This window comes from Amborella trichopoda, chromosome 8 (assembly GCF_054954075.1).
Source record: "Amborella trichopoda isolate Santa Cruz 75 chromosome 8, AtrichopodaSantaCruz75HAP2 v2.0, whole genome shotgun sequence".
NCBI classification, from domain to species: domain Eukaryota; kingdom Viridiplantae; phylum Streptophyta; class Magnoliopsida; order Amborellales; family Amborellaceae; genus Amborella; species Amborella trichopoda.
The window spans coordinates 17,707,368-17,851,546 of NC_142343.1; the positions used below are offsets into that span (position 1 = coordinate 17,707,368).

Here is a 144,179-nt window from a genome sequence, read left to right on the forward strand (position 1 = left end):
TGACATCTTCTTTGATTTTCTTAGGATTTCCTAAGGCTTTCTATAAGAAAAGGCTTCTACAAGAAGAGACTTGTCTGGCCGATTCCGAAGAGAGAGACGAGGCTGCAACACGATAATCATCATGTACGGGTGTCCAAGCTCCTTTTCTTTAAAAGTCTTTTTAGAAATTTTGAAAAGAGGGAGAGATTTGAAATAGAACCCAGAGCAAGGACAGGTTACAATTTTAATAAAGAAATTAAAGTTTTTGAAAACACAAGACATATAGTGAAAATTTTGAAAAAGAGAATGATATTTCGAAAAACCAAGGTTGGTTAACAGTTTTAACTCCTGCAACCATAGAGCCCTCTAATAAGTTTAGTGTTATGCAACAATGGACTATACACCCGACCCTTTTACGTCATACGGGGATAGAAGGCATAAACCTGACCTTTTACGTCATACGGGGATAGACAGAATAAACCTGACCCTTTTATGTCATACGGGGCAAGATGAAATACACCTGAAAGGTAAAAATGTTTGAAAATAGTTATAAAAACACATGATAAACCAAATTTGATCACTGGAAGACCCCCAAAATTGAGTGGAGAAAATTTTGAAAAACGTTTTTTGGCCGACACTAGTAGTGTCGCCCTGGCGGCACTGGTGGTGTTGCCCATGTCTGGGCGACATGGCTGGTGTTGCCCACCCAAAAGTTTTTTTTATTTTTTTTATTTTTTTAAGTCTTTTGTTTTGGGATTGAAAAAGAAAAGTATTACAAAAAAGGATTTGGGCTACACTGGTAATGTCGCCCAAGCGACACGCGTGGTGTTGTCCTCACAAGCTAGGCGATTCTAGGTGGGTCGCCCATACAAAAAAAAAAATTTTATTAGAAAAATGTTTGCAAAAAATAAATGGGCGATAAGCGTGGTGTCACCCCCACAGGCTGGGCGACACTAGGCTTGTCGCCCATATACGTTTTTTATTTTTATGTGTTTTGTTGAGAGTTTAAAAAAAAGAAGAGTTTTTGCCAAAAGAATTTGGGTGACACTACTCAGGCGACATGGTGGTGTCACCCTCACACGCTGGGCGACACACCTAGTGTCGCCCATACAATTTTATTTTATTTTTTATTATTCAAAATGTGCTACAGAGGGGTTCTAAAAATTTTATGGCCGACACTAATGGTGTCGCTCAGCCTGAGTACGGAATTGGGCGACACCAGACGTGTTGCCCAGACCTTCGACCTTCAAAATTGAAGTTTATCGTTTTGGAAGGTTCTAGAGTTATCTAAACCCTCTGTTGGCCGAAGTGGATAGCTACAGGATGAGTTTTAGGTCGAATTTCCTATTTTCTATAAAAATCACCTCCTTCCCATCCTTCTCTCATCTTTCAATCTCATCTTTCTTGTTTCCATCTCCACCTTCTTCCTTCTTCATCATCTTCCCTTTGATCTTACGGGTTTTTCTTGCACTCATCCTTAGGCTTTCATGGCTCCTAGGAAGGACAACGCGATCTCCACAGGCAGAGGAGGAGGCTTCCCCTCTTTTTCCTAGGGTCAGGCACTTCCCTGAAAGTCTTCTCTCCCATATATCGCAGGGCCTTCGATCATGTGAAGTCCCTTGGCATGTCAATGGCTTCCTTGTCATTGGGCCCTGGTTCAGGGATTGTTTTCTTTCTGCTCAGAATTGGCCCGAGCTCATGGCCTTTTTTGATTCAATTTCGTTTATAGGCATCTTGAATATGGCCTCTTGCCATGTGAACTTTCCACTCCTTGAGGCTGTTGCTGAGAGGTTCAATTATCAAACGAACACATTCTTCCTTCCTATGGGCGAGACAACGCCAACTTTGAAGGAAATTGCCAAGGTTTCTGGTTTGAGCTTGGTCGGGATTACGTATCAACCCTCTACTGCCACAGACGTTCATTCCATCATTGGTGCACGAATGTTAGGTTTGCCTACTCTTCACATGGTCAGTGGGTCGATATGGAGTTGCTGGTCTAGAATCGAGAGCGGCCTCGAGCTGCCGAACATATCCGTATTTTTCGTTTTGTGTTGTTAGGATCCATCCTTTTTCCAAGCGGTAGTAAGACGGTACGAAGTTCTCTTATTCCTTTAGCACATGCCTTTTGGGTGCGAGCGGTTTACACCATTGTTCTGGCCGTGTTAGGGGGCATTTACCGGGGTCTTCAACACCGGGTCACCCGAGGCGAATGATTCATTGAGGGTAATATCCTGATTTTGCAGGTATATTTTCAAACTCAATTTTATTTTATTTTGCCCCTGCGACTCAGTTTTTTTGGCCCCTGGATCTCATATTTTTGCTATAGGAAGTCACTAGAAAAGCCCGGACTAAACCGGGAGGGTCTGAGTTTGGCGAACTGGTGGTGTCGCCCACCACCAATGTCGCCCTAGTCAATTGCCCTGGATGGCTCCGAGATCCAAGGCTTCTGTTCGGTGACCTGTTGGGGTGATTTTGGCTCATGTTTTCTACAAATTTGGGCCTATGAACACATCACCATTGTCCGTCCTCCTCGATCCACAACAGTTGTGTCTGCCGCTCTGGGTTTGGCATATGTCATTGATACCACCCTACTTCGGGACCTCAATTATTATTGCGCAGTTTTGGAGGAGTTGTCGCTTTTGATTGATGATAAGGGTTCTTGACAGTGTGCCCCTATTTCTGCTTGCTATGGGGCATTCATGTCTTATTCTGGCGGGGCAGTACTTCACAGAGGGGTATTTCCCTCAAAGGGTACTTCGTCAGTTTCATCATATTCAACATTATACTTCTCCTGGGGAAGCGATCGATCGTCGTGCTATCTTTCCGCTTCGATGGCACTCTTCAGCCCTTCTAGTCAATGCCAGTTTGTCGTGGAAGGGAAAGAATTCTTCTTCTCATGAGGGGTTGTTCAAGCAAGATAGGCCCACGACCACCTCCAATTGCAATTCTTGGTGGGAACGTGCCTGCCCTCTTCCACTATGCCCTAAATCTTCAAGACTACGTGGCGAACCAACTGCTCTTGCTTAGGATTCCATGCTTTCTCGAGAAGACAATGGCTCCTCCTCAAATAAACGAATCAAATCCAATGAGGACATATCTGACATCAGCTTGGAAGAGGCTGAAATCGAATTGGCTCGATGGATGGCCTTCGTTGCGGAACTCAACGAGAAGGATGTTAAGCCGCAGCCGAAGACTGAATAGCCAAATATTTTCTTTTTCTTATTTTTTCTAGGCATGAATAAGCTGATCTCATGATCAGGATTATTTTTCAGTAGCTTTATTTTTGTTGAAGTCTGTTAAGATAGTAGAAATTTCGGTCTCAAAATCAGAGTTGATTGCGTAAGTGCTTGTAATAAGCCCATTTTCAATGGATGAATAGAATCATAATTTTATTTCCCATTTTGATTGGTCCTCTAGGATTGTGGAATCCCTTCTACTTTTTTATTTTCTCCTTGTTGCTGCCCTTGTTGGGGGGTCTTTGTTCATCTCTACGTGTGCATTTGATTCATCAAAGCATAATAGAACACTTTCTTTGCACACACTTTTCAAACTGAATTTTTACAAACTCAGCCCCCTAGTTGTAAAGTTTTTGTTTCGAATTTCTGACTATTGGGTCATTGTACACACACACATGGATGAGCTTGCCTCATTTTGTCTCAAGAGATCTAGTCGAGAGAAAAACGCTCTCAGACTAGCTAATATTGTCATTGGCGAGGTTCACCCATCTCCGATATGTGGTAGTTGGTAGTTATACTCATACAACCATGGAGTGCCCGACTAGTTTTGAGCCTTCATAACAGGCGTAGGAAGTTGGCTTCGAGACCTAGGCCAGATCGATTAATAGTTTAGCCTCTTGTAGTGATGGAGGAAGTCCTTTCTAAAAGGTTTTTGTTTTTTAAAATGGATGATTTAAAAGTCAATTTAAAAAGCATTTTCAAAAGGGATGGACCTTACAGTTTTGCCACCTATGACCCCTTTGGTGGTCATTTTCTTTATTATGTTTTACCCAAAGATGATGAAATGATTTCCTAGTAGGATCGTGAGAACTCAAAGGTCTCGAAGTTGTCTTTTTACCTTTGAAGCTTCCATTATGTGCCTCGTGGTCCAGGAAGAGTTCTCTAGATTCATGCTGGGCTTCCATCTTGGAGAAGTCTTGACGTTCTTCTAGGGTTCGTCGAAGTCGCTTCGGTTTTCCATTCATGTCAGCCTCCCACATCTTTCTGAGTTGGTTCTGTTGGAAACTTGCAGGGTTTAAAAGGAATCTTTGTCCTCAAGGTCTACCTGTGCAGTATTGTTGGAACTTGCAAGTACTTGTTTGTACTTGAGGTTTTGAATCAGAAGCTCCTTCTTGGAGATTTTTTTTATTCTTTTTTTTTTTTACACGTGATTCATTTTCAGGTTTTCACCACATCCATTTTTTGTTTTTATTTTTTTCATTTTTTCTTTATGATGCCTTTTCAGGTTTTTGCCATGCTTTTAAGCACGTTACGGGTAATATTTTTTGAGATATATCGCATTAATGGATTCATTGAGCTCGTACCCGTCCTGATTTTTTATATTGTAAGAATTGCCTGCATGCACTTGGGTAACCACGAATGGCCCCTCCCAATTAGGTTTGAACTTGCCTAAAGGGTGTGGATTTGTAGGAGCGTGGAATATTTTTTTGAGTACCATGTTCCCTTCTATGAATTGTCGGGGAAAAACTTTTCTTTGGTATGCCCTCTCGATTCTACACTGGTAAGTAACGATAATTTGTGTTGCTCATAGTCGTCTTTCATCCAAAGTAATGAAGGCAACGATTCGTGCTTCGATCTTTTGTTCCTTACCTAAATTTTTGTGAATAACCACTCGAAGAGACGATATCTCAACTTCAATGGGTAGCACTGCTTCCATACCATACAACAATGAGTACGGGGTCATGCCAGTAGAAGTCTTCTCAGTTGTCCGGTAGGCCCATAGTGCGTCATTTAGCTTTTCGTGCCAATCTTTGCAACCTTCTATTATTTTGAGAAGTCCTCTGTTTGTGGCCTCTGCATGTCTGTTTCCTTAAGGATAGTAAGGTGTGGAGAATTTTTACGTTATCCCAAACGTTTTGCACACCTTAGCAACCTTTTTATTTTTGAGATTGGATCCATTGTTAGTAATGATTGACTCAGGAACACCAAATCTGAATACAATGTTGATATTTTTGAAACAGACAACATGTTGTCCCTCAATTGTGACAAATTTTGCGGCCTCTACCCATTTGGTGAAGTACTTTGTAACCATTAATATAAAACAGTGGCCGTTTGAGGCTTTTGATGAGATCATTCTAATGATATCAAGACCCCACATGGAAAATGGCCATACGGGCGGTGTTTAATTGAGTGGTACGGACGATGCATAGATGAGGTCTCCATAAAGTTGACATTTGGGACACCTCATGATGAACTTCCAATAATCTTCGGTCATGATGGTCTAGTAATAGCCTTAGCGCCTAATCTTCTGAGCTAAGGCGGCTGCCCCAAAATGACCTCTTTCATTGTGTAACACTGTCAGTACTTGGTCGATTTCTGGCTGATCGAGACACCATAGAATAATTCCATCAAATGATTTTTTGAACATGAGATCACCTCTTACTAAAATCCCATAAAAAACATTCAAAGGGCTTCTTTATCCTTTTTGGTGGCTCCTTCAGGGTATAACCCACATTTCAGCAGGGACACAACATCGTAGAACCATGGCTTTGCCTTAACTAGCGCATTTGAAGCCACGAGAGATACTTCCCCATCATTCTCATTTTCTTGCTCTATTTCTTCTTCGATCCTTGGTGGGGAAGGATCATGTTTGTTCCTGATGTAGAATGGTAGTATCGTGATTTCTGAAGGAATATCAACCATTGAAGCAAGGTCACAAGCGTATCGACGAATCAATTATTTTCCCTAGTTACGTGCTGAAAGGTGATTTTCTTAAAATATGGAATCATATTTTCTAGCTTTTCTTGATAGGGTTTGAGTTTTTCTTCTTTCACCTTCCAAATCCCTTGAACTTGGTTTATGACGAGTAAGGAATTACGAATCACTCGTATTTGCTGGATTTTCATTCCCATGGCATTCTCGAGTCTGGCTATCACGGCTTCATATTCAACAATGTTATTAGTACATGGGAAATTCAATCTGATGGCTGTTGGTATTAAAATCTTCTCGAGTGAGCATAATATGACTCTTATACCTGACACGTATTCGTTTCTTGCACCGTAAAAGTATAGCTCCCAAATTGAGTTCTCAATTGTGAAGAGGTTCTCATCAAGGAGATCCATGTTGACAGGAGTGTTATCTGGCAGTGCGTGTTCGACTAAGTGGTCAGCAATAGCTTGTCCTTTGATCAATTTTTGAGTGACATATTCGATTTCGAACTCGCTCAATAGCATTCTCCACTTCACCTAATGTCCGTTAAGGACTGGTCTCTCCAATAGGTACTTGAGTGGGTCAATTTTTTAGATCAGATTGACTGTATGAGATAAGACATAGGGTCTTAGCTTCTGCATAGACCACACAAGTGTCAAGCAGTGCTTCTCCACATTTGTGTATCTTGTCTCATCTCGACCATGGTTTTGCTGATGTAGTAAATTGTTTGTTCTTTTCCATCGTCTTCGTATTGTCCTAACATTGCCCCATGGTCTTGTCTTTCACAGATATGTATAGGAGCAGGGGTTTATCAAGACTAGGAGGACTAAGGATGGGAGGATTGGTGATGTACTCCTTGATTTGATCGAACGCTTCTTGGCATTCATTATCCCATATGAATGGGGTATCTTTCTTAAGGAGTCTATTGAATGGTGCGTAATTGGCCGTCAGTTGTGAAATAAAATGCCTTATGGCTTGTATGCGACCTTGAAGCTCACGTATTTCTCTGATGTTTCGGGGAGGAGGCATTTCAGTGATGGCTTTGTATTTTGGACGGGTCCACCTCAATGCCTCTTTGGCTCACCCTAAATCCTAGTAATTTACCAGATTCAACTCCAAAAGCACATTTTTACGGATTGAGTTTGAGTTGAAGTTTCCGGAGTCTTTTGAAAATGGGTCTCAGGTTGGTGAGATTATTAGACTTTCAGAATGTCGTCAACATAGTCTTCCATGATGGTGTGCATCAAGTCATGAAAGATACTGGTCATTAGCCTTTGATAAGTTGCCCCTGCATTTTTGGGGCCAAAAGGCATGATACAGTAGCAGTAAGTTCCCCATTGCGTTATGAACGATATTTTGGTCTGGTCTTCTTCTGCCATGAGGATCTGGTTGTAGCCTAAGAAGTCGTCCATGAATGACAACATTTTCGTGCCCTGCAATGTTGTCGACCAAGGCATCTATGTTTGGTAATGGAAAATTTTCCTTTGGACATGCCTTGTTGAGGTCTCTGTAGTCAACATACACTCGGATCCTCTCATCTTTCTTGGGTACGACCAATATGTTGGCCAATCATTCTGAGTAATTAACGGGGGTAATGAACTTCGCCTTGAGCAGTTTGTCAATTTCTTCCTTAACTTTGAGCTCAAGGTGGGTCTTTTGACGTTGGAGTTTCTGCCTTATAGGCTTTGCCCCTTCGTCGAATATGAGGTGATGTTGCACCAATGTGGGATCTAGCCCTAGTATATCATCGTATGACCAGGCATAGATATCGCGATATTCCTTGAGAAAGGAAATCATATTTTCCCGCTGCTGAGGAGATAGGGACGTTCCAATCTTGGTTAACCTTTGAGTTCATCTCAGTTCCTAGGTTTACGTCAATTGTCTCTTCGATGATAGCCGTTGGGTCACCATCGAACCTCTTCTTGAATTGCTTAACTTAGGAAGTGAGTTCCTTGGGTTGAGGGATTTCTTTAGACTCTTGGCTCTCTTGATCTTCGTCTTGGTCGTCCAATTCATCGTCTTGGGTATTATGCACCGTTATTGGGATATCTTGAGTGTTCGCCATTTTTGAAAATTCTTTTTCATTATTATCATGTTTTGAATTTTCAACAGATTTTGAAATAACACAAGAGGTGTCCCTTATGAGACTCGTGAGAGAGTTGTTGGGGACTGGACATGCAGAGTGGTGAGATGGCCACCCTACGCCTATCCGTTTTTTGGCACCAGAACTTGAAGGAGCCGCTGGTACGCTTCCAGTGATTCTCGAGATAAAGGAGTGATTGACCAGTTTCATTCCTGGGTTTGTATCGGTGGATGAGCATGCTTGGCTGTGTTAGAGCCGATTGTGCATACCTTCAAATCTAGGTAAGCAAAAAGGTCTTTAATTCCTAGTTCTTGTGTGTGTTGAGGTGTGGAAGAGGAATTCCCGACCGTTGGGGAGTCAAGGATCACCTTTGGCCGTTTTGAAGGATGAGCATCAAGAGGAACGAGGCTTTGAATGCCTCTAAAGACAAAGCCCAGATAGCTTGAAGGCTTCATCCGGCTTTGAAATAAGGTGAGAGAACGCCCGAGACCTCTTCGATCCTCGTTTTCAGTTTAGGCTTGGAGTGATTCAGAAATTGCTTCCGTTATGCCTTGCCCTTGACTCTCAAAGCCTTGGCCTGGTTGGAAGCCTTGGGAGAATAGCATGTGCCAAGCCTCGAGGGACCTAAAATCGTATCGATGTTGACATTGGATAATGTCATCCATTGACGTAGAAGTTTGCAAGATTTAAGGAACATGGTCGCCGGCCTTTAGATGTAAGGTGGCACAATTGGCTTGCTCGAAGGAAGCGAGTGGGATTTCTCCTAGCTCGACCCCTATGGCTAGCTTCCTGTTATGTATACTAGGATTGAGAAAAGCAAGGGGTTCAGGACATACCTTCGCGACACCTTATTTGTCAGAAATTTGAGGCATTGATGGAGCGTAGAGGCGACCACAGGTTTTCATGCAGCCACGGTCTTCCTAACAGCATGTTGAATGAAGGTTTTATGTCTAAGACATAAAACTTTATTATTTGGACGATAGGGCCGATCTTGAGTGTGAGAGGCAATATGCCTTCAGCTTATCTCTTGGTCCCGTCGTATGCAGCGATAGTTAGCTGACATAGCTTGAAGTCATCCGGGCTTTTCCCTATCTGCTTCACTGTTTTCATAGAGCATATGTTTAAGGATGCCCTGTTATCGACAAGCACTCTCCGTTTCTCATATCCTTGCATGAAAACATTGATGTGCAGAGTTTGGACATGAAAGCTGTTGACGCTGGTTGGGATGTCATCATCCGTGAACACGATTGGCATTGGTGCCATTAGCTGGTTGATCATTGCTCACAACTCATGTGGTTGTGTGCTGCTCAAAATGTGTGTCTTGACGAGGACCTTTTCAATTTGAGCTCTTTGTGTTTGTGAATTGGCAAGAAGCTCCAAGATGAAGATTTGAGCCTGGATCTTCCTGAGATGAGTGGGTAGATCGTAGGTGGTTGCGGATCCTTGAATTTCTTTATTCAGCTCGTGATCTGCAACCCCTGCTGGTTGTTTGGCTTTTAAGGTGTTTCATATTGTTTCATTGAGAGTATCGACCATCAATTGAATGAGTTTGAATACTCGACCTCTTCGAGTTAAGGAATCAACCTCGTCAGCCTGAAGCTCGATAGGGTCAGCCCTAGCAAGTGTAATGGGAGACTTTGTGGTGTTGACCCCTTGTTTGGAAGATGATCTCTTTTCGTTAATCCTGACCATATCGATCTTTAGTGTGCCATCTTCGTCATATCGGTCTCACTTGGGAAGGTTATCGAGGTTTGGAGGTGAAGGGCTTCCTCTTAGAAGGCTCAAACAATCTTCTTCGGGCTCTTGAAAGTGATGATCACAAGAAAATATGAATTGAATAGGATCATTTTCTTCGTTTCCACTCTCAACCATGTGAATGATGATGTTCTCTTTTGAGTTGTCTTGAGCTTTCAGCTTTTCGGTCGTTGTGACCAAATTCTTAGAGAGAGGATTTGTAAAGATATCCATCTTCTGATTAGGCTCCTCAACAGGTTGATTTCTAGGTGCGACAATGATGTCCCCTCTATTGATTAACCTTTGAATCACTTGTTTCAAATACAAGCAATTTTGAGTATCATGAGCATTGTTTTTATGCCATTTGCACCACTTGCTCTTATCCGTGACGTGAAATGGTGGTTCAGATGGTGGCGGGAGATAAACCATGTTTCTAGCTAGGAGTAATTTCAGCACCTTTTCTAATGGGTCCTTGAGAGGGGTGAAATTATCCTCTCGGGTTTGGTTATTATTTTGAGCGTTGACTCTAGGCTGACCCCTTCGGTTTTGGTTCTAATTATTGTGCTGAACGGCTGAACCTTGAGCTGGTCCGTTAACGACAATCTCATTAACTTGACATGAAGCATTCCCCTTGTTATTGTTTTTTTTCTTATTTTGGAGAGTTGTTATTGATTTATTGTCGGGCTTGGTGTTGAGGGGTGTCCCTCTGGCCCTTTTATGTCAAGCCACCCGCTCGATCATGGAGTCCAAGGAGTGGGGGATAAGACCTTGGCTGAAGAAGGTGTTGTATTCAGGAGCGGCGTTCTTTAAGACTATGGAGATCTTAGCTGGGTCCGTAAGTGGACATTCTATGACCTGCATCACTGCCTCATAGGCTGAAGAAGGTCCTGTATTCAGGAGTAGCATTCTCTAAGACTATGGAGATCTTAGCTGGGTCCGTAAGTAGACATTCTATGACCCGCATCGCCGCCTCACGGGATCAACTAATGAAATCCTCAAAGGATTCTCCTAAGTTTGTTTTCGTTGCATTGAGCTCGCCCAGGGAGAGAGGCCTTGGTGTCGACCCGCGGTAGTGAGAGAATAATAGGTTGAACATTTTCGTCTGGAGTGATGTGTGGTCGAGCGGACATTGTTCTCCGATGCCAGTTCAAGGCCTCGCCGATCAATATTTGTGAAAATATTGCCTTCAGTTTGTTAGGCCTATCTCGCAAAGCTAGGACGGAGAGGAGGTACGTGTTGACGTGAGTATTTGGATCGCTCTTCTCATTGAATTTGTTTCTAAATTTTGGGACGACGAATCCCAAGGGAAGGTCTTCCATTCATCAAAGAGTTTCATGAACATAGGCCTTCGAGGGTAGGATTTCATGCATGCCCATTCTTACAAGCATATCATGCATTGCTTTTATATTGCCTTCTTATTGAGTATTTGGCATGATAGTAGGCCCACCGGTCGGTGAGTTCCCAAGAGTAGATTGATGAGCCGAAACTTGGGGTACATGTTGACTTGCATGGGCCTGAGATTGATGAGCCACAGTCACCAGGGCGGTTTGATACATTTGTGCCTGAGGGGCATACTGATCCGTGGGTGTCGCCACCGGTTGCGAAAATTGCATGGTTTGTTGGACCGGATGAACTAGAGGGATCGATTGAAGAATCAGCTGACTCGGTTGTGCTAAGGGTTGACCTATATCACTAAGTAGGTTTGGGATCGACCATTAAGCAGGGGCATGAATAGTGTAACCTAGGTCAACTAGACTTTTAAGGGCAGCTTGGACGCTTATCTCGCTTAAGGGTCGGTCTAGATTGACACATCTGCTTCGTACAATGTTCAGGGCATCATGAGCTATACTATGGTGGCTTAAGATTGGGTTGGATCCCCTAGACTTAGGTGGCTCTTGGTTTTGAGATTGTTGTACCTCGAGGTTATCTTGGTTAGAGTTATGGGAATTGGCGTTTGATACTACATGAATATCTTCCCTCACTCGACTCCTACTTTGGTTGCCTAGGAGCCCTTGCAGGAGGACCCCAGGTCGGACCCCTTGACTATTCAGAGTCTTTCGGGCGGAGTCGACTTTTCAGACCACACAGATCTCAGAGTTAAGAGTGGACCCTTGGGACTCTGCCTTTAATTGAAGACCTGGGCATTGGATAATGGATTGACCTGAGGTCTATCGATAATCTCAAGGGATCGCGGCATACTGGTCCCTATGTTTGAGCAGGTTAGGCTTAGAGTCGGCCGTGGAGCGATCATCATAGTCGCCTTGAGTGACTGACATGTTGATTGCTTTTGGCGGGGTTCTAAAATCTAGACATAGGTAAGAGCTAGACTCAATGACTTAGGGCAGACCTAGCCTGACTCTAGGGGCAAGACCTTAATTGAGACATAGGCTAAGACTAGACTGAAACCTAGACTTGCTATACTTAATGGGTTTTGGTTCAGATCCTGAACTAGGGTAAGCCTAGTCTAGCTTTAGAGGCAACTCTATGCTTAGACCTATGCTAGAACCTAGACTAAGACCTAGACTAGATAAGTACGAGTCTCGACTCGGATCATGAGTGGGTCTAGGTTCGGATCAGGGTGTGAGCCTGGTTCGGACCTGGATTAAGCTGAGTGCAAGCCTAGGCTTGGACCTAGAGGGTTGTGATAATTAGACCGAGTATGGACCCGGACTGGGTCAAAATTGAGCTAAGCACGAGTGCTTGGCACGGACCAAAAGGGGGCCTAGGTTCGGACCAAGGCGAAATCTGGTTCGGCTCTGCGCTAAGCTGAGTACAAGCTTGGACTTGGACCTAGAGAGTTTTGATGATCATACTAGGTATGGACCCGAGCTGGATCAAAGATGAACTAGGAGCGAGCCTTTGGCTCGGACCAAGAGGGGGCCTAAGTTCGAATCAAGGCGAAACTTGGTTCAGGCCTAGGCTAAGCTGAGTATAAGCCTGGACTTGGACTCTAGAGGCAACTTTATGCTTAGACCTATGCTAGAACCTAGACTAAGACCTAGACTAGATAAGTACGAGTCTCGACTCGGATCAAGAGTGGGTTTAGGTTCGGATCGGGATGTGAGCCTGGATCGAACCTAGACTAAGCTGAGTGCAAGCCTAGGCTTGGACCTAGAGGGTTGTGATAATTAGAACGAGTATGGACTTAGACTCGGTCAAAATTGAGCTAAGCATGAGTGCTTGGCTCGGACCAAAAGGAGGCCTAGGTTCGGACCAAGGTGAAATCTGGTTCGGCCCTGCGCTAAGCTGAGTACAAGCTTGGGCTTGGTCCTAGAGAGTTTTGATGATCAGACTAGGTATGGACCCCGGCTGGATCAAAGATGAACTAGGAACGAGCCTTTGGCTCGGACCAAGAGGGGGCCTAAGTTCGGATCAAGGCGAAACCTGGTTCAAACCTAGGCTAAGCTGAGTATAAGCCTGGAGTTGGACCCAGAGGATTTTGATGATTTGACCAGGTATAGACCCGGACTGGATCAAAGATAAACTAGGAACGAGCCTTCAGCTTGGACAAAGAGGGTGCCTAAGTTTCGACCAAGGTGAAACCTGGTTCGGACCTAGGCCAAGCTGAGCACAAGCTTGGACTTGGACCGAAAGGATTTTGATGATCAGACTAGGTATAAACCCTGATTGGATCAAAGATGAACTAGGAATGAGCCTTTGGCTTTGACCAAGAGGGGGCCTAAGTTTGGACCAAGGCAAAACCTGGTTCGGACCTTAGCTAAGCTGGGTACAAGCCTGGACTTGGACCCAGAGGATTTTGATGATCATACCAGGTATAGACCCGGACTGGATCAAAGATAAAGTAGGAACGAGCCTTCGGCTCGGACCAAGAGGGGGGCTAAGTTCAAACCAAGGCGAAACCTGGTTCGGACCTAGGCTAAGCTGGATACAAGCCTAGACTCTGACCTAGAGGGTTCAGCTTGGAACTAAAGGGGGTCCAGACTAATATCTAAGATTAACCAACATAAATAAGCAAGCACAACACAACAAAAACTTTTGACCTAGATTATAGGTAGGCTTGGCTTGAGAGTGAGTTCCTAACTATTGAAATGCGGCTAAGTTGATATAGGTGCCCACATAGGTCCTGGCCTCATGTTATAGGATGTTCACCAGGTCCTATTGTATGCGGAGTTGCTTTGAGGCAAAGGATTACGGAGGGGCTGTCGCAGTTAAAGTTATGTGAATCCCAACCGCCTTGACTCTCAAAGCTAGGTTCCTCTCACGCCGTTAATGCAAATTCTGAGGTTTTTTGAAATATTTGTTTGCTGGTTTCCTAGGCATTCCCGGTCCAGTGTGTGTTAGAGTGTGTAAAGAAGCGCGCAAGCAAAAATAAAGTGGCAAACAGGCAAGCACACAATGCAATGAAGAAATAAAGAGAGCGGTTGGCAACAGTCGTGCCTAGCGATGTGCGCTTTGACGCGAAGCTCTCTCAAAATAGTGAGACCATGAACAGTCCGTGCTAAGTCGAGCACATCCCGAGTTGAGAGTGATTCGAACGTGACACGGTTCAGGGAGTGTGCAAGCAACCCTCAATGTATTTTTATTTTGTTTTTTAATTTTTTTATATTTTTAACTTTGATGAAAGACAGTTAAACTAAGCATGGTGAAAGCAAGGAAAACAAGATTTCAATCAAAATTAAAAAACTCAAATAAAATCAGAAAACTAGGAACATAACAAACCTATCTGAAGCAAAATATTTTTTTAATACTTTTAAAATTTTTATTTTAAACCAAAAATTGGTTAACAAGGAGCCAAAAGTATCTGAAAGAGACCTGTGGGGTCCCAAATTTCTTCTGGGACACTTACAGTTGGGCGACCGGGTGGTGTTGCCTGGGCAGCGGTATTAGTGTCTCTCGGGCAGCACTACTAGTGTCGCCCTTGCAAGCTGGGCGACACTGCTAGTGTCACCCAAAAAATATCATTTTTATTTTTTTTATTTTTATCTTATTTATATTGATGAAATAAGGCTACAGTAATCTTGTAGAAGCAGAGAAAATAATATTTATGATGAAATAAATTAAAACAGAGTAAAGTAGAACAGTGTAGACAATATAGATCTGTATCAAGTAAAATATTTTTTTGGTATTTTTTAAAATTTTATTTTTATCTGAAAGTTTTTGAGCAGTCACAAGAGATACGTTAGAGAAGATCTACAAAGTTTTAGAAGATTCTGAAACTTTTAAATTTGGGCGACAAGGGGAGTGTCGCCCTGGACCTGGGCGGCACTGGTGGTGTCACCCGGGTGGCACTGGTGGTGTCACCCCGGTGGCACTGCTGGTGTCGCCCAGAAAAAATAGAGTTTTGCAACACTGAAACCCTAAGTGCTGGTCACAGCCAACTTTTGGAACCTTTTGTGATTGAAATCAGTGAAAAACATTGAATAAAAATCGTATTTTGGCGCCTGGATCAAGCTCGAAACGCCCCCATAGTGGGTGCCAAACTGTTTACGATGAAAATCAGACAGATCTTTCAAATCTTGACACCTTAAACTTATGAAAATACAGTGGTAGAGAAAGTGGGACAAATGGAATGCAGATCTGAGACCAGATCTGCCCGAAAATGAGCAGATCTACTCTCAAATATGTGGCAGAGCTAGCATGGTCCAAGACACGAAAATACAATTTTAAAGCGAATGAACATATCAAAATAAAATAAACTGAATCAAACAGTAAGAAGGAAATGCAAGAGGGGTTAAAGAACGATACCAAACCGGGTCAGATGGCTAGGGGCTCGCGAGCCTTCTAGGGCTCGCCCGTATCAGAATCGGCGTCCTCTTTGCCTCTCTGATTAGAATGCTGACCAGCAAGTCTCTAGTGTAAAAAAGGTTGTTGTGCTCTGGAGATGGTTTTATAACTAGGGTTGTTTGGCCCTAGGTCTATTTTTTTAGCTTAAGGTTAGGGTTTCAGGAGGCTAGGGTTTAAATCTTCTAAAGTCGTCCCCTCAAATGGCCATGAAAAGACATCTTATAGGGATCAAGGATCTGTTGGAAAGGATAAATTTCCATAACCAACAGATCCCTACCCAAAAAATTTGGTTTTGGCGGTACGGATCTGGGCACACTTGTGGTACAAAAGGGAAAAATCCAATTTAGACCGAAAGGGGTTGGGCGACACTGGTAGTATCCAAGTAAACTTTGGTCCAAACTGAGATTTTTCACTTATGGTGTGTTCCTCAGCCTCTTTTGAAGATCTCATAGAAAATTTGGGTCAAAATTTTGTTTTTACTATTTTCAATGATTTTTTTGATAACTAGGGCGTCTGCAGGATTCTTGGTCAAAACAAGGTTTCTGCAGGGTTCTGGGTAGGCAAATTGGTTCTGGATCACACGGTAGGCTGTGTGAACTATGGATTTTGGGTTTACTAGGATATTGTGGTTTTAAGGGTTCAGGAAACCATAGAATTTGCCAGATTTAAAAATAAGGTGTCTACAAAGTACCTAAAATTTTTTAGAAAAAGAAACTATTGCAAAAATTTTATAGAGAAATTATCTCAAATTTTAGCTTTTAGAAAGAGAAAGTATCTTAAAATTTGAGAGAATGATTATATCATATTTTTTAGAGAGAAACTACTTAAAAATGTTTAGAGAGAGAAACTATCTCAAAATTATTGAAGAGGGAAACTATCTCAAATTTTACGTTTTAGAGAGAGATTATGATAAAATTTTAGAAAGAGAAACTATATTAAATTTTAGAGAGAGTAAAGAACCTAAAAATTTTAGAGAGAGAAATTATCTCAAAATTTTTAGATAGACAATTTCAAATTTTAAATTTTGGGTAGATAATATATTAAATTTTATATACATCTCAAAATTTTTATAAATACACTATCCCAAATTTTGAGTTTTAGAGAGAGAAAGTATATAAAAATTTTAGAGAGAGAAATTGTATCAAGTTTTGTTACCAAACAATGCACATAGAAGTGATTGCAAGGAATCCAAGAATTTTGTATAGTTTATCCAAACAAGAGATTTGAGGAATCGATTACAAAAATCCTTGGTGTTGAAGATCCATATATTTCTTTGGATTTCAAATATCTAAGATTCCTTATTTCCTCCTATCCAAACAGTCCTTTAAAGTGCTCTCTCAACAAGGATTTTTCATAAGGCGTAGCGTTAAAGAAACTGTATCTAAGAAATTAAGTTAGAAGTTAAGAAATTCATTCCTGTTATGTGCTCGAAATGTAAAGCATTCAAGCATTAAAGCGAGCTCTATAGAAGATCCATCTTCAATACCACTGTAACCAGCAATACATCCAAGGAAAGAAACCCACCATCTTCTAGGGGTGAGGAGATTTGGCGTGTCAAGAAGGGCAGCAAGGAGATATTCTTTAGGAAAAAACCAATTACAACAAATGGAGGCTGCTTTGAGGCCCTTTTAAATCTACAGGACAATGACGAGATCATGGTTTCCACGGCTTCCGCATGATTGCAGGGAGATGAATGAGCAACTCCAGTGTGATCCCCCTCAATACCAAAATGCAGTGACACCTAATAGTCCCCTACGTAGGTTGGATGCAAACATGGATGATGATGAAGCCCAGCCCCGACTGCGGTTACGAGGTGTGGACAGGTCCGATGATCAAGCTTTAGAATCACACGATGATAATAAAGGCCAACCATCAACGAGGGTAAGCAATGTTCAAGAAGAACTTCCGATTAATGATCTTCCATTGGCAGAGGATGAGGAAATGACCTCACAGGGGTCAGATGGGCATGAAGTGAAAATGACGAATGGCTTGTGATTGGTAGAGGGCCAACAAATAGGAAAATGTGGTCAGGGTAAGAAAGATGAGGTTCTCAAACTTGCGGATGATGGTGCACAATTGCAAGTCGATGAAATTCTGGGTGAACCAGCGTGTGTTCCCCATCATTTGAGAAGGGTTGTGACTAAGGACTCGACTGTCAACACCCACAAGACTGCAACTATATTAGAAGCCGATGTCGAGCAACCTAACCCAAATGTTGTTGGTATACCTGTGGAGGCCCATGCTAGACAAGGCGCTGAAGGTGCAAGTTATTCTCTTAAGACCACATCAAAGACAAGAGCTAATATGGTCTAGCAGAAACACAAGACATTGAATGCACAAAGAACCTCAAAGCGAAAATCCACCGTTGTGCAACAGGAGGGGGGTGGTCACTCCCCGGTACGACATCTTCCTCTTAATTATTTCTTCACGTTTTGTCATGTCTATCATTTCATGGAATATTAGAGGAATCAATACAGCTGGTCGAACATCAAATATTCGAACTCTTATAAAAGATTATGATGTTGGAATGTGTTCTCTTTTGGAAACAAAAATGCAAGTTTCATTAGCAGAAAGATTGTCTAAGAGGCTTCACTTTTATAATTCCTATGTGATCAATGAGATAGATGGAAAATCACGAATTATGCTATTATGGAACCCGAATATCCATATTATTAACATCATTAATATCCATGACCAAGCTATTACTGCAGAGGTGTCTTGACCTAGCACTGGACTATCGTTCATTGTAACAGGAGTGTATGGTAGAAATTCTGTGGCAGAGAGAGAGGTTTTGTTAGACCACCTACAAATCATCAAGCTTAGTATCGTTAGGCCGTGGCTCATGCTTGGGGATTTTAATTCTATTTTAGACCGGTCAGAGAAGCTTGGTGGTCAAAATGCAATTAGTCCAGACTCTGAAAGTTTTGCAAAAATGTTAGTGGGCTGTGCCCTTGTTGACTTGGGTTCCTCGAGAGGGTGGTTCTCATGGTCGAATATTAGTTCAGGGTCCCAGTGCATTCGAGAGCGACTTGACAGAGCTCTAGCTAATACAAGATGGATGTTGGCAATGCCGGAGGTCAAGGTTGAACTCTTACCAAAAGGAACCTCAGACCACTCCCCATTACTTGTCTCCCCTGTCCCGACACCATCACCTGCCCCTAAACCCTTCTGATACTTAACCATATGGCAAGATGCCCCGGATTTTATGGACCTCATTAAACAATCTTAGCGGGTAAAGCTTGGGGGCACCCCTATGTATAGATTTGCAGCCAAACTCAAAAGACTGCATGGGTATATCAGTAGATGGAACAAAAGGACATTTGGACTAGTCGACACCAAGATAAGAGAGACTAGAAATAGGCTTTCGGCACTGCATGATATGTTAAGTGAACATCCTAAATACCTTTCCCTTACCGTGGAACAAGCTTAGCTTACATCCCAATTGCAACAATATCTAGCACATGAGGACAGTATGTGGAGACAGAAATCAAGGGAAATTTGGCTTAAAAAGGGGGACTCTAATACCAAAAATTTCCATATGTCCACCATAGTCAGAAGGCGGCATGATAAAATCCTCCTCTCTCAAAGACTCCACTAGTAACCAAATTTCAGACCCTAAAGCCATTGAAAGCCACATAATTGCATATTTTGAGGAGCTCTTAGTACCTGAGACACAAGAAGTCACTCTAGTGGGTCCCACGACTGCAGATTTCTTTCTAGATAGGTGCCCTTACAAAGGACGATTGTGATGCATTAACAAATAAAATTTCACTAGAGGAAATTCGAAAGTGCGTATGGGATATGAAATCAGAAAGTGCACCGGGACCAAATGGCTTTGGGGTGGAGTTTTATAAGTTCAGCTGGGATGTTATCAAGAGTGATCTCTTAAGTGCTCTTAAAGACTTCTTTGGTAAAGGAAAGTTTCTCAAGACCGTTAATTCTACCTTCATATGCCTGATTCCCAAAGTCTCCTGCCCCACACTATGAGGGATTTTAGATCAATTGGCCTCTGTAATATCTTGTACAAAATTATTAGTAAGATAGTGTCAAACAGGCTTAGGAGGGTACATCCTTGATAGGCTGCATTTCTCAAAGGGATGCTAATTACAAATAATGTCCTCATGGCCAAGGAACTGATCTCCTTGTGCCACAAGAATTCAGCCAGACTGAAGATGTGTCTTTAGTAGACCTCAGCAGTGCCTATGACATGGTCTCATGGGGGTTCATATTCAACAGACTACATGCGATGGGGTTTCTAGACATTGTTATAACTTGGGTTCAACATTGCATCACTACCCCATCCTTCTCTATCTTGCATAATGGAACCCCTGTGGGCTATTTCAAGCGTAAGAGATGCCTTAGACAATGTGACCCTCTATCCCCATACCTCTTCCTCATTGACTATCTCAGTAGAATGATCGATGCCACTACTCCCGACAATTCACTTCCCCCTCCTTTCCCATCGGGTGCAACTATGGGCTTTATGCAGACGATGCCCTCATCTTCAGTGAGGCTTCAATCTCAGCGACAAGGACCATTAGGCACGTCATTGATGATTTTTGCAGGGTGATAGGACAAAAACTTAATCACCACAAGAGCAAAGTCATGTTCTTTGGGGTTAGTAGCAGTCTGAGAGCACAAGTGCTACAAAACCTTCAGTTTGGTTTGGAGGACCTTCCGGTCAGATATTTAGGACTTCCACTCTTTCATGGCCCCTTGAAGTATCCACACTGTATCATAATCTTATTAGGACGACCATTGCTCATATTGGCTCATGGAAAGCATTATCTTTGTCCTTTGCAGGACAATTATAACTCTCAAGATCAGTACTCAATGCTTCTTCCATTTACTGGTTCCTCTCCCTATGTCTCCCCAACTGCACTTGCACTATGATTGAAAGAGTCCAACACAACTTTTTGTGGGCAGGGACTTCAGAGAATAGGGGTTTGCACTTGGTGGACTGGGATACTATGAGTCAGAAAACAGATGAAGGGGGCCTTGGGATTCGTAGACTCCACGACTTTAATATGGCAAGATATCATCTCCAATCCCTCCTCTCTCCTCTCTCGATTCTTCAAACACAGGTCCTTTCACCACTCATTGGTCTTGAATACTCACCCTAAGAGCTGTTCACATGCCTGGAGGGGTATACTAAAGGGTTTGAGTAGATTGCAAGGCAATGTAAGATGGATACTTGGTGATGGCAAGCTGGTGGACTTTTGGGCTGACCCATAGCTTTTAGAGTTCTCCTTATGGGAGCTATATGGTGCCGATGCTTATAAAACCTTTGGGAATCTGGCAAAACCCAAGGTCTCAGATTACATTGAGGGTACACCACAAAAATAGGCTCTTCCGATACCTACCTCTACTAGGAGATTTATTTATATATGCTCTCTATCTACCCCTCTTCGAACAAATTGGTATGGATTCACTCAGCCAATGGCAAGTTCTCTATTAGTGACACATGGGACCATATCACACAAAATGTGCCCATACAACCAGCTTTCAGGGCTCTTTGGAAAACTCCATCCCATGCTAGAGCAAAGTGGTTTACTTGGCTCCCCCTGCACTCCCGATACCCACCACGAGCCTCCTTTAGTCTAGGGGCCTCCCTTTGAATGCCCCTTCTGCCTCCAAGAGGAAGCCATATCATTATACAATCTATAGTTTCGAAGGTGCTTTGGAGATCCGTACTTTAGAGATTTGGCAAACGTATACCACTTGAGCAATCTGTAATCATGATGATGGCGAAGTAACTAAAGTTCCTGTTCATATCCAATGCTATGAAAAGTATTTGGATTTCTACCTTCTTCACCATTGTCTGACACTTGTGGGTCGAGCATAATGCACGTATTCATGAGGGGAGAAGGACCTTTAGGGAGCACCACTTGGGGCGCATTATCCACTTTGTGAGCAAGTTAGTAGAAGGGAAGGGTTGGGCTTTCAACCCCTCTAAGATTCATATTTCCACAAACCTCAAGCTTAAGTGGCTTGCACCCCCCTCCACCCCAATCCGATTGCATGATTTCTCCCACCTACATGGTATTTTAAACTTAACATCGATGGCTCGCCCTTTCGCAACCCAGGCACAGCGGGATGTGGGGGCATCATCAGAAATGACACATGTGGCTTCGTAGTGGCCTTTGTTGTCCCTCTTGGCAAGAGCTCCAATAATGTAGCTGAGTTCCATACCTTGGATAGAGGCATCTCCTTGGCGCATGAGATTGACTGTCGCCCTCTTATCATTGAGAGTGACTCCAAATTGCTAGTTGACTCACTCACCTACCATAGCTCTCCCCCATGGAGGCTTTGCATCCTCTTGTCCAACTGTAGGGCAAAGCTCTACTCCTTTGCAGATCACCAGTGGCGGATATTGCATATATTTTTGGAGGCGAATTTGACTGCTGATTGCCTTGCTAAACAGGCAGCATTCATGGTGCAAGCTGCAGTTTGGCAGGCCTGTCCCCCTGATTTTGTCATACCCTTCATTTTGGGGGATAATGCCAATGTCCCTCTTGAAAGGCATGGTTAATTTCTCGTATATGTTCTCCTCTGTGATGTAACCTTTTTTTTGTATTCATTAATAAAAACAAAACGGGTAGGGACTCGTTATCCCCACTGATTTACCCAAAAAAAAAAAAAGTTAGAGGGTATCTATATTCCAAAATTGCATTTGGTATATAGTCGAGGGTATCTATATTCCAAGATTGCATTTGGTATATAGTCGAGGCTCTAAACAATGACAATAAAGCCTACCTTCAAATAGTATCCAAAAATATAATTTCAATACTGAATTTTTTTATGATAGCTTTAAAATACATTTTCATCTTTAGTTATAAAATTTAAAGCTTAAAAAATAGTGTAGATCGAGCAATTTATGAAAAATTGAAAATCTTGAAAACTGACAGTTTAAAAATACATTACAAGATGCACTATTCCCAAAACTTGAAATCGATTTTTTTTCTCATGTACATACATTTTGATGTAGAGATGATGAATTTGAAGATATTTAGGCATAAAATAACCTCTTCTAGTGAAAATTTTGAAGTGGGCTCCAAATTGATTGTTTAGAGCCTTGGCTCTACATAAACTTTTTTCATATCTGAGAATAGGCAGAGATAAACATGAAACACTCGATTAATTTTTTCCCGGAGCTGGGGCCTCGTCGTTTCTTTTTCCTCTCCCATACGTATGCCTGCCTGCACGCTTCCTTCGATCCAATAAGTTAAACACCGTCTTCTTGTCTCGTGGAGCAACGCCTTTGTCCCTAATTAGGTCACTGAAAACGATTAAATCGAATTCAATTGAATTGAAGAGAAAGATGGATGAAGAGTTGTTGGAGTTGCAGAGACAATTCGAAGCAGCACAACAGGCGAAATCGAGTGTCAGGCTATCGGAGAGAAATGTGGTGGAGTTGGTCCGCAAGCTTCAGGAGCTCAACATCATCGATTATGAGCTCCTCCACACCATCTCTGGGAAAGAATACATCACACTGGTAGCCTTTTTTTGTGGAAACAAGAAAATTTTCGTCCTTCTACAAATTTTCGTCCTTCTATATATATATATATATATACATATATATATATGCATATATATATATATATATATATATATGCATATATATATATATATATATATATATATATATGCATATATATATATGTATATATATATATATATATATGCATATATATATATGTATATATATATATATATATATATGCATATATATATATACATATATATATATATATATATATATATATGTGCATGATGTGTTTTTTTTTTCTGCTACAATATTATGTTAAAATTCAAATCTCTGGCCCGGAAATGAAAATAAATATGGAACAGGGTGAAGCCTTCACAGTAATCACTTCATTATAATTTCTAAGAACAGCAGCAGTTCAGTAGATGTAAAATTTGGCCAAATTCATGTTCATGTAATTTAAAGTTGCAGTGGTAATGCTTGAAGATGAGAAAATAGTGCTAAATAATATTTAAGATTCATATAGAGAAAGCTTATGATCTCTTACATTGGAAAGTTTCAAGCTATATCTTGAGATGGTGTGGATCAATGAAGAGGTTGATTCAGTGGGCCATTACTTTCTTCATTTCCAAGTGCCTTCTCAATTATGCTTATGTCAATGTTTATTTTTGAAGCTTGAGGGGCTTAAACAAGGAGATCCTTTTTGACCTTTTTCTTTTAGTTTAAAGTTTTGAAGCTCATACATACGAGTTTATATAAGGGAGCAAGCACTGATTGGGCCAATGTGCAAATGTCTTTCGGCCAGTGTGCAATCATTGGAACAAGCGCCTGTGATGAAATTTATGTTAGGATTCTTCTGAACAAAATGGTACCCGAGTCATGTGTTGGTATGAAAGGCAACCTTGACATGCATTAGGATCAATCATCATGCGAAGGATATGGATAAGGGTGATGGGAGGTTGAAGAGAATCTTCCTTTGTCCTATTCGGATATGCCGCTTTGTGTTAGTACTTGTAAGAAACATCTAGGAAACTAACAATTGAGCAATTGACAAAATGGTTGTCTAGCTGAGAGAGTAAAGTTCTTGAAATGTTTGATGATACCATAGGGACCAGATGATGGCCACTAAGGTAAAGCTCCATAAAAAGGCATCCCATGTTGCAGAAGGTGGGGAAATCCATGACTTAAAAAAAGCTTCTTAATGGATTCTGTCCATGCCTATGTAGGTCGAATAGATCGAGGAATAAGGACCAGACTGTTCAGGCCCTTACACAGTGGAGAAATAAATGATAGATAGATTCCTCCCTCGAACTGCACTCGCTAGTTTGGCATGGCTATGCCCCTCTGTTGGATGCGGTCTAGGGTTAGAGCTGTGTAGGATATGATAATCAATTTAGGCCCTGAACCTCTGGAGCTGGTCGTGATTCTGCAGGTCCTAGACCTGAAGAGTATAGGGCATGATAGAATGAAGACACAGAGAAGTTACCTTTTGGATCAGGACACAAGATCAACTTGTCCTCACCGTGGTTTGGTACGAAGTAAGACTTTAGTGTTTCAAGAAGGTTGAGGAGATCAGTCATCTCAGCATCAGCAGGATTACATTGGGATTCTGGTGTCCAAACTGTCTAACCTCGATTTTGTTCCATTATTAGGCTATTGAAATACGAGAATCAGGTGCTAGGTTGAAACGATGGAGGAAGGAAGGCTGTAGTGTGTTCTGCTGCAGCAATGAGTCTTTCCAAACCTAAGCAGGTCTCCCTTTTTAGCGATAAGTCTTTCCAAAACCTAATCTAGTAACTGCTTGTTGCTCCCCAAGAAAGTTTATCAACCATTACTAGAGCTCTTCATTGACCTTATTTTGTCTTGATTATATGCAGTCGAATTTTGTTTGAATTTTTGTACAATCACTGTTTTGATCTTATGCATAACACTCATGCTAAGCATATCTGATACTTCTTTATAAAATGTTTTGAGTATAACTCTTGGGTTATCGCGTATTTTTGGAATTTTAAAAAATTCATAAATGGAATGCACTTAGGGTCATTTGGATACCTGGAAATATATTGTTTGTGAAATATATTACTGGCGTAATACATTACCTAAAAATGGATTGTTACTGTTTGAGTAGTATTTAGATGCTACCTGGGAAATACATTGCTACTGTTTGGCTATGTTTGGAAGAAATATGGGAAATACATTACCAACATTTTACTAGCACTTGCTTATAAACTATCATTTCTTTCTTTTCTGTCACAAAATTCCGTTGAAATGCGGAATTAAAGTCATCATCACACCATTCCAAAAAGATTTTTTAATAATAACATCATCACCATTCTAGAGAGAGAGAGAGAGAGAGAGAGAGAGAGAGAGAGAGAGAGAGAGAGAGAGAGAGAGAGAAATCAATATAAGCAGCATATCATACTCTGTTTAATTTCAACAGTATCATGTATCATACTCTGATAATTTCAACATCATGTAGCTCACCTTGATTATAAAAAGAATGCATCGAAATTCATATAAGAGAGTATCAAAATAATTTACTATTGTTCATATCAGATATAACCTAAACTCCACAAAAATTTCCTAAATTGTAGAGAGAGAGAGCCCATATCAGGATTCAAAAAAAGAGCTCGAAAAACTCAAGAGAGAGATTCCCAAGTGATGAATCATACAAAAATATCAAAAGAAATTCCACAGAGAGATGCCCACACACAAAAAGCAATTATCATATAACCAAAACCCAAAGAGAAAAACGATTGACCTTATGAAATAAGTATTGGTAACTACTGTGTGATAACCCCATGATCAAGATTTCTGAAATCTTTCATAGTTACTGATTTTATGTAAACTAAAATAATAAGAACAAGCCAAATCAACCTATAACTTTACTGATTTTATGGAAACTAGAGTAACAAAGAACGAACCAAATCAACCTAATTTTACCTGCTCAAATCAACCCCTTTGACTTGTAAAATGATTACTGTTACAATAATCTTTTACCCACCAAACCCTACTTTTAATGGCATTAGAAAAAATGAAAGCCCCAAATTTTTAGGGTAGATTTATGTAGTATAAAAACCCCTAATTTTTTAACACAGAGAGAGAGAAATTGCTCTTACTTGGACACGGTAAGAGAGATAGATCCTGACTTCGAACAGGGTGAGAGAGGTTGCTCTAAGAGAGAGATAAAAGCAGCAGTTTTGCTCGAGGTTGCTCCAAGTTTGTTGCTCTGAGAGAGAGGGTTAGCAAATTTTCTCGTCGAGGTTACCCGCACGGCTTGCTTGTAGAAAAAGAGCACAAAGAAGGGAGCCTCGAAGAGGGACAGAGAAGAGAGGCTGAGTTAGTAGCGAAGGGATTTGGAGAAATGACGCGTAAACAATTACCCGTCACGCCCCGTAATTGATTTCTTAGCTTTCCCACGTGTAATAAGCCTAATCTATTTTCATTTCCTTACTCTTTAGGTGTACCCAAACACTGAAAATGCTAGATTTCTTTGTAATCTGTTTCCTTGTAATGGATTTTCAGGTATCCAAACGACCCCTTAGTTTTATTTTCGTATTAATCCTATCTTGAAACTTGGCAGGTCCTTGTCAATCCAGTAGAGTTGCTCGTCATGTTCGGTTTTTAGAAAATATGGGTTTGGCTGATTTCCATAATTCCAGGCCAATGCTTATGCCTCTTGTGGTTAATGGCTATTAAATTTCTTTGCAAAGTATTCTTTTTCCTTGGTCTGGTCATTCAAGTCAAATGAGTCCAATGTATGATTTTTAAGTCATTTTATTGATGAATGCTCAATTCTATCGTACAATATTATGCAAAGTCTAACTTAATTTTTTGAATTTTGTTTCAATCTCCTTTCTTTAATTTCAGTCACTACCCACCCCAAAGTTTGTTTTTTCTTATTTATTATTATTTTTTAATCTCTGCATTCTAATGGTTTATATAAAATATTTGCTTCTCGAAATTATTTGAATTGTGTGCTTCACTGCCTACTCGACCATCAAGTCATTGGGCCAATCTTTACTGGTGATTGATCTATTTAGAATTTGGTTTGTGTTGCTGTTATGTGGTTTGATATCTAGGTAACAAGGGCATGGACACGCTTCTCGGCAGCATGCCACACACCTCCAGAATGGCATTGTAGGCACACATTGGTTGCATATAAAATTAGCTAAATAAGAATAGAATTGGCTAAAAATATCACACACATGTTTAAATCTTAGAATGTGTTAGACACAGGTGTCTAAATATGGATGATTGTCTGGACTGGGACATGTGTGCCCAAGAATTAGGACACAAACACACATGGCTTATTGAGACATCAATATGCACATTTCTTACTTGAAAAATTTTAAGTTTGAGAGGCAGCACATAGAAAGAATGGTTTTGAGATTATGTGGATTCATGTCTATTGAAGTTATATCGGGATTAAAGTTATTAGCACTTAGATATACATTGTTATGATCTGGGTGCAAACAATATTTTAGCTAGATAAAGTTCCCATTTTGTTAGGAAAAGGTCAAAAGAGTGTAACCAGAACTCCTTACGGTACAAATGGACACCGTGTGGATGACATGTTCATACAGTCCTTGGACAAGTAATAACTATTAATGTGTTTGGCTAAATGGGTAATTGCAGGCATGTATGTACTATCCTTCTTGGAGTGTTGTAATATAACTTATTTCCAGTATTTATAGCTGCCATGTTTACTCATAAACCTTATCCGCTGTTGCCATGCGGATAAAGGTATTTTAGTCATAAATTTATAATTTCACTGCACTCATAATAATTATAATTTCATCGTACCCTTATAATGTATGATTCTTAGAAATGTCATTTTACCAAATAGTAAGTTTTCATGAACATTGGAATCAATATGAATTTTTTGGGCATAGATGATCTTGCAAATCTTAATAATTCATCAAAGGAAGTTTTTTGATTCTTTTGAGAAAGTGTTCCTTGACACTTGACAAAATATAAATTTCTTCTGGTGAATTGTTTTGAAAAAGTAAAATTCATTAAGTATATTCATTGTAATGTTTCTTCAAATTTAATCAGTTATTAGTTCACTGAATAAGGGATCAAAACTTCTAGCTTTGTTAATGACATTCTTGATGAAAAATTGTAGGCCCACGTTTCCCTAGTGATGTTACTATTTTGAGATTTCCATTCAAAATCGAAATTCACGGTCAGCTAATTAAATGCCAAATGACCTTGATGAGTGTGTAATTCCTTATTCTGTGCTTTTGATAGAACATATGTTTAAAGAAGCATGAAACCCTAGAATTAGCTTCTAAAGTTTACAGATGTAAACTCTGTTTTGGTGGATAGTTTAGAGGTGGGATTCTTAATGTGGATATTGTGCCGTGGTCCTTTGACCCTAACCACTGAAGCCGAGTGAATGAATCCCAGTTTGACAGATGTAGGTTCCTAAATAAAAGATCTGCATCTTCAATAAAGATTTCTGCATCTTTAGCCGTACTTGTGGGCATTTGAAAGGTTTTTCACCATGTTCACCTTTAAACCCAAGGTTCTGCATCTACATTTGAATTTGAAAATGAATTCATATATTTTCTAGAGTTAATGCCAATGGCTTGCATACTTGTTGCATAATCATATTACAAAAATGACTTTTAAGATTTTCATCTTCGTACAGTGCCTCCTGCTCTATGCATATTGCTCGATAGCGTTGCTTGTATACAATGACCAAATAACCCCTCTATGTTTGTAAGAAGTATTGGAAATTATGTATATTCTTGTGTTTAGGAATATGTATTTGTACAAGGGCATTTTTGTAAAGTTGTTGCCTTAATGTAACACCACTTAGTTGAATATGAGTATCCATTGTCCTGAATATGCCTCTATTGCCTAGTTCTTTTCATGCCAAAAGTCTAGCATGCTGCCCTCCTTGTCTTTTCTCAGCATAAGAAAAATTAACATGGTATCAGAGGAGGTTTGCATAGCCTCTTAGCATGATCAACTCTAATCAAGGTAACCTATATTCCCTTCTTCTCAAAGATCCATAATCTCTTCATCTTCTAAACCTTAATCGTTCTTTCTTCAATCTTTACCCTCTTTCATCATTCTTATTCTTCTTTCCTAATCTGTCTCTCATATTTCCTCTGTATTAAGCACGCCTATTGTTCGTGCTACTGTTCACTATACTGTTCATGTCACTGTTCACAACACTGTTCATGCTACGGTTCTTGATCTATTTCTTGTTCTCCAATCCAACCCCTTTCTATACACTCTTTTAGTCTATCTCTAGATCTTTTGTCCTCTATAGACCTCCATTTATTCTCCCTTTTTTCTAGATTTCGTACGATTATTATTCATGCCCATTTTCCTCACCATGGCACGATCATCAAGGTCTAATTCCTTCTCATTCCCAAATCCTCAATGTCTCTATCAAACTCAAATTAGATAATTTTATTGTCTAGAAAGGGGTTTTGTTCCCTTCATCAGAGGCCAAGTCTCTAGGGTTATTTGGATGGATCCACTAGGCTACCACCAGAATATATTATTCAAGAAAGCACAAATTCAGATGAAAAAAGAGATCACTGTAGTGGCCAATCCTGCCTATGAAGAATGGCTTGCTAAAGATTTAAATCTTATTGGCTGGATTAATTCAACCTTGTCTGAAGAAATCTTGTCCCAAGTGGTGAATCTCCCTACATCATATGATCTTTGGACAGCCTTCAGAGTCCTACTCTCAGGAATCGGAGGACAGCCTTCAGAGTCCTACTCTCGGGAATTGGAGGCTCGTGTTATGCAGTTAAAATCTAAACTTCAAGATTGTAAGAAGGGGAAGATGTTGGTGTCTGAACTTTATGACAAGATAAAGGCAATATGCGCTCAGCTTGTAATTATTCAGCAACCAGTTGAAGATAAAGACAAGGTGCAAACATGTACTACAAGGGTTGGGTGAAGACTTTAGAGCTTTTGTTACTTCTTTGATGGCAAGGGATTATCTCCCTTCCTATGTCAGCCTTTGATCCATATTGCTACAACATTAGGCATTGTTCTTTTGGAAAGAGGACCAAAACTCGTGTCCCAGTAATGTGAACCACAATGTCCTTGTTACTAACAAGAGTAGTACTCCACAGAATTTCTTTAATACTCCTGGAAATAACAGAAGTAGCGGGGGTGGAGGTGGCAAAAATGGGTGTGGTATCGGAAAATTCTCAAGTGCTGGTCGAGGTCTCTTGCTTACTCTTAATGGAAATAGAAATAGAGTCATCTGTCAATATGTGGAAGAGGAGAACATTCAACCTGTAATTGTTACGATAGATAAAAGAATGACAATGAAATTACTCAAGGGGGGAAATCAAATTAATGCCTTGGCCAACACTGAGGGTAAAGCTGCAACATTCAATAATTATATGAAACATTTTGCCATTACTTCTCCTATTGTGGGAGCATGGATTGTGGATAGTACGTTGCCAACCATGTATCAAGAGATTCTGGTGTGTTTTCTTTCCTTGATCCTTTTACTGCTAGTGGTTCTATTATGATTGGTGATGGGTTCTCCCTCAACATCACACAGGTAGGTAATATTACAGTTGAGCTTTTTTTGGTCTTATTCACTTAAATCATGTCTTTCTTGTTCCCAATCTTAGACATAATCTGAATTTTGTTTCCCAACTAATGCATGATAATGGGATTTACTATTTATTTACTCCTGACTATGTTTTCTTGAAGGAACAACAATCGAGAATCATGTTTGCTAGGGAAACTTGTTGGGGCCAGTTATCCGTGATAGATTGCCTTGCAAAGAAGCATCAGATACTGGTCTTGAGTCTAAATGTTAATAAAGATGCCGCTTTGCATCATCATCTGGCCTATTGTAGTAAGGAGTCATCTAATAAACTTCGTAATGAGGGTGTTGTGCCCTCAAATGGTAAAGATCTTAGTCGGTTCATTTGCTATGGATGTTAGTTGGGCAAAGGTTCTAAACTTTCCTTGTCTTTTAATGAAAAAAGAGCTTCTTCACCGTTTGAGTTAATTCATTATGATGTGTGGGGTCTGCACATGTTTGTTCTTCTTCTTGTTTTTATTATTATGTTTCATTCATTGATGATTACTCGTGTTATATGTGGGTATTTTTCCTCAAAAACAAATCTGACGTATCAGGGATGTTCATAAAGTTCAAGTCATTTGTTAAAAAACATTATTTAAAACCAATTTTAATTTTTTTATATTGATGGAGGGGGATATCTCATGCTTTTAAAAACTACTTAAAGGATCATGGACCCACACTCTAGCCCAAAACGGAGATGTTGAGTGCAAGAATCGATATATTAATGAGGTACTGTCAATGTTTGAAAAAGCGGACCGCCCAACAACTAGGTGGTCCAGAAGGCTAGGCAGCCCAATTAGGCGAGGCCTAAGCGGCCGCCCAACCCCTAGCCCAGGCCTGCGCCCCACCCAGGGGTGGAAATGCCTTTTGTTGAGGGGTTGTTTTTGGATTTTTTTGAAAAAATGTTGTTTTTAAATGTGAGTTTTAGGTCCATTTGAAACCGAAACCCACTAGAGCCCATTTTAAAGAGAGAGAAACCTAAAAAAAAACTAGATTTTGTGATTTTCATTGGATCAAAGTATTTCTCAAAGTTACGGGAAATGGATCCAAACACCACACATTAATATTAGATTTAGTTTTGGAGCTTTTTTAGGTCTATTAGAGGGTGTTTTTGAAGATTTTAGCACTAGAAAACATCTCAGAGGTTGAAGTTTGGAGATCGAGCAATCAAAGTAAGTGCAAAATTTTATTTTTTAGATTGCTTGTATTATTTTGGGATGTCTCCTTCAGGATTTAGTCGAAGTGACGATCAGGGTGGGAAATATGGATATAAGCCGATTCCTTTAGATAAAAATTACATAAGATGCAATTATTGTGAAAATGGGCATAAACCGGTTTAAGAAACATCTTGTCAGTATTAAGGGGAATGTTGCCCATTGTAAAAATGTTATTGAAACTATCAGAGAGGAGATTAACCAATATATGAGTTCAGTAAAATACAAACAGGAATAAAATCCTTGTCATTTGGATATGTCTATATCTGATTCTGCGAGAAGAGGTGATCCGGGTTGGAAGTGTGGTTATAACCCAAAACCAAACTATAAAAATTGTATAAAGTGTAATTTTTGTGGAAAAGATACCAATGGGGGTATTAACTGATTCAAGAAACACCTTGCCGGTATTAAAGGGACTGTTGCTTCTTGTAAAAAGGTTCCTGAAGCTATTTGGGATGAGAATAAACAATATTTGAATTTAGTAGAGCCATAAAAGGAAGAAAATGAGCTTTGTTATATAGAAATATCTTCTCTTGGTTCTTCTAGAAGTGGTGATTCGGGTTGGAGGTATGGTCATAACCTGAATCCGAATGTCAAAAATAGGTTAATTATTGTGACAAAGATACTAATGGGGGGTATTTACTGATTCAAGAAACACCTGGCCGGTATGAAAGGAGAAGTTGCCCCGTGTAAAAATGTTCCTGAGGCTACCAGGGAGGAGATCATACAATATTTGAGTTCAGAGAAGCACAAAAAAAAAGAAAAGGGTGAAGAGGCACTAGGTAGAGTAGCCAAGACTCCTAGGGCCTCATTTCAACAGGGTAAGGAGGTAGAAGAAGAGGAGGAAGATGCAGATTCAGAAGAAACAGAGGAGGACGAGCGCTATGTTGAAGAGGGAGATGACTTTGATGATGATGATGACCTTGAATCTAATGCATATGATGAGGCCTACACTACTCGTGATGACGACGCTTGACTCTTGGTGTTGACTATTGGGTCTTAGACTGTATATTTTTGTTTTCTTATTTCTTAGTTTCCAGTTTCTACTATGTACTATCTAACTCTTGTGTGTATACTTGTATGGTTCTAGTATTGTATGGAAATATGGATTATGGACTATCTAAATTCTCCTCATACATGGAAATATGGATTATAGATTATGTGTTGTATAGTTATACTGTTTGACTTAGACACTTAGATTGCAAATATTTTTCTTTCTACTGGGCCGCCTAGGCGCTGGGCGGCCCGGATCCCCTCGGCCGCCTAGATGCCGCCTAGCGTTTTTTGAAACACTGGGTAGTATTGTGTCTTATGTTTTCTAGTGGTGTGCCCAAGTACTTATGTACCGAGGCATTCCACATAGCTTTGTACCTCATTAATAGGTTTCCATCGAATGCTTTTAATGGGATCAAGCCCAATATAGTACTTTTTGGTAAACATCTAGATTATTCTATGTTGAAGTCCTTTGGATGCCATGCTTACCAAAGATATAATCTCTCCCTTAAGGCTGAAGTGTGCATATTTGTTGGCTATGCTGATGAGTATAAAGGGTAAAGATGTTACAATCCTAGATTGAAAAGGATATTAATTTGCAGGCATGTTGTTTTTTATGAAAGGCGCTTATGGTATCCTCCAATGGAATGTTTACAAGTGATGCATGTTTTAAAGGAATTAAAATTCAGGATGATGCAATCCATCACCAACCTATGATAGTCAAATAATTCTAAAACTCAGTGGATAAACAACAAAGTAAGAAGAGAAATGCTGCGGAACATATTGGAGATGATGCTTAAATAAAAGGGGTAGATGGAGAAATGATTAAAACAAATCAAGAAGGTGGCATCCAGATTCAAGAAAGTATCCATTACGAGGCGCCATATGACCTAGGAGAAGATTTTCACCCTTCTTTGAAATCAATGGAGAAGTGCAATGAAGAACTGCAAAATAAACAAGTTTGGAAAGATGTAATTGTGGATCAAAGAAGGTCAAATATTGGATAGCAACCTTATCATTTACATCTAACTTTGCAATATTCGCAACAGCCTCAAGATAGAGAACTATACGAGAATGAGTAGTAAGATGAAGTCAATTTGAGAAGATTAGTAAGAGTGAAACTTCCTATTGACAGATGGAGAAATTTCTTTGAAGCTAAAAGAGATGAGAGGTGGATTAGAGCCATGGCAGCAGAAATACAAGCCATGCACGTTAATTGTGCTTGGTGCATTGTACGAAGGCCAAGAGACAAGAATGTGGTGAGTTGTAAATGGCTATACAAAGTGAAATATAAACTTGATGGGAGTGTGGAAACGTTAATCCAAGACTTGTGGCAAGATGATTTAACCAAAAACATAGCTTGGATTATGAGAAAAACTTTTAGTCCAGTTAAAATTGTTACTATAGGAGTTGCTATATCTCTTGCCCTCAAGCATGATTGGCCACTTATCAATTGGATGTTAAAATACTTTCTTGCCTGGAGAATTAAAGGAAGAAGTGTATATGGAGCAACCACCTGGGTTCAATGAAGCAAACCTTGTTGAATGTATTTGTAAGTTAAATAGATCTATATATGGGCTGAAGTAGGTGTCTAATACCCGATTCCACAGTTTTTATGATGCATTAAAAGTGAGGTTGTATTCGATTAGCCAATGATAATTCTCTATTCCTTTTGGAAGGTGAGAAAGGAACTGTTATTTCTTTGTTATTTGCAGATGACATTATTGTTACAGGAAGCAATATCACGATGATAAATGAAGTAAAGGAGTTCCTCAATGAAAGGTTTCAAATGAAGGACCGAGGAGAACTAAGGTATTTCCTGGGAATTGAAGTGGATCGTTCCAGTAGTGAGATTCGCGTTTTACATCACAAACATGCTTTAGATATGCTAGAAAAGGCCCATGTTCTGAATTGTAAATCTTGTCACACTCCAATAGCTTTAAATAGGAGATTATGTGCTGATCAAGGAGACCCACTGTTAGAGTCATAAAATTACAGAAGTATGGCAGGGGTGTTGCAGTATTTGACTCTTACACTGCCAAATATTTCATATGTTGTTAATCATGTATGTAGGTACATGCATGCACCAACCACCACACACTTGGAGTCCTTGAAAAGGATTATGAGGTTATGTAAAAGGTTCCATTAGTAGTGGTTTGTAGGATAAGAAAAATAAACGAGTGATTTTGGATTTGGGGTCTGTAATTGGATACTCTAATGCAGATTGAGCAGCAGATCCTGATTCTAGAAATTCAATTTCAGTTTATTGTGTTTTTCTGGGATTAATTTAATATCTTGGAGGAGTAGAAAACAAAAAATCGTCGCTAGATCGAGCACTGAAGCAAAATACAAAGCTCTTGCTGGAATGGTGGTAGAGATTAAATGGGTTGTAGTCTCATATCTTGGGTGGGTTATAAAGTTGGCAGGTGTCTATCTATTACCATAATAAAAGTACTTTAGCAATTGTGGCAAATCCAATATTTCATGATTGGACGAAACCCATTGAGATTGATTATTGAAGAAAAATTATTTGGTACAGAAAATCGAATCGCGAATATATTCATAAAAGGTTTATTAAGGGAGAGGCATAATTACCTAAGAAGCAAGTTGTACATGTTTAAACATGATTTACAACTTGAGGGGGGGAGTGTTAGAAGTATTGGAAGGTTTGTTTTATGTATATTCTTCTTGTTTCATGTATATTCTTGTATATGGGAATATGTATTTGTAGGCGGCATTTTTGTAAAGTTGTTGCCCTAATGTAACACCACTTATTTGAATATAAGTGTTTATTGTCCTGGGCATGCCTCTTTTGCCCATTCTTTTCGCGCCAAAAGTCTAGTGTGCTTCCCTCCTTGTCTTCTCTCAGCACAAGAAATAATTAACAATGTTAACATACAGATCCATGATATAGAAAATGCTATTTGTTATGCAAGTCTGAGGCGGACAACTTACGGGCTGTGGCATGTGTGACCTTTGTGTTTATCAGATACTGACAGCAAGCCTCAGGGTTCTCATGTTTTTATTTTTCCTTTGCTTTAAATTGCATCTGTTTTATTGCTCAAGTAGAATGCAAGTTTGTACTTCATTTTAACAAAAAATAAAACACAAAAGAATAAAAAGAAAAAATATAGCAACTTATGGAATTCAAACTTCCCTCTTTTAGCTGTAGGATATCACTCTCTTGGACTTATATTTTCTCACACGTTCTAAACTTGTTGACATAACAACTACAAGAAGGGAAAAAGTAAAATATCAATTCTGCTTTTAATGTCACGTGCAATTTTCATTATTTTCGAATACTTGTATTTCTGCCTAAGTTTCTTCTGTTCCTTGTGACTCCACGCTCTTCTCCTAATGAAACTGTGCTGGAATAGACGAGTAACAAAGTGGAATTCTCTTGCTATTTAAAAAATGTCATGGATATGATGCATACATATATAATTTTTTCCTTTCTGGTCATACCTTAAAGAGTGTTTTGAAATCTTATGAGCATCGTGAAAGGGTAACCTTCCACTTACTTGATGATATAGCCAATAATTTTGCTGATATGCTACCTCCATTTTTGTTAGCATCTTAGCAAAATTAGCAAAAAGTTAACTTTCATATGTTTCTCAATTTATGTTCCAGGAACGGTTAAGGGCCGAGATGGAGATGGAAATAAATAAAGTTGGGCGTGTTTCTCTGATTGATCTTACTGACATGATTGATGTGGATTTGTACCATATTGAATTGCAAGCTCAGTACATTGTTGGCAACAACCCAGGACTCATGCTTGTACAAGGTGAGATAATAGCCCAGTCTTATTGGGATACTGTAGCCGAAGAAATAAATGAGAGGCTTCAGGAGTGCAGCCAGATTGCATTAGCAGAGCTTGCTACCCAATTGCAAGTTGGCTCAGAGTTGCTATCCAGCATATTGGAGCCCCGCCTTGGAACCCTTGTAAGTTGCAACTTGCGATGGCTGATAGTTATCAAGTGTTGCAAAGATACAGTAACACAATTCATTAAGCCCTCATTATGTGTGTATCAAGCTCCTGTTGTTTTAATCCATGTAAAATCAGGGAAAACACACACACACACACACACATATATATATATATATATCGAAAAAAGCTGGCGTAGGCCCTCATTATATATCCAATTGTTGCAAAGATACATGAACACAATTCATGAAGCCCTCATTATGTGTGTATGAAGCTCAGTTCCTTTTGTTTTAATCCATGTAAAATCAGGGAAAATACATACATACATATATATATATATATATATATATATATATATATATATATATATATATATAGGAAAAAGTTGGCTTAGGCCCACTAGTCTATAACTAAATATGAGCCCAATGGCCCGAATTCAATCTAGGTCGATCTAATGATCACGATTTCATTTTGTATTTGAATTTTAATGTTTTTTTATATAACTCCAAATCACTTGAAAGCTTGAGTGTGTGTTTTTTTAAAATAGGAGAATCTAATAAAAATATCAAAAAAATAATTTGCAAAAAATATATTGATTAAAATACCTTCAAAACTTTTTAGGGGTATTTAAGCGAATTTATATTTTTCGAATTATTCTTTTAATAGTTTTATTAGATGAGCCTTATTGAGATGAATAGACGCCTAAACTTTCATGTGATTTGGATTTGTAAAAAAAAATTAAAATTAAAATATGAAATGAGGTTTTGACCGTCAGATCGGCTCATATTCAATCTGGGCCGTTGGGCTTATATGTAGCTGTAGGCTAGTGGGCTTAGATTTTCCATATATATACATAGGAAGAGACTACAAAATGCCTATGGGCAAAAATGAACAGTATTTTAACCCATAGGTTAGGCGCCGTCTGATTTTTTCGGATGGCATGGGTTAACGACCGTCTTGGACATAGCATGTCCGTTGCGGTCACGGACATGCTATGTCCGTGACGGGATTATTTTCAGGCAAAAAATGTACAGGACCGTCACGGCTCCTGTAGGTCTGTGGCGGTTTTTAGGGAAAATCGGGTGAAATACTATAGCAATTCGCCTGTAGGCATTTTTTAAGACTTCCCCCCCCCCCAACACACGCACGCAGAGAGAGAGAGAGAGATAACAGTGAACTAGGAAAACGACGACTTAGCCTTCTGATAGTATAATGGTCTAATTTAGTAAATACAAATGGGTGAAATGGGAAAAAGTAGAATAGTAGGAAACTGCATTTGATATTTTCTATTGCATGTAGGTATTGATAACATATATTTGTCAACCATTAATGAAATGAAAAATTTCTCCTGTTGATCCCAAATGTTTTAATATCCTAAGGTGGTTCAATGGATTAGAGATTAGCGCATAAGGAACTGAAGCCTGAGAGCCTAGTATTTCTTGGAATGGAAAGACAACAAACTTTAAAAAATAGTTCTATATAGAAACATACATAAATTTTGGAAAGAGATTAAACCAAGGGTCTTTTGTGCATATCAATATAAATAGACTCGGTGAGTCCAACTCAGACTTGCTTGAGTCACTTAAACCGAAGCCTTAAAGGTTTTGGATGAATCCTACTAGGATTGATTTGTTTCTTGTTTGAGTCTAGTCTGAGTCTATTTGGTTCTTAGAAATAATAGTGAGTCTGGTTTGATGCTAAAAAAAATAGTGGTTCTTAGAAATAATAGTGAGTCTGGTTTGATGCTAAAAAAAAATAGTGAGTTTGGTTTGAGTCTTGATGGGCTGAACTTGGGGGGCCTTCCCTTGCTGGGTTCCATGTCTTTACACATTGGTGTAGATGATTAACTTTTCAAATGATTATGTTTATATTTCACTACCCCATAATTGACTTGTTCAAAAAGTCAATTAGTGTGTATGTGTCTGTGTGTGTTTGTGTGGTGACTTGTTCAAAAAGTTGGAGGTGGCCAGGCCCTGCTGCCTATGGCGGCACCCCCGGGTGGTGATGGGGGGTTATTTGTTGTGTGTGTTGCCTGCTTGCATGCATGTGTGTGTGTGTTTATATATATGTATATTTAGTGTCTGTGTGTGTGAGGCCTTGCATGAAATACTTAAAGATCATTTACCTTTTTTTCTTATCTTATATGTAGAGTAAGAGAGATAGTGTATATGAATCTGTATTTGTGAGAGAGTTCTTGAACATTTGGAGGACATTCTTCATTTTCTTCTTCTAATATGGAGAGTGAGAGAGTCTGTGAAAGAGAGGAATCTTTCATTGAACACTTGGAGGTCATCTTCTTCGTTTTCTTTTTTTTCTATGTAAAGAGACCATATGGGTCCATGTGTGTCTTTGTGTGTGTGTGTGTGAGAGAGAGAGAGAGAGAGAGAGAGAGAGAGAGAGAGAGAGAGAGAGAGGCCTCACATCGAACACTTGAAGGACATCGTGTTCTTTTTATATCTAGAGGGAGCGCACATGCGCCCATGAGAGAGAGAGAGAGAGAGAGAGAGAGAGAGAGAGAGAGAGAGAGAGAGAGAGAGAGGCCTTAAATAGGCCTTGATATTTTTTGAGGTGGCCTTTTCTTTTTTTTTAAGGGGTTGGCACTAGGCAGACGCCTAGACCCCCCTTGAGCCCACCCAGGTGGGCACCTAGGAACATTTCCCGCATAGGGCACTTGCTTATGCCCATGTTAGGCTTTTTTTGTCTTGGCTGCCTATATATATATATTTATATGGATAAAGAGCGAGGGAGGGAGGGATGGAGAGTGTCTATCATATTTCACTGGAGGGATTGAGGGAGGGAGGATTTTGGAATTTTCTTTGCTTTGGCATTTAGGTTTGTAATTGTAGGACTATCCAAAACTGAAAGATTGAGCTGTTCAAGCTTCTCTATGTGATACATGATACATTTTATTCCATGATGGAGTAGGTTATGTTTGTGAAGCAGAAGTACCGATAAATGCAAAAATCTTATGTAATACTAGGTTAAGTGTAGAAAATGATTTGAACATGAGAACATTGCTGAGGCACAGTATTTAAATCAATATGGTGAGACTATTTAGCCCAAAAAAAGTATAACCATTTTATGCCGAAAATGAAATGCTAAGATGTCAACATTATACTTTGACTTAGAGTGGTGTAAATGGAATATCTTGTCCTTAATTTCTATCTATCATCATATTCTGCTAGGGTTCTCCATTGTTCGGTATATTTTCTCATTTGAAGCTAGTTCCTGTCTTTGATCTGTCTGGTCTTGAAAGACGTGGAATGTATTATTTAATATCTTCTTTACTATTTGTGTTCGATCTGTGTGGCATTACTTGCTTTTTCCATGTCTTTGTTTTTGTACTAAAATCTTTTCAAATATGATGTCTTTTTATCTTCACTTTGTTTAGGTAATGGGAAGATTGGAAGGTGGACAAATTTATACTCCATTATACATTGCACGGGTTACTGCCATGGTTCGTGGGGCAGCAAGAGGGGTCACAGTTCCCACAAATCTATCAGCAGTTTGGAGCCGATTGCATCAATTATTGCAAGTAACTGATGGAGCTACTGGTGTCTTTGTTGAAGGTTCTTTTTTCCAGTCTTTATTTAATGGGTTGGTGAAGGATGGAGAAATCCTGGGATCACTTCGTGCGGGAGTAAACTGGACGCCGGCTGTACTTACTACCTATTCTCCATTTTATTTATCATCCTTTTATTTTCTTCCTACTACTGCCAGCATGTTGTAATACATTCTAATCATATGTTTTTCTCCTCATGTAACAGCTATTTGCTCTGGCGCAAAGTGAAAGTGTAGAGTCTTTCTTTTCACAGGTTAGTAGTGTGCATTTCATGCCTTTCTGTTTTGATGACTCAGTGGCTGTCATTGAAATAATGTTGGCATATGATTTTACAAGGATTCTGAAAACTATAATCATATTCCTCGCAGCACTTCTTTACTCATGCTCCAGAAGTAAATTGTGGATCTGCTTCTAACTATGCTGATTGTGTTTTATCATCTGATCGTAAATGTGACTTGCAGAAACTTGGTTACTGTGCACTGTCTTTTTTCTTGTTATTTTTGGTAAGCGGTCATTGTGATGTATTGGTCTTAACTGTTCCATGGGAAACTTGAAACAGGGATAATTACATATTCTTGAGAGAGAAAGCAGTAGAGCAAGAGAGAGTATATGAAGATGACAGTCATGATGAGTCAGAGAGCAGAAAGAGAAAAGTGATGAAGAGGGTAGAGAGAGATGATGACTAGGGCCACAGAGAGAGTGTGTGTGGGGAAAGGGAGAGCGAGAAAGAGGTCTAGAGCCTGAGATAAGAGAGGAGTGAGAATGTGCGCAAGAGCCTGAGAGAGGATATGGTGACAAGAAATGGATGTGATAGAGATCTGCAGGGAAAAACTTGGGTTTTGAGCAAGAGGGATCAAAGATAAAATACAGGGAAACAACGGCCATAATTAGAGTTTAGATATAGAAGAGAGCCAGGATGTGAGTGACAGGGGAAGAAGAAAGCAAGTGTGTGGGTAAGAGAGCTACAAGAGAAGATAGATCGGGCCAGAGAGTGAATATACAGATTTGTTGGCAGAGAGAGAGGAAATGCTATTTGGTGGCTGCTTGTGGATGGAAAATCTAGAGATGTTATGCCCATTGATGCAAAACTTAAAATTGGTGACCCATACTGATGTCTTGTTGTCATTCATGAATGCTTCATTTGTATCTTTTGTATCTTTTCACTAGTCGACAAGAAAGGTGTTTTGCAGTTGAAATTTCTTCTGTACTCTATTGTTCAGATTGTACAAGATAAGAATACTATCGATGGATCTAATCTCACTCACCAATCAATATGATCTTATGCAAGTCAGTGTCTTTTGGAGTTCTTTTTTATAGATCTCACTGCACATATTTGAAGATCTGAAAATAATTTTTGTTGTCTTTTAAATTATTGTCATGTTTCCTAAATCCATTCCTATGTCCTGCAGAACTCTTTTATCAACTATGATGTTCTCCACAAACTTTCAATCCCGCATCCTAGACAATACTTGCAGGTGTGTTAATGTACTTTCCAATATACATCATTTACTATGTGACTGATTAAAGGATTTGAAATTAACTGAAGAACTTCCTTCCATTAATGCAAATGAAATGTGTTAATGCAATCCAATTAGGTCCGATATCCAGAAGGCATACTACTAGAAACTGTGTTCATTCACTCTTCAATGATTGAGATGTTGAATGTTTCGACTGAAGATGCCATTGAACATGATAGCTGGTAAGAATTATCTTGCCTTTACTTGGTTATTCTCTGATATTATTGGCAAGTCTTCTTTCTTTTGTTTTCACATTATACTTCTATGGATCATTCAGCATCCTTTACTCCTGTAAGCCATAGAGTAATGAACTGAAATGAAAATGGCGTACTATATCTTGAATGAAATGAAAGCTGATCAATAATCTCCTAAATCGCAAAAAATATGCATATTTTTCTATGCTCAAATTCAATGACATATGGATGTTGCTGATTCATTGTTGCCACAGGTGTTTTTCAAAGTATTGTGAGAGTTGAAAGATGCCTTGCAGAGTTTTTTTTTTGTTTTTTGAATATTGCTTTCCAAAGTAGTTTTATGTAGCCATGCTTGTAAGGGAATGATAGTGGGTTCGCCCTGTAACCAAACTTGGTAGGAACACCATTTTCCCCTCCCCACCCGCCTCCATATGAAAAAAGAAAAAGAAAAAAAAGAATTACCAGGCAAAAAGAAAAAAGTTCCAAATCATTCTCTCACACTCCAAAAATAGCTTCCTCAAAGAAATCAATTTGGAGCTTCACATTCACCTCTACCTCAAAATCTGATCTGCATTGTCCATTTCAATGGATGGTATATCTGGGGGATTTGGAGGTTTTTGACAAATCCTAACCAAATTGAGGTGATTGATTTTGAATTGATTTTGAGGGGTCTTGCAGAATATTTGAGCCCCCACCATGCCCCACCAAAAAAAAAATAAAAACCTCAAAACTGGTGTTTGAGGTAAGGATACACCAAGTTTCATTCCCCTAATTATAAACTGGATAACAATGAAAGAGAAACAATACAATAACAAAGAATGCTTGTGCTTGAAAAGAAGCTTCTTGGTATGCTTACATCTAGCTAAAGATGGGTGTATGAACTGGGCTGGTGGGAAAGTGGAAAATAGTTCTGGAAAGAAATTCTCCTTCCTGGGTGGTGCTCCCATGCTCAACAACAGTGGTTCTTGGGAATGCTATTGGTATTTTTCATACAGAGGCTTGGCATATAGAGAGCTAAGTGGCATTTACATTTTTCCATGTGTATACACATATTTTGTTGTTTCTCTTCTCAATTACATGCATGTGGTTTATTATGTGAACTATTGATGATAGCTTGTGCTAGTTTGAATGCCGTATATGGTATTGTGCCATACGAATTCACCACGGTGATCATGGTTTTGGTTATCAACTCCCATGACTTTTGCAAATGATTGAGTTGGAGACATATGGTCAAATCTGACCAGGAGTCTCGGATGGACTCTATCATGTGACATGTTGTTCATACAGAATCCCTGTCCTTCGTAATTTTATCGCATGTTTTTTTTCAGGGTTGATTCTGTTTCTGTTCTACCTAGTTCGTTTGGGATACAGGATGCTGCTCAGCTTTTGTTACTCAGTCCTTTTGTTCAGAGTGCAGTAAAGGTGAGCTTCCTAAACACTTTTCTCTTGTCTTCCAGTTACTTTTTTTGAGTACTTTCAAAGTTGTGAACTAATTGTTTCTTGAATTATGCTTCCTGCAGTGTGGCAAGGCAATTGTTGTGGGTGAGACATGCATTTCAAGTACTAAGTTCATTTCAGTAAGCATTTATTAATCCTCCCATTGTACTTCTGTACAATGTCTTGTAACTATATTATGTTGTCCTTGCAAGTTCCCAATTTGTGGTCATTGGGATGTTCCTTTGTGTGAATGTATTCATTGGAAATATACATGGAAAATCTGACTTACAAATTCTGATTCTGCAATAATAGTTTTTAGCTTCTATCACTCTGTTGTCACTCATATTTTGCTCAAATGCTATAAAATTCGGGTTATATTTTGTTTGTGCGTGATTGCATTTCTAGGTGTTGCTTCATATACGTGTATATATGTATGTATGTATCTATGCATGTAGTTTTTGTGGAATTAATGTATACAGAATCAATTTCAGGAAACCCTGACCAGAGGTAGCATGGCTACGCCATTTTCAAGAACAACGAATGAGGCCCACAACACCATGTAGCATAAAGAAGCACTTGAAAACTTTAAAATCCGCTAAAAAAGATCTCCAATTTCTCCAACGAAGATTTGATGTGAAAACTTGGTACTAGTAGGTCACTGTGGCTGTAACATTGGTGAGAAGTTCATGATTGTGGCCCCATGTGCTGAGAAAATATGCCTAAAAATATTACAGAAAGTTATGATTATTTTAAAGTGCAACTAATCTCTAGTTTTTTGGGCTACTTACAGTGATAGCATTTGAACTTGAGATGTTGTATTCGTTAACATCATAACCTCTATAGCTTAAACCTGAATCCTGGACTTAATGAATCTCACTGAGTACAAAATTCACTATCAATCAAAGGAAGTTGGATCTAGGCTGATGTCTATTGTATCTGCGTGCAAGAAGTTCTCACCTTTTTTTCATGTCTCTTACTTGCAGAAATCGTCGATACTTGAATCTGTTTATGCATATATCATTTTTTCCGTAAAGGTTGGTGTAGTTTGTGTTTATTTTTGTAATGTGATTGGGATTTGTTTTGTTAGGGATCAGAAGAGTTAGTTCTCTTAATTTTGTAGAGATTCTAGGGGTAGTTAAGGCATTTGTTTCTGAAGAGATTTTGATGGCAATTATGTCTTTTATTATTTTGGAGATTATTAGGTGTTGTTTTTTTATAAATATATGGTTTATTGTAATGAAAGTGGAGGAGAAGATGGACTGAGGTTTTATGGATTTTGTGAAAAGTTCTCTGGTGATGAGAAGAGGGGGACAGTGATAGAGTGCTGCAGAAAAAAATGAGGTTCGGAGCAAGAAAGATCAAAGATAAAATGCGGGGAAATGAGGGTAAGAATTAGAGACTCGACAAGGGCAAATGCCCTTGTTGACTGGTAAACGTATTTGAAGGAATTGCTATTCTTTTGAGCAGTAGAGATAGAGTTTTGACATATTTGTAGAGAGTTTATGAACTGCAGATACAATCCATAGATTGAGATGAGTGTCATACTCGTTATATATTTGGGTGATGTAAGTTTTGTGAGTACATTGCTTTCTGGTCTTCAATTTTTGTGAAGAATCTATTCATTGTATATGAAAAAATGCAGTTTACAAGAACATTTTTGAATCCATAGAATCAAGCTAATGTTAAAAACAAAGGAAAGACATTAATAAAAAAAGAAGAAGAAGATAAGATCTCTGGGGGTGTATTTCCTTGGAGGTATTAGAGAGTGGACAAAATATCAATTCTCCGTACATCGAAACAGTATTGGAGCTTAGGAGATACAGTATGATGCCACCAAAGCCACATCCAATATAAACGTTGACAAGACAGATTCCTGTATTGGAACATTTCGATCAAATGCAAGAGAGATTTCTGGAGAATTTGAGAAAAGGAATCTAGAAATAATTGACAAATTTAAGTTGGACATGGAAAAAGAATGCCATGATGATGTGGATCTGATCAAATCATGAATTGAACTTCATGAACGCTGATAGACAATCTGATTGTAATGCATGAAACACTAGTAGTTGAGTGTGCAGGAGGTTATGGCATCAAGATTGATGTCCAAGGTTTACATGCTTTTGTGGTTATGCTGCAGTTTTATGGAATCAAGCCCAACCATCACAATTTTTATGTGAAAAAGATAATTTCATCTAATTGCAGCAAAGTGAAGAAGACGATGAAGGAAAAATATTGGATTCCTTAAGCTCCAGGACGTTCTTCTCCCATCCAACAAAGTGAAGAAGACAATGAAGGGAAAACATTGAATTCTTTATGCTCGAGGATGAACATTGAATTCCTTAAGATCAAGGATGATCTTCTCCTATCCCTAGGAGAATGATGTAGTTGGGGTTTTTGCTTCTGATGTAGTTAAGACTTGTTTTGTTAGAAATTAGAAGGTTAGTTTGATCTTTTAATTTTGTAGAGATTTTAGGGGTATTTAACTCATTTGGCTTTGTAAAGATTTAAGGGTCAATTATGCCTCCTATTAATTTAGAGATTTTAAGGTTTGAGGGGTTTTTCTTTATAAATATGTGAATTATTGTATTGTCAAGAAAGAGGCGGATCTGATGAATTGAGTTTTTTTGGATCTTATGAAAAGATCTCTTAGGTGGAGTGCCTTGCAGGTCTAGAGGACCAAGTCTCTCAACCTTTGGGATGGTCTCCCTGTTCATACCAAGAAAGAGCCGTAATTTCTCCATTTTTATTTCTATTTATGTAGTATTAATTTTCATCTTTCCTGATACATAAAAGTTCCACAGTTATTTTTCATGTCTGTTCAAGATCACAACCGATTGGCTTTTGTTATCCTATTGATCACATGCCAAAGGTCTGTGTCATGTCATAGTAGTTTTTTGTTCCTTGCATGCCACTTACTTCGTGCTAGTCACATTTGAATATATGAAGATAATTTCAGATGCGTAAAGTTGAATTGTAAGCCATAATTCTGTACTATTCTTGAGAATCATGCAAGGCTGGTTTTCCATAGTGGTTTTTTTTTTTTTTTTTTGAATCCGTCTTCCTTAGACGGAATGGCTTTGCTACCAAGTTTTCTCTTCTTCTTCTTCGTCTTCTGTTTATTTCTTTTTTTTGGCTTCTTTTATAATTCATACGAAAATAGAGTACATCTTGTTGAAATTTGTAGGCTCGTACTTGTGAAGGGGAATGAACGAACTTTGAAAAGGGTCACAAGGGTTGGATTTTGCCAGTAACCAAGAATAGTGTCTTGAATATGCTTCGGAATAGACTTTTTGCGAAGCACGATGAATGAAATCTCTATCTATTTGCATGGCACTTTTCTCTTCCATTGTATCATCTAGACATCTAGGAAACGAGGATTGCTGTGGCCCCCAATGTATCCCATTTATTGAATTGCCCTCTATAATCAAAGGTCCCGGCCAAAACTGTAGTTAGATGCTGATGCTTTTGAGATTTAGCCCAAGTCTCCGTTGAATTAGTGACACCAATGATTCCTGGAAAGATCGTATGAATATCTCGCAAATGGTTTCTTTGGTCCCAGGCAATGTTACATAGATATGATATCTATAAGTGTCAAAAGTGTCTAGTATAAGGAAAAAGAAATCGGTACTTTGAAACATGTCTATATAGTGTATTATTCTTTCCATATATATAATAAATTTTCAAAACTTTACAAATATGATGAGTACCTACACGGTAGTGCATGTTCCTTTCAAGTTGATAGACAGAGCGAGAGATCCATGGTTCAAAGCCTAAGGCGTGCTTTACTTTTTTGTCTATTCTTTTGTGGAATACAAATATATATATATATATATATATGGTTCAAAGCCTAAGGCAAGGATACCAATTTACAAAGAAATCTGTTCCAGATAACTAAGATCGTACTCAACGGGAATTACAGAAAAGAATGGAATATTGCGAAGTGTATAAGTGGATGCCATGAAAAACGAATAGTCATTTAAGGAAAGAAATCTGCTTGTAGTCGGCCCGTAATGCCTCTTTCATTATCCTTTCCTACTTCCAGCCCAACCCTGAATGCCTACAAACTAGAAGCTAGCTGCCAGAAGCTCACCCCTTTTGTCTCGCTTCCAGCTCAAGAGGTCAAGCCTTCTGCCAGATGCCTTGGCCTTGTAGCTCTATTCGCCATTCGCCTTTAGTACTTCAGTAGCTCTTCAAAGCTACCTGATAGATCTCCTCGTTGTTGATTGGAGATTTGAAACAGATATTAGAAAAAACGATTGCTTAATTATAGTATTGATTTGGAACATGTATATTTTGTGGTAACTGCGTCGAGTATTGCCCCACATGAGCAAACCTCTTCGAGGCCGCCTGGAAGAAATCCGTATCTGCTCTCTATTGCAGGTCAATCCTGCTGTACTAGCACCAATAGGCAGCATAGGGAAGAAGCATTACACCTAGAAATCAACAATATAAAATAAGCATGCCATTGCCTATGTATCAACGTTCCAACAAAAATACCTGTTTGCATAAAAAACCTCAGGTTTATCAGGATAAATATGTTATAAAGGGACAAGTCTTGGCGGATGGCGCGACTACAGTTGGTGGGGAACTTGCTTTGGGAAAAAATGTAGTAGCTCATATGCCATGGGAAGGCTCAATTTTGAAGATGCATTACTAATTAGCAAATGTCTGGTATACGAAGATATTTATACTTCGTTTCACATCCGGAAATATGAGATTTAGACTCATGTGATAAGCCACTGCCCTGAAAAGATCTTTAAGCCACTGCCCTGAAAAGATCTTTCTCCATAACTATGTTATCATACACAGGAATCCCCTCGTTAGCCGGCTTTCGTAGCAAATTCTAATTCTTCTTTGCCGCTTTGGATTGTGGGGCTTACTTCCTAGCCCCGGTGGCAGTAATGACTAGCCTTATAGGTTGTTGGGTGGCGAGAAGGTTGCAATGAGTAAGTAAGTGTGGGGGACTGAAGGCAGTTCTCTGTGCTCTGGACACATAGCTTACCTAATTAGTTGTGACGTGCATGCTACGAATGAACAGGTCTGGTCTTATACATCAAGAACTCTATATCTTTGTACGAGTTCACAATCACTACATGGGATGAACCTGGGTTTGGTGAATCGAAGTTGGCCTTAGCTGTAATAGGATTGCCAGTTACTGCGCGCTATCATATACTGAGGTGCTCCCTGCCGGTTGTTGGAATGATTCAGAAAGATGAAGGGACAAAGGTGACTAATTCCCCATCTCATTGGGGGCGGAAACGAATTGACATCTCGATGTGATACAACCCTTTCTCTTTTAGTTGGGAAAGAACGACGAGTCCATCTTAACCGTCCAATGAATAAGAGGATAGCAAAGCGCCAATGGCGCTCAAAGCACATACGGAACGAGCGCGGAGAAAAAGAAGTGCGGAGGAGAAGCTCATTCCTTTTGCATCCTGGGACCGAAACAGTACATTGTTTCTTGGTCAAATCAAGGATTTGGGGTTTCTTGCATATTTATATAAATATATGTGATCCATAGTAATCTATATGAAGAAAAAGATAAATCCATCCATCTATCCTATTTCTATTTATATACTAGATAGGGCATGGATATGTGTGTATACTGATCCGGTCCACGTCAAGATAACACTCTACTGCTGAGTTTGAGCCTAATTCTAGTTGTTTTGTTTCGAAGCAAAGCAAAGATATCAACGTACGCAGGTTCGTCCCATTCAGATATTCACACTAGGGCGCTTGAGGGAACCATGTCAAAGGATGAAAAAATAGAAAGTTTTATTTTTATATATCGACATATTTATATCTATATAAATATATATAATATATATATTTATGGAAAATGCTAATCTTATTTTTCAGCCCACTAGCCCATATCAACATAGGGGCCCAACAGCCCACATTGAGTCTGGGCCGATTTGACGTCACGACCTCATTTCGTATTTGAATTTTAATTTTTTTTTACTAATCCAAATGACTTGAAATTTTAGGCTTGTGTTATTAAAAAATAGGAGAATCTAATAAAAAAATCAACAAAATAATTTGCAAGAAATAAATTGCCCAAAATACCCCCGAAAAGTTTTGGGGGTATTTTGGTCAATTTATTTTTTACGATTTTTTTTTAAATATTTTTATTAGGTGCGTCTTGATGAGAAGAATGAACTCCTAAAATTTCAAGTTATTTGATTTCATTGAAAAAAAATTAAAATTAAAATACGAAATGAGGTCGCGACGGTTAGATCGGCCCATATTCATTATGGGCCGTTGGGCTCATATGTTGATATGAGCTAGTGGGCTAACCTCAACTTTTTCCATATATATAAAAGATAGGGCATGAATGCACATATATACAGCTGTGGTCCATGTGAAGGTGACACTCTACCGCTGAGTTTGAGCCTAATTCTAATTGTTTTGTTTCGAAGCAAAGCAAAGATATCAATGTGGGCTGGTTCGTCCTATTCAGATATTCACACTGGGGCGCTTGAGAGAACCATATCGAAGGAAGAAAATAATAGAAAGTTTGAAACAATTGGGACTTTATATATATATATATATATATATATATATATATATAAAAGCAAGTGGTGCTTACATGGTAGGGGGAAGTTCACTCTGTTGATCTATGGTACTTTTGAAAAAAAAGAAAAGAAAAAAGAAACCGTTGATTTTGGTTTTGGTGGAGCTCGAACCCACATCTCCTTCACGGTATGTTGTCATGCTACCACTTGGCCATTCTAAAGTAAGTGGTTGAAAAAGGAGACATTTTATATCGAAGGTGTCGACATCGTAGTCAGAGCTTTACGGTCACGTGTCTGGCCATGTGGACATGTGTCAAAGTGTTAGTATGTGTCGACACGTGATACATGGGCCCTTATGAAGTGTCAAGGTAACATTGGTCCTAGGTTCCCCAAGGAGCTCAAAGTCTTAAAGGGGATGGACCATAGTGGTAATGGCTGTGGATGCGTCAAGTCTCGCTTGGTGCCACCATGGACCAAACACGATCTAGATATTTGTTGCTATATCTGGTCTCTAATTCCAATGATCCAGTATCTGTGCCTACTATACCACTGTTGCTCTCGAGCATTATCCTCTGGACCTCTTGTTCCATTCCATCCATATCCCCCGTAGCCTCCACAAGGTGTGTCCCTTGCGAGCGCCCACAGGGAAGATCTGGTCATAGACCAACTTAGCGACCGTGCTTGGCATGCTGTATGAACCTCGAAGGGCTTAAAGAAGGAAATCTATGTCAAAGTGTAAGAACAATGGACAGGCAGGTTTTCCACAGACTCTTCAGGAACAATGGACAGGCAGGTTTTCCACAGACTCTTCAGCTCCTTGACAAAGTGCAAAGAAGTTGGGGAATTGGAAGCCCATGTGATGGATATGTCTCCTGCGAGGACTTTGTTTAGGAATGCCAATTACCCAAATTCTTCGACCATAGGAGGTGCTGCAGGGAATCACTCTCTCCATTGAACAATGTGGCCAAGAAATACTTGTTCCACCTTCGCACGATACCTAACCGAAAAGAGGCCACCACTAACCTAAAATCACTCTATCTCTATTACTTAGACAAATGAATATGAACTCAAGCCACTCCAATCCTCAACCTTTGAATCCCTCAGGCCTCTAATGAAGTTCAGACTGCACATGCCTCTACCACCTAATTTCTGTAATAAATCTCAGATGACCATGTAAGGATCACCAGAATCTATAAGAGCTGTGGGAATCACTCCTGTAGGTGGAAACAACGCACCAGTTTGTGAGTCTTAAAGTGTGGGTGATACAAGGCACTAATTTCAAAACTTTCAGCAATTTAGGCGCAGAAGACTGACAGAGGTCCTTGTATTAAGACATCTATACATCTCCTAAAGTCTGCATGTGCCTGTTCTGAAATTTTACAGGGAGAAAGTGGACCCAAAAACCACAAGAATAGTCATACCTTGTATCAAGGGAAATTGCTACAACGTGAAGAATTAGAGGCTTGAATAGAACTACTTCCTTTAGACAACACTCGTTTGTTGCCTAAGTTCGTCCTTTAGGACTTCTTACACCCATTACTGTTTCACTAGACCGATAAAACACCTAAATTGAAGGTGAATTTCTCCTCCACGAGAGCTTTTGATGGGGGAGTTTCTGAGCTAAGCATAAAAGGCTATTGGAGATAATTTTTTCACCTGTCCCTCTTGAAAGAAAAACACAACTCTCACATGAAACCCTAATTGTTCTCCACTCACCATGGGTTCATAGGAGAAAGTGGTGTCCTTATAGTCTAGGACTTGTTTGGAAATAGAATACTTTGCCTCCTAAAAATGGGAAACCTGAGGGTTGATGGTTGAGATTTCAACCCTTGATGAGCCATCATGATCCAAGTTCTGGAATCACACCCTTGTAGAGGTCTTCTTAACACCTTCTTGGAAGCCTATATATCCTATAAGTTCTAATCCAATTTGATCTTATTGTAACCAATAAAATCCATGAGTGGATATTTCCTAGCCTCCTAGAATCTTTAGAAACTACCTCAATCTAGACAATATTTTTATTTAGATATTGGTTTCCTAATTAAGTAATGGACCGCGCTTTGATCCACATACCTAGCCATCCAAGGCTAGTGCATGATGGCCATGTAGCAGCCCCTTGGAGTGGGCTCCTTATGGTCCAATGTGGCCTATCACCTGGCCACATGCGGCCTGAATGTGGCCACATGTGGTCACATAATTTCCATGTTGCATCCACTAATTTTCAGAAAACCAAAAACTAAATAAAAAAATATTTTATTTCCAGATAAGTGCTTTCTATAACATTTCCATAGAAGTCCTATCCAAATTAGCGATATATTACATAAGATTGATGTGGTTAAAACTATTATTTTTTTAAAAAAGATAATATTAGGAAAGATTTCATTGGAAGATTGAGCATGCCTTTGGGAAAACTTTTTGTTCTGCACTATGCACTCCTTGATCACACTCATAATCACTACCTAGCCTCAAACTAACCCAATGGACTCATGACCCACGAGTAATCTCATGTAAGGGACTCATAATTGGCCCATCAAAGCTAGCCAAGAAATAGATAAGTTATGTGTTTACTTAGGATTGTAGATGTGCCATTCGAGGTGAGAAAAATTCATCCCCTCAGATCTTCATCTGAAGATTCCTGTTGGTGTTCCTCTCCCTCCTATGAAGGGGAAACCTCCTGATTCTCGAGAACTTCTTTCTCGTTTCTGCGATAGTAGTTATGGTGGTGCTGGTCCCCTTGAGGCTATGACCAGATCTGCTCGTATTCCCTTTGTTTCTGATGGTGGTCATCATCTCGGTAATGATGGGGATGGATCTGGTTATGATCCACTCATTTATGGTCACAAAAGTTTTGGCAGAGATGGATCTGGGTCTAAAAGATCTGCTCTTTTACATGTGGATAATATTGATAATCGAAGATCCTCTTTTATTGGTAGTGACCGTTTGAATCTGATCATACTCTTTTGCATGCGGATGATATTGACATCATTATTGGCGGAGATGGATTTGGGTCTAAAAGAGCTGCTCACGCTATTTTACATGTGGATAATATTGATAAGATAAGATCCTCTTTTAATGGTGGTGATCATCTTGATGGGGATGGATATGGTTATGATCCATTAATTTCTGGTCACAATATTCATGGCAGAGATAAACCTAGATCTAACAGATCTGATCATACTCTTTTGCACGTGGATGATAGTGGATCTCGTTTCATGAGATTTGGAGATTGTAGAAACGACGAAGAGGCTATGAGCCTGACCCTGCACCTTGGGATGGAACTGGTATTCTGGTGATCTGGTTTCAAAGGTAGATTTTGGTGCTGCCTATCGTGTGGTATCTGGGTCTGGTTATGCAGAGATGCCTGCGAAGGATAATATATAATATGAAGGAGGATAATGGTGCTGCCTTTCGTGTGGTATCTGTCTATGGTGGTGACTTCAATTCTGGTTATTCTCTGATGCCTGCGAAGGACAATATCTCTTGTTGCATTGATTTACAGAATGCTTCTTCTGTGCATTCTAGTTCTTGCTTCAGTGTATCTGTGCTGATTATTGACCACACTATTGGTTCACACACTAACAACAAAGTGGACCAGAAGGATATCATTTCTAATTGAGAACGTGTCTCTTATTGAGAAGGCAGTTAGCTCTTATGAGCAAAATACAGTCGACACTGTATTCCTATGGGTGATTCTGATGTGCAACAGGAGTATGAGGTTACAGTTATGACTAATGTCGATAATATTAGGGTGTCTGGTGATGTCGAGGATCTGCCGCCAGTGATTGGGAGTGTTTCGTCACCAGTTGAGGGTGGCGAATCCTCGCTCTTACCACAAAATGTAGTTCTGAACCGTGAAGTTTCGTTGTTGACTATGGACAACCAGGCTGATGTTAACAATGCTGCCCATTCTATGACCACACATGTTGATATCATTACAACTATGGTGAATGATAAAGCAACTGTTACACATACAATCATGCATTCCTTAGTCCATGGCCATGATCAGAAGGAATATGAGCTTAGTCTCAAGCAGGTTAGTCACTGCTGACATAGAGAAAGATGAGGAGAAGTATGATGTTGAGGCTAGTTTGGATCCCTTGCTTATGGAGGATCCGAAAACCTGTGGTAATGGCAAGGGTGTGACTGATCCACGGGGTGACACGCTAGAGGATGGCATGAGGAATATTGTTGGTGGTCACAATCCCAAGCAGCAAGTCGAAGTAAGTCATGGAAAATCTCTGGAAAAGCAGGTTGATAAGGTGGAAGGTTCTAGTAAGCGATTGCAGGATCATGCGAATAGTGAGAAGCTTCCTCAAGCTCAAACTAGATCGCAATTAAAAGCCTATTTGCCAGCTATTGGATATAAGAAGGGGCATTTAGCTTTAGGTGATACGAAAGGATTAACTCTAGTAGCTATTGGTGACAAGAAGGGGTTACCTTATAAGGCGCAACATGCTCCAACAACTTCTGAAGGTAAGGTTTCCCTTACCAAACAACCAAACCTTTAATTTTATTTATGTCAATTGCAGCTTGGAATGTCAGGGGTCTTCAGGGCCGGGGCAGAATATCGGACACTGGGCTAAAAGGACAATATAATCTTGGTCTTCTTTTCTTATTGGAAACGTGGAGTTGAGTCGTATTTGGTCTAAAAAGTTGGGATTCTATAATAACTTTATTGCTAATGAGATCGAGGGTAGATCCAGAATTTTAGTCCTATGGAATCCTTTAATTTACTCAATCAAAATGATTGATTTAAATGATCAGATGCTAACTGTGGCGGCTACTCGTATTTGTAATGGAAACATCTTAGTTGTTTTAGGAGTTTATGCATCTAATTATGTGTCCCAAAGGGGCCATGCTTTGGGACCATATGAGGGCTTTAGGAGCAACTATTATTCTTCCCTGGCTGGTATTAGGAGATTTTAATACTCTATTGGATTCCCCGGAAAAAGTGGGGGGTAGCAGTTCTTTACCACCAGATTCAAGCGATTTTGCTCGAGTAATGTCAGATTGTGCTCTTGCTGATCTTGGTGTAGTCAGAGGGTGGTTTTCTTGGTCTAATAACCAGTTGAGCAAAAGATGCATTAGAAGAAGGTTTGATTGGGCATTAGCAACTGCCCATTCAATAATTCTATTCAATGCCCTCCGCCACCAAACTGAATTAATAGGCAGATGGGGCCCCTTGACTTAAATCCCTCGAATCACTAAAATTTCCGTTTGTTGTGCCATTAGCGAAAATGAAGCAAGATCTATCGAGACTCCTTAATCAACCTTTCTCCATTTCAAACCATTCGCGTACGACATATTACATAGTCAAGGGATCTCTTGTTAATGTGTTCATAGATATTCATAATAATCCTGGTCTATGCTCTTTCCATCTTGAATTAATATGTTCTGGAACTATAATAGTAATCTACCTCTTGCCTACAAAAACCCCTTAAGAAGGGAAATGATACTACCCAAAAAATCTTATGAAATCCTTTCACCTGGATCTTTGACAATATTGCCTCATTCCACACAGAAAGCTAATAGATCAGTAGCCTTTAATATCATCCTTCCAATCATCTTTGGAAGGGAATTGATAGGAGCAATGATTTCATGTAGCCGTTGTATAGTAATATGAGGCAACAACCTTAAAAAACCATCTTATAGCCATTTTTTTGATCCAAAATTTGAAATATACACTCTTTTCATTCTAATGAACAATCACAAAAAAAGAAAAAATTGAAAACACAAATCAGAAAGTGTTTTTTAGCCCAATTTACATGGGCCGTCCATTTTGGTGAGATGATTAGATCTAGTTCTTAGAAGGATTTTTTTCATTTCCAATTTTTTTGGATGACTTTATTATCATTAGATGAACAATGTTAAAAAAGAAAAAACTGATTTTGAGTTTATAAAGGCTAAGATCTTGAAATTCACAAAATGATTGGTTCAGATTCGTTTTGGAGGGGACTCATTTTGACCATATCTAGGGGTTGTTTTGGGGATTGATTATTGAGATGAAAAGAGCGTGTGTGCAAAATTTGGGGTCATACAAATAACACAAACATGGTTTTCTAGAATTGTCATTTCATTATACTATGATACAGCCGTTGCATTGGATCATTGCTCAATTGATAGAAGTTGTATCAAGGCACAGATAATACCTGGTCCTCTCCAAACAATTTGAGGATACTTTTATGGCATTTTCTTTAATTATGTCCTAGATGTAGGGTTTTGTGGCCTTAAAAGGCCTAGCGAGCTTATTAAAAAAAAAAAAAAAATATATATATATATATATATATGGAAAAAGCTCCTGTCAGCCTATGGGCTCATAGAACAGTGTAAGCCCAACGTTCAAGATTGAATCTGGACCGATCCAATGATCACAATTGTATTTCATAATTAAATTTTAATTATTTTTCTACAAATCCAAATTACTTGAAATTTGAAGCGTCTATACTTCCAGAATAGTCAAATCTAATAAAAATATCAAAAAAATAATTTGCATAAATTAAATTGACCAAAATACAAGTGAAAATTTTTGGGGGTAATTTAATCAATTTATTTTATGTGAAATATTTTTTTAATATTTTTATTAGGTGCGCCTTGATGAGAAGAGTGTATGCTCCAAATGTCATGCTATTTGAATTTATATAAAAAATATTAAAATTATATTACCGATATACAGTCTTGACCGTCAGATCTGCTCAGATTCAATATGGGCCGTTGGGCTTATACTGTTCCATGAGCTCATGGGTTAACCCTAACATCTTCCTATATATATATATATATGGAAAATGATCCTGTGAGCCAGTGGGCTCACAAGTAAAAATGAGCCCAACGGCCTAGATTGAATCTGAGCCGATCTGACGATCACGGATGCCTGACAGTGTTTGAATTTTAATTTTTTTTCTAGAAATCCAAATCACTTAAAATTTTAGGTAATATGCCTAAAATTTCAAGTGATTTGGATTTGTAGAAAAAAATTAAAATTCAAATATTACCGAACATCCGTTATCGTCAGAATGACCCAGATTCAATCTGGGCTATGGGGCTCATTTTTTCTTGTGAGCCCAGTGGCTCACAGGATCATTTTCCATATATATATATATGAAAGATACTACAAAACGGCTATAGGCAAAAATGAACAATGATTTCGCCTACCCTCGTCACCATCCAAACTTCATCGCACGGTCACAGTTGTTCGTTAGTGTTTCAATTTTCATTTTTTTTTGTTTACTAATTGGAATGATCTGAAATTTGAAGCATGTGTACATCTTAATGAGGCGCACTTAATAAAAAAAAAAAAAAATATATATATATATATATATATATATATATATATATATATATATATATATATATATAGTAGAATATGCATTTCAGTGGGAGTCAACATATATATATATATATATATATAGTAGAATATGCACACTTCAGTGGGAGTTGACATATATATATATATATATATATATATATATATATATATATATATATAGTAGAATATGCATTTCAGTGGGAGTCAACATATATATATATATATATATATATATATGTTGACTCCCACTGAAGTGCATATTCTACTATATATATATATATATATATATATATAGTAGAATATGCACTTCAGTGGGAGTCAACATATATATATCTATATATGTATATATATATATATATATGTATATATATATATATATATATATATATATATATATGTATATATGTATATATATATATGTATATATATATGTATATATATGTATATGTGTATATGTATATATGTATATGTGTATATGTATATACATATATACATATATACATATACATATATATATATATATATATATATATAGTAGAATATGCATTTCAGTGGGAGTGTATATGTTGACTAACTAAGGGTTGGGCGTTTTTATGGCCCTGATCATGTCTAAAAGCCTTGGCCGTGGGCATGTGGCATAATCGAGAAGGGTTTGAAGTGTGGCATCCCTTGTTGAGGAGAACTGTGTGGTTTCCTGTATGTGGTCGTAGATTTGTGAGCGCTAGGGTCAAATCCTCAATAAACTTCTGTACGGTATATACACATGACAATCGCATGAGAAACAACCCTTTAGAGGGACATGCATACATGTGCATTGAGAGAGCCCCTTTGCATTATAGTGATAAGTGCTAGATTTGTTCTTAAAGGGGGAAACTGTAATCCACATTCCAAGATTTTATTATCCAACTTTGACAAGCCAATCATGAGCCCTTGCAAAGAGACTGTGGGTCATGGGATTTTGTTGGGTTGGATAAAAGAACAGTTGTAGATCATGGTTTTTGGAGTGAGTGGAGTGCCCTTTAGTGTCGCTTATTTTGATCCATTGGTACTAGTTCACTCCTGCTATATTTTATTTTGGTATTGTAAATGTTTCTTTGATTTTAATTTTTTTTTTTTCAGAATTTACAAATAATTTTTTTTGCTGTAAATTTTCGGAAAGGGGTATTTTTGAAAATTTCAGAACTTTAAATAACACATGTGGGACCAAGGATCCAGCCCCACATGTGGACCACGTGCACCTTAGGGACCACACCCTATTTTTGTAAAGCATAATAGTACGCCATTATTTGTGGAACAAGGGAGGCACGCCCTTTTTTAATATTTTATATTGTTGAAAATATTTTTTTTGGGTGGCCACGCCACTTTTTAAGGAAAATAAAAGGAGGGCACCCATTTTATTACGAAGTTTTTTTTAGGGGGAGAAAGGGGGGGCACACCACTTTTTTGTGGCAAAATGCCCCACGCCATTTATTTTTTGGAAGAAAGGCATGTCCTCTTATTTTAAACTTTTTCTTTAAATTTAAACTTGATAAATTTAAAGATGGGAAATCTAATGAGATTTGATTTCCCAATATTGTGAGAAATCTAGATGACATTTATCTAAAACAATGTAATTTTGATTTCAAATTTAAAAAGGATAGAGTTTAAATTTGATGGAATTATTTTAAATAGGAGTGGATTGGGTCTAAGTGTAAGGGGATAAGGTTCCTAATCTTTCCACCCCAAATCATGATGGCTGATTTTTGGGATAGAGGGCTCTGAATAATCTCTCTACCCCACCAATTTCCTATTTATCGTTAAAGAGTGTAGCTGGAAATTAGATAAGGCAGATCCTATTCAAACTGGGAGATAAGTTTTCTTCTATATTTCTTTCTATTTTAAAGAGTTCGTACCTATTTAAAATATCAAAAAATCTTCTCTCTTCTCAAAAGATCTTTTTTGTCTCTCCCTCACGCACAAAATTATGGGGGAGACCTCTCTCTTTTTCTCACGCCACCTTCTTCTCTCCCTCATGCACCAAATAAGCTCTCTCTCTCTCATTATTGTTCCACACCATCTCTCTCTCTCTCTCTCTCTTTTAACCAAAAGAGAGGCACGCCGCCTCTCTCTCTCCCCTCTGTATTTTTATCTTGAAAGAAAAATAGAGGTGACTTATTTTAGGTTAAACGCTAGGAAAGTGTTTGCTGTATTTTTTTAAAGAAGAAGAGACATGCCCACTTAGAGAGATATCAACTCCCAAGATCAACCCTGTTTTGTTCCCATGGGGTTTGTATAAACCCTATGTTATGTTTGAGGTCTCCAAAACCCTAGAGGAAGATGGATTGCCTACCAATCTTCCTATCTTTGAATTTCCAGTAACACCTTAAGGAAGAAAAGTGCGCCATTGGTCAGGGAATCGGGTGTGGGGTGTACCAAGTGTTGATTGGGTAACTCCAAGCATCTTCTAGTAAGTCTTCCCATTAGTTTTTGTTTGTTTTCAGTTATATTTTTTATTTTTCTGTAATATTTCAGGAACTTACATTGTGTTAAAATTTGTTATAAAAGCTAGTTTAAAATTCCTGGATAGTTTCTATTTCTTTTGGCAGTAAAATAAATATCCTAGGTTATATTTAGGGTATTGTTTTAATTTTTCAGCAACATATTGTGACCCATGTAAGTAGAATTCAGGTATTTGAAATAAAAGTAAATTGTTTTTTTGAATTTAATACCTTGAGTTCCACATAGCCACACCTTTCACTATAAGCTGTGAAGAAATGCATGCCTTATCCCTTCCAAGAGCCAAATCCAGCGCTTCTTACCTCCTCACCTCAAACTGTCTTTGCAATGTCTCTTCTGTCTCACTCAATGCTGAGTCAAACTTAATATCGTCCATGAACGGCCTCCACTCTATATTATTGGTATATAATCTCCAGAAATAGACCACATTCACATCTGCAATTTCATCATCCTCCATGAACCAAGTCCCATTTACTATTTTTCCATGGATTGTGTTGGTCCTCTCCTTTCATTGGCTACCCTATGAGCGTCACCTGTGTTTCGACCCACTTGCTTTAACCATTTGACTAGGGTTTTGTGCCACCAACTTCCCTCTCCCTTCTCTATCTCTTTGTTATAATCTACCGGTAAATTGCATCTTCTATTCTCGTCTACGTAACTAGAGGAAGATGATTCCTTCATGGAGTGAAGACTAAGAGTTTCAACCTTATTTAGAATGCATCTTCCCAAACAGCCAAATGTGCTTATGTTACATTCCTTTCCATTCCTCTTGACTATTGTAAGTGTTCTCCTCATCCTATACCTGGCCCTGCCCCTCTTCCCTCAATTCTGGACACCATCACTGTGATAACTGCTATCGAAAATTGGGATTCGTCCTTTCAAAGTGAATGGGAATTCGTTCTGGGCTTGTCTTGTTGGTAAATTGCCTCCCAGTCTCCGTCGATGAGAAATCAATCAATGCCCCTCCCTGGGGCAGGTAAATCAGCCCATGTTGACTCTCGCAATGTTGAGAAGTTTGTCATGCTGGTCCCAATCATACCGCCACCTCTCTTCTCAAGTGTGAACATGCATCAAGATCTCCCCTGATAGCCATGCATCTATCTCTACTTACCTCCCACGCTATTCAATTCTCTCCAGAAATCTTCCCTTCTCATTGCTACATTAGGCACATATGCTGCTGATAGAATCCAAGTAATTCTGACTGAGATAGAGAATTTTGCAATCATCACATCGGCTACTTTAATTATTGTTTGTCCACCACACAGAAATCATCCCACCTGCTGATCCTACTGCTTCAAGGGCAAGCCAACCACATTTTATCCAACCCTTCTGAGTGCCCTATAATCCACCCACTCCAACCTAAATATCTTGAATAAGTAAGATATCTACCTTCTTTCCTCTCACAAAATCCTCCACGGGTAGCTTGCCCATAGAATCTTCAAGGCCCCTAAATTTTTCAATTTGGAATTTTTATCACTGACAAGAGAATAGCATGTTTGAAAGATTTTGTGCAAGTTTTATGGGCTTAAACCTATAGTAAATAAGGATGTGTGTATGCAATGATAAAGTACTCTTGATGGTCAAGATATAAGAAATGCGTAACTAAACATAGGAAATATTATCAAAATATACCTCTTTTTCAAGTATTTAACATTTTACCTTTTTCTACTATTCCAACTAAAAACCTTGTGTTTTTTGATGGGTATTTTGAAATCAAGTCAAAAGAGATGGGTAACTGTTAAATAGTTAATACCGTTAGTGCATTTTGAAAAACTTCCCTAAACATATAATAATGGAAGCTCTACAATGAATTGCTAGTAGCAACATGTAGTCTTTTAACTCCATCCTGGTATTTGAGTTCTGTAAATCGTAGTACTTGAATAGTGGCATCCAAAGAGGGTCCAAGTTGCTTGAAGGACATCTTTGGTAGGTCCAAGTTGCTTGAAGCAGATATTGATAGGGTCTGGAGTCTCTTCCGCTCCTTTTTTTGTCTTGGAACTTGGGGGAACTAGTCTTGTACTGAGGCAAATGCTGTTGTGCATGTGACAGTGAATTTTGGTATTAGGAGATATGTATCAGGCATTGGACAAATATGCATGTGAAAGTATCGAGCTTTATGCTCTTCTTTCCACATTATAGTACTTAAAAACATGAAAGGAAGGAAAGATCACTACTTGCAGTTGGAATTGGCAAGAAATAAATCAGGTGGAGCCCCCTGCCTGTGGAGGCTGTCTGACCTGCACATGTTATCGAAACACACTTGTGCGAGGTGAATTCTGTTGCGAATGCACTCACGAAAGAAGGAGCTAGACTCTCCTTAGCCCTTCAAGAACCTGCTACACCTTTTTGAGCCATGAGTTCTTTTGTGAAGCTTGAAAGATGTATAGCATACACAATTTTGATTCATCTCTTGTACTTAACAGTGTATAACCTAGTTTAAGTGGGTTTACTGCCTTGTCTGTGGGGCCTATTTTTTGTACATCTTTATACTTCTCAATGCGAGTAAACAATTTAAAAAAAAAAAATGGCAAGAAATACATATGGCTTTTCCTTTTTCGAACTTGTCTTGTAACTAGCAAATGTATTGGTAGTTGCAATTTTAACGTTGTATACTTTAGGTTATGTTTGCTTAAATTTTTGAACAGCCTCATTCAATAGCGAAATTCACAACAGTAGGGGATTATATGATGCAATGGATTTAAAAGCGGCTTGGAGCCACTTTCGGTGCATATAGGGAATGAGATCTTCTCGTTTTTTTCATTGTTGTTGGATCCACCAAATGGGGATATATGACCTCGTGTTAACTGCAACAATATGGTCTGATATATGTCTAATTAGGCATTAAATCTGATCCAAAAGCATTTTTTTTTATTTTGGCATTTCATATCACGGTGAATTGTTTTCTTTTAGTGAACTTGCTGCTTTTTATGATTGTGGTGATACTTAATTGGCTATTCATGTTAGGTTTATTTTTAATTCCGAATTCAGATGTTTCTAATCTCTTCCTTCCTCTGTAACATCCAGGATGTCTTTGCACTAATGGTAAAGGAGACAGAGAACTTCATTCAAGCAAGACTTGTTTCTCGTATCCAGCCACAAACAGTGAATGAAGCCTCATCTAGACGTGATTCATCCCAGAGGTTGAAGTTTCCGGAGACCAGCTGTGATATGGATCTTAGTAAACAAGCAGAAAAGGAATCCAAAAAAAGAAGAGGAAAGCAATTGGGTCCTGTCAAAACTGCAGCAGTAGAAAATTTCCCTCAAAACCAAGATAACTCATCTACAAAAACTAAAAAGAAGAACAAAGATAATCATTCATTTCAAGTATCTGGTGCAAGGAAAGATGATAAAATAAAAGAATCTGAACTGGACATAATCTCTGAAGATTGGATTGCTGAGAGAATTTTGCAGTGTTCCTCCCAGATCAAAGCACTTGAAGGTTTGTTTTATGAGGTTCAAACCATTTCAGCTTCTATGATCTTTCAGCATATTTCATCTGTCATTTTCTTCTTATCTGTGTAATTTCTTCTATCCAGCTCTGGATGATGCATATGCATTTGTAAGATCTTTAGCAATTTACCTTCTATAATCTTTCAGCATATTTCATCTGTCATTTTCTTCTTATCTCTGTAATTTCTTCTATCCAGGTCTGGATGATGAATATGCATTTATAAGATCTTTAGCAATTTACCTAAGGCCGTTGCTAGTTACTTCTTGGAGGCAAAAAAGACACACTTCCATCATGGTGAATGCTGAGAGCAGGAGACGCCTGCTTGATAGTTTACAAAGAAAGCTTGATGAGGTCATCCATTTCTCATGTTATTGTTTCCTTGTATCAAGCAGATCAACTTATGCACTTCATTGGCTTCTTCCTTCTTATATTGGAATTTGTTATTCAACAGGGTTGTTGATTTATAAGTTCTGTTTGATAGATCATTTGATGTGATCAGGGTTATTTATGCTTAAGGTTCATATGATGGTGTATTTGTTAAAAATTTGGCATCCTATTGTCATATTTGCTATAATAGCCTCTCTAAATTCATTCTTCCAGGCATACTTAGATTTTCAGCTTTATGAGAAAGGATTAGAACTGTTTGAAGATGATCATACAACTTCAGTAAGTTATTCATTTATGTTTTTAATGAGAATTTTTTGGTTGGCATCAATATGGTAATGAGCAGATCATGCTCATTTTGTTTTTTCAGTATTATTTATTTATTTGATAATTAACTTTTTTTCAGGTTGTATTGCACAAGCATCTGCTCCGGACTACAGCTACGCCCATTATGGACATGCTTCTGCATGATCTTGTAAATTACAACTTTTTTTAATACCAATTATCTTTTACGTGATATAATTCTTGGCTGTGGACCATGGAAAATGTTAAATACTTCTATGAAGTGTGTACTCTATTTGGAATTGTTAACAAAGTTTGAATGCTTTGTCCTTTCCTTTATGAGTTTCTACTTTTTGGCAGCGCAAGTTGTAGCCTTAGGCTTTTAGTCAAAGAACTAAATAAGATCTTGCTCTTTTTATTCATGAAATGGAATATCATGTTTGGATTCCTGATGACCTAATTATGACAAATCTGTTATTTGAACTTGTTGATGCAGTTGAGGTCATTTGTACACCTGATTTAATTTACAGTATTGAAATGAACATGGTTGGAAGTAGTGAGAAAAAATATAGCCTAAAAAGATACGGTTGAGAGTAATGAAAAAAGAAATAGTGACTTATGGCCAATTGAGGAGCCCTTGATAGTACAAAATGGTGAACCATGATTTGTGTAACTGATCTCAAATAGTTGGGAAAAGACACTGATGATAATGATGATTTGATTTACAGTATTGATGGATATTTGGCTCCATTTTCTTGGGTTCATGTGATCACGTGAACTGTTGCAATGCTTCATCATTTTAGGACTCTAGCTTGTCATTGATAGATTCTAAGGTTGAACTATGTATGTGTATGTTAGTGAATTGATCAAAACGAAATTGTTTGTCAGCTGTTGTGATTCTTTAATCAATTGAAGCAAAGATATTCTCTATGTTTTCATGTTGAATTAATTGTTGTTGATAAATCAACAGGTACAAAGCTGCTGTGAGTGCTTGTTGTAATATAAATAGGCTCTTTGCCATAGTACCTTCATTTCCTTTGTGTTGTTTACTAATTAGCTCACGAGGTCTCAAAATGCAAGTGCACATAGGTTGCAGAGAATGTAACCGATTCGAACTTTTTGGTTTTCTCGTATTGCACGTGAGAGCCATCCCATTTAGTTCTCCTAGTGGGTTGCCTAAAACTTTTGCTTTTGCTTGACTTGCTCAAGTACATTCATTTTGGTAATTCTGAAAGGACCTTTTTTCTCTTGTTGGAGAAACGGTGAGGGAATTGTGCTGTGATCCTTTGCAACCCATATGTTGTATTTGAGTCATGGTCCTTGTGGATAACCTGGTTTGGGGGGTAGCGAAAATCATTCATTATGCTCTTAGAAGAGAGGAGAGAGCTGGACCGAAGGAATGGAGGGTGAACTCGTTCCTTTATACTTCATGGCAATGGAGATTCCAAGGTGCAAAGTAAATAAGTGCACTTTGCTCTATGGTTAAGAGTGGTGAAACCACAATGTAACATCAGGGGTTCCAGTCAGTCACTTACTGAAACCAACCAACTCCCCCACACCCCCAAACCCCTCCGCAATCCCCCCATTCCAACCTTCCCCAAAAAAAAAAAGAGAAAGAAAGAAAGAAAGAACGACAATCCTATTAAGTCAACTGAGAACTTGGAAATGAGGGTTGATTTTTCGGTGGTCAGAAAAATGATGTCGTTTTGAGATAGATGACTCTATCGAATCCCATGTATGGTCAAACTCAAGAATTGTTCAATCTTGATTCTCACTACTGATTGATTCGAAGGGGATTATGGTGGGTTTGGGAGTGAGATGTCATTTTGGTTGTTTAAAAGGGTAACTACAAACTGATGAATTGGAGAGAGATTGGAGGCGGATCAAGGAAAAAGTTACAAAGAGGAAAGGGTTTAGAAGGTATGGTTACTGAAGGGGAATGTTGTTCTCTTCAAGCCTGTTTTTTGTTTGTTACATGGCGATTGAGAAAAACTTTCTTGCAGAAAGCCAATTGCAGTTGGTTTTCTTGAAGAGGGTTTAATGCTACATTGTTTTACCGACATGTTAGCATTGCTTGATGACAGATTGGCTTCAATGTGCTTAGTTCCTTGTTGCTGAAGTGGAAACTTTCAGGTTGGAGTGAGTGCAGAAGGTGGAATGGATATTGATGACCTTCTATGGCACAATATAAGGCTAATGTATGTTTTGACTGGCTGCATGTATTGACTTGGAGAGGGTTCTCTGTGCTGAAAGATGCTGAATTGTGCCAGGGTTCTTAGTGAAGCGGTCATGACAAGAAATTATGGTCTGATCATTTGACTAGTTTGATAAGACAAGATTGTTACATGATTTCTCATTCAGCCTTTCTAAGAAAGTTGGTTACTTCTTATGAGCCATCACAAGAATGGTAGTCTGTTCATTTAACTAATTTGTGCTGAGATCAAGAGCTGGGTGATTCAAAAATTTAATTTAATTTCTTGGATGTGGGTGTATGTTTTGTGTTTTTTATAAGGGTTTGTTTTTTAGGAATTATAATGTGGGATTATTCTCCGACACTTGGTTTTTATTTTCTTTTTGTTATTTTTTTTCTATCACTAGTTAATTTTATGGTTTCATAGGCTTGTAAAAGGTGGGAAGTCACATTATGGAATGCTGATGTTATTAGAATTAGTTTTATTTTATGAAAGAAGAGAGTTCCTCTCTTTGCTTGATTTATAGCCATATTTTTTCTCCATTATTGTTGATTTTTACTAGTTTGATGTCTCAGAAAGAGGTGGATTTAGATTCCTAGCTTTCCTTTATGCATGAAGTGGTATTAGCATGGTATGAAGATGGTTTGAGATTGCAATGGATGGTTATGGTGGTCGAAGTTGTAGGGATGCCGATCTAATCTGAATGTGCAAGGATATCTATGACTTGACGGAAAGGGTTACACAACTATTGTGTAATCGAGATTTGCAACAAAATACCTTAAAAGGAAGAGGAACCTATAGGCTTGGATCAGTGTTTTAAAAAGCGCTAGGTGGCACCTCGGCGGCCGTGGGGGTCTAGGCCGCCCAACGCCTAGACAGACGCCCAAAACCTAGGCGGCCCAGTATAAAGGAAAAATGTTAGAATTTTGATATTCTAACCATAAATGAGGAGAATTTTGATATTCTAACCACAAATATTAGAATTTTGATAATCTATCCATAATCCATATTTAATATTTCCATGAATGAAGAGAATTTTGATAGTCCATAATCCATATTTTCATAAAATGCTAAAACCAAGCATACATTGATACACACAAAAGTTAGATAGCAGAAACTAGAAACTAAAACTAAGAAAAAGAAAGTATACAGTCTAGGACTGAATCGTCAACACTCAACAGTTAACACTCAACACCAAGAGTTAAGAGTCTTCAACTTTTCTATCTTCAGTCATCATCATCATTAGACTGAGTGGGATAAGCCTCATCATATGCATTAGATTCAAGGCCATCATCATCAAACTCAGAGTCATCTCCCTCTTCAACATAACGCTCGTCCTCCTCTGTTTCTTTTGAATTTGCCCCTTCCTCCTCTTCTTCTACCTCCCTCTTACTCTGTGGAGATGAGGCCCCAGGAGTCTTGGCTGCTCTACCCTTTTCTATCTTTTTGTGCTTCCCTGAACTCAATATAATCTGCTCCCTGGTAGCCTCAGAAACATTTTTACACAGGGCAACTTTCCCTTAATGCCGGCAAGGTTTTTTTTGAACTAGTAAATACCTCCATTAGTATCATTTTCACAATAATCACATTTAATATGATTTTTGTCATTCGGATTTGGGTTATGATCATACTTCTTAGTGTTTCAAAAAGCGGTAGGCGGCACCTAGGCGGTGGGGAGGGTTCAGGCTGCCCAGTGCCTTAGCGAGCATCCAGGCGGGTGTCCAGAACCTGGGTGGCCTAGTGGAAATTTTTTTTTTTGGGTTTTTCTCTTTAAAATAGGCTCAAATGGGTTTTAGGCTTCAAATGAACCTAAAACCCACAATTTTTCACCTTTAGTATGAAAAAAATGACCCCAAAATATGCTCAACGAGGGGCATTTCCGCCCCTAGTTCAAGCGGTCACCTAGGCTGGTTCTCGGGAGCCTAAGGATATCCACTTTTTTTTGGGCACTTAGGCCTGGGCGATGCACCCAGGCCCACAGAACCGCCTTAGTGGCTGCCCAAGCGTTGGGCGGTCCGCTTTTTGAAACACTGATACTTCTAACCCGGATCACCACTTCTAGAAGAACCTGGAGAAGATATTTCCATGGAACAAGGCTCATTTTCATCCTTTTCTGGTTCTACTAAATTCAGATATTGTTTTATCTCATTCGCATAGCATCATGAACCTTTTTACAAGAAGCAACATTCCCTTTAATACCGGCAAGGTGTTTCTTGATTCAGTTAATACCCTATTGGTATTTTCTCACAAAAATTACACCTTATACAATTTTTATCGTTTAGTTTTGGGTTTTGACCATACTTCCAACCCGGATCACTTCTTCTAGCAAAACTAGAAATAGACCTATTTAAATGACAAGGATTTTGTACATGTTTGTGTTGTATTGATCTCATAAATTGGTTAATCTCCTCTCTGATAGCTTTAGAACATTTCTACAAGAAGCAACATTCCCCTTAATCCCGTCAAAATGTTTTTAAACCGGTTTATGCCCCTTTTTGTATCTTTTTCATAATAATTGCATCTTATGCAATTTTTGTCATTCGGTTTGGGGTTATATCCATATTTCCATCATGGATCTACACTTCGACTAGATCTTGAAGAAGACATCTTAAAATAAAACAAGCAATCTAAAAAATATAGTTTTGTACTTACTTTGATTGCTCAAACTTCAAACTTCCACTTCTGAGTTGTTTTCTGGCGCAAAAATATTAAAAACTATCCTCTAATAGGACTAAAAAACTCGAAAACTAAATCTAAACTTGATGGATGATGTTTGGTTCTATTTTCTGTAACTTTGAGAAACACTTCGATCCAATGAAAATCACAAAATCTAATTTTTATGAGGTTTCTCTTTCTCTAAAATGGGTTCTTGTGGGTTTAGGTTTTAAATGAACCTAAAACCCACATTTAATAGCATTGATTTTTCAAAAGAACCCCAAAAGAACCCTAAAAAAAATCCATTTCCGCCCCTGGGCGGGAGACAGGCCCTAGGCGGGGTGCTGGGCGCCTGCTTAGGCGGTCGCCCAGGGACTGCCCACCTAGGCCTGGGTGATGCGCCCAGGCCTTCTTGACTGCTTAGGCGGCTGCTTAGGCGTTGGGCGGTGCGCTTTTTGAATCACTGGCTTGGATTCAAATCATGGGGTTTTTTTTGGAGATTGGTGTGAATCTGAGCCCAAGTTTGAGTGGGGGTAGACTGATGATCTATCAAACTACATTAGATGGGTTTGATACACATGGCATCATGGGAACATAATTTGAACGAAACCAACGAGGATCCAATCTTCAATTGGATTCAATATTCTTTGAATTTGTCCTATTTTGATCGTGCGTCTATCTTTGATTGTGATCGTATTTTTGATGAAGAACCAAGTGAACTTATCTTTAATAGTGATCCTCTTTTTGGTGAACCATTGGATGAAAACGAAGAATTTTTAGTTCCTATCTATGACGAAGAACAAGTTGCAAGCGATGGTGATGATCATTGCATTGATGTTAGTGGTTGTGATGATGGTGGTGATGTAGAGGTAAAGAGGGAACTGGAGGCAGCGACTGTAAAGAGCTATTTTCTCTCACCAATGGTAGGTTGACCTTTCATGTTTCCTATTAGATGATTCCATCCCACGAAGGTAGGCTACTATAGCTTGGTGCACCAAAATCCTTATCAACTTATTTGAGGATATTGTGATTGCCTATAATCCTAGATCCCAAGGTCAAGCTCCAATGTTAATACACAATATTTGGGTTGACAGAGATCTTGTGTTTGGTCGAGGATTTGTATTAACGCATTTCAAAACTCAAGGGCGAGTTTTCTTTAACTATGGGAGAATGATGTAGATCAAGTGCTAAGTGATTCAAAAATTTAATTTAACTTTTTATTTAAAGAATGGGGGTGTATGTTGTTTTTCTATTAGGGTTATTTTTTAGGAATTATAATATGGGGTTAATCTCCTACTCTTAGTTTCTATTTTGTTTTTCTTTTTTATTTTACTATTTATTGGTTACTATTCATGGGTAGTGTTCATGGCTTACTGTTCACATTGGTATTTCTGAAATTTGTAAAATTGTTTAGAGGTATTTTAGAGCCTTAGATTGTTTACTTCAATCATAAGTTAATTTGAGGGTTTCATAGGCTTATAAAAGGTCGGATATCATATTATGAGATGCTGATTTATTTTATGAGAGAAGAAAGTTCTTTTTTTGGTTTGATTTACTAATATGTTTCTCTATTGTTGTCGATTTTTACTTATTTGAGGTTTGGGAAAAGGTGGATTTAATTTCCTACCTTTCCTTCCTGCACTAGTTTGATAAGACAGCTTTGCTACATGATTTTGGGTACATCAGCCTTTTATGAGAAAATTGGTTATTGCTAGTGTTTTGACAGTGTATGTGGGTACGTTTTGTTGATTTGTGGATTTCTACTACACTTGTATGGATCGTCTCTTGAAAGATTTGGTTCTACTAGAGCTGTCTGGTGATGCCTCTTTCATGGTTGCTTCTTTTACATGGTTTGAAGCACAAGGTGTTGCAGTCAGCCTATAGAAATTTGAAGTTACATGTGGATCATTTAATGTACTTTTCTTTTTGGGTTCAGTTTTTTAGGGGGTAGTTTAGGTGTTTAGTAGGGATCAGAACAAAGTAATAGAATAGGATAGGCTTGCTTGTTTGGTTTCTTGGAAACGTTTCGTGCATTAGTTGTTGCTCAATGACTCTCTCCTAGAGTTTCATAGTAAGGCTCACAAGCTTGATCCCTCGACAGTTTGCACAATTTTGTATGTCTTTTTTTTCTTGTAAATAGGTACCACAACACTTTTTTCTATTCTTCTGACATTTTTATTGTTTTTAACACCTTGTTGAATAGCTTCGTCAGCCAGTCAATATCAAATTCCCCCATGCACTTCCTAACCTCTATCGGGATACCATCTGGTCCTAAAGCCTTTCTTATCTTCATTTTTTTCAAAGCTTCTTTCACTTTCGTCATCCTAATCCTACAAATGTATCTATGACCTCCGCTGTCACTTGTACGAACAGTCCCTTCTACACCTATGTTCCCATTGTGTTTGTCATTTAATAATTTTAAAAAATAGACTCTCCAACTTTAGTTGACCTCGTCATCCTTTACTAAAACCTTTTGATCCTCACTCTTAATGCATTTAATGTGGTTTAGACACGTTTTCTCACTTTTTTTTCCTAATTTGAAGATATCTTTGTCACCTTCTCTTGTTCCTAGTTTATTGTATAGATTATCATATACCTTAAAGTTTGATTTACTTACTATTTGTTTAGCATTTTTCTTAGCATTTTTATTTTCTTCTATTTTTGATCGTTTCTATTACACTGCCAAGTTTGTTAACATGATCGTTTTTTGCTAATGGCATTCTGAACCTCATCATTCCACTACCTTAAATTACCTGTCAGTATATTAAAAGTAATTAAAAGTTATTCCATTTGATACTCCTTAAAGTTTGATTGTCTTGCAGGAAATTGTGTATAATAGTGCTATGAAGTTTAAATGCTTACATTTCTTTTTTCTCTTGGTTTTGTGAAATCCAATTGTTTGATGGCTATCATCTTATATTGTTAAATGGTTTCTTGTAGGATCTGCATAACAAAATGTCAATTGGTGGTGAGGTTGAAGAACATCCCAAGCCAGAGAGTACCATGATGAGTTCTGAAGAGAGGATTTCCCTTGTATGGGTCATCCTTTTCTCTTTAACCTAGCCATTACATGTAACTGGAGATATTTTATATATATGTATTGCGAGAATCTAACCAATACAACGGTTAAGGCTAGAATGAGTTGTGAAGGATGAATTTACTAAATATATTGTTTGCTTTTGCTAAAATGCTATTTTTTAAGTGTAACTAGGTCATTAAGAAATTGCACGTGTAGTTGTCTACTAAATGGCAAGGCGTATTTTTGTCATCTAAATAAAGGTCATAGTTAAAATTTTCACTAAATGACAAGGGTATTCGTACTAATAGTGTCTCAGGATAATCTCAAAATGCTATTGCACCTTTATGGAGATTTCTAATATTTTTTAAGCTACCTATAAATTTTTTTTTTCCCTTAAATAAAGACTTTTTGGCAAATGCATTGAGTGGTTGTTAACTATAGACAAACCCATGTGTGTGTGTGCACGCGCGCACGTTTGGGTTTTGATGGTTAATTTTATAGAAATTAGCTTTATTTGGAAGTGTTAGTTATCAAGTTAACCATTGAACTAAAAAAAAAAAAGTTTTGGATCACACTTCTTTGCCTGAACTTCGACTTTTTCTTAGGCAAAAAGTTTGCCTGGCTCTCTCTCAACCAAGGTTCTCCAAGCACTCGAAGCATTGGAAGGGAAGGTAACTGCTTACTCTCTCTCTCTCTCTCTCTCTCACACACACACACACAATGGGAATACTTGTTTTTTGCAAGTAATTGGCCTTGGAGAGCTTCAATTATGTTGCAGGTCCCATGATTCTTCAGTTTGTATCCCATGTTATTCCTTCTGTATTCAAAATAAAATTCTTCAACTCTTTTAATATTGCACACTGATACCTATTTGTTTGATATGTGAATCCTTGCCGATGTTTGACTGTAGAAAGGTGAGAGAAATGATGACATGTGATCATTTTCTGACTCTTTATCATATCAATTCTCAGGTGTGGTTTCACTAGTTCTAAATGAAACATCTTCTCTTTTGAATTATAGAATAGGCTTTCATTTAAGCATTGGAAGACCTCAACCTATGTTACAACAAGAAGCTTGTCCTATGGGTTTAGGATAATCCAATACACCAATTCAACGCGTACTGACATGCAGAACTCATACACTGATTCTGGAAATCCATCTTGGAATGCATGTTTTGAAAATTTCATTATTTGGATTCGCATACATGTGACGGGTATGTGGCACGTGAGTGCACAGCTTGGACAAATGAGTGGGTCCATGTTGTATGACACTTGTCTGCATTGCAAGACGTCCATTTTGTCTGACAGATGTTCACACTATTGAGCGTGTGTTTATGATATGGATATGCATGTCTTTGATTTGGGCCTACATGTTTTATTTTTATTTAGTTCATTTTATTATTAAAATGTGAGAAATCCTATATAAATATAAAATTATAGACACGTGGACATTGTACAAATATGTCTTACTGGACTTGGCAAAAGATAGGTGGGCGAGTTGGATTCTTGAATTCAAGTCGGGCATGCAGCCCCATGGCCGTGTCCTTGTAACTAAGACATCAACAATAGCATAAAAAACATCCGAACACCTCTAAATTACACTCTTGTATCTTCATTCACCTCCATTCCTGTAGCTCAAACTTGCTCCTTGTCCGACTATCTCATGCACCTATCATGGAAGTAGTCCATTTATTTCTTTTGTTTCTTTATTATGCTGGGTATCCTTCTCTAGTTTGCCAAGTTGAAGTTGCGTTTTAAGCTCATTTTCGTTCAATTGTGCTTCCTTCATTACGACTGATACTTCATAAAGGAAAAGAAACCCCACCTCATTGTAAAATATTTGAAATGGCTTTGAGGCTCTTTGTTCTCATACATACTAAATATGTTCATGTGTATACACATATACAGACACATACCTACTCGTCAATTTATCATTATAATTATATAACAAATTTAATATGCCCGCACAAGCACAATCTAATTAAATATATAGAAATATAATATATCATAATATAATAGTGTTGGAGGAATAGCACTTGGAGCTCATATCTATAGGAATTTACATATTTTCCAAACTGGACAGCAAATAACAACTTATCTTTTATGCAATCTCCCATGCAAGATACCATGTGCTTAAGAGAACTTTTTCCCTTCTTCTCCCAATGTTGGAAAACTAGGTAAACGATGCCCTCCTGCTAAAAACTTTTACTAAAATAGGGTGGCAAGGCCTACTTACATGTGTTTTCCTTGTACAAGTACAATACAAATTCCCATGTGTATGCTGCTGATTTTCGAATCAGCAATGGGACAGTTGTTAAGTGAGCTCAACCATACACGAAAACATAAAATTATAAATAATGTGATCCTTATCAAACCAGAGATCAAATGGCAGAGTCACACATCAAAGTGTTCCGGATAATAAATTGAAAACTGTAGAATATGAGTGTTGCAGAAAGAATTTCTCAACGAAAAAAAATCAAGTAATCTGTTGATTGAAAAATTAAAGAGGAAGCCTACAATTCAGGCTTCACTGGCTGGTTAAACGAGAAATAAGATATTAAAACTGAACTCTGCATTCTAAGTTCTCTACATGGGCCTCTATTTATAATAAAATGCCTTACTCAGAGCTCAAGAAATCCTAATTCTAATTGAAATATAAGCCCTAATTATAAGAAAATTCACTGTGACATTTTTACCCCTGATAAAACAAAATATTCTGCCAGCATGTTAGCTATTTCCCTAAACAACTGCTAAAATCCTTAAAATGTATATATAAAAAAACGTAGAATCCATAGAAAACTTAGAAACCCTAGAAATAAACCCTAAAATTGAAATTTAAGTATACATTCTTTGAAATTGAATAAAAATTAAAAATGAGAACAATTTTGTCCTACATCGGACTCCTTTGGTTAGAGAAAACTTAATTTCAAGTTTGAAGTACGTTAAGATGAATTTTGCACTTGTCCCACAACCTTCGTCAACCCGAACATTGTGCTTCAAATCTTGGTATCTAGGGGCTATTGGCCTAATCAAAACGCAATGATTATGCATTGATTGAAATCAACTGATGAGCACATGAGCTCTTTTTGGAACACCTTAAGGAAAGGGTTGTTGTATGTCGATAGAGTCTGTTCAGCCACATGAACTTGCTGAAGTTGCCTAAATTCTGTCCTAGATACCAAGCGTGCATCTTTGAGATGACTATTAGATTCAATGGTCTAGCCAATAACTTCACCTATTGATTCTCTTTGGAGCCCGTCATCCTTTTTTTTTTCCCCCTCCCTTTCAAAGATCTGTTCAACCACGAAATCTTGTTCATCATCATAGGACAGATCTCCTACATGATGTTGTCCTTCATTTGAGCATGTGTCAAATATTCTGTGGCGACTCCCAATCTACAACCTATTGATTTTGAAAACAACTTGATGAAAATAAATATTTCTCCATGGCAGCCTCGTTAATGTGACTAACCAAATTGTACTTACAGGCAACGAGATTACCTCTCCGCTGGTTGAGTCAAATTATGCTCGTTAAAATCAAGAATGTCCACCTTCTAAATGAAAACTATAGAGTAATGTCCCCCACATCTATGTCTTTTATCACTTTCCTCTTCACTTGACTCCTCAAGGGGAGCACAAAGGCAAAAAAGGTTGTACTCTTATCTTCTTGGGGAAAAAGATCACTGTCTTGTCTATGAGTGATGCTTGGGAGTGGTTGCACAAGCTTTTGAACCCGTCTCTTGAGATCTTTTATCTCTTCAGTGGCGTTTGATAACTTTGATACCTTTCACTACAATTTCCCTAGGAAAATCTTCCTAAATTCTGGGAAGTAGATGAAACTTGGTAGCTGAAGCTGGGGACCCTGTTTGATGATTGTGGTGCTAGTATTTTCACTTGTTTGGCATTGGGAAAGCTGCTATGTATATGATATATGTTATATATATTATCATAATATATATGATAATATATTGGGAAAAGGCTATGATGATGATGATGATCATAATATTATACGTATATTAATATTCTTATAATATATTATGAGTAATGATCCTATGAGACCCTCCCACACCCATGTGTGTAGGACCCCAAAGGATCACCATTAAATTTGGCACAGATCTTTAGAAAAGTTATTACATGGGTGTGGGCATTGACTTTTCTAGAGATCTGTGCCAAATTTAATGGTGATCCTTTCGGATCCTGCGCACATGGGTGTGGGAGGGTCTCATAAGCTCATTACTCATATATGATATATAATATTATTACCATTTATATTATAATATTGTAATGCTATATTATAGTATATTAGAAAATATTATTATATTATATAAACATAGTATATATATATATATATAATATAATAAATATAATATATTACATATAATATAATTTAAAACTATATTTATAATATAATGATATTATATTAAATATTGTAATGTTATATTATAGTATATTAGAAAATATTATTATATTATATAAACGTAATATATATAATATTAATTTATATATAATATCTTATTATATTATATCAATATAATATATTTTATATAATATAATGATATTATATATTATATTATAATATTATAATACATATTATCATGATGCCACTGTCTCAGTGTTAACTTTTACTGATGGCGTGAGTTTTGTTGAAAGTGTCTGCACGGATTCCCCAATGCAGCAACCCTTAAGGGAATAGTGAATGGGGAGAAGTTGTGTTCTGACTTTCCCCCATTTTTACTGTTCCCAAACAGGTGAAAACTATAGTAATAAGGAAAGTCAGGCACATTCACAGCTTTATGCGATTGTCAAACACCCCTTTCATTTCTGGCATTCCGAGGTAGATCTACAAGAGTACCTCTTCCTCGATCCCTTCTTGCTGCCATTGGTTCTCCAAAATCACAAATTTTAGGCAGAAAATCAGCAAATTCTAAGCTGAAATCAATGGGTTCTACGCAAAAATCAGTAAGCCCTTGGCTGAAATTATCACAGCCTGGCCTACATTCAACAAACTCTAGAGTTGATCAATGATTTCTGCCCTTGCTGACCACTAATCCCTGTGTTTGTCTGAAAACTTATGCTTTCTGATCAATGACGTAAATTAAGGCTTTTGTTTCCCTGAAATTGCATTAATTTTATGTTTCTTTACCAACAATCTGCATAAATGAGGCAGCAAAATGACCTTGAAAAATCAGCAGAAATCACACACTATTTTGAACCTAAATTGGTGAATTTTTTTTGCATCAGAGTGAAACAAAACTCAAGTCATCAAAGTTCTGAAAAACTTTGTCAGAGAGAATCTATCACACTGCAAATACGGGATTCATGTGAAGCAAAATAGAAGTGCTTGCAAATCGGCACGAAAATAAGTTGTGATTAAGCACTTTACAATGATTAGATTCTTGAAAAGTGAAGCAGCCAATAGAGCTCCAATTTCAAACTAAATTGAAGTAGAATAAGAAATAAATATCCCAAGTCTAAATATTCCATATGGGTCGATTCCAAATAGAGTAGAAATTTGATTTTGAAGCAGTTGGAGTCTCGATTTCTTGTATGTACTGATCTCGATTCCATTTGGGTCGAAGCTCGATTCCTAAAAAATAGAAATGTTTGTTTCCTACAATTTCCCTTGTATGGATATCGATTCCGAAAACATGAATCTTTTACATAGCTGCGATTTTGCAAGTTCGATTCCTAAAACGATTCAGAATCTCAGGCGTTTCCAACATCCATGGTTCAGATCTCTCAAACAACATGCTGAATCTGAATAAAATGGAAATACACAATCATTTTCTGCTGTGAAAAATCAGCAACAATCACATTCAAAATGATGATGATTTCATGGTATCATGGCCAATTGATCATCATTCTACTAACCTATATGCAGCAATGTTGAGGGAATCAAATGAAACAAACTTGAACATAATTTCATGGTGGAATTGACAGATCTATTGCAAATTCAGTAGGTTATGAAATGCGAACCTAAGTATTGAGATCTAGATTGCGAATCATGGTGAAAACACTTGGATGAAGTAGCCCAACACAAAGGAATGATGAGATCTAAGTCTAAGAGAATTATAATGAGGAATTAGAAGAAGAAATTATCAGATCTCACTCAATTGGTAGATGAATTGCTTGATCAAAGACCCTGGTGCATGCTGGCCTACAAGGTGGCTTGAATTGGCTTGGGCATGTCTAGGCTAGTGCATGGTGGCCATGATAGGTGGCTGATGAGCCATGGGCATAGCCATGGTTAAGTTGCCAGGTCATTAGCTTAATAATGGAGCCTTAATGGCTATGGCACTAGAAAAGAGAGAGAGAATGATCTTAGTGTGCTGGCTAAAGAGAGAGTGTTCTCAAGTGAAGTGCAAATATTAGTGGTTAGCCGTATTTATGAAGTGGGGTCATGGGGATAGCAATCTTTAGAAGGGTCTATGAGAGACCACATGTGGGGAGGTGTAATCTTGGACATTTGTTGTGTGTTCCAAGGGGTGTTGTGGATGTTTGAGTCGAAGCTGTCCATCTCATAAGCCTTCCACCAAAGTTTGCGATGAACCACACACCCTTGTTCCCTGGTCCCTCAATTCATACCCTAATTAGTTATGACTTCTTGTGGATGATGTCAACTAGCTCTCCACATGTGTGAAGAATGCCACATCATCCCTTTGTTCCTCGTGAGATAAGGGATAAGGAATAAGGGCATATGAGGTTTTAGAAAATTGAGGGAAAATAGAACCAATGGGCCTCAAGTGTGGGGCGTTGCTGCATGCACATATATAGGCATGTGGTCCCCACGTGTTTGCCGTTGGCCACGGGGCCAACCCATGTGTGGCTTGGGCTTGGTGTTGGCCTGGTTTTATACATAAATCCAAATAAAACCATTGAAATAGATTTCTTAAAAAGTTCCAAGAATACTTAAAAATCAAATTTAGTTTTTTCCCTTAAATTTCGACTTGTTTCAGAAGCTAGAAAAGCCATAAAAGTGGAGAGCTACAGAAATTAAAGCTATATGTTGATACTAGGGTACTCCCACTGTTGCAACACTCAGCCCTGCACTTGCTCAAACCGACCAACGACGTGCGTGGTCCATAGTCTTATCTCAGGAGCTGAAGTAGTTGGGTCATCTTTGCTGGATAATAGGTGTAAGAGCTCTGAGACTTGCGTATGGATTTCGGGTTCCCCCCTAAGGACATGGCGGGACCATACAAAAGCTTATCAGGAGCTCTTTTGGGAACATGTACATGCTCCCTACCAAGGCAGCTTCCCACCAAGGCTTGAAAAACCGGCCTTTTAGAACTGGAACCGGCCGGTTAGATCGGAACTGCTAAGGTTCCGAGTCCAGTTAGGGGCGGTTTTGGGGTTCTAGTGTATATTTATAAAGCCCCAAAAAAAGTCCAGACCAAAACCGGCTGATATATACACAAACCGGTTGGTATTGTTGCTAACCAGCCGGTTCTTTACCTAACAGGACTGGTTGTAAAAGAAATCGGTTTTTAACATTATAACTGGCGTAATAACAACTCTTATATAACAGTGCGTCATTATTTATTATAGGGGCCGTTATTTTCGACAGAAGTCGCGTGTTGTGGTTTGAATCAATATTCGATTTGATTTTGCTCACTTTTTTAGCCTTTTCAGACAATAATTGAACGAAAGTATTGCTTTTATTCTATAAAGCATTCGATTTGAGATGAAAAACACACCGAAATTCAAGTTTTCTTGGCTGTTATTTGTGTGTTCTTCATCAGTTTGGAAAAAATCCGCCAATCTATATATCTTGGCGTTTCTTTTTTTTTTTTTAATTTTTTCTCGATCAAAATGTTGGGCTTTTGAAGATGCCATAGATAGTTAGACTACTACACTCCTGATTTCATCGAAATCCAGATATTTTGGGATAGATTTTGATAGATTAGAGCTTCATTTGAGTTGGAAGAAAACAAGGTAAGCTTCAACCCGAATTATAGTTATTTTTTGAATTTTTTTTCCTGTTTTTTCAGACAATAATAGACTGATATTATTGATTTTCTTCAATAGAACAAATGATTTGAGATAAAAAACACACCGAAATTCTCTTTTTTTTGGCCCTTAGTTGTGTGTTCTTTATCAGTTTGGGAAAAATCCGCCAATCTACAAATCTCGTTGTTGTTTCTTATTTTTACTCAATCAAAATGGGAGATGACAGAGATATTCAGACTACTACACTACTGATTTCATCGAAACCCAGAGATTTCGACCTCGATTTTGATAGATTAAAGTTTTTTTGGCCATTTTTTCAAAGTTTTAAATTAGTAGCTTTTTTTTTATTATTTGGAACATTGAGTTTTTGATATTTCAGACCGAATTAATGGGTATTTTATGAAACTATGTTTGTTTTTTTAATTGCTACTCTAACCCATTTTTAAAAGGGTTTAATTGGCAGAATGGTAGTTGCAGTGAGAAAAGTTGCATTATTTGTGCATTTGTTTGGGTTTTTTTTTTTTTGGATAATTTTTGGTTGGTTTTTAATGGGTTATATTTTTGGGTAATCTTTCATGTACTTGTTTTTCAATATTGTTTATGTGGAGGAAAATAGTGCATCTTTTTTCATACGAATTGGATTTCTTTTTATTTTTATTGCCTTCATTACTATGAAATGGGATATCTGATGCTTTTTTCTTTGTCTTGACTGGCTCAATAAAATTGGTTTTGTTATTTAGTTAATGCATGTTAATGAAATTCTATTTATGGTTCTTTTCATGTGGGTTCAAACATAAGTTCCAAAATTTAATCCAGCTAAATTAGTTCATTCTCTATGTTGATATAAGGTTAGATTCAATTCTTGTTAGTTTTTCTTTTTGTTTCAACTGTGACATAAAAAATGAAGTTATTTGACAATTGATAGGACTCCAGCATTGTGAAAATTCATGTGACAAAATTAGTGAATGCAAAAGTGATGAATCAACAATCAAAGATTCCTCTATAGGTACATGTGTTTGTTTTGGGGTCATGATTTACCTGTGTGGTGTTAATGTTCATTGCGTGGTCCATGTGAATCAGAAGTTTGTTAAGCACTTGTTGTTTAGTTAAATTTATTGTCAGCAGTGCTTTAAAATGTGGGATGCGGCCGAAAGCGATGGGGGGGACCGATGAGGCAATACGGCTCGATGAGGTCTGGATGCGGGTGCATCTCAGCGATACAGTCAAAAAATATAAAAATATTCTAAAAAAATCTAAAAAAATAGGTTAATGCATAGAAAAATATATGGAGGTGCTATATGTGATAGTAGGTATTTAGTTTATTCATTAACTCCAAAAGTATCAGCCGTCGAATATTCTGTATCCACTATTCCCTGATAGAAACTAGAAACTTAAAACTAGCTTCATAAAACATTCAACAATCAACAACCATAAGCACCACCATACAACATTCAATTCCATGAAGATTAAAGAGTTTAAAGTCAAGCTCAAGAACAGGCAATACAATCATCCTCATTTCTCAAGTCTTTGAGAGTGAGATTCTAAATTTCAATTTTTCAAATGCTAATCAAAGAAGTCATCTTGAGAGTCTTCATGTGCATCATCATCAATATCATCCTCGGCGGCCTCCACATATTCTCCTTCCTCGGTCTCCTTTGAGTCTGCCTCCTCCTCATCGACCTCTGGAGCTATTGTGCGACTAGACCTAGCTCTACTCCTTTGTGCTCTATTGTTAGGCCGCTCTTCTTCATTAGCCCTTGTGGCTAGCTTGACATCAAGTCATGTAAAATCCTCACCCTCAAACACACGCTCTAGTCATGGATCTGTGGTCCACTCACTTGTGCAATCACCATCGACTTCATAGAATTTAATAGGGTTGAGCTGCTTGCGCTTTTGATACCTCTCACTAAGCCGCTCATTATACCGCACATAAACCAAATCATTCAACTTCTTCTGCTCCATCACCAAATCATTCAATTTCTGCTCTTTCTTATTTCTTTTTTTGGTTTAGAGCTGCGGTAGAAAATTGAAATTAAATAAATTAGATTTAAGAAAATTGAAAATTGAAATTGAATCCAAGAAATAAGAATTAAGCAATAAGGACTTTCATGTTCAAATGCATTCCAATTGCGTTCACAACTAGATGAGCTACATGTGACATTCAACACTCGAATAACGAGACATTGTAGATTTGGTGTCTTGCTTCTATATAATGCCCACTATGCAGCTATATAATATTTTGTAATTTAGATTATAGATAAAATTAAGGGTAAACAATGGAACTATATATAAAGTCATAAACAAGAAAGGGTACTTTTGGATTTTACCTGGATCTGTAGTGTCCCTGTTTTGAGTAGCAATCTCTCTCCCAAGGCTAACTTGAACTTAATCAATTCTTTGCTTTGGATCTCATCTTGGGTATCTTTGTCAAGCACCAACCTCTCAAGCACATCTAAGAACCCACCATTTATTACACGACCTGACTCAATGGATGGGTGCTTGTAGTGAAGAGATGGATTTAGAAAGTAACTAGCTAAATGGAGGTGCCTGTGAAGCTGGGTATTCCATCTCCTATCAATAATTTCAAGTATAGCCTTGCATTTATTTTCATCATCCTTTAAAACATTTTTTGTCTCTGCTTTTGCTCTAGTCATCGCCTCATGTTTGTAGCCCATGGCGGGCTTCACATCGCCATCAACCAGTCGAAACACTCACTAAAAGACCAGCCACCTCCAATGCAAGAATTGTTTGACTCTAAAAAGATGTATTCAGAATAATTTGTTCAATTTTTTTCCCATCCCGATGCTATGACCATTTACTTTGATTCGATTGCTCTAAAGCAAACATGGTTCTCAAGGCACTTTTTTGCTTGGCTAGGCTTCAAAGAGTGAGAAATGATGTGGCAAATCTAGTGATACCCGATCTCACTAATTTTTTCTTCTTTGTAAAAGTCCTCATCATGCTTAGGACTATGGTGTGATTGTAAATAAATCCAACAATAAATGTAGCTTTTGAAATTACCCCACTAAATAAAGATGTTGGACTTATTTCCTTAAGCATAAGATTGACACAATGAGTTGCGCAAGGACTCCAAAACATATGCGTTATCTTCAAAGTCAAAAAATGCCCAACTGAAGCATACCACATTTTTCTTTCCAACAAACTCTATAATCTCATCCATCACGCCGCATAAGTAGGCATGTGACTTGTCTAATGCATCAACAGACTTAACAAAAGAGTTCCGTTTGGACAGTTAAGCAAAAAATTAATGCATGCCCTTGACTTCCCATCGGACCAACCATCACACATAATAGTGGCCCCGTACTTCTTCCATCCTTCTCTTCGAGAAATCAAAATTTTGTTAACATTAGATACAACATATTTCAATAAGGGCTCCCTAACCTCATGTAGTGAAAGAGTAATAAGTCCTGGGCCATATTGCCCAATTGCCTGGACCATACATGCAAAACTATTGAGGGTTATATTATTAAAAAGAATGCCGGCCATGTAAAGCCACTTTACAATATACTCACATACCGACTTCCTCTGTTCTTTCTTATATAGATTCTCAATTGTGGTTTGTTTTGTGTTTTTTTCCTCTCCTGAACCACAATTTCGGGGTTAGGGGTGAAAAAAAATGCATTGGTCCCCTAGAGAAAGGTGTTCTTTTGCCAACACTACCACCAATATTTTCAACCCTCTCTCTTGATAGTGGAGTTGGAGTACCTTTTTGCCTCATTGCAACTTTTGATATATCATCATCATCATCAACATTAAATAATTGTATATCATCAAGTAATTCTTTTCTGTTAATTTTTTTCTTCTGTTTTTTTTTTTTCAAGCTATCCATATATTCTCTAATCTCCCTTTTTATGTCTTCGGTAGCTTGTGGCATGCTCTTACATTCCCAAAAATACCAGTTAAGTGCGCCTTTTGCCAAAAAATACCACTTATATAAGTATTTCCGCAAAGCATACAAATTACACAATTTCGATCTTTCGGATTTTTAAGTTTGGCATATTTCCAAGCTGGATTCTAATTACTAGAAGATTGGGAAGAAGACATTGCCCCAAAAAAAAGTATTACTGTAGTAGGAAAAAAAAGTTACCGCTTGAAGTAAGTATCGATTCCTTCTCGGCCTTTAAAACCCTCGATTTGCCGTCACAAATTCGCCTAAACTTCCTCAAATCAACGCCCAAAAGGTACAAATAAAAAACGAAGTATCAACAAATGCACAAATTAAAGACCTTCAATGAAAAACATTTCCCCCCAAATTTTTCTTTTGATCCAATCGATGACAGAAAAGCCACGAATGTGGCTGGAAATTGTTATTTGGGGGGTTTAATACCCCCCAAACCCTTTCCCCCAATTTTCAAAGGTCAAAAAGACTATTTTACCCATACCCGAGGGGTATAGTTCTGAAAAACATTTTCGAAAATTATGCAGCCTGATGCAGTGTATGCGCTATGCGGCTCTGATGCAGAGAGACGCGACGCATATGTGGGCGTATCTATCCAAACTGCATATGCGGTGTTTTTAGATGTGCTTCCCAGCTCATAACGCACGATATGGACGCATATGCGGCTATGTGGCTGCATTTTAAAACACTGATTGTTAGTTGAAAACAATCTTGAAATTCCCTTGTGGAAGTTCGAATGCTGTATATAAGAAGTTTGCTTAGAGCTACGTGGGAATTTGTTTGCTCTGCATACTTCGTTTAAAAACTTTGTCCTTTCAACCATTTGTAGCAGACCTTTAAATTGTAGCTTATAGATGTAACTTAGATGTAACTTTCAACTGTATATTAACGAAAGTCATTTTAACATGTTCCTTGTGGAAATTGTAGGATAATTTGGGATGATATTGTTTGTTCTTCCAATATAATTATTTTATTATTTCTTCATAGATATCGAATTTCTATATAGTGAAATATGTAAGAAGAGGTAATAGGTATTTGATGCCTTTAGTTTTTTAGCACACTCATACTTTTGAGTGAATGCTTGACATGTACATTGAACTTCATATTTCCCTTTTTCATGTCCTTGAAAAAGAATTTCTTCCTTTATCTTGTTTACTTTTCTGGTTATTGAAGCCGAGCTCATGCTTTGCTTATAGATACTCGAGAAAGTACTGAAAATTCATGTCAATATGAAGAAGGAAAATTAGATTGATTTAATTTCACCCAGTGTTCACAAAGGAAAATTAGATAAATTTAACTTCCACCCAGTAGTAATTTATTATAAAAACAAAGAATTTATGTAGTGGTAATAAACTTATCAAGGTCAAAAAGCAAAGAATTTATGTAATGGCAATCAACTTATTATGGTAAAAAACTAATTTAGTTTAGATATTTAATTTTTCAATAAGTTTTAATGAAATTTTATGTTCAAGAAAATTTCCAAGAAAACAAAAAGAGGAGGAGTGGAGACGTGGCATGGCAATATGGCGTAAAAGTGAAAGACAAGGGAAAAGTTAGATGTAATTTTTGTAACAAGGAAATGTGTGGCAATGTTTATCTCCTAAAAGAGCACCTTGCTTGGGTAAAAGGTAATGTCACAAGTTGTAAGATGTGCCATTGGCCGTAAAACAAGAAATGTTAAAATTAATTACGTATGGAAAAGGAAAAAGGTGCAGATACAAAAGGGATGCGGAGGAGGTAGGGAAGGGGTACGAAAGTGCTATAGATGAGGTTGAGGATGAAGAAGCAGAGTTCGAGATGCAAATGGAACGGGTTAGGATTCTAGCCTCTGAGAGCTGAATTATAGGCAAATAGAAATTCAAGAGACGTATGGTAGAAGATATGGCGCATCCACCAGCTGCCAGCCTCAACAAATAGTACCGGGTATGGGAGGATGCGGCCTTCAATGCTTAGGTCCACATCTAGTAGACTGACGCGTAGTTTATCTAGTCTCCCAACCTCTTATAGGCGGCCATCAACTACTCACTGACCTGAACCCATAGATGTGCCACCAATGACCGGCGAACCCTCTCGACTTGACCTTCGCAATCCACAATACCATCAGAAAAAAAACCATGTTGTTTTTGTAACTGAACCTCTAGTGCAGGTGTTGACGTTAGTGGACTCTGATGATAAGCCAGCTATGTGGTTTCTGTTCAACACAATGAGATACGCAAAGGAAGCCATAGTTCAAAATAACATATGGACTGATGAGATATTGGAGATCGTTTATCGTAGGTGGAGAGATCAACTGCATCAGGATATCCATCCAGCAAGTAATTTATGATTCATTGTCGCAATTCATGATTCTATCTCAACTCTCAGTAAATTTACCGTAATTAATAATATAATAAACCATGTGTAGGGTTCTTTCTTAACCTACATAACTTGTACTCAATTGCCGACCTAGATGATGCACATATCATGGACGGGGTGAGAAATTGCATCTATAGGCTTGAGCCTGATCTTGATACTCAGATGGAGTGTATGGCACAGGTAAACTTTGAGCAAAACATGTATGTAATAAAAGTTTTAATTCACAATAACAAATTGCATTTCTATGTTGTAATAATTTCTTGTATACGCATCTTGTTCTTTGTAGCTTATCATGTACATGGGAAAAAACGGGGAAGTTGCATACAACAATGCTAAAAAAGCAGCTGCAAAATTGCACCTAGGTTAGTTATAGGTTATAACTTGTAATAGTTTAGTACAATACTATTGGTGGGTTTCTTAAAGTTAATTATTTTTCTATTGTTAAGTATTCCTATGTTTGTTTATGTCAGCACATTGGTGGACGATACACAAAATCCAAACAAAGCATTTACAAAAGATTGCAGTTAGAATTCTGAGTCAAACCTGTGCTTCCTCGGGATGTAAAAGAAATTGGAGTACATTCCAGTGGATACATGCCCCGAGGCAGAATAGGTTAAAGACTCAGACGCTACACAACCTGGTGTACGTCCACTACAACTTAAAATCGAGAGAGAGGCAAATAAGGAAGACCCCCACAGGCTACACTTCGATCAACCTTGATTAGATCTTCCAGAGGGACCTCGCCCATGAGTGGGTATCATAAAGGACCCCAGTACTAGACTAAGATTTCCTTAACAGGGCAATTGTCGATATGGATAATAATGCTGACGTTGCAGCACCTAATGGAGACACAACATTGAACATGGACACCGACATTAACGAGTATGAAGATGAGGAGACAGATGGGACAATGGAAAATGATTGGCAAGGTCCAGTCGTCCAGGAATGTGAAGGGGCGCAACATGATATGGTGTTCGATGTACAGGAAGATGATCCACTGAGATTGGCTCGGGAGGAAGTCCAGGCATCTAGGCGTAGCTGTTACTTGACAAGGGAGAGACAGAGTCTTAGTTGGCACCGTAACCTAGTTATTCATGATGACAACAATGTCAAAGCTTCTAGGGGCTATAACACAGAACAAGGTGGGGGTAACACAAAATAGGGTGGGGAAGCCCACGAAGGCTGGACCATTCTAGGAGACTTTGGCAAAGAGGGTACCATGGGAAATGTTCCTGATTGGTGAGGAGGCATAGTTGCGACATTACAGACTTCACTAGGCTTTATTCAGATTTTTCGCCCAGTAAACCCTGATAGCTAGACACAACAGCACCTTGACCCCCTCGCCGCTCTCATTACTACTAGCCATTGTTAGTTAGACTTTGTAACTACATCAATTGAATTAATGTCAAATTATAAATTGTCTTGCATATCTCCATAGTATTCATATATTAACTTATATACAAAGTTGCTTCAAATTTTTTTGGGTAAGACAAATGTAGGTAATAAGATAGTATACACTTAATCTAAGTTTTTTTATTTTAAAAAAAAAATCTCTTGGACCGGTTAGTCCAGTTAACCAACTGGTTAGTCTAGTTCCTGTTCTAAACACCCCCGCCCTCATGTCCAGTTAACTGTTTCAGTTTGATTTTGCAAACACATATTCATGTGCTTTGGGATCGAACCATCGAGAATTTGGCCTTTGTCCTCACAAGGACTGAGGATCCTGTAGGGCTCTCTCACGATCTACACACAAGAGTGCATCTTCATCCCGTCCTACCACCATGGGTATATCATTGGACCTCAAGAAGGGCTGGCCCTTAACCGACCTCAACGGGATGATTTTCGGCACAAAAGCCCAATACCCATGGCTAAAGAGTTTTGGCTCTAATTTGGAACCTCCTGGGGCTAGACCGCCAAAACCCTAGTTGAGTCCTTGTGTGCACATAGGTACATAACCTGGTGCTCTGAATATACCACTACTATGATAAGGCTCTTTAAAAGCCTTATCCTGTCCCTCATGGATCTATGCTCAGGTTTTGGCACCAAGCTCTGTTCCCCATTGAAATACCTTTACTCCCAATCAAACTAAGATACACATGTATAAAGAAAGGGCCTTTAAATGGCCATTAATCCCGGCAATTGGAGCACAACTAAAATTTGTTGCTTATCACTAAATGGTTTCCATCAACACCCAGGTCATAAATCATTTGTGACGTTTTCTCAAAGGCACAATCATGGAATCATTTTGATGACATTTAATACATCTCAAATGCCAATATGACTTGCGCAACCTCTAGCAGAGGTGTAAAAAATTGCAGCTACAAGGGTTGCATCATTTCTTTTCCTTGCGTAGCTTTCAAGTTCCTTGGTTGGGCTAGTCAAGTCCTCAAATACTGATGCATGCAAAATGATTGTTCTTAAGGCGTGTTTGTTAAGCCTTGGGCCATATTTCCTTCCTCAATGGAGCCATGTTGATGGTCAGGTCCTCAAATACTCTCTGTTATCAAACAAGTCTTGGTGTTTACTATTTCACATATCATAATTCCTACTATATAGCCTCTTCCCTGAAAGAAGGTTGGAAATCATATCAATTTATCCCAAAGCATTATAATTTGTGTGAAAGAAAAAAGGATCACAGTAGTTGACATGAGTGAATGGGTTTGTTCCAACACAATTATGCTTTCGCTTGTGTATCATTGCAGCTCACACTCACGTGAGTCTTCCAAGAAGTCGAACTCCCAAAACAACTCAAATTGAAAATTTTTCACAACCTTACTGGCCAGTGATAGTAATCGTCATCAAAAGTTTTTGGAAGCTTGACATCTTAATCCTTGTCATCGAGTGTTTCCTTGATACAAAATCACACCAAGTGTAATCTAATAATGGTCACTACCCATACGACGCCAAAAACCAGATTGCATAAGCAACAAAAAACAGATTGCATAAGCACACCAATTGTAATCTAATAATGGTCACTACCCATACGACACCAAAAAACCGATTGCATGCGCAACAAAAAACAGATTGCATAAGCAATTTTTGGTACACATCATATAGAGGGTGATAATAAGGCATACCAAAAACTTTTAGAGATGAAATCCGGGTCTTGGGAGCGCAACCAAAAACTTTCAGGGATGAAATCAGGGTCTTGGGAGCACAACCACATGGTGGGGAGGCCCACTTGGTGTTTGGCGTGGGGCCCACAAGGGCTCCTAGGCGCACACGTCCCTCTCCTTACTCTCTCTTTCTAATTTGTTGACCAACTAAAACTTGTTGGTTATTTTTGGTTGATGTTTGGAAAGGCTAAGAAGGTGTTCTAGAAGTTTTGGAGAGCCTCTTGTTGATTTTGATAAAGTTCGGAAAGATCTTTTGGGTAAGAGTGTTATCTTTTTTTATCAAAAGAGAGTGCATTAAGGAAACTAAGGGAGAAGGGTCTAGATCCTTCTCTTTATCATGATGGCTGATTTAGGGAAAATAGGGCTAAGATGAAAAGCTGGAAATTACACAACACTAGAAGTTCCTCTCTGCTATAAGTAGGGGTCCTTCCCCATGGAAATTACAGAGCACCAGTAGTGCCTCTCTATCTCTCTCTCTCTTTCTATATATATATATATATATATATAATTATCTTTCTTCCACATGCCCGTCTCTACTCTTTCTCATCTTCTCTCTCTAGCCTATTAAGGGGGTGCTTCACCTATAGTAGAGACCCTAGGGTGGCATGCCCCATAGAGCTCTAGGCTCGTTTCTTAGTTTTTACCTGTAGATTAAACCATATTGTGTTTTGGTTTGCATTGGTGGCACATACTTGGTTGTGCTCTTTTTCTACCCCATCTCGCATTTTTGGTTTGCCATAAAGCTTCCCATTTTAAGGAGATTCAGCAGGGATTGTGATTAGTGCCCCATCGATCTGGGTGATCAGCAGCGGGATGTGCTAAAGTCCTTTTGGATGTGATGCGAGGCAATTTGTTCCGGTCAAAGACTTCTCATTGTTCTTTTTTCACTTAACTGTTGTAAATTTCTTATTTTTTATGAATAAAAAGAGTTTATTAAATGGCATCTTTTGAATTGTAAGTAGCACATGTAAGTAGACTCGCTGGTATTGTTGCTGAAAACTTTTAATTACGATATATCATAATCTACATCGCCACCTTTCAGCTGCTGGTAAGGAAAGGGACCTTTATGTGTGCCGCTTCGTTGTTCTTTCAGATTATTGCATTTGATTCTACATAGTAAAATAATTATTTTGGAATATTTCTGAACCTTTTTAACACTGTATTTCTTACAGCAAGTCAACCCTTTGGTTATAGCACTCAAAGCCATGACAGAAGAGTGGTAAGAACTTTATGCTATTAGCACTTCTTATGTTGAGCACCTTATTTCGTAATGTGGCTGCACTAAAATTGCTTTGATGTCATCTTATCAGCGGATTATTGCTCAAGAAGCTCGACAAGAAATTGGAGAGAACACTACTTCACTCGTATCGTAAGGTACAAATTTTTTGTTGTTTGGAGTAAAACACCGCATATTACATCCTTCCTACAATAGTAACTCTGTTTCGAAATTTCGTTTTGTTTTGGTATGTTAATGGTGGGAATAGAGGGTGGGACATTATGTTGAGGCATCTACCTCTCACTGAAGCCCCAACCCATTCCCATCTCTGTTTCGAAATTTCTCCCAATTGTAATTAGAATTTTTTATTATGTGTTCTGGTTTTTGTCTGTAGCATCTGTGTTTTCGCTATGATAATATTAAAATTGTACATATCAAGTCCAATTTTTCATTTTTCCGTTTGTCATGTAGTATGTTATTGCTTTGTAATTCTTCTATAAAACTATCATGATGCATGGCTCCTTCTCATTATGGTTGTACTATCAGGATTTGACTTCTCTAGTTGACAATGAAACTGATCCTGTGGCCCTTTTACCTAAGGTTGTTTCTCTACTTCATCTACAGGTTAGTGAGTTCTCTTTTCATAATTAGTTTAGTGAGATGTTGATTGCTAAACTTATATCTTGGTTACACTAAACTTATTCTCTCTTAGGTACACAATAAAATTATACAAGCTCCCGGAAGGGCCATTTCTGCTGCTATTTTTCGTTTGAAGGTACACAATTGAATCTTTTACAGCATCTCGTATGACTGAGACTATCTCTTATAAAAAAGACTATGGATTCGTCTTTCTTCAACTTGGCTACTGAAAAGATTAGAGGTAGGGCTGAGTCATACTTCTACTTGGCTAATTCACCATAGTCACTACAGAGGAGTGAGCTCTTAATCTTTCTTTTCCCAAGTTCGAAATTAAGGAAACCTTATGTTGTACCATTTAAGATAAGTCTAAAACCTCTTAGTGCTTATTTATATTTATTTTTAAAGATCCGTTATGCTGAGGGAATCTTGTATTTTTATTATCTTATGTCTTTTAGATGTGAGCTTTTATTTTATAGCTCTCCATCCTTGCAGACCTTATTCACTAGGTAAGGCAATTTTCTATTAATATTATATCCGTTTCCATCTTCTTTGCTCTCTATTTTGTCTTTATTCTTACCCCTAGTCCCACGTTCTCTTCCTTCTCTCTCAATTCTTTTATTTGGTCCCTCTCCCCCCATGTATTTCTTCCTCTTTCCCCGTCCATATTTTTCTTGCCCCATCCCGGCCCCGGCCCCTTCCCTCCCCCCCCTCTCTCTCCCCCCACCCCTGCAAGCTTTCCGTTCTCTCTGAGTCTTTTTATTTTCGCCTTATGCAATTCAAATTTGTGTTTTGCTTGAGTATTCTCCCTCATGCATCCAATAAATAGAGTGTACAAATTGCTTTTCATTAACGCATCTTTGATTATTTGGTCAACGTAACTCTATGGAGGCCATACAAATCTCTGCATGAATGAAAGACCAAATTCACCATCAAGAATCGGAGATTATTCAAAATCATCCATTACACATGGTAAGGCATGCAATTCAGATTGTTATGGATTCAGTCACCTATTGTAAATCCCACATGCGAAAACTTGAAGTATAAATGGTTAGATCATCACACAAATAAATGTACAAAATTTTGGGTGCATAATTGGTTTAAACATACCAGTATTCCTTGAACACCCTCAGGACCGGTGGGCTAGGATTTCACGTATTTGATACCATTTCAAATTTAGAAACAGATTCGAGTAAGAAGTATTCCTTGAACAGCCTCAGGACTGGTGGACAAGGATTTCACGGATTTGATACCATTTCAAATTTAGAAACAGATTCGAGTAAAAAGTAGATTGAATTGTTATTAACACTAATAAATACATATATAGGTGCACACAGATAAAGATATGCACAGCTACTGATGGTGAAACAGAAAAATCACCCTGATTGGTATATGCAGAAATGCGTGATGAGAACAAATACATATATAATCAATGAAAAAAAGAAACATACATATAGACAATTACATATCCGAACACAAACAATTTACATAAATTTTGTTACGTTATCAACATTTAAAAATGGATTAAACTGAAGTTAGGAAGTGGTGATCAACACCTAGTGCTAGCTTATTCCGTTAAGACTGTTTGGCTGGATGCACATGTCCCTGCACATTTTTCATGTTTGTGCTACTCTTAAAGGGTTCAGATTTTCTCTAATCCAAGTGGTAAAAGAACATTGCGAGTCCCTAGGTCTTCTTCTTTTGAAATGAACTTGAAGACCTGGAACTGAACATCAGCATATCCTGTTGTAAATCTAGTAATATAATAATTTTATCTCAACTGGCCTTCGTCACAGAACCATGTGAAGAAAATAACATTCGGGGAAAAAAATGTCAAGAAAATAGCTATACCTGTTATCAATGTGAAGGGAATTGCAACTGCACTCTGCATGGTTTATATTCTTTGTCTTTTCATCGACAAGTTAGGAGTCATAAATTGGTGATCATCACATTAATTCCATTTAGCCACTGTAACTTGGTTTGTATATGTCAACCTTCATTCTCAGTCTTTCATTATATATTCTCAATGTGTTTATGTGCATGCCTAAAGCATGTTGTAAGTCATATGTTGGTCTGGTGCCTTTGAGATATCTTTTATGATGTATTACTTCTTTGGACCAGGATAAGCTTGAAGAATCGGCATATAATGTGTTGATGGATTACCATGCTAAGACTGTTTCACACCTTTCCCTACTATCAGCTGCAAATGGCGATGTAAGTAAATTGATACAGTTGTTAAGTAAGAGAATCTATGTAAGATTCTTTGTTGACTTCTGCTCTGTTGTTATGTTTCTCTGTCGCATTGAGTGGTACACAAATTACTGTCATTGTTGGTTTCATCATCTGAGAAGTAAAAAATGCATCTATCACACAGCTTGTGGGAGTTTTCAGATGCTTTTTACGGAGACACCTTTGTCATCACTCTTATATGTTGCTAATTATGCTATAGAATGCATTTTTGGAGATGGCTGCTTGGCTTGTGTGGTTAGTTGTGTATATATTCTACTTTAAGTAATTTTAATGTATACGTTTGTGTTCTTCTTATGTGCATATATGTATTTCTTCATGATTATCTGGACATTTGTATCAGAAAATTTATAACTTGCTTGCAAGCATGGAAACATCATTAGCTAAAATCCAATGAACGCGCCAATAGTTCTAAACTTGCCAGTTGGCACCCGACATATGACTAATGCAAATGTATTGAAATAAACATTCCCTTGCATGACAATTTCATGACTAACTTTGTGGCATCTTTAATTTTCCTTTTCTCTGGTTTATCATCTGGTTCCTATTTCTTTTTCTATTTTGAGGGTTGATCATTAATAAATATTGGAAGAGTAACATCAGGCTATACTCGGTAATTGTAAACCAAGGGGAATTGTACGCATCGGGGAGGAAGAGAGAAAGAGTGTGACAAGCAAAGAGGAGGAGAAAGTGAAACTGTGGAGAAGACCAGAGTGGCCACAGGTCAGAAATGGTAATCGCCATGTGTCCTCTGTTATTAGCAAGCTGAATTCTACTCCTTCCCTTGCTCAAACGTCAGCCATCGCATCTACCTCTCTATAGATTTGTCCAAAAGTGTATCCATAGAGTCGTAAATGTAAATTACTTCTCTAGTGTTATCCATCTGCCTGGGGATCTCACTCTGGATGTCCATCTAATGACATTCAGTAAGTCATCCTCAAGAAGAAGTGCAGAATCTACTCTGTCAACAATGCCAATGCATCAGCCATAGAGACATCATGAGCCAATAGTCACCAAGGACTTCAAAACCTTTTTTTGACACTGTTAATTTCAAGCATGGAAATTATCAAAATTTGTCCCATAGGACTAGCAGTACAAAATTGTGATAAAAAACTGTGTTCCTGTACAAGAATGAAGGCAGAGAATGCAGTTTTATTGTGCAAGGTAGAATCTAGAAACACATAGGAGATGACTAAGGTTAGGGGGGGGTCTACTGTTTGAGAGAAAGGTTAGGTTTGGTCAATCCTGTCTTGGCCAGAGTTTCTGCCAAAGAGTTTGATTCTCTCCAAGTGTGACAGAAGTCACATGTAGAGAGAGGCACAAGAGGAATTTATAGTCGATTCTCCCAGGGGCCAGGATTGAGTGTGGGGATAAGCGATATGTTCAACCATAAAATTCAGATGCAAGTGGTGACTGGAAAACCTTAATCCAGCAAATGGGCCATGGCTTTGGTCATACTTGCATCTAAGACACCAGCAAGGCAAGAGAAAGTCTTGAAGATCACGCCGTTATGGTCTTGAAAGCCCCACTGATCCCAGTGGGCCCTGGGTTTCCTGAGAAGCAGCCATCAAATTTTAGCTTGCATACCCCTTGTGATGGTGGGGCCCAGGATGAGGATGTAGCTACAGGTTGATGTCTGAGGTAGACCAAGTTCCTGGACTGTGAAAGGAAGTCCAAGGAGGGCTGGCCATAAATTTCTTTATGGGACAGAGCCTATGCAGTGCTAACTCTCTGGTGTGGTTGAAAAGGGGGGTGTATTTTGATAATTCCCCTTTCACACATAGGAACTACAATTGCATGTGCATGAAGTTTGCTTCAGAACTATGGTGTCTTGGAATTGGACGAGTCTTGGAACGGTGGAAGCCTAGAAACTAGGGTTTTGATTTCAATGGTTCAAAAGTTGTGATGCATGTATCTTTGTAATTCTATAAATTCTATGAGAAATGAAAATCGATGGAGTTTATTTTGGAGAAGAAATACTTGTCTAAGCTTTTTCCTTGCTTCCTTTTTGGAGTTGAAGGAGACCTTATTGGAGTTGAGTAATATCTCCTAACTGGCTCGAGTTATTCCAGCCCCTCCCTTACTGGTTGAGCGATTCCTGGTGCCCCTTATAGGTCTTGGCTGGCATCAAGTTGGTATCAGAGCGGGAAGAACCTGAAGATTTTGAGTCCTTCTAAAGTCACCCACCCTTCAATGCCCCCACGAAGATAGCCCCATAGATACGATGTCATAGAGGATATTAATGTTTGGGTTGATTTGGAGGACCTTTGTTGTTCAAGAGCTTTGACAAGTGGTAAGCAAACTCATGCAAAGGGTTTCAGCATCAGCAGCCTTTTCCTGGATTACACAGATGTTTATTGGTTCGGATGGAAAACGTGGACAGAGTTTTTCGACTCCAGCCTTTTGAATTACCCCCAAGGAACAGGCCCAGGGATACTCGTTGGAGTATGGAATGTTTGGCTAGGGCTCTTGAAGGAGCAGACAAGACTATCCAAGTAAATTGTTCTAGACCTTGAAGGTAAGCTCATTGTAATAAAGTTGAAGATTCTAGATTCATAATCTCTCAAGCAAGAGAAAAAATATTATTCATGAATATCAACAACACGTTCCCTATGGTGACTGGGTAATTATGTTCAACATGCAGTGCGAGCTGCCAGTGAAATGTTTTGGCAACTCCTCGTTGGGAGATGAATTCATATGATTTTGAATAAGAGCTCTGGATCTTTCTTTCTCCCATGTAGTAACAAAATCTCTGGGTTTGCAGCGATAACTTGGTATATCTCGATGAATATTGTGATTGAATGACATCACAAGAAGCCTTCTTTGAATGGAAGGATCTCTTGGATGAATGGAAGGTTCGATTGGTTTATGCAAACCTCGATGGGCAGAGTCTTATTTGGTAGCAACATTATCAGTGTAGTGGGGTGAGAATAGGTGCTAGTAAGATTAGTAGATGGGCAAAAGGAAACTCAAATTAGATGAAAGTTCCTGCCCTTGACTATCCTTACGCTTGCTGAAAGTTCCATCAATTGCATCAACAAGTTGATCAGTCTGTTGCCGATTGTACGAAACAAATTTACAAGTTGTCGAGTCATATAAATCTGCATGGAAGTGATGATCAGCTAGTAGCCCAGTAGTTGAGTGGACTTGAATTTAATATCTATGGAGAAATTATGATGCACTCTCTTCACACCCTTGTAGAGGCATATCAAATGGAGCTCAAGGCTCAAGGAAAAACTAGATTGAACTCATTTAAACAGATTGGAAAGAAAAGGTTGGGACAAGGGTCTTGCACACCCTTCAATTGTCCAAACCCATATGAAGGGGGTGGAATCAAGGAGTGTGGCAAACCCCACCCTAGGGTCGAACTCAGTCTTCTGTCAGTGGTTGGAAAAAGGCCATAGAGCATATGAGTGTGAAAAGAAGAAGGCTGCAATTCTGATAAATTTGATAGAAAGAGTTAGATGAGAAGAAAAAGTACCCATATTCGATGGATCTGGAAAAGAGGAAGACATTGTGACGCGAATTGTGATGCTAAGAGCCTGGTCACTCGATGTATGTTGTCCATCCAAGAGAATAACAAATGGCTTTGACATAATATTTTCCAGACCTACTGCACATGCTTTGGGAAAAGTGTGTGGCCACGACAGATTTTTGAGCTGTGAAAATCTGGTGCTGAAATCCATTGTCGTCAGCCTGAGCTCAAAAGTGGATGCCACCCTGAACCTTAGAAAGTTTCATAATTTTCGAGTTTTCCATTGAAAATTATGAGGGTGAAATCCGCTTTGACATCTTTCCAATGGATGTTTGCCACCTCTTACTTGGGACGTTCCAGTATGATAGAAATGTTCACCATGACGGGAGAGCGAATCTTTACTCTCTTTTGAAAAGTGGAGTGTACTATATTCTTAGCCCTTTGATAAACATGCCTGCCAATGTGTGCATGGAAATCCAGGTCAGTTTGCTCTCCTATAAGCAGTATTGCAAGCAGTGTGTATGCATTAGTAGTTGTGGATTGGAACCAAAAAACATGGAAGGAAATTCCAGCTAGTGTTTGTAACTTATTGATGAGTTTGAAATTTAGCTACGAAGAAATTGCCTAATGCTTTGCCATCGGTTCAAGATATCCAGCACAAAATTGATCTCATTGCAGGACGGCATTGATCTCATTCTGAGAGCTATCCTTCCCAGTCTACCTCATTATCGAATGAGCCCCATTGAACACGTGGAACTCCTAAGGCACGCCAAAGAGTTGATGAGAAAAGGGCTCATCAGGACAGTCTTAGCCCCTGACCCTTCTTCCACCAAAGAAAGACAATATATGGAGGATGCATGTCAAATTTTGGGTTGTGGCCGTTTAAAGGTTTAGGATGCTGGTTTCCGATCCACATATTTGAGATATCTAATCTCTTTAGAGGTTTACAATCAACTCTCTTAGTGAAGTGCTGGTTTAGGATGTTAATTAAGAGCTGTCATATGGATTTCAAGGCAGTGATTGCCTCATGCTTTACATACACGCTTTATTGGATCATGGTTTTAAGCTTTAAATGCATACTTCTCTCCTTTGGGTCTGCTTCTAAACTCCTCCCTTGTCAACATTTGAGGTGTCTATCTCAATAGTCATCCTCATCTAATGTAACTAGGGTTTATTTATTTATTTATTATTTTTTAGGAGATTGAAATTTAGGTTTGGGTTATTTTTGGGTTTCTAGTTCCCTTTTTTGGTATTTATGTCTTATTTTTAGTTGTAGAGAATTGAGGGGGTAGAAATGGACATTTATTATTTTGTAACGATGAAGCGTTAGGACTTAGTTAGGGTTTCTTAGGGGAATAAGTTATAATTTAGGGTTGTTTTCTTTTACAAATACGTAATCATTGGATCAGTAAAAAAAGAATTAGAAGAGTTTATTTTGGATCTTGTGAAGAGATACTTTTTATGGTGGATTCCTTTGCAAACCTTGAGAGATGGTATATTCTCTCGTCCATTTATTTTTATTTTTATTTTTATTTTTGTAATTTATTTATTTTATTTCCCCTATTCCCTACATTTATTGGTATCAGAGCTTTACAAGATTATCAATCACTATGCTAACCTACTCCTGAGATTGATGATCTATTGTCATAGATTATAGAAGCTGTGAAACAACAATTTAAAGGGCACATCATTGTCAAAGCCTTTTCCCAACTAATTGGGGTGTTGGCTATGTCAGGATTCATGATATGTTTTGGCAGAGTTTTTTGTTGGCTGCCTACCTAACACAACCTAATCCCTTTTTTGGGCATGGGACGGGTTAAGGAAAAGTTCAAAGTCCTCACCCTTCTTAGACCAATTTAAAGAGTGCATAAAAAACATAAATCAATCCATGGAGGGTATTCATGCAGAGATCAATGTAATGAACAAGCGGTTGCAACGATTAGAAAGTATCATATACGGAGAAGAGGGTGCTCTCAACCAAAGATATACAACGCCAAATCTCACCCTAGGGATTAATCATGCTCCACTACCAACTCCAACGGTTGATCTTATATGCAATGAGCAAAATTTGAGGCAAAAACCTTGACTTGAGGAATGACCACATGGCCTTGGTATCAAAAAGAAATCAAGATAAGGATTGACATCTTGGAGTTATCCTATAAGTGGCACATGATGTATTTGATTAATGGGTTCATAAAAAGAAGACACGGTACCTAGATGAATGGTGGGATTTTATCACCAAGTATTGACAAGGATACTTATCTAAAAAACTATTGGAAAGGCTATTACAGGATGTGATGAATTCAACAAGCTCGAGGTCAAGCTTCTCCCAGCCTTGGGAGAATGATATAATTAGGGTTTTTATTTTTTTATTTTGTTATTCTTTTAGGAGATTGGAATTTAGGTTTGGGTTATTTTGGGTTTCTAGTTTTCTTTTAGGGTGTTTGTCTTCTTTTAGTTGTAGAGAATGGAGGGGGTAGAATTGGAAGTTTAATTTTTCTAAAGATGAAGGGTTAGGATTTAATTAGGGTTTCTTAGGAAACAAGTTAGGTTTTTCTTTTATAAATATGAAACTATTAGGCTAGAAAAAAAAGGAGGAGAAGAAGAGTTTTTTTAGTATCATGTAAAGAATTTTTTCAGTATCGGACTCTGAGAGAGGGTATATTCTCTTATCTATTTATTTCTATTTTTAGCATTTTGATTTATTTAGTTTATTTCCCCTCTTCCCTAAATCCATCTTTGCATTGTCTAGTAGAGTCCAGAGTTGAGTTGCTGAGTTTTTTATTGCGGTTGACCACATCAACTTGTATGGCAGTTTTTGATCTTCTAGTTGTAAAGCTCGATTTCGTTGTGGAACAATTTCATTTTATTTTATTTTACAATTTCAAAAAAAAAAAAAAACAATTTCTTTTTATTTTCTGGGGGGGCCATGCCGTACTCCTCGATTGTCTTTTCTGAAGGAGTCAAAGCGTTTGAAGCGTCTTTCACGTTCCTTGTTGTCTTACTATTCATCAGGCTATTAGAGAATAGAGAACAACAAATTGTGATACTTTTTAAATAGGCTATCAACGACTCAAGCAACTGATATACTAGAGATAAATGTTGGTATGGTCCAAGGAATAGCCAGGGTCTTGCATGGTTGGACCTACTTGACCTGGGCATATGCATGACTGGTCGCTCCATAACTGATATCTAGCCAACATTGAAAGGAGGGGCATTATGTCCTTAATTACTTGCCTAGGCTGCAGAAAGGACTGAAAATCCTCATCTTTTTTAACTTGGAAGTGTAATCACCTATAGCCATGACACAACTAGAGAGAGGACTTGGGCAAGCCCTCGATACGCCTTAGTACGTGGAAGTCCATTTAACCATGACTTGAGATCCATAGAACACATGCCCATTGACTCACGCGGTGGACCGTTGAGGGACCAGGAGTCCAGCCCGTGAGCTGTTCGTGCCTATGTGTGCACAACGAGTCCCCCGATCACTTCCACTCTCCCAGAGGCCTCTAAACATTCGAAAAACCTTAGTAAAACACAAATGGGGATGGAAAAACTACTAGAAAATACAATTTTTGTGTTTTCACGCACTAACTACACCAGTTATCAGATCTGAAGGCAGTTCTACCATGACGGCTCTGAAACCAATGTAGGGATTTCAACATGAATCTCGAAAGCAACGGAAACACAAAGACAAACAGATCAGATAGAAATCACATATCTTTTCCCAGATCCAATTCTTCCCGTGTAGTTGATGTGATCCTTCTGTTCTTTTATGTGCGTGTCTCCTTCAGTTCGAGAGTTCGATGCTCCCATCCCTAGGCCAACTACTGATTACTTGGAACTGGAAGTGTGGTATACACAGCCAAATCCAGATCTTTTGATGGAAGGCCCGAGAGCTCTTGAATCAACTATGGGTTTTTTGAGGTAGTATCAAAGGAATCACACAAGGTATGTAAAATAAAAAAATTAAAAACACCTTCCATAATCTTTTGATTTCACCTTGGGAAAACCCCCACTTATTACAAACTTATAAGAACAAAAATTATAATAGTCTTCAACAACAACAATACCCTTACATTTGAGCATAGCTCTTTACAATTCAATTGAAATAAAATACATCAAACAAAGACTAAAGAAGAAATGTGCATGAACTTAATGTATCTGATGGGAAGCCGACTTTCAAAATAAGCACCGTGCGAAAACCACAACAGTTTGATCACAATCCTCACTATCACTCTCCACTGATAGCACAAGAAGGGTGTGGTTTGAATCTAATCTTAGGAAGCAACTCTCTCACCACCACATCACAAGAACCTTGATCTTATAAATAGTTCAAAATACTTATCAAATTGGATATAGGACCATACGAGTCAAAGGTGAAGGAATCAGACCCAAAACGAGCTCGAAATGGAATAGTTTTGGCTCTAGGGTTTGATTCAAATGTCTAAACAACTATGGGGTCAAAAGGGCTAAGCTTGGTGCATGGTGCTAAGTGAGAGCTCACTGTTATGCTTCATATGATTGCATTTCCAGCAACATTGAAGTCACAATAGTTTGCATTAAATGAGTTTAAAACTACCACAACAAAACACACAAGAGCAACGGCTATTTATCTCTAATACTTAAGCACCTGAAGTATAAACTATGAGTGAATATTGCTTACTGTTATCATGAATTCCAGCAGCCATAACTTCATACATGTGATGAGGCGATAAAGATCATACCTTCATCATGGGTGAAAGGCTTGCAATTATGAAGGAGGTAGGTAACTCAATTTATGATCTTTGAGATGGAAGAATGAAGAGAGCTATGAGTGGGGCGTGAGGCTTTTGAGGAGAAGAGATGGTGAGTTTAAAGTGAAAACAACAAACTGTGAATGAAGTGGGAAGATGTTCTATTTATAGAATTCTCATGTGAGGTATAAGCTTTATATTAGATCTCAACCACCCATAGAGTGATCCAAGGGTTGAGAGAGGCTCAAGACGTAACCTATTCAATCACCATTGATGGCTATCACATGGATGGTGATGATTGACTGCACCCTTATCACCATGCCCACATAACACCTTCAAAATTTCAATAATATGTAATTTTCAAAATCAATTCATTTCAACCGTAGATTTCTAAATCTACAAATTATCACCTTTAATTTAATGTCATCTTTATAAAGCCCTAATGATCCCTTATCACCATGCCCACATAACACCTTCAAAATTTCAATAATATCTCAAGTGCCCTTAAACCTTAATTTTCAAAATCAATTCATCTCAACCATAGATTTCTAAATCAAAAAATTGTCACCTTTAATTTAATGTCATCTTTATAAAAACCTAATGAGGGTGGCATGCCACCCTTTGCTAGCATAGGTGTTAAGGCTTGTGTTTTACACAAGCTAATGCAATGTTACTTTCAAAGAGATGTGTCTCCTTTATCCTCTTCACACCAATCTTATTCTTTTATTTCAAATATCTGATAGATGTCAAATCACAAAATTAGGAGGTTAATCAATTTATAAATTTGTTAAATCTCTACACTCCCACATGTGAACATAGGGTTAGGGTTTCCACGTCATGCCCTTTGGGCAATGACGTGGTTGTCCTATGGGATGCACGTGTGGCACACATTGGCTTTTTGTGTGCCACACGCCACATGCGTGGACATCCTTAATTGGAATTAGCACACAACAATTTTGACAAAAGCATTTTTTCTTGGAAATAAAATTTTCAAAAATTATCTAAAATCATGATAAATCATTTTGGATCATTTCTTATAAACAAATCACAGTCTGGCATTTATCATAAATCCGGTGAGGAAAACACGGGTTCCACTGGAGGTCGGGCTATATGGTACTCCACTGAGCTAAACCCAATCTAATTTCTCAGACCAACCGAATAGCCCCGTATGAGTCACAGACTACAATCTGGACATGAGTGGACCTATCAAAGTTAACCGATTAGTTGGATGGACTCCAGGGTGTTCAGTGGATTACAGGTGCCCCCCAAGGACTTGCATTCTTGTGGATGCGAGGTCCTCTCTCATCATGCGTGCACAGTTCTGATAGCTAAATCTTACCTCTTCAGAACGGCTTCCCAAAATGCAACTGTCTGCTCACACACTGTGAGCAAGCTACATATGTCAAGGATTTGGGTTTATGTCCTCTTACAGCCAGTTATGCTCACACAAGGCTTATACACAATATATCTCAAACAAGCTGGGATCCATTGATCCCTAAGCCCTAGCTCACACGACATGAGACAAACCCAAACTACCGACCTTGACTAGAGGAAAAACCCTAAAACCTCTTGGTTCACAAAATTGTCTGAGAACCTTGCCTCAGTCAAATAAGGTTATTTTGGCCAATCCAGATCCCAATACACAAAGACTTCGGTAGCTACAATGTTCCTGGTCACTCCTACTGTGACTCTAAACAATGTTGGCATTGCACACAAGGCCTTAAAAGGCCATATATCCAACATTTTTATTGTTGTTGTGTTTCTAGAGCGAGAAAACTGGGAGAGGAGGGGGAGGCTTTCAGGTGTAGAGAGAAACTATTTGGAGAGGTACGACCGTCCCCAAGTGAAATCTCTATTTTTCTCTTTCTTTAATAGTTTTATGTACAAAATATACCCTGAAAGAATCGTTAAGATGCTGACAACTGTAACAGATCGTCCCAAGTTCAGATCCTACCACTCTAATACCCAAAAAAAGAGAGGCCTTCATTTCTTGTGGTTAGGAGATTTCCATGTCTCTACAAATGGGCATCACAAATGAGCATCTCTGCCATTCTTGTCTGTTAGTCTAGTAGCTCTGACAAATTCTATCCCACCTTATCTTTCACATTAACTCCACCAACTCGTGCTTAAGATGTATCTGTTACTTTGGTTCTTTTCGTTGAATACCTGGTTGTTTGTGCATTCATTTTCTAAGGATGTAAAATGTTATATATTGCCAGAAGACTGATGTTGTGTCGCTTGGTTTCTGCTTGTTTGATAGTTAGACATCCTTTGTATTATTGTTCCTTATAGAAAGCTCAAATTCAGTTTATGAGTGTCTTTCTCACTGATTGATAACATTTCCATGGTTGATTGTGCATTGGCTGATGCCATTTTGGACATTGCAAGCTATTGACTTGTGTTAACGACTGGTCCTGGCCTTGAGAGTGGATCCAAATTGACATATGCTTCTTGCAAGTAGGTGATTGAAGTTAATAAATTCCCGGTTGCTGGATAGAATTTAAAATCATTTCGCATGCTGTGCTATAAATGCTTATTTATTCTTCGAAATGTTAGAATTGAAGAAAACTGACAGGTACTATTATTGGGTATATGCTTCACCTCATTAACCTCATGGATTCCTTGTTATGCATTGCTTTCTTAATCTTGTGCTTTAAGCAAAAGCATGCAATCTCATGCGAGAGAAATGCAAATTTAAGCCTGAAGTAGAAAACACAAAGGCACCTCTCAAAAAAAAAAAAAAAAAGTAGAAAGCACAGGCAATGTCTGATAAATTATCACTATTTGAGATTGTTTTTTCAATGCATGCTGTTTTAAACATCACACATACTCCAGACAGTTAAAATCTATTTAAATATAAGTAGGGACACGTTGGCCATTTCTGAAGTTGTTAAAAGCACTAGCAGTATCGACCTATTAACCTAGAAAAGGGAGTTGGGGAACAATATGTTCCCATTTCGAGTTACTCATTTACACAAGGGGTACAAAAATTTCTTCACAAGAAAAATGCTTTTTTATTAGTACATTGAAAGATGATAGTTGCCACGCTTAATGAAAGCTGACTGACATTTCCCTAGCATTTGGAAACATGTGGAAAGTTCGAATCTTGTGGCATCCTTAGATTTTCTAAAGCAGTAACAGAAGTCACATCCAAAATGTGGTAAACCTGTACATGACACATCCTAGAGAAGGCTTGTTATGAGTTTTCTTATGGGTGTTCACAGATTTAGTTCGTGAGTCTCGTTCTAAACAAGTAAATGGAATTTCTTACCACATTGTTGTATGGGTATCTTGATTCATTTTCTCATAAAGAGTTTTTGTTGGTATTTTTTAACCCCAGATTCTTTCACTCTGAATAAAATGATTCATTTTGCAGGAGGAAGACTCTACGTACGACAGCAATTTGAGCAAAAGAAAATTAGAGACCTTGATGCCCAACTTGAAAGCACTTGTATCCCAAGCCCACTCGTGAAATTTTGGTGTAAAGTTTTATTCCTACAAAGTGAGATTTCATGTTCTTCCATCATAACAGTTTACGTTCAGGCAGATGCAAACTGCAAATCTCAAGTATTCTATACAGCCAGTTTTCCATGAATGAACCCATCATCCCAAGCGGCATTTTTGTTAGGATAGTAGACTGTCTATTGATTCATCAGAGATTTAGGACTAACCATCATCCATTTTGGGATTTTGGGGCCATGAAGACATTGCTTGCTTCAAATTAGGGCATTACATAATAGTTGCGAGATTGCCAGCATGGTATTAAATATAAAACTTTGGAAAATTGTCTACTTTTATTTTTATTTATTTCATTTTTTAATGTTAACTTGGAACTTGGTAGGAATGAAACTTTAGATATCATGTTGTGGCGCTAGCCACGCCAACCAAAAGCTCATTCTCTGCACTTGTCATCTAATGGATAACGCATCTAAATATGGGTGACAGCCTTAATAAAACATTGAATACAAATGCTTTTCAGTTCTAATTATTCTGTTTACCATATTGCGGATTGATTTGTGGCCATCACTCGCAGAAATGTCCAAAGGACTCCATTTTGTGCATTTGTTAATATGAGAATTCGATTGGCAAATGACTTTTTTTGTGGGTAGTTGAGTGGCAAAGAACTCAAAATCTTAAGTTTTCGTACCTTGCTACCCTGACTACTTAGTAGTGTGCCCATACTTTGCAAATAACTTTGCTATTAGTCCCAAAGCCACAAGGGAAAAGTCGAAACAAAAACCAAGAACATGAGCGGGTTTTTAAGCAGTTCCAAGTTGAGAAACTTTGATAATATGCCAAGCAGAAGATATGAACAAGTTGTGAAAAACGTGACTTGACTGTGGGAAGAAAGGAGATAGCCATCGATATCAATTTCAAATTTTATATTGATTCCTATTTTTTTAAGTAGAACGCCCAGATCAGTCATCGATGAAGGAGGGGCATTTTTTAAAACTTCGTTTTTCTCTCTCTTTTTTTGACAAATGTTACTAGCTTTGATTATAAAGGTGCTTTAAAAGCTAAGATTGCAATGGTGAAATCAAAGAGCTAAAGACTTGTAGAGGGAAATTACATTCTTAGCGAGGCTATCCGATATGTTTATAACATGTTATCTGGATCATTCATTATCAAGATTTTAAAGTGTTTATAGATATATATGATTGTCACTATTTTTGGAACTTTAAATTTCATAATTAAGAGAAACAATAGATTGTTCATATCATTGCAAGGTTTTGGGGCACCAACAATGTATTTTCAGCATAGTTTTGAGGTACACTTTACTTCAATAATAGAGTTGACACCTTATACAAACCTCTCTATAAAATCTTCTATAAAATCTTAAACATGATGAACGATTATTGGCATTCATCAACACATTGAGTGCTTTATAAAACTTGAAATCCCCTATTTTTCATGTCTATGAATGCCGATGTTGAGATGTCTGAAGAACAACCTTCTCTGGTGGGTTTTTTTAGGTGCACGTTACTTTTTCCAGGTTAGCACCTTGTACAAACTTTTTCCATATTTTTATGGTATGTAACGTAGAAGCTCCACAATATAGTCAAATGGGCTTTTGGTTAGCTTCTGGCTAAAAGCATGTAAGCCTTCCCATGAATCTGTATTTTAAAACCATGATTAAAAAAGTTCGCGCGCTTTATTACTTTTTCTATTTTGAACATATTTTATATGACACATTTATGAAACAAACAGAATCTGTATTTTAAAACCATGTTTAAAAAAGTTCGCGCGCTTTATTACTTTTTCTATTTTGAACATATTTTATTTGACACATTTACGAAACAAACAGAATCTGAATATTCAAATTTTTTTTAAATATGCATTACTCATTTTTCATATATTTGAATTATATATTATTGTGATATATATTTTAGGAAAGGTTTCTATGCTTCCTTTACAACATAGAAGTTCTATCCTCTTCTTACCATCCAGCCATCCAATTTTGACCAAGAGAGCCACTCACCGTTTGATCTTAAATGTGACGTCTCAAATTGTTTTATTTTTAGGTTTTTTATACAAATTGTATGAATATGAAATTTGATACATGCCATCTTCTCATTGGGGCGCACCTATAAAAACTATTAAAAATAATATTTCGATAAAATATAATAACCAAAATACCCCTTGGAACATTCAGGGGTATTTTGATCATTTATTTTATTGAAAATATTTTTTTTATATATTTTTCACTAGTATGAGTTTAATAGAGGAATGGACATCCAAAATTTGGTGTCAAAATAGTTTATAGAAAAAAATTAAAATTAAAATAATGTAGACATGACATTATGATTGGGACAATCTTAGCCCTCCATTCAAAATGAACGGTAGCCGTTGGATAAAGGGGAGGATGATTGGGACAGTCTTAGCCCTCCATTCAGAATGAACGGTTGGATAAAGGAGAGGATAGAACTCCTATGTTGTAGGAGAAGCACAAAAAAAACTTCCCCATATATTTTTAGGGAAAGCTTTCTATGTTTCCCTACAACATAGAAGTTTTATGTTCCCTTACCATCCAGCTGTCTATTTTTTATCAAGAGTCACTATACCGTTTGATCTTAGATCAGACATTTCAAAGTATTTTATTTTCAATTTTTTTAATACAATTTTTTTGAGTATGAAATTTAGTATGTGCCATCTTCTCATTGGGGCGTACCTATAAATAATATTAGCAATAATTTTTCTATAACAAATAAATGACCAAAATACCCCTCGAGTCTTTCAAGGGTATTTTGGTCATTTTATTTATTGAAAATATTTTTTTTATATTTTTCGTTAGTATGAGTTAGTTTAATATAAGAATGGACGTCCAAAATTTAGTGTCAAAACAATTTATAGAAAAAAATTACAAATAAAACAATATAGAGATATGACATTGTAATTAGAGACGTGACATTGTAATTGGGGCAATCTTAGGCCTCCATTCAAAAATGGAAGGTTGGATAAGGGGTACATAAAACTTCTATGTTGTTGGGAGAACATAGAAAGCTTTTCCATATTTTTATGCATGTTTACTTAAAACCCATGGTCTTACAATTTCTCGAGATTTCTCTAGGTGAAACAAAGGGTTTTGAAAAGAATAATTCAAAGGCTCTACCTCCGTCGCCCATTCATCATATCACATCTAGTCACACAGGCTTTCAGTCATCTCTCTCTCTCCCAGTGAACACTTGGCTGTGTATGCTTGACTATAGCGAAGGTAAAGATAGAGATCGATCTCCATTGCCCACTAATCTTTCATTTAGCAAAGCCTATGCTTGTGGAGGAGGACTGAAACCATCACCTAATTTACCTTCATATTAAACTAAATATCAAAACACTAACCCAAAGAAATTTGATGAAAACCACAGTAAAAAAAAACCCAAAGAAAATGGGGTAAAAAAAGTACACAAACCCGAAGAAGATGTAAACAAAAAGCCAATACAAAGTAAAACACAAAAAATAAATCAAGAATAAAAAAAAAGTAAATAAAAAACCCAAAGAAGCTTGGATAAAAACAGTAAACAAGTTAAATAAAAACCAAACATTCTCCATTTTTCATTAAACAAAAAGTCTACAATTAATCTTGATATCGATCATATATCGAGATATCGAAAACACCCCTTTCTTGACAAAATATGGTGGATAATGGCGATGCCAAACAATAGCAACGGGAAAGCACACAGTGAAAACACTTTATGGAGACCATCACAGTTCCTTCCACCTTCAACTGTAGTTTCTCAAGAGAAAAAATGGTCCGAAAAAAATTAGAAGAGGAGGATGTGAAATTTGATTGTATATTTGATCATCAAATATGAGGCCCTTAGAAGAGCCAACTTGGAATCAGCAGTTCATAAAGAACTCAAGCAATAACATCGACCAAAAGGAAAATATGTTTCTATGTAATTCAGTTTTGAGTTCTTTTTTTTTTTTGAAACTGATTTCCGATGAGGTTTTTGGTGGGTTCACGCCATTGCTCTCTTCTGTATGGACACAGGACAAATCGAAGCCCTTGGTATATCAAAAGGTGACCCGAGACCATGTTGGCGTCTGCCCCTCTCTCTCTAGAACCTTCCTGTGATGCTTTCAAATACAGGGGTCTCTCTCGGCATTGTTTTTATTGGGGACTCCCTCTCTATATATCTCAGTTTCTTGGAGCTCTCTCAGTTTCTTGGAGCTCTCTCTCTCTCGTTTTGCTCGGAGTAGCTCTCTCCCCCCTTGTTATTCTTGAGGAGTTGCTCTCTCTCTCTCGCTCTACTTTTTCTTGGGTGAGTAGCAAGAGGACATAGAACGTCCCACCACCTCTCTCTCTAAATTAGAAAACCACATGAATCCAAGAAAAACACCATCTCAAATATACCTCTTTCTGCTCCTCCATTCCCGACAGATCAACCCACATTCCGCCACCAAATCGGGAACTTCTCTAGCGACTTGTTTGGACTTCGACTGCTGACGTGTACATCCACCCATCCCCGACTCAATTGATCCGCGCCTCCGTCAGGTGAGATGTGATCGAGGAAAAAGCGCCCTGAATTCTTTGAGCGTGATTCGGCCAGAAAAGTGAAGATTTCGTCACTTAAGCCAGAGCTCTGGTGTACCAGACGGTTGCCCCTGACGACCTCCATGTTATCAGTGAACTGCCATGTGCCAGTTTCAGGAGGCGTCACATCGGCCACAATGAGGCCGGGTCATCTTCAACCTCGAAGAAGGCTAGAGCAAGAGAGCTTGGATTTTAATGGGTTTAGAGTCTGAACCCTTAGATTCTCCTACAACTCGAACCTTCGCCGTTTGTCTCTGTTGGGTTCACGTTTTCTCTCTTGCTAACCCTTCCTCTTACTTTCTTCAAGAGTTGGGAAGAGGTAGAGAGAGGATGAGAATGGTTAGAGAGAGAGAGATGAATCTCGGTGAACCCATAATCCTGCATGCCCAAATAATCAAGAACTGCTCCCTGCTACATATGGTATAGAGTACCAAGTTGATCCATATGATCAAGATCCTGAGGAGCTTTGCATGTGGATTATTCAACTGAACCAGGCAGTCGCGCTCCACGCGGGTTCCACTTGGTGATCCTGCGTCTTCCCCATCCATCATCCACATCAAACATGTCGTCCACTTGGAACACATCTGTCCGTTGATCCAAATTCTCTTCAGAGGAACTTTGCAAGGAGATGTGGAGAGATTTTGACGCTGCTGCAACGATTTGAAAGGCAAATTTTTGGAAGGCAAATTTTTTGGAAATACCAAGATCAATTTTATATTGAAGAGGTGACCTGATGGTCGATTTTTGTCGCTGTGATATCATGTTATAATTTGTGGAAATATAGAAGGGAGAGAGAATATTTATGTGGTTCAAAATTTGCGAGAACATAGAAAGGAGAGAGAGTAAAAACATAAAAGGGAGAGAGAATAATGAGAGAATATTTGTGAAAATATAGAAGTGAGAATATTTACGTAGTTCAGGATGTAAGACGTAAGAGACTATTTATGTGGTTCAGGCCAAACCTTTATCCATAGATCCGAAACCCTAACTGGCTGTATCTTCATTATCTTAGATAAATGTATGATAACTTGATGATCAAGTAACTTAGTCTCTATTTTGTAAATACCTAACCTTATCAAGAGATATATACATATACATCTATTGTGATGTATGTCAATAAGAACCTAAAATATCTATATCCCAACAAATGCATAGTGAAAACACCTGGGGCGCATAGAGACCACCACAGATCCTTCCACCTTCGATTGTAGTTTCTCCAAGAAAAAATGGCTGGAAAAAAGTTAGAAAAGGAGGATCAACTAGATGTTTTGAGCTTGATAGATGAGAAAAAATGAGCTTAATAAGAGATGAGAAAAAATGGCTGAAAAAAAGTTAGAAGAGGAGGATCAACTAGACACTTTCGAGTTTGATAGATCCATTAGAAGAAGAGGATCAACCAGACACTTTCGAGCTTGGTAGATCCTTACAAGCGTTAGAGCTACTAATCCCCTCTTAGGTCACCGCAAAAAACCCAATTTAGCCAGAATCAGATGATTTTCTGGTTTGCTTCTTTGAAGCCACAGGCAATTATCGAGAATCGGGCTCCGCTGGTTTCAGAGGAAGAGAGGAAGTGATGGGTCTTATAGTTGTGTGAAATGAACTGAAGCCCTTTACAATTTGGCTTTGCATGCTTATATAGAATTGGGCCTAAACATGTGTAGACGCTAAAAAACTATGTAAAATTGAAGATAATAACAATTTTATTGAATTAAAATAAGTTCTAAAAGTGGGTGCAAAAGGACTGTTTTATCCCTGCTAAAAATGGGTGGCATTCCAGAACAGTCCCTGCTGCTGCCCGAGATCTTCCATAACTGATCCGAGGTTGTTCTGATGCTCGTTTGATTGAAAGATGATTACTTCCTTGTGGCGGCTCGACATGGCGATCGATTAGATACCAACTTCGAGCCATGAATCATGTTTTTAAGCCACGATAATGAAACTTGAATTTTGGTTGAATATTGAAAACTTTGGATCGATTGTGTACTCGTTCCTTGATGTTTCTCTATGATTTCTTTGTTGAATCACACTGAGCATGTTGTCATGATCACGTTGCAATAAACACAGATCGATTTCGTGTCCGAATGAAGATTTGGTCGTCTTGAGTTTTTTATCGGAATCTTGAAATTCGGCATTCAGAATTTACAACATCTTTGACACCTCCGTATGTGAAATCTAACTGTTCATCGTAAGCGAAGTTCAGACCAGAGATAGCCACGGACCTTATGCACATCATGAAATTTGTTTCATGCTTATCGGGTATGTGAGCGTCTTGATTTGGTCAACAGAGTGGGACGCACTGCTGCTGAATTTTCTGCAACCTTTTTCATGGTGTTTGAACGTATTTTACAACACCTTGGTCCTTGGTAGGAAGCATGTCAATAAAGCCTACAAAACAGTGAAAAGTCTTGATAGTCTCAGAATGGCACCAGAATTAGTCAAGATCGTTATCAATACTCCAAAAGACCACCTACCAAGTTTCGCTCCATTCTAACATATCTAAGACAATGAACACAAAAGAATAGTTTTGGGAAAAATGGCCTCTAGCACTCTGAAACGGACCCTATAACTGGAACTACATTTACGGTGTCTCAAATCACTGTGGAACCACTGTCATTAGATCCGGCATGGTCGAAAACCCCTATGGCCCAGGTTTTGGCTTAATCGGACACTCCAGAACAAAGATATGAGCAAAGTATTAAAACTGGATGGGCCGCACATTGTCCCGTGTGGCCTCACTGCTCTAAAACATAGTCATAAGCACTCACTTCCAGGGCTCGTAACTCACTCGCTCTATGTTGGTTCGCTCCCAAATTTTGTAAGCGTATTCGTCTCATCAAGACGAACAATTCGATATATGGTACGACCCGAGATGATGTCCAAGCGGGAAGAAAAACTAGCAAGAATTTACTGATCCGTGAAGAAATTGCAAAAAATTTAGCAGTGACACGACTCGTTCGATGGACCAAATCACAACGCTTGCACAACGGATCAATGAGAAACCAATTCCATTGTGTGCGTAAGGTCTAAGGCTACCATTGGTCCGAACCTACTTGATAGACAGTCAGATTTCCTTCACGAAGCCAACGAAGGAACTGAAATTTCAGTCACCGAATTCTAGATTCCGAACAAAACTCAAAAGCTGTGAAATCTTCGTTTGAGCTCCAAATCGCATCTCGTTTGTTGCCACGCAATTGTGACGGCATGCTTAGTGCGCTATAACGAAAAAATCACAGAAAAACATCAAGGACGAGTGCATCATCGATCCAAAGTATTCAAGATTCAAGCAAATTTCAAGTCTCGTGATCGTGGTTCGAAACATGATCCATGGCTCGAAATTGATATCAAATAGATCGCCATGCTGAGCCCTACAAGAAAGCAATAATTGTTCGATCAAATGGGCATCAGAACACCCTCTGGTCAGCCATAGAAGATCACACAAGATCTCGAGTAGCAGTAGGGACTATTTTGAAATTCCACACATTGTTAGGCACGGGCAAAACAATCCTTTTGCACCCATTTTTAGAATTTCTAATAATTCAATTAAATCTTAATTTTCAGCAAGTAGGTCTAATTTTGATCAATCCATCCTTGTTTGGGCATAATTCTATATAAACAGGCACTGTCTCATTGTAAAAAGAATGTTAGACGCTCGATTCATTCTTTGAGGATTTAATAAAATTTTGATTCCTTACTTGAGCCTGTGAGTACGTCTTGGAGAGAGAGAGGAGAGAGAAAAAAAGAGCTGATACTCTTCGGGCAGGCAACTTTCTCTATCCTCCCCTCTCTTCTCTTTCTCTCTCTCTCCTCCCCTCTCATTCTCTTTCTCTCTTCTCTCTCTCTTCTCTCTCTTCTTTCTCTCTTCTCTCTCTCATTCTCTCTCTTTCTCTCTCTTCGTCTCTCTTTCTCTCTCATATTCTCTTCTCGTCTCTATCTTCTTATGTCAACTGGCAAGACATAGCGCCGGTTAGTCTTTTCTATCTTCTTCTGTCAACTGGGGAGGCCTAGCATCGGTTGGCCTTCTCTCTCTTCTTCTACTAGTTGGCGAGACTTAGCGTTGATTGGTCTTCTCTTTCTTCTTCTACCAGTTGACGAGACTTAGTGCCTATTGGTATTCTCTCTCTTCTTTTACCAGTCGGTGAGGCTTAGTGTCGATTGGTATTATCTCTCTTCTTTTATCAATCGATGAGGCCTAACGTCGGTTGGCCTTCTCTCTCTTCTTCTATTAGTCGGTAAGGCATAGAGCCGGTTGACCTTCTCTCTCTTCTTCTATCAGTCGTGTCGGTTGGCCTTCTCTCTCTTCGCCTACCAATCGGCGAAGCTTGGCGCCAGTTGACCTTTTCTCTCTTCTTTTATCAGTCGGCAAGGCCAAGCGCTGGTTGGTCTTCTCTCTCTTTTTCTCTCAGTGAAGAGACTTGGCGCCGGTTGGTCTTCTCTCTCCTTCTGTCAGTCAACGAGACCTAACACTGGTTGGTCTTCTCTTTCTTCTGCTATCAGTCGGTTGACTTAACGTCGGTTGGTTTTCTCTCTCCTCTTCTGTCAATTGGTGAGACCTAGCACCGGTTGGTTTTCCCTCTCTTCTGTCAATTGGTGAGACTTAGCGCCAGTTGGTTCTCTTCCTCTCCTCTCATTTGACACAGTCGGCGAAGCCTAGTGCCGACTGCTTCTTCTCTCTCCCACCTCTTGAAATAGTTGGCAATGTCAAGCACTGACTGCATCTCCTCTTCCTTCTTGTCCCTCCTCTCGTCCTTCTTCTCTCTCCTTCCGTCCATTCCCTTCTTCTCTTTAGCCATTCCTTTGCCACTCTTTCATTTGACTAAGAGGGATTGAGGTTAGCATCTCATGACAGTCTTGTCGTCTAGCTGTAATGCGGTTGCACCAGGTTCGCTTGGCCCGCTTTATTGCCACGATAAACCGACCATCATGCTTAGCTAGTAGATATTGACGATAGCATCTAGTAGCAATCTCTTGAGCCGATCTCAATTACTGAGCCCATTTTGCTACCACGTTATGCCAATTATTCACCAGCTTAGTCGCTGCTTTGATCTTCTCGCTTGGTCGAATTCTTCTCTCCCCTGTCTTTCTTTCCTTCTTTTTGTATATACATGCTTGCGTCTGATCATCAAAGAGGAAAAGGGTGAGGTCTGACCCACCTGTCCCATAACCTTTGCCATATATGTGTGTGATTGCAGGAAAGTAAAAAATAGAAGAATACGAGCCAAGGGAGCAATTCCAAACCAGTTTCATTACCGGGGGATTTCTTCGTGATCTAAGAGGGCGCCCATGCAAGTCAGCCCGAGTAAGTCCCGAACCCACCTTTAAATTCCTCTCTCACCGGTTGATAACACCTGCCCTCGTTTTCCAACGAGGTTCTCGAGAGAGCGTTCTCACAAACGTCCCGGGGCTCCCTTGAAACCCTAGACACACGCCGCCCGATCTTGAGGGCGAGATTGAGGCACATAACCAGCTTGGCGACTCAACTGGGGACTTACAACCCCTTAGTCGAATCGTTCTTGTTTGGTTAGTTTATTCTTTATCTGCTTTCATTCTCTTTTCATATTCAGTTATGGCTGCTGGGTTCTGTAACCCAGTTATCCGGATCGGGGATTTTCTTATCCCCTTATTCGAGAGTGTCGCTAGGGAACAAGGTCCTCCCGACCATCCTCTTGAGCAAAGACCCCTTGTCTAGCTCCCAGGTCTTAACCTGGACCCGTGTGAGGAGGGACTTGAAGGTCCCTCACTCCCCATCTCTTCGCTCTAGCAGAAATTTCATCAAGGCGCCCTGCATGGGCAGTACTTATGTTGCCCCACACAGCATACACCCAGCCACTGACAAGTCACTTGCCGGTCGTGTTTCTGAAGTACATCGAAAGGTCGCCCAGTCCCTTTATGCGAAGGGCAAACAAGTTGCCATTGCTTCTACGGGTCGCCATAAGGCTATCCCCCTCATTTCTGCACCATTGGTCTCTATCCCTAGAGGATCAACACTTCGAGGTGGAAACCTCACGGTCTCCATCCCTCACACACACCACAAGGCTCGTGGGTCACCCACTCGAGCCACACCTCGAGGCAACCCTTCTGTTACCTCGAGTCCATGTCCAAGATAGAACTTTTCAAGGCCAGGTCCTGCACACGCCACTCATGTGCATCTCACTGCTCAGGGCAACGCCATTATTGCGCCAACCCGAGTACACAGGAGACGACCTTCTCATCCTCCTCATATGCACACACAAGCGCACCCTAAAAGGGGCAGGCCTACACTTGTTCTCTTACAGACACCTACTCATAGTTCTCGACCTCTTAAGGCAAGATCACTTGCACGAGCCCTAGTTGACCCTCAGGTCTCATGTAATCCTTCTTCAAGGGGCGCACACACGTAGCCATCTCAGTCGTTCCTTTGTCCTCGACTCAGGCCTCCTCATGAGTCGACCCTGCTCTTGCCTGCTCCTCCATCATTGAGCAAGCACCTCCAGCCTTGGTACTCAAAGGTTTTCCCCAAGAGTACCATCATGAACCAGCCACAATACTTTGGTCTTGTCTTTGGAGCTAATAAGAGAGCTCGGGGCATGGACCTCACAGAAAATCGAGTCCTTCATCCTCCCCGGCACAAGATGACTCCAATTCCTAGCCCTCATCCATTGCCACACCTGATTGAGACAGCTCTCTCCTGTGCAGGAGGAGTTGACCAGCTACAACCTAGATCGTAGTTTTGGCATGAGGTCCATCAAAACCTCAAGGCTAAACATGATAGAGGTCTGCTTATTTGACTAGGGAGGTGACCAAGGTAGTCAAAACATCCAATTTTGATGACCCTCTTCACCTGAATCCCTTCTATCCCCTTCAGATGATGAAGCCTCAAGAAGAGCTCAATGAGCCCTGTGTTGTGGTTACTGTCGCAGAAGAAGACCTAGCCACTCAACAGCCACAGTCCCAAGACCGACATGAACCGGCTCCTTAGCCACTGTCTCAAGACCATTGAGAACCAGTCCAAACGCGATCTGCGTACAAAAGTCGAGTTCAATCAGGGCATGTTGACCCCTTACTAACTGACCTACCATGTACGACCTGTCAAGCTCGTAAACCCTCTGTTGCAACTAACGTCGACCCCCATAATGAAACAATCAGCGTAATGGTCGTAAGCGAGCCCAATGATGCGCAGGAGGATAACATGAACAAGTTCAAGGATATGGTGCACGCGATGATGGAAAAGATCGATCGTATTGATGCTGAACGCCAATCGGCTAACCATGAGGTCAATTCCCATCATTCTGATGGTGCACCTCCACAACAGCCTCCTCCGTCTACCTCACAGGACAATTCTGTTCCTCATCCAGTTTCTCAATTAGATATTGATGCTATGGTCACCCATAGCCTAAAGAACAGACAATTTCCGCGCATACAAGGTGCGACGCCTTATCAAAGACCATATCCTTCCTATATTGATCAGGTCCCCGTTCCCCTCAGACTATAAGAAAGGGAAGTTTCCTCTATTTAGCAGAACCACCTCCCCAAACCAGCATATCGCCCACTTCCTGGCAGCATGTCGGGAAACAACAGCTGACAGGAGACCTCTTCTCCGCCAGTTCGTTGAGACCCTTGATGGCCCAGCATTTCAATGATATGCCTGACTTCCTCCAAACTCGGTACATACCTGGGCGGAGATGGAGAAATTGTTATATCAATGCTTCTATGAGGTCAAGAGAGAAGTTCAAACCATCGAACTTCTCACCTTGACTGAAGACCCTGATGAACCCGTAGATCAGTTTTTATCAAGATGGAGAAACTTGGCTTCTCGCCATCCTAATCCTATGCCCGAGAAGGAAGCAGTCAAAACTTATGTGCGGAACATCCGACCTGCAATCGCTCTACATGTAGAGGCCTCTAATTCGACCTCCATGTCAGAGTTGATCTCTAAATTAGTTCGCATAGAAAGTTTGTCATGCCATCATGGCGGGGCACGACAACCATCTACAAGTTCAGTGAACAACAGGGGCAGTGGTGGCTCTTGAAATAACACACGGGGCAACCAACAGGAAGGCGTAATTAGTGCAGCCGTTATGGTCACTGATTCAAAGAAGGCTCCCTCTCAAACTTTGGACCTCTCTAAAGAGGTAAGCATGGCAAAGGTAACACCCCAGACTGACAAGCAACAACAGATGTACAATCGGGTACCTCCACTAGCCAACTTTAATCAGGGTGATTATTTCACCAGGCATTGGAATAAGGTCTATCCCTTCAAGAAGGAATGGGTCACTGCGCTGTTCCAGTTATTATTGGAGCAGAATATGATCCAGCTTCCAAAAACTAGGTTCCCTGAGCAATCTGGCCTTGACACTCAGACAAATTATTGTGCCTACCATCGGAGCATCCATCATTCCAAAGATGACTGCTACATGCTAAAGCATATCATTGAGGTCCTCATTTTGAAAGGTTAGATAAAGCTTGAAGATTTGAAGAAGGCCTTAGGGGCAACTGAGGCCTCCCATACTGTAACCATTCAAGAGGAAGATGAAATGCCTGATATCCTCCACGCTTTCTTCATTCTAATGCTTCAGGAAGGCATAATCACACTAAAGCAGGTAAGGTAACCCCACCGCCTTGCTAAGGGGATTGAAGATTGTTGGTGCCCATTCCATGAGATAAGAGGTCATTATTTGTCAGAATGCACAACTTTCCTTGATATATTCATAGATAAGATACGGGAGTGTTAAGAATTATACAACCTCCTCGTAAGTGATCCCCAAATCACTTCCTCATTGGGGCAAGAAGATCTCACAAGGAAGGACCTTCCGATCAATGACCCAAACTCTGCAGAACCCTCGACTTCCCAGCCATGGATGATCTACCTTGACTGAAGCAGACTCAAGTCCTTAAAATGAGAAGCGGTTCACCAAGCTAGAGCGGTTTGCCACCCCAGCGAGATGAATCAGACATCACTTCAGAAAACCAGAAAGAGACGGGCGCCAAGGGCTGCTCGCCGAAGAAACAAGATTGCTCAACCCACAATCGAGCAGAAATTTCTCAGGCCCCTTCCTCCGTTGCCAACTTTGCTGGACTTCATCCCCGACATGATCCTTTTTCCTTCTTCATCCTGTCAAGAAGAAGTCCTCGTGCCATCTTCCACTGAGGGTGACGACGTTAAAAGCACTCCCCAACGGTCTAAGCAAGGGAAAGACCTAAAAGATCCTCTGCACCAATCCAACTCTGGCGATGATGTAAAAAGCTACCCAGATCAGTCTGATGAGGGGAACGACCTTAAAACTCCCCCACCTTCTAACCCTACTCCTCCTTCTTCTCTTGCTTCTCATTCTTCCTTGTATATGTCTCCTGTAGGTACAACCATGATATGTCCGGACTTCGATGCTCTCGACAGAGAACTTGAGGGATGAAAGATAACTAAGAAGCAACGAAAGCGATTGAGAAAGACTCTGGCGAGGGCAGCAGGATTCTTAAAAATTGCTTATGCCCTGGCAACTAAAGCCATGACCGAGCCACCTTCTTCAAAGAAGCGCAAGAAGTCGAAGCCAAAGAACCCCAGTGGTCCCCTGAGCCCGACTTCTAGCAGAGATTAAGAGAGTCGAGGGGGCAGAGTTTCTAGTCTCAAGAAACATGCTATATGATACAAGTTTGTGAAACACCAACCCATGTGGACCAAACACTGCAGATAGCTACTCAAAGGCCGAGTGATTCTCGTTGACATACTTCTTACATTACAATCGTTGAATCCCAAATTCCTCGTGATCTCCAAGACGAACTCCTGCAATCCGAGAAACAACCCCTGTTTATGGAAGACCCTTCCCTTCCTCAAATGGGGAAAGATACAGAACTTATAATCCACTCTAGGCCTCTATCGGAGGCAGAGATGTCAGAATCATGGGTCTCTGCATTTGAGGTCAATCAAAAGATCCTCAAAAACAATGATGAAGAGTTGCAACAGGCTCCAAAAGAATTGGAAGAAGGTGGTCAGGCCACAGCTGACAAACTCGAAGAAATAAATCTTGGAGATGAAGTGGACCCCATACCTACCTTCATTTTATCAAGATTGTCTCTAGACGAGAAAGAGGAGTTCATTGCCTTCTTGATAATGAACAGGGACATCTTTGCTTGGAATTGCCATGAGATGCCTGGTTTAGACCCTCAAGTCGCCATTCACCATCTCGGCATTGATTCGACTGTCAAACCTATCAAACAGAAATCAAGAAGGTTCAGGCCTGATCTTGAAATGCAAATAGATGCCGAGATAACCAAACTTAGACAAGCAAGTTTCATCCGTGAAGTCAAGTACCCGAAATGTCTAGCAAATGTCGTTTCGGTCAATGAGAAGAACGATCAAATTAGGGTCTATATTGAATTTTGCGATTTAAATACTGCTTGTCTCAAGGATGACTTTCTGTTGCTATTCACCGAGATGCTCATCGACTCTATAACTCATTGTCAAATCTTTTCCTTCATAGATGGATACTCTGGGTATAATTAGATAAGGATGGCGCCTAAGGATGAATAAGCCACATCATTCTTAACTCTGAAAGGGGTCTTCTATTACACAATGATGCCTTTTGCATTAAAGAATGCCGACACCACATACCTGAGAGCAATGACGACCATTTTCCGAGACATGATGCCCAAAGAAGTTGAATGCTATGTAGACCATTTGGTGGTAAAATCTGAAAAGGCAGATGCTCACATGAGAGACCTTGAGAAGGTATTCGAGCGTTTGCATCTTCATCAACTTGAAATTAACCCGTTGAAATGCGTTTTTGGCGTGTGCTCCGAAAAATTCTTGGGGTTCATCGTCAGACATTGAGGGCTTGAAGTCAAGCCAGTCAAGATCAAAGCAATCCAAGAAATGCCATCACCGACGACGCTTCGAGAACTGCCCTCCCTCCAAGGGCAACTGGCCTACATTCGTAGGTTCATCTCCAACCTCTCAGGTCGTTGTAAGAACTTTACACACCTGCTAAAGAAAGATATCCCATTCATCTGGGATGAAGCATGTCAGGTCGCCATTGACAACATCAAGCATTATTTACTCAGTCCTACAGTAATCTCGACACTAGTATTGGGAAGACCCCTCATTCTATATGTGACTGCTTTAGACGAGTCCCTCGGAGCATTGTTGACACAGAGCAATGAAGAAGGAAAAGAAACAACATTATATTACCTCAGTCGTAGCCGAGAAGAATTATCCCTCTATTGAGAGGATGTGTCTGGCCCTAATCTTTGTAGCACAAAAACTCTGCCATTACTTGCTCGATCATGAAGTGAAACTTATATCAAAAGCTGATCCTGTAATGTTTCTCATGACCCGCTCATGCTTGTCGGGACGCCTGGCTAAGTGGGCACTATTGCTGATGGAATTCGACATTACATATGTCCCACAAAAGGCCATCAAGGGGCCAAGCCTTGGTTGACTTTCTCGCAGCACACCCTATACCAGCAAAATCTCCTATATCAAGCGACTTCCCTGATGAAGAAGTATTCTGTGCTGACCTTGCTCTTGTGTGGGAATTGTACTTCGATGGAGCCTTCCAATCAAATCGAGGAGGCACCGGAGTAGTATTCCTAATCCGAGAGCAAGAATATTGCCACTTTCTTTCTCTCTTGCTCAAGCCGGTTCTCATAATGAGGCAGAATATCAGGCCCTTATAATTGGACTGGAGATAGCCTTCTACCTTGACTTAGAGCAGCTCAAGATCTATGGTGACTCTAAGTTGGTTATCCGACAGCTCAAAGGGATTTATGATGTGAGAAAAGACAACTCTCAAGTCTTATCACGATACTGCAAAATCATAGATAACTTAGTTTGAGGACATATCCCTAAGTCACATCCCCAGAAGGCTAAACTCACAGGCTGATGCACTTGCGAAACTCAGTGTCACAATTCCATTATCCTAATCAGGGCCCATGCTTGTTTTGGTGGCAGAATGGAGACACATTGAACTAAGGACCGAGGTCAATGCGGATGGCTAGAGAAATATCTTCCCCGAGTGTCCCCTTATCCATTTGGAGCACTTCCATCGGCTAAAGAAGTAATCAAAATTGAACAAGCAATAACACATAGTCAAGGAGCAAAGGGTCAAAATCAGGGACAAGAATTCTTTGACCCAATGTGCACAGAAATTGAGCAGGTAGAAGATTGGAGAGAGTCCATCACTAGTTTCCTAAAACATGGCAGGCTCCCGGAAGATCGTGCCGAACACAATAGCATATGTCGAATGTCCACCAAGTATACCCTCCTCGAAGGATATGCTCTCTTTAGACGGTCATTTGACGACATCCTTTTTAGATGCGTCGATATCCAAGGAGCAAGTAAGGTGTTAGAAGAAGTCCACTCGGGCATATGTGGAATACATCAGTTCGGTCCCAAGCTCTATGAACGAATACATAGGTTGCGATACTATTGGCCTTCCATGATAGTTGATTCCTTAAGCTATGCTAAAAAGTGCCAAGTATGCCAAATACATTCCATTCTGATTCACTAGCCTCCTGAGCCATTATACCTACGGTTGCATCATGGCCCTTCTAATAATGGGGTATGGACATCGTAGGGCTTATTGACCCTCCTTCCGTAATGGGCCATGTTTTCATCCTAGCTGCAACAAATTAATTCTCTAAATGGGCTGAAGTGGTCCCCCTAAAGCAAATTACTGGGACAGGGGTGGCTTACTTTATTCGACATCATATCATATACTACTTTGGAGTGCCAGATCGGATCATAGCTTACAACAACCCTCAGTTTACGAGTCATCACATTGATTGCTTAGTTAACCAATTCGGTTTCGAGTGGAGGTACTCGACTATGTACCACACTCGGTCGAATTGATTAGCTGAGGCTTTCAATAAGACTCTATGCAATGTTTTGAGAAAGTCAGTATAAAAAACCAGGAAGAACTGGCATGAGAAGCTTCGCGAAGCATTGTGGGCTTATCGTACTACTACACAAAATGCTATTGATTCCACTCCTTATTCTCTAGTCTATGGGGGTGAAGCAGTTTTCCCGCTCAAAATACAAATCCCTTCATTGTGAGTCGCTATTCACTAAGGAATAACCAAAGATGAGAGAGTCAAGCTCCAGTATCAAGAATTGGATGCACTCGACGAAAAGAGGCTAGAGGCTCAGCAGATCCTTGAACTCAACCAAGGGAGAATGAAGAGGGCTTTTGACAAGTCTGTCAAGATCTGCTCATTCGCCTGTGGTGATCTAGTCTTAGCTGTCAAGAGGGCTATTGTCATGCATGGCCAGTGCAAAAGGAAGTTTGAGCCTAAGTTGGACGTTCCCTTTATAGTCAAAAAGGTCTTGCCCAACGGAGCCTACATATTGGCACATCCTGATGGAGAAGAGGCAATGCCCCCATCAATGAGCGATACCTAAAGAAGTACTACTATCCATGATGTGTATTCAAAAGAAAGGGACTCAACGTGAAAACAAGCAAGATAATCCAAACAAAATGCTAACTCTTTTTATGTTTATTGCAGTAAAAATGAGTTACAAGTTATAAGAACTCAATACTAGGGAGGTTACAAGTCTCATGCATCTGAGGATAAGAGGATGGTTACAAAGCAAAACTTGTGCTTTTGCTCTTGCATCTAAGAGTAAGAGGATAGTTACAGGCCAAAAAAAATGCCTGTCTCATGAGGAAGAAGCAAACCCACGAAAGGAAGGACCTCCTCATGAAGAAGAAGCAAAACCACTTGGAGAGTTAGCTTTAATTCATCTGGCAAGTAAGAGGATGGTTACAGGCTAGAAGACAAAGCAAAGCCACCCCAAGAAGATAGTAGCAGTCCATCCGATGTGTATGTCAAACATATAAGCCAGATACCTCATCTGACGTATATATCAAACATACGACGTAGGATCCATTCCACGTGTGCATCAAACATGTAAGATGGGCTCCTCCGGCAAGGAGTTGGCTTATGATGAAAGGAACACCCTATTCACAATGAAGGCCCTTCCACAGAACGACATGGACCCCACTATCGTACTACTAGATTTGGTTTCCAACAGGTACCACAGTCCATGCCACATCATGCATCACTCTTTGATGGCCCATGAACATCGCAGCGTAAAGCTTGACGTCGAAAACCACAAACCCCACACGTAACTTACCGACACATGTGAGCATCATTCTTTACATCGTGAACAACGGAATGCTATGAGTAAAAATGACGGATGGGCATGATCACGAAACCATGAGTAAAAGAGTTTCGTGAATAAAAACTGAGCACGGTGAAAACCCGAAAGGGCATTGTGAGTAAAAATGAACAAACAGGGTGGACGTGACCGAAAGGTCACGGGTAAAAGAGCCCTAAATAACAAAAGTTGGTGGAAACCATCTCTACGGCGCCGCTTGCCTAGTTTAAGTGAAAACTTGCAAAGGGCGCTCAGAACAATAAAATCATCTTGATGCAACATTTGCTTCCACATACGACCTCAGCCAGCACTCCCTTCATCATCAAGACCTCCAGCAGGGTGTAGAAATTAAAATCATCCCTCATCGTCCTTCTTCAGTCATGAGTGAACAGGTAGCCCAGTCGACATCCTTCTCTAGTCCTAGGTGAACTAGTAGCCTAGTCGATGTCTTTCTCCAGTCCTGGGGGAACAGGTAGGCCATTCAACGTCCTTCTTTAGTCTTGGGTGAACAGGTAGCCTAATCGACATCCTTCTCCAGTCCTGGGTGAACAGGTAGCCTAACAAACATCTTTCTCCAGTCCGAGGTGAATAAGGTAGCCCAGTCTACATCCTTCTACGGTGCTACGTGAACAGGTAGCCTAGTCAACATCCCTCTTCAGTCCTGGGTGAACAAGTAGCCCAGTCGACATCCTTGTCTAGTCTGGGGTGAATAGGTAGCCCAATTGATGTTCTTCTCCAGCCTTGGGTGAATAGATAGCCCAATCGACATCCTTCTCTAGTCCTGGGTGAATAGGTAGCCCCATCGATGTCCTTCTCCAGTCCTGGGTGAACAGGTAAGCCTAGTCGACGTCCTTCTCCAGTCTTGGGTGAATAGGTAGCCCAGTCAACATCCTTCTTCAGTCCTGGGTGAACCGGTAGCCCAGTCGACATCCCTCTTCAAGGTTGGGTGACAACGTAACCCAGTCATTATCCTTCTTCAAGGACCCTCTCCCCATGCATGAAATGTTCATGCCTTATCCTTCCTCAAGGACCCTCTCCCCATGCATGAAATGTGCATGCCTTATCCTTCTTCAAGGACCCTCACCCCATGCATGAAATGTGCATGCCTTATCCTTCTTCAAGGACCCTCTCCCCATGCATGAAATGTGCATGCCTTATCCTTCTTCAAGGACTCTCTCCCCATGCATGAAATGTGCATGCATCTCTCCATGAGGCTAGGTGACAAAGTAGCCTAGTCATCATCCTTCGAAGGAAGGATACTGATAAAGTCAGGGAAGAACCTGCCAGAGACGTCAGCTCGTCTAGCCAACAGGCCCAGACCTTCGGGACTGGCTAACACTGCCCCCGACTGGACCCGGTAGACAAGACCCAAAGTGGTACTTTGATCGTCAATTGAAAGCCTGGTGTAGCAACAGACAATGTCCCTAATTTGTCTCATCTCCCCCTAAAGTCTCCACGGGTGGACCCACAAATAATGCATCCCTATGTCTGAGCAGCCTAGTTGCACCGTTACGTGAATCTTCTTAGCGTTCACGTGGTCCTGTGGGTAGGAAGGAAAAATGTAAAAGCTAAAGGAAGCTTTTCGAATGATTGTTCTTCTTGCTTCTCTTGAAGCTCAACATTCGGCGGGGCAAGCTGTTTGAATGTATTTTTCAGCACCTTGGTCAGTGGTAGGAAGCAGGTCAATAATTCCTACAAAACAGTGAAAATTCTTGATAGTATCATAATGGCACCAATACTAGTCAAAATCGTCATCAGCACTCCAAAAGACCATCTGTCAAGTTTCGTCGCATTCCGACATGCCTAAGGTAGTGAACACAAGGGAACAGTTTTTGAAAAATTGGCCTCTAGTACCATGAAATGCACCCTTCAACTGCAACTACATTTTTGATGTCTCAAATCATTGTGGGACCAACTCCATTAGATTTGACACAATCGAAAACCCCTATGGGCCAAGTTTCGGCTTAATCAGACACTCCAGAACAAAGATATGAGAAAAATATTGAAACAGAAGGGGCTGCATACTATTCCCATGTGGCCTCACTGCAGCAAAACACCATTAAAGGTGGTTAATTTTACAGTCACTGGTAGTCACTTTCAGGGCCTGTAACTCACTCATTCCAAGTCGGATCGCTCCCAAATTTGGTGAGCATATTTGTCTCATCAAGACGAACAATTCGATATGTGGCATGCCGTGAGACGATGTCTAAGCAGGGAGAAAATCTAGAGAGAAGTTGCCTATCCTTGAAGAAATTGTAGAAAACTCAGCAGCGACATGCCTCGCTCGATAGTCTAAATCATGACGCTCGCACAACGGATCAGCACGAAGCTAATTCCATTGTGTGCGTAAGGTCTAAGGCTACTATTGGTCCGAACCCCATACATGATGGACGGTCAGCATGCACGAAGTCGACGAAATAATTGAAATTTTGATCGTCCGATTCTAGATTTCGACAAAACTCAAAAGCTGTGAAATCTTCGTTCAGGCTCTAAATCGCATCCCGTTTGTTGCCACGCAATCGTGATGGCGTGCTTAGTGCGCTACATTGAAAAAAATAAAGAAAAACATCAAGGAACAAGTGCATCATCGATCCAAAGTTTTCAAGATTCAAGCAAATTTCTAGTCTCGTGATCGTGGTTCGAAACACGATCCATGGCTCAAAATTGATATCAAATCGATCGTAATGCTGATCCCTACAAGAAAACAATAATCTTTCGATCAAATGGGCATCAGAGTACCCTGGGGTCAGCCATGGAAGATCACGCAAGATCTTAAGCAACAGCAGGGATTATTCTGAAATTCCACAATTGTTAGGTAGGGGCAAAACAATCCTTTTATACCTATTTTTAGAATTTTTTAATTCAATTAACTCTTAATTTTATGGAATTAGGTCTAATTTTGATCAATCCACCCATGTTTGGGCACAATTCTATATAAATGAGCACTGCCTCATTGTAAAAAGACCGCTAGAAGTTGGATTCATTATTTGAGGATTCAATAAAATTTTGATTCCTTGCTTGAGCCTGTGAGTACATCTTGGAGAGAGAGAGGAGAGAGAAGAAAAGGGTTGATAGTCTTCAAGTAGGCAACTTTCTCTCTCCTCCCCTCTTTCTCTCTCTCTTCTCTTTATCTTCTCTCTCTCTCTTATCTCTTTCTCCCTCTTCTCTTCTTTCTCTCTTGTCTCTCTCATTCTCTCCCTTTCTCTCTCTTTGCCTCTATCTCTTTCTCTCTCATCTTCTCTTCTCGTCTTTATCTTCTTCTGTCAACAAGCGAGACCTAGTGTCGGTTGATCTTTTCTATCTTCTTCTATCAACTGGTGAGGCCTAGCATCGGTTAGCCTTCTCTCTCTTCTTGTATCAATCAGTGAGACCGAGCACCAGTTGGTCTTCTCTCTCTTCTTCTACCAATCGGTGAAACCTAGTGCTGGTTGATCTTCTCTCTCTTCTTCTACCGTTAATAAGACTTAAAATCGGTTGGTCTTCTCTCTCTTCTTCAATCAGCCAGCGAGCCCTAGCGCTGGTTGGCCTTCTCTCTCTTCTTTTATCAATCGGTGAGGCCTAACATCAGTTGGTATTCTCTCTCTTCTTCTATTAATAGTCGAGGCCTAGCGTCGGTTGGCCTTCTCTCTCTTCTTCTACCAGTCGGCGAGGCCTAGCATTGGTTGACCTTCTCTATCTTCTTCTATAGTCGACGAGATCTAGCGTAGGTTGGTCTTCTCTCTCTGCTTCTATCAGTCAGTGAGGCCAAGCACTGGTTGGTTTTCTCTCTCTTCTTCTATCACTCAGTGAGACTTAGCACCGATTGGTCTTCTCTCTCTTCTTTTGTCAATCGGTGAGACCTAGCACTGGTTGGTCTTCTCTTTTTTCTACTATCAATTGGTAAGACTTGGCATTGGTTGGTCTTCTCTCTCCTCTTTTGTCAGCCGGCGAGGCCTAGAACAGATTGGTTTTCCCTCATTTCTGTCAGTTGGCGAGACTTAACGTTAATTAGTTCTCTTCCTCGCTTCTCATCTGACACAGTCGGCAAAGCCTAGCACCGACTGCTTCCTCTGTTTCCCACTTTCTAAGACAGTCGACAATGTCTAACGCCGATTGCATCTCCTCTTCCTTCTTCTCCCTCCTCTCTTCCTTCTTCTCTCTCCTTTCGTCCATTCCTTTCTTCTCTTTAACCATTCCTCTGCAACTCTTTCCATTCCTCTGCAACTCTTTCATTCGACCAAGAGGGATTGAGGTTAGCATCTTATGACAATCCTATCGTCTAACCATAATGTCGTTGCGTCAGGTTCACTTGGCCCACTTTATTGCCTTGACAAACTGACCATCGTGCTTAGCTAGTCGATATTGACAATAACGTCTAGTAGCAATCCCGTGAGCCGGTCTCAATTATCGAGCCCGTTTCGCTACCACGTTATGCTAATTATCCACTAGCCTAGTCACTGTTCTGATCTTCTTGCTTGGTCAAATTCTTCTTTCCCCCCGTCTTTCTTTCTTCTTGTTGAATACGCATGCTTGCGTATGATCATCAAAGAGGAAAACGGTGAGGTCTGTCCCACCTATCCTATAACCTTTGCCATCTATGTGTGTGATTGTATAAAGCAGAAAATAAGAAGAATACGAGCCAAGGGAGGTGATTTCGAGCCAGTTTCATTACTGGAGAGATTTCTTTGTGATCTAAGAGGGCGCCCACGCGAGTCAGCGATTGGTAACACCTTTAAATTCCTCTCTCACCGATTGGTAACACCTACCCCCGTTTTCGAACGAGATTCTCGAGAGAGCGATCTCACAAATGTCCTGGGTCTCCACCGAAGCTCTAGACGCGTGCTGCCCGATCCTCCAGGGATCCGAAGGGCGAGACCGAGGCACTTAACTACACGGATCAGCAACTTCCTTCTAGTTTTTCTCCCTGCTCGGGCATTGTCACGGGGTGTACCACATATCGAATCGCTTGTCTTGACAAACAAACACGCTCACAAAATTTGAGTGCGATCCGATTCTGTATGAGTGAGATAGGGGCCCTTAAATTCACTGCCCATGACCATAAAAATAGCCACATGTAATGGTGTTTTGGTGTAAGGTGGCCACTTGGGAATAGTGTGCGGCCCACCCCTTTTCGATATTTTACTCATAACTTTGTCTTGGAGTACCCGATTAAGACGAAACATGACCCATAGGGATTTTCCACCTTGTCAGATCTAATGGCAGTAGTTCTACAGCAATTTGAAGCACCAAAAATATTGTTCTAGTTACGAGGTCTATTCAAGGTGCTAGGGGCAAATTTTTTCAAAATTGATTCTTTGTGTTCATTGCCTTAGACATGTATGATCGCGATGAAACTTGGAAAATAGCCTTTTGGAGTACTGATGAAGATCTTGACCAATTCTGAAGTCATTATGAGACTGTCAAAATTTCCATTGTTTTGTAGGCTTTATTGACCTGCTTCCTGTTTATTCCGCATCAAGGATCAAGGTGTTGAAAAATGTATTCAAACAGTCTTTATAGATGATATTTTGGTATATTCTAGGAATTAGATAGATCATGAGCAACATTTAAGAGTGGTCCTCTAGACCCTAAGGAAGGAGAAATTGTATGCTAAGCTCAATAAGAGTGAGTTTTGGCTCCCACGTGTGGTGTTCCTCGGGCACATTATTTCCAAAGAAGGGATTGTTGTTGATCCTTGTAAGATTGAGGCTGTACTTAAGTGGGGGAGACTAACGAATGTTTCGGAAGTTCACAGTTTCTTAGGACTAGCAGAGTATTACAGGTGTTTTGTGGAGGGGTTCTCAAAGATAACACTTCCCCTACCCCGCCTAACCTAAAAGGAACTTAAGTTTGTATTGTCTGATAACTGGGAGAGAAGTTTTCAGGAATTAAAGAAGAGACTGACTACAACCCCGATACTAACCTTGCTCGAGGGGAATAAAGATTTTGTGGTTTTTACTGATGCCTCACACAAAGGGCTTGGGAGTGTACTGATGCAAAGGGGAAACTTTATTGCCTATGCCTCCAAGCAGTTAAATTTGTACAAGAAGAACTATCTCACTCATGATTTGGAATTGGCAGCTGTGGTTTTTGCGCTAAAAATTTGGAGACATTATCTGTATGGAACTCAATTTAAGGTGTTTACCGATCATAAGAGCCTCAAGTACTTGTTTTCTCAGAAAGAGTTGAATATAAGACAAAGAAGATGGATGGAATTGCTCAATGATTATGATTGTACCATCAACTACCACCCGGGTAAGACTAATGTTGTGGCAGATGCTTTGAGTAGGAAGCCTGTGGTGTCAATGACTCACATGATGGTCTGAGAGATGAAGTTACTAGAAGAGGTAGTAGAATGGCACCCAACTCTGCCCTTTGATGATGGGAAAGGAATAATTTCATGTATAAGAATAGAGCCCCATCTCTTTCAGCATATTCGAGTAGCACAAAAGGAGGATCCTCAGTTCATGAAAATTCTCGAGGAAATAAAGTTAGAGGGTAAGGAGGATTTTGTTTTGAGCAGTGATGATATGTTTAGATTTAAAGGTCGAGTTTTTATCCCTGACAATGAGAAGGTAAAAAGGGCTATTTTAGAAGAAGCACACCACTCCCGTTATACAGTACATCCAGGGAGTAAGAAAATGTATCAGGATCTAAAAAGAGTCTTTTAGTGAAATAACATGAAGCGAGAAGTAGCACAATTTGTTTCCATGTGCTTGACTTGTCAGCAAGTGAAGACTGAACATCAGAAATCTGCTGGACAGTTACAGCCCTTGCCTGTGTAAGAATGAGAGTGGGAGCACCTAATTATGGATTTCGTGTCAGGCCTATCGAGTTCAAGTTTGGAACATGATAGTATTTGGGTTATTGTGGATCGACTCACTAAAGCCGCTTATTTCTTGCGGTATGTACTACTTATACCATGGATAAGTTGGCCCAACTATACATTAAGGAGATTGTCAGGTTGCATGGGGTCCCTGTTATATTGTGTCCGACAGAGACCCCAGACTTACTTCAAGGTTTTGGAATAGCCTACAGTCAACGATGGGGACCAAACTCACTTTTAGTACAGCTTTCCACCCTCACATAGATGGACAGTCAAAAAGGAATATTTAGACACTAGAAGATAAGTTGAGGGCCTGTATTACAAATTTCAAGGGGAACTAGGATAATTATCTGCCTCTAATAGAATTTTCTTATAACAACAGTTTCCAAGCCAGTATTCAGATGGCACCTTTTGAGGCATTGTATGGGAGGAAGTGCAGATCACCTATATGTTGGGACAAGGTTGGTGAAATAAAACTTTTAGGGCCAAATATTGTTCAAGTAACCCGAGAAAATATTGCCTTGATTCGAGAATGGCTCAAAACATCCCAAAGTTGACAGAAGAGTTATGCCGACAATCGAAGAAGGAACCTTGAATTTGAAGTAAGTGATTGGGTTTTTCTGAAAGTATCACCAACTAGGGGAATAATGAGATTTGGCAAGAAGGAGAAACTGGGTCCCTAATTTATTGGACCCTTTGATATTTTAGAAAGGATTGGAGGTGTGGCATATCGATTGGCCCTACCGATATTCATGATGTATTCCATATGTCATTATTGAGAAAGTATCATCTCGAGCCGTCCCATGTTTTATGGTATGAGCCGATCCCGATTAGGAAATATTTGACTTCTGTGGAGCAGCTAATCAAAACAGGAGGGTCCAAGTTTCGTGCAAAAGAGATTCCCCTAGTTCGGGTTTTATGGCAGTATCATGCGAAGTAAGAATCAACGTGGGAGAGAGTAAGATGAAATTCGGGATAAGTACCCCCATTTATTTGGTTAATTGACAATTTTAATGACAAAATCTTTTTAAGGGGGGTTGATGTAACGACCCAAATTTTTGGAGCATGAGAAAGTCACTGTCGCGTAGGATAGCGCAGGCGAAGAAGAGAAGGCGTGCAGCGATAGTGCACGCGAAGAAGTGAAGGCACGCGACGATAATGCACACAAAGAAGAGAAGGCTCGCGGCGATAGTGCACGCGAAGAAGAGAAGGGGCACGACAATAGTGCAAGCAAAGAAGAGAAGGCACGCGACGATAGTTTATGCGAAGAAGAGAAGGCGCGCAACAATAGTGCACGCGAAGAAGAGAAGGTGCACTACAATAGTGAGCGTAACACCGTGTGCGTCAGGGAACAGCGTCGGGCGTGAACAGGATGATGGGTAACGTCATTTTGGCATCGCCGGCTGAAAGAGGGGCAACGTATAGCACCGGCTATGACTCTAACATGCATGGAAGGTGTTTGCCACCTATCGTGTTCAGGGCGCCAGCTGCTCAACCTCTTGAGTACTTAAGCTACCCACTCAACCATGCCACTCATCCTTCCTTCATCTCTCTCTCTCTATAAGGCAAGGATGGGAAAGATTGGCGAGCAGCCATTGTTGGGTGGGTGTGAGTTGTGTAAGAATAGTTTGCAAGAAGGCACCATTACTGTTGAAGAAAGTGGATCCATCACCATTGCATGGTATTCATAAGGATGCATGGGGATTTATGCATGTGAAATGAGCAATGGAAGTATATGTGATGTAGAAAATTTAAGGCTTTTGTTCTATGATAATGGTGGATGTTGTAAATGAATGTATGATTCTTAGATTATGTAAGAAATGTATGTTATGTGTGTACATTGTGAGAGAGTGGTTGTTATCATGTTCCTCACCGTGAAATGAAGGTCATGGAAGGTGTTCTTGAGACATGTTATATGCCACTTTGAAATTCCAGAATTATGTGTGTTCTTGAAAGAGGCTTTTGAACAGTCAAATGGGTTGCAATTGACCTCAAATTACCGCCATTGAAAAGGTGGATGCGTCTAATAAAATACTTGTTTTTTTCCACTGTTGAAATTCTTTACAAAAATGAAGTTATGCTTCAAAATGAGAAGGTATATAATTGTTGAGTGTTTTCCTGGATTTTTCACTAATGCCACTGTGGTCACTGATTTTAACTAACCAAATGAAGTTTATTTTCAGCCAATCCATAGAAATTTGAAAGATATGTGAATGGACTAAAATTTTCATGAAGAAACTAATTTGAAATTCTTCTTAGATTGGAATTATACTTCATTTTATGAACGTATGTCACTAAGGACAGTGTTGATAAAATTCAGAACTATCACCTTGCTTGGCACGAATCTTTGAACCACAAAAATTGAATCCAAATGCTTTCAAATTAGCTTTTCTAGAATTTGTATGTCTTGGCTCAAAATTTAATTTTTAAACCGTCACAATTTGCTTCACGGTTTGGGAGTTATAGTGATATGAAGTAGGGTATGTTATCGTCCCCTATGCACCGCAGGGTGCAGCTAGTAAACCCTCACCTCTTTGAACCTTTAAGAGGCAAAACGAGGTCCAGTTGTCTTAAAACCAATCCCGTTTGAAGGATAGGTGCGTTTAGTACAAAATTGGTTTTGGAATCACCTTTAAACTATAAATGGTCTAAACGTTACGACCCTAATGGTGAGCAGTAAGGCTTAAATGGAATAATATCACTGATACTATGGAATTGTCATTGTGCTATTACTTGAATATGATATGCCACTATCAAAATGTGATATCGCTACTACCATGATGAGATATTGATATCGTCATAATATGAAAATATGCTGCTTATGGGATATGTGAATGGATACCTACTGTGTGAATGATGGCACCGTGCTGCTTATGTGATAAGTGAATCGGTACCTAATGTGTGAATGAAGGTACTGTGCTGCTTATGTAATATGTGAATGGGTACCTACTGTATGAGTGATGGTACCATGCTGCTTATATGCTATGTGAATGGATACCTACTGTGTGAATGATGGTACCGTGCTGCTTATGTGACATCTGAATGGGCACTTACTGTGTGAATGATGATACTGGCAGCTGCCTGATAGAAATGGTACCTACTGTATGAATTATGGTGTCGGCAGCTGTGATCTTTCCCTGACTCCCCATGATAGGATGGGAGTCAAGAGGTCAATAATAGGGAGGATCGCACCCCCCAGATATATAATGGAACTACGCATTGGATCACCCAATGGTAGTGTAACGCTCTCTCGCCAGAAGAGGATAAGGAGAGGGTCGTGTCCTGCAAGGCCACTGCCTATCGAAAATGCCAAAGCGTGCTGGGGAGTGTGTGTGTGTGAGGGCATTACGAAGTGGGGCACCCACTTGTCATTATCCTCCCTCTTGAATGAGGGTAGAGGTTCTAAGCGGCAGGATTGGTTTAAACTGAGGAATCAAACTTCTACTTCGGGAGTAGACTCTACTCATTCTGTAACTGTGTTATGTTGCCCCTACTGCATTACTGATAGTGAAGTGATTTATGACTCATGTGCTGCATATTAGACTGCTTCTTCATAATATTGTTAGAATATTGGAAAGCATATTGGAGGACTCCACTTGGTACTTTGTGAAAATATATATATATGTATATATATATATATATATATATATATATATATATATATGTATATATATATGTATATATATATATGTACACTGCATATTGTTATCACCGTTATATTAGTTGGAATGCAATGGTGTAGATATGCTTACTGGCATGTTAGCTCATTCCCTCTCATTTACATAATTGTAGAGTGAAGAGTGTTGACATCTGTGCTAAAGGTGGGTGGCAGTTTGGGGGTCGAAGTTCGAATTAAGAAGTTTGAAAAGCCATCTTCCAAAGGCCTTCATAGTATGTTTTGGTGGTTTCAGCAACATGATTTATACTTTATTCGGTGTATTTTTTTTGGGCCAGTAGTGCCTTGAAGGAAATTGTAAAGACTCTTTGATATTGAATGAATGAGACGACTGTTCTTTTTTATTGATATTTGTCTATTGTATAGATTTATTTTAGTTTTCCTTCATGGTTTACTCTTGATTCCATGTTTTTATGCATTGAGCCACTCCTACCCTAGTGATGTTCATGATCTCCGGTCGCAATCCCTCACCCTGTTGCCTTCCTGAAGGGGTCAGGGGGCGGGGCCATGACAAGTTGCCCCGACCACCTTGGTCACTTTCTTGGTCAGAATTCATAGAACTCTATCGCATTTAGCTTTGAGGTTTTGATGGACCTCATGTCAAAACAGTGATTGTGACTGCGACTGATTAGCCCTTCTTGTAAAAGAGAGAGTTGTCTCCATCAGGTGCGGCAACAGATGAGGGGCAGGGACTGGAGTCATCTTGGGCTGGGGAGGATGAAGGACTCGATCTTCCATTAAGTATTTGCCTTGAGGTCTCTTATGAGCTCCAGATACATGACCGAGATGATGATCCTGGTTCAGGATGGTACTCTTAGGGAAGGTCTTGGAGTACCAAGGCTAGAGGTGCATGCTCAAAGAAGGAGGAACAAGCCAGAGTGCAGTTGACTCATGAGGGCACTTGAGTCTAGGGCGACGGGCTATCTGTGGTGGAGACACCTGTGCTCCCCTTGAAGAAGGATCACGGGTGACCTTGCGGTCAACCCGGGCTCGAGATGGTGCAAAAATGTGGGGGGTAGCCTTGCGGCGACCCACAGAAGCAATGACAACCTATTTTCCTTTTGCAGAAAGGGATTGGGCAGCTTTCAGGCATACCTCAGCAATACTACCTATAAGTGACTTACTTGTGGGATGGTGCCTGCTGTGTTCGGCAACAGATATGTTGTCGATGCAAGGGGCCTTGGCAAAAGTTCCACTAGAGCTAGGAGACGGGGAGATAGGGACCTTTAAGTCCCTCCTCACACCAATCCAGGTTAAGACCTGGGAGCTAGACCCTGGTCTTTGCTCAAAAGGAAAGTTGGGAATGAAGTTCAAGGAACTTGTTCCCTGGGGACACTCGCGAATGTGGCAATAAGAAAATCCCCTATCCGGATGAATGGGTTATAGAACTCAGAAGACATAAGTGCAAATACAGAAAATAAAAAGAGAAACAGCCAAATAAGCACGATCTGACTAAGGGGTAGTATGTCCCCAGTGGAGCCGCCAAGCTGGTTGGTGCCTCGATCTCGCCCTCTGGATTTGAATGATTAGGCGACAAGTATCTCGGGTTTCATGGGGACTCGGGACTTTGAGATCGCTCTCTCGAGAACATTGCTCAAAAACAAGGGCAGTTAAACCAATAGATGAGAGAGGAATTTAAGGTGGGTTAGGGACTTACTTGAGCTGGCTAGTGTGGGCGCCCGCTTAGATCTCGAAGAAAGCACCCCAATCATAAAACTGGTTCGAATCATCTCCCTTAGCCTATATTCTCTTATTTCTGCAATCACAAACATATGGTAAATGTTACAAGACAAGTGGGTCAAGGGACCCCAGCTTGTCTTTCGGGAACGTACACGGATGTGCACATTCAAAAAGAGGAAGCGAAGAATGAGAGAACAAATATTGGGGTTAGAAGAATTTGACCAGATGGTGAGATCTACACAGTGACTAGATGGGGTGTCTACACATCGTCGTCCATGTTCCCTCTCTATTTTCTCTCTCTTCTTCCCCCTTCCTCTTCTTTCTTACTGTTCCTTTCTTCTTCTTTCCTCTCTCTCTCTTTCCTTTCTTTTTCTCACATGCACGACATCGATAGTACTGTGCATGCCTTTCCCTCTCTCTTTCTTTTCTCTCTTCTCTTCTTTTCTCTCGTGTTTGATCAAGGGAGCCTAAGTCAAGCACTGCCATGGTAGTCTTATCATCTAGCAGTAATGTCATTGTGCCTGTTTTAGTCACCGTGCCTGCCTTTCTGCCATGATAGGCTACCCATCGTGCCAGGCCGGTTGGTGATTATTCTGTCGTCAAGTAGTATTGTCGTTGTGCCGGTCTAGTTACCGTGCCCGTCTTGCTACCACGTCAGGTCAATCACTTGCTGATATAGCTACTGTGTTAGTCTGAGCCCCCTAGTCAAATCTTATCTTCCCTATTCCTCTATTCCTCTATTCTATTTCTTTATTCTTCTTTCACCTATCCTCTTACCCCTTTTTCTTCTTTTGAATGTGCATGCCTATGCATTCGCCCAAAGACAAGGAGGGGTCACTTGACCCACTTGTCTTGTAAATAACCATGTGTGTGTGATTGCAGAAAATAGGAGAGTACAGGTCAAGGGACACGATTCCGAACCAGTTTTACAACTAGGGGTTTTCTTCATGATCGAAGAAGGTGCCCAAGCGAGCCAACCCGATTAAGTCTCGAACCCACCTCAAATTCCACTCTCATCGGTTGGTATACCTGCCCTCGTTCCTGAGAGAGGTTCCCAAGAGAGCGATCTCAAAGTCTCAGGATCCCCCAAAACCCAAGACGCATACCGTCAAATCATTCGGATCCAGAGGGCGAGATCGAGGCACTTAACTAGCTTGACAACTCCAAGTGGGGACTTACTATCCCTTCGTCGGATCGTGCTTGTTTGGCTAGTTTCTCCTTTGTTTTTCTGCTTTCACACACCACATGGCTGCCGGGTTTCTTAACCCATTTATTCGGATTGGAGATTTTCTAATCCCTGCATTCGCTAGTGTCCTCCGAGAACAAGTTCCTCAAACTTTGTTCCCAACTTTCCTTCTGAGTAAAGACACAGTGTCTAGCTCCCAGGTCTTAACCTGGATAGACGTGAGGAGGGACTTAAAAGTCCCTAACTCCCTATCTCCTAGCGTTGGTGGAACTTCTACCAAGGCACCGTACATCGGTAGCACATCTGCTGCCACTCACAGCATGCACCATGCCACCGGCAAGTCACTTGTCGGTCGTATTGCTGAGGTACATTAGAAGGCTACCAAGTCCCTTTCTGTAAAAAGGCAAGCAAATTGTCATTACGTCTACAAGTCGCCGCAAAGCTTCCCCCCACATTTCTTCACCACCATGAGTCTCTACCCTTACAGGCTCGGCACATCGAGGTGGAGACCCTGGGGCCTCCTCTTCTTGCACACACCATAAGGCTCGTGGGTCATCCACTTGAGCCACACCTTTGTGCAACCCTTATGTTACCTCGAGTCAGCTTCTAGAATCAGGCCTCCTAAGGCTAGGTCCTGCACACACTACGCATATGCATCCCACTGCTCGAGGAAACGCCATTGCTGCGCCAACCTAAGCACAAGGGAGACATCTCCTTTGTCCTCCCACTCAGCACACACTATCACACCTTGTAAGGAGCAGGCTTTTATCTGTTCTCTTACAGACACCTGCTAGCAGTTCTCGGCCTCCTAAGGACAGACCACTTGCTTGAGGCTTGGCAGATCCCCAAGTCACTCGTGATCTTTCTTCAAGGAGCGCACATGCGTCGTCGTCACAGACATCCCCTCGCTCCCGACTCAGACATCCTCATGCGTCAACCCTTCTTCTGCCTACCCCTCCTCCTTTGGGCAACCACCTCTAGCCCTGGTACTCGAAGATCTTCCCCAAGAGTACCATCTTGAACCAGCCCCGTCGTTTTGGTCATGTCTTTGGAGCCCATAAGATACCTCGAGGCAATGATCTGATGGGAGATCAAGTCCTTCATCCTCCCCAGTGCAGGATGACCCCAGTTCCTGGCCCACACTTGTTGCTTCACCTAATGAAAATAGCTCTTTCCTACGTAAGAAGAGCCAACCAGCCGCAAACTCGATCGCAGTTCTGGCATGAGGTCCATCAAAACCTCAAAGCTAAACGTGTAGGGGTCTGCAAATTGTGACTCGGGAAGCAACCAAGATGGTCAGGGCAACCAGCTATGACGACCCTCTTTGTTTGAACCCCTTCTACCCTCTTCGGATGACAAAGCCTGAAGAAGTCCATGAACCCTGCACTGTGGTCAGTGTTGTAGAACATGACCCACCCACTCAGCAGTCACGGCCCAAGACCGTCGAGAACCGGTCCTCAAGCGATCAGCATACAAGACTCGAGTTCAGTCGGGGCATGCTGACCGACTGATATGCCAAGTGCGACCCGACAAACCCAGAAACTCTCAACTGCAACTAAGGCTGACCTCCCTTGAGAAACGCTCAGCATAACGATTGTAAACAAACTTGGAGACTCTCAGGAAGAGCGTATGAATAGGTTCAAAGACATGGTACGTACAGTGGTGGAGAAGATTGATCATATAGATATCCTCGGCTTAGCATGAAGCAACTCCCATCACTCAGATGATGCGCCTCCAAGGCAGCCTCCTCCTCTTGCCTCACAGGACAATCCCGTCCCTCACCCTGTCTCACAGGATGACATTGATGCTATGGTATCCCATAGCTTAAGGAACCGATAGATCTCGGGTATACAGGGAGCAACGCTTTACCAAAAGTAGTATCCCTCTTACATTGACTAGGTGTCATTTCCCTCAGGCTATAAGAAAGGGAAGTTTCCCCTGTTCATTGGAACCACATCCCCGCATCAGCATATCGCCTACTTCTAAGCAGTATGTCTAGAGATAGCGGCTGACAGGAGACTCCTTCTCCGTTAGTTTGTTGAAACCCTTGATGGCCCGGCTTTTCAGTGGTATGCTCGGCTTCCTCCAAACTTAGTGCATGCTTGGCTGAAAATGGAGAAACTATTCCACCAGTGCTTCTACAAGATTAAGAGAGAGGTCCAAACCATCGAGCTTCTCACCTTGACCCAAGATCCCGATGAGGTTGTGGGCCAACTCATATCAAGGTGGAGAGATTTGACCGCTTGCCATCCCAATCCCATGCCTGAGAAGGAAGCAGTTCAAACCTGTGTGCGAAACATGTGACCTGAAATTGCTCTATATGTTGACGCCTCCAATCCGACTTCCATGTCAGAGCGGATCTCTAAATCGGTCTGCATAGAAAGCTTGTCACGCCACCACGGTGGGTCACGACAACAATCTGCAAGCTCAAGAAACAATCGGGGCAATGGTAGCTCTCAGACCAATACTCGGGGCAACTAACAAAAAGGAGTGATCAGTGCGAAGCGACCCAAAGAAGGCTCCCTCTCAGACTTTGGACCTCTCCAAGGGGGTGAGTACAGCAAAGACAGCACCTCAGGCAGGCAAGCAACAACAGTCCTACAACTGAGTACCCCCACCTACGAACCTTAATCGAGAAGATTATTAGACCGGGCATAAGAACAAAGTCTACCCCTTTGAAAAGGAATGGGTCCCTGCACTACTCCGATTGTTACTTGAACATAACATGATTGAGCTCCTAGAGACCAAGCTCCCTGATCAGGCCGGACTCGATACCCATGTGAATCATTGTTCTTATCATCGAAGGATAAACCACCCCATAGAGGACTGCTACACATTAAAAGACATTATCAAAGCCCTAATCCAAAAGGGTCAGATAAGACTTGAAGGGCTCAAAAAAGCATTCGAGGCAGCAGAAGCCTCCCACACAGTGACAGTCCAAAAGGAAGACGAAGCACCTGATCTCCTTCGCACCTTGTTCGTTATGATGCTTCAAGAAGGCCTCATCACATAAAAACCAGCAAGGCAACCTTGACGCCTTGCTCAGGGAACTGAGAACCATTAGTGCTCGTACTATTAGAGATGGGGCGACAACCTGAGCGAATGCTCCAGTTTCCATGATATAATTGCGAAGAAAATATAGGGATGTCAAGAGTCTTACAACGTTCTAGAAATAGATCCCCAAACCACTACTCCGCCGGTATGAGAGGTCCTCCTAACACAAGTTTTGGTAAAGATGACTCAGCTCCTGTTGAACCCTCGACTTCCCAACTATGGATAGTCCATCACGGGCAGATCAAACTCAAGTCCATAAGGCGAGAAGCAGTTCGTCAAGCTAAGGTTGTCCATAAACCTAGCAAGACTGATTTATCACTGTCAATGAAAACCAGAAAGCGATGGGCACCAAGGGCTACTAACCGGAGAAACAAGATGGCTCAACCACCAGTTGAGTAAGAATTTCTCAGCCCTCTTTTCCCATTGCCAACTTTATTCGACTTTATCCCCAACACGATCGTCCTTCCTTCCTCACCTCGTCAAGAGGATGTCCCTGAGCCATGTTCTTCTCAAAATATGTCTAATGAGGGCGACGACATTAAAAGCACTCCCAAATAGTCTAAGCAGGGAGAAGGACCTAAAAGATATCCTGCACACGTCCAACTTTAGTGATGATGTAAAAAATTGCCCAGATCAGTCCGATGCGGGGGAACGACCTTAAAAGTCCCTCACCTAATGACCCTTCTCCTTCTTCTTCTTTTTCTTCTCATCCTTCTTCTTTTATGTCTCCTGCAGGTACGACCTTGAAATGTCCAAACTTCAAGGCTCCTGACAGAGAACTTGAAGGAACCAATATAAGCAGGACGCATTGAAGGCAGTTGAAGAAGACGCTAGCCCAGGCAGCTGGATTCTTAACAGTTGCTAATGCCCTGGCGGCATGAGCCAAGCAACAACCATCTTCTCTTGCTAAGAAGCACAAGAAGTCAAAGCCAAAGAAACCCCAGTGGTCTCCTGAGCCCGACTTTGAGTAGAGGCTGGGAGTATCAAGAGGGTAGAGCTTCTATTCTTAGGAAGCTTACCACATGGTACAGGTCTATGAAGTATCAGCTAGCATAGGGAAAACACTGCAGACACCCATGCAAAGACCAAGCAATTCATATGAGGGTTCCTCTGGCCCCGTAATTGCTGAATCTCAACCTCCTTGTAACTTTCAAATTGATCCCCTTCAGCCTGATATGCTTTCCATGTTTGAGGTTGACCCTTATGTCCCTCGGTTCGAGAAAGGTACAGAGATCATGCCCTACCCTGAGCCCTCTTGGAAGCAGAGATGTTAGGATCATTGGTCTATACACTTGAGGTTAATGAAAAGACCTCTGAAACCAATGATGAGGAGTTGCAGGAGGCCCCAAAAGAATGGGAGGAACGCGGTCAAGCAGTAGCCGATGAACTCAAGGAGATAAATCTAGGGGATGAAGCCGACCCCATACCCACTTTCATCTCTGCAAATATGTCGTCAGAAGAGAAGGAGAACTTTACTTCCTTCTTACAAGCAAACCGAGATGTCTTTGCCTGACATTACCATGAGATGCCTGATTTGGATCCTCAAGTCACATGTTCACCGTCTCGGCATCGATACCTTTGTCAAGCCTGTCAGAAAAAATCAAGAAGGTTCAGATTTGACCGCGAAATGTAGATAGATGTTGAAGTGACTAAACTCGGGCAAGCCGATTTCATTCGTGAAGTCAAGTACCCAAAATGGTTGCCAAATGTTGTTCCAGTCAAGAAGAAGAACGGTCAAATTAGGGTCTGCATTGACTTTCGCAACATGAATACCTCTTGCCCCAAGGATGACTTCCCGTTGCCATTCACGGAGATGCTCGCTAATTCTACGGCCCACTGTCAGATCTTCTCCTTCATAGATGGATACTCCGGGTATAATCAGATACGGATGGCACCAAAAGATGAGGAAGCCACTACGTTCTTGACTGCAAAAGGGGTCTTCTATTACATAATGATACCTTTTGGATCGAAGAATGCTGTTGCCACATATCAGAGAGCAATCACAACCATCTTCAAAGACATGATGCACAAAGAGGTGGAATGTTATGTAGATGACTTGGTGTTGAAATCCAAAGAGAAAGATGCTTATATGAGAGACCTTGAAAAGGTGTTTGAGCGATTACGGCTCCATCAGCTCAAAATGAACCCACTGAAATGCGCTTTTGATGTGCGTTCATGAAAGTTCTTGGGGTTCATTGTTAGACATCGAGGATTGGAAGTTGAACCAGTCAAGATCAAGGCGATCGACAAAATTTCACCACCAACTACATTGCGAGAACTGCGATCTCTCCAATGACAGTTGGCTTATATTCACAGGTTCATCTCGAACCTCTCAGGACGCTGTAAACCCTTTACGCACCCATTAAAGAAGGATACCCCATTCATCTAGGATGAAGCATGCAAGCAGCCCATGATGACATCAACCATTATTTACTTAATCCTCCAGTGCTCTCAACACTGGTATTAGGAAAACCCCTCATCCTGTAAGTGACTGCTCTCGATGAGTCGCTCGGGGCATTGTTGGCACAGAACAATGATGAAGGGAAAGAAATCGCACTGTATTATCTCAGCCGCAGGCTGCAAGGGGCCGAGAAGAATTATCCCCCTATTGAGAAGATGTGTCTGGCCCTAATTTTTCCAGTACAAAAGCTCTTCCACTAGTTGCTCGGTCATGAAGTACAACTTATATCAAAAGTAGATCCAGTAAAATTTCTCATATGTCAGAACATCTTGCTAAGTGGTCATTATTGATGATGGAATTGGCCATCACATATGTCCCACAAAAGGCCATCAAGGGCTAAGCTTTAGCTGATTTTCTCGTAGCACACCCCGTACCAGTGGAATCTCCCTTATCAAGTGACCTCCCCGATGAAGAAGTATTATGTGTAGAACTTGCTCATGCATGGGAGATTACATCGATAGAGCCTTCCAGTCTAATTGAGGAGGCGCCAAAGTGGTGTTCATGACTCCGAAGGAGGAGTACTGCCTCTTTCTTTTTCTCTCACTGAAGCTGGTTCCCATAACGCAGTGGAATATTAGGCCCTTATAATTGGGTTGGAGATACCTTTTAATCTATACTTGGAGCAGCTCAAGATCTATGACGACTCTGAGTTGGTTATTCGGTAGCTTAAAGGAATCTATGATGTGAGAAAAGACACTCTTAGCTCTATCACGAAATTGCAAAATCATATATGGCCCAGTTTGAGGATATATCCTTGAGTCATATCCCCAGAAGTTAAACTCGCTGGCCGATGCACTTGCAAAACTCGGGGGGGCCACAATTCAATTGTCCTCACTAGGACCCACATCTATCTGGGTGGCAGAATGGAGACACATCAAACAAAGAACCGAGATAGATGTGGATGATGAGAGAAATCTCTTCCCCGAGTGCCCTTCTTATCCATTCAGAGCACTTCTATCAGCTAAAGAAGTTATCAAGACTGAACACAAAATGGCACGAAGTCAGAGAGCTAAGGTTCAAAACCAAGAACTGGAGTTCTTCGACCCAATATGCACAAGTAGAAGATTGGAGAGAACCCATCACTAATTTTTTAAGGCATGGTAGACTCCCGGAGGATCGTACCGAGCACAACAGTGTGGGTCGAATGTCTACCAAGTATACCCTCCTTGAAGGAGATGCTCCCTTCAAACGGTCATTTGACGATATTCTTCTTAGATTTGTGGACACGCAAGAAGCAAATAAGGTCCTGAAAGAAGTACACTCAGGCATATGTGGATTGCATCTGTCTGACCCCAAGCTCTACAAACGAATGCATAGATTCGGGTACTATTGGCCTTCGATGATTGTTGATTACTTAAACTATGCTAAAGAAGTGCCAGGTGTGCCAAATACACTTGAGCCTTATTCATCAGCTTCTAGAGCCCTTACACCCTACAGTGGCATCATGACCCTTCTCACAATGGGCATGGACATTGTAGGACCTATTAACCCTCCTTTGATAATGGGTCATGTCTTTATTCTAGCTGCAACAGATTATTTCTCCAAGTGGGCTGAAGCGGGCCCCCTAAAGAAAGTTCTTGAGACCACGGTGGTTAACTTCGTGCGACATCATATCATATATCGGTTCGGAGTGCTAGACCGGATCGTATATGAGAATGGCCCTCAATTCAATGTGTCCCGCCTCACATTAAAATTCTTCTCTCATCGGTTGGTATACCTGCCCTTGTTTCCTAACAAGGTTCTCGAGAGAGCGGTCTCAAGTCTCGGGTTTTCCTGAAACCTGAGACATGTGCCACTAGGTCATCCAGACCTGAAGGGCGAGATCGAGGCACTTAACTAATGGAAAGTCAGGGTTCCATGCTAAAGGACCTCACTCCCA

The 144,179-nt window shown here is 39.7% G+C and overlaps 1 protein-coding gene across 4 annotated transcripts; it reads left to right on the top strand.

The window, feature by feature from the left end:
- The first annotated feature begins 22,574 nt into the window (after window positions 1-22,574).
- Window positions 22,575-105,062, top strand: LOC18440440 (E3 UFM1-protein ligase-like protein). Of its 4 annotated transcripts, XM_088874149.1 has the most exons (22): window positions 22,575-22,921; window positions 30,614-30,812; window positions 36,329-36,640; window positions 40,015-40,281; window positions 40,391-40,438; window positions 41,595-41,660; window positions 41,781-41,884; window positions 43,225-43,318; window positions 43,417-43,473; window positions 62,672-63,086; window positions 63,295-63,449; window positions 63,699-63,764; window positions 63,889-63,957; window positions 71,552-71,644; window positions 72,236-72,301; window positions 90,141-90,187; window positions 90,279-90,342; window positions 90,731-90,808; window positions 90,897-90,959; window positions 92,942-93,034; window positions 103,667-103,735; window positions 104,655-105,062. In XM_088874149.1, exons 2-21 carry the CDS (start codon window positions 30,717-30,719, stop codon window positions 103,700-103,702), a joined length of 2,289 nt encoding a protein of 762 aa, XP_088730275.1. In that variant the 5' UTR covers window positions 22,575-22,921; window positions 30,614-30,716; the 3' UTR covers window positions 103,703-103,735; window positions 104,655-105,062. The 4 variants fall into 4 exon arrangements, with proteins under 4 accessions (XP_088730275.1, XP_088730274.1, XP_020526681.1 ...); XM_088874148.1 differs by lacking the exon at window positions 103,667-103,735; XM_020671022.2 differs by lacking the exon at window positions 30,614-30,812.
- Window positions 105,063-144,179: the final 39,117 nt, after the last annotated feature.

Bases quoted from the DNA above. Each gene is read 5' to 3' on its own strand.
- LOC18440440 (XM_011627344.3), top strand. From the start codon at position 22,748: ATGGATGAAGAGTTGTTGGAGTTGCAGAGACAATTCGAAGCAGCACAA. The intron at 41,885-43,224 runs GTAAGAATTATC...GTTTTTTTTCAG, and splicing joins GCCATTGAACATGATAGCTG to GGTTGATTCTGTTTCTGTTC. The intron at 43,474-62,671 runs GTAAGCATTTAT...TGTAACATCCAG, and splicing joins CAAGTACTAAGTTCATTTCA to GATGTCTTTGCACTAATGGT.